This window comes from Callionymus lyra, chromosome 10 (genome assembly GCF_982586985.1).
Source record: "Callionymus lyra chromosome 10, fCalLyr1.hap1.1, whole genome shotgun sequence".
Taxonomy (NCBI): Eukaryota; Metazoa; Chordata; class Actinopteri; order Syngnathiformes; family Callionymidae; genus Callionymus; species Callionymus lyra.
The window spans coordinates 25,394,533-25,531,291 of record NC_141827.1 but is presented as its reverse complement, the minus strand read 5'-3'; the positions used below and the strand labels follow the sequence as shown (position 1 = coordinate 25,531,291).

The window sequence follows — 136,759 nt, the reverse complement described above, 5'->3', positions numbered from 1 at the left end:
ACTCAGGTCAGTTTGTATCTCATAATATTTTTAAAGGAAATGTATCAAGATAACCTGCATGATGCGCCAGTGAATATACAAATATATAATCAGGGACCAATAGCTCTATTGAAGAATCCTGTGTGCAGACGAAGGAGCAAGCATAGATAAATAAAATATCATGTTGTGCCATCAGCTCACAACAAGAAACTAATTGTGATGTTTTCTAAGAAGTTTGACTTAAAACTTAACTTAAAAAATTCAAAAACTATTTTTGAAAGATTGTGATCTTACTCAAAAGAAAAAAAAAACCCAAAAGTGTGATGTTTTCTTTGGTTTTGTTGGTGTTTATTTATAGTTAGACAGTTTAACTTGTAACTTTATGTCTTAGACTTTAAGTCATGTGATAATACAGTATATGTATATAAAGGACATCTTACATAAAGTCTGTTATTGTTTATACCAGTGTGGAAGATGTTGTGTGAGATTCTGGCCAGAAGATAGCGCTGTTTGATAAAAGTATAAATAAAGTGTGAGGGCACAGTCTTTCAGAAACAATGGTGTCTCGTGTTCTGCTTCATTGGTGCTCCGCCCTCCAACGGCTTCGCTATGGGTTTACCCCGAGGCACCGCCTCGTCTCTGAGAAAGCTTAATGAACTCGCCACCCAGCAGGGGGCAGTACCTTCCTATAAAGGCGGGCAGCACCCGCCGCACTTTCTCCTTTTTCAACTCAGCGAGAAAGCTCCTGACAGTGGAATGTAATGATGGCGAATGAATATTGAAGTGAACCATGTGTGCACGAAGACTCCCTGAAGAGGAGACACACATGTCTGCTTCGTTTTGCCTAGAGGCCCAAATCACACGTGATGATTATGTGGCCTTCCGAGCGCTTCCCACGGCTTTTGACAGTGTTGGGAAGCGTTCGAGGTTTGTCGACCCACGCCGCCTCAGATCATGATTATGATCAACACAGGACTGCCGTGTTGTTTAAAATAACAACACGGCAGTCCTGTGAGCTGCACTCGACAAGCTCACGTTCCAACGTGTTGGGCCCTGATGAGTCGAGCTGAGTCGTCCATCGGTCATGAACAGATGTCGACGAGGAGGACGACTGGCTCGCTGCATGGAGTCGACCATGAGGTATGCGAGAGCGATCAGGTGAGTATCTCTTGCAGGTCTCGTGGCCCTCCTGCAGCGCACTCGACGGGTTCACTTGAGAGGTATTAGTGTGCATGTGGCTCCGCCTGTGAGTGTGACGTATTCACAGGCGTCATTAGAGACTTTCGCCGCTAATGCTAAGCTAACATGCTCCTCCGTTCATAGACGGCGAGAGTTTCCTCTCAGAACACAGTTCGGAGGAGGTTTTAAACCCCTTCGTCCGGGTCATACCGAGACTGTAATAACGGAGTCTGTCCACACGAATGAAGGGCAGACTCCACCATGTGCTTTGTTTCCAGATAAGCAAATGTCCACGAGACCGGCTTGATCAGCTGTGTTTACTTCACTTCCGTGTTGACATGCGCTGACGGGGTTTGACCGCCGATGAGCGTTGTCAAAAAAAAATCCCGGCGCCATGGATGACGTCACGTTTGGCGGAGAAACGTCATGGATGACGTCACGTTGGCGGAGAAACGTCATGGATGACGTCACGTTTGGCGGAGAAACGCCATGGAACGGACGCACCATTGAGAGGAATGGCCCGGCAGGAGGCGGCGCAGCTCCGCCATCACCTGCATGGGCGTGATGACGAGGCGCGACGAGGATACGCGGAGAAGATCCCGTTCGTCGGCCTGATAAGCAAATGTCCACGAGACCGGCTTGATCAGCTGTGTTTACTTCCGTGTTGACATGCGCTGACGGGGTTTGACCGCCGATGAGCGTTGTCAAGTAAATCCCGGCGCCATGGATGACGTCACGTTTGGCGGAGAAACGTCATGGATGACGTCACGTTTGGCGTGATGACGATGCGCGACGGGGATACGCGGAGACGGAGATCCCGTTCGTCGGCATCATCATCTGGTGCTGGGGGGAAGCGTCACCAGAGACCAGCCACCCCAGCAGCACCAACAACATCGGCAACAGCGGCGGCGTGCGACGAGTGAGCGTCGCCAAGATCCGCAGCGCGAGCCGGGGAGCCAGCAGCCGCAGCAGAGTCGACGGCCGAGGGCTCCTCCACCCTATTCATTCAAGGGAATGTGTCGGGAATAAAACAAGAGAACGTATGACGTTTTCTGTGGTTCGTTCTGAGAGAGATGTTGGTAGCGTGCATGTGTTTCCGCCTGTGAGTGTGACGTATTCACAGGCGTCATTAGAAACTTTCGCCGCTAATGCTAAGCTAACATGCTCCGCCGGTCATAGACGGCGTGATTTTCCTCTCATAACACAGTCCGAAGGAGGTTTTAAACCCCTTCGTCCGGGTCATACCGAGACTGCAATAACGGAGTCTGTCCACACGAATGAGGGGCAGACTCCAACCACATGTGTTTTGTTTACAGACGAGCAGAGGTCCGCGAGACCGGCTGAATCAGCTGTGTTTACTTCCGCGTCGACCAGCGCTCGTGCCCGACAGAGCGTGACAGCTGATGAGGTGAGTGGAACTTGTCCGGACATGTCTATGTTAACCGGAGGTTGTTCCTTTCCCCACAGCGCTGTCTACAAACACTGGCACCGTGGAGGACGTCACGTTGGCGGCGGAGAAGCGCCATGGAACTGACGCAACCTGGTGTTTTTACGCGCGAGTTTTTTCGCCGTTCTGAGACCAGGCGAGGGCGAGGAACTTCCGTCCCGTCTGGTCGATCAACTGGAGAGGTGCGTGGCGGTCGGATCTCACGAGTGACGAACAGATCGGGACCGCCAGCGGAGCTTGAGAATGTACGGGACCGGGTGAGTGATGCGGTGCCGACGCGCGCGCGACCTAACTCACTTCAGCTCCGGGTTAATTCTCCAGCGCTTTCCTCCACATCGCGGGTTTTGTCAGCTCCGGTGACACTAAGAAGTGCTCAGGGAGTTGGGAAGACTTCCGGGGGGGGAAGGAAACACGCACGACGCGCATCTGAGGTGTCTCACGCGCACTTGCGCGCTTCTCCCACAGAGCCGGCTTTTATGTATGAGAGTGGGGGTTCTAGTGAATCCAACTCGAGTACATGCTCTGTGGATTCAAGAGATAGAGACGCGGCTTGTGTGATGCCCTTTCGTCTAACTACCCAAGGTTCGCCAGGGCTGCGGTTCTGACAGAACATTATTCGGCTTGGAGTCGCCTGGTTTTACTTCTAGGACCCACTTGGCTGGGGGGAGTAATCAGGCGGGGCTATGCGCTACAGTTTGCCCGTCAACCCCCGCGTTTTTCAGGGATTCTCTGGACGCGTATGGTGGAGCAGGAGAAACTATCCTGTCTGAGAAACGAGGTGTCTACTCTGCTGCAGAAGGAGGTCGTAGAACTGGTCCCTGCTGCCGAGATGATGTCAGGGTTTTACTCCCGGTACTTCCTCGTGGCGAAGAAGACCGGGGGTTGGAGGCCCATTCTGGACCTCAGCTATTTGAACAAGTTCATAGCTACCCGCCCGTTTCGCATGTTGACGGTCAAGAAACTGCTTCAGGTGTATGTCCAGGAGATTGGATGACATCTATCGACCTGACCGACGCGTACTTTCACATACCGATAGTCAAGAGACATCGAAAGTACTTGCGTTTCGCCCTCGAGGGTCGGGTGTTTCAGTACACTCGACTTCCGTTCGGCTACTCTCTGGCACCCAGGACCTTCACCAAGTGTGTGGAAGCGGCAGTGGAGCCTTTGAGAGTGAGTGGGGTAAGGATCTTGACCTATCTGGACGACTGGTTGATCCTTGCCAGGTCAGAGGCAGAAAGTTACGCTCACACACAGAAGGTGTTGAGCCATATTGCCACCCTGGGGTTCACAGTGAACCTCAGCAAGAGCGCTCTGACTCCAGCTCAACAGTTAGTTTACCTGAGGGTACTGTTGAACTCGGAGGAAGGATACGCGCGCCTCCCGGACGTGCGTATCCAGCCCATTCTCCGACTGACAACACAGTTGCTGGAAGCTCGGTGTCACGTGACAACAGCAGGCACTGTTATGTCCCTCCTGGGGCTCATGGCGGCAGCCCACACGGTTGTTCGGCTGGGCTTGCTGCACATGAGGGAGCTTCAGAGATGGTTTGGTCGTCTCAAGCTAGACCTCAAGCGGGAAAGAGGTCGGAAAGTGCGCCTTCCCGCTCGGGTTTTTGCAGGACATCCAGTTCTGGAACTCTCACGCCAACCTCAGGCGGAGAGTTCCATTGGGTTGCGTCCTTCGTTACACTCAAGTGTTCACAGACGCTTCCCTGACAGGTTGGGGAGGCACCTCGGGTCAGGCCTATGCCAGTGGGGTCTGGAGCAGTCCGGTGCTCAGACACATAAACTGGCTAGAGCTGAAGGCAATTCACAATGTCCTGCTTCACCTCTCTCCCCAACTGTCACAGTCCAACGTCCTAGTATTTTCAGACAGCTCCACCGCCGTGGCGTACGTAAATCGCCAAGGTGGAGTCAGATCCCCAGCCCTTCTGTGTGTGGCAAGGAAGATTTGGCTGTGGGCGGACTGTCACCTGCTTTCGCTCAGAGCCCAGCACGTCCCGGGCGAGTTGAATGCAGTAGCGGACAGACTGTCGAGGGGGGCCGTCCAGGACGAATGGGGTCTGTCCGAGGCAGTGGCAAGCGAGATCTGGTCTCGATTCGGTCACCCGGTTGCAGACCTCTTCGCCAGCAAGGAGAACTTCAAATGCCCTCTTTGGTTCTCCCTCAGGGCTTCGGACCGCCCCCCACTAGGCGTGGACGCTTTAGCCCATTCGAGGTGGCCGGTCGGTCTGCTGTACGCCTTCCCTCCTCCGCGGCTCCTTCTCCCCCTGATTCGGAGGACGGGGCGGGGGGGGGGGGGGGCTGAGGTTAATTCTAGTGGCACCAGACTCCCCGGGGGCGCTCTGGTTCCCAGAGCTGGTGCGCATGGCGGTCGGGGCCCCGTGGGCCATCCCTTGGGGCCCCGCTGCCCTGTGTCAGGCGGGGGGGACACTGACAGCGCCCCCGGTGCTGGGCCGGCCTCTCAAGGTGTGGCTCCTGCACGGGACGAGCTGATCGGGACCCTGGACCCGGACGTTCTCCACACGCTGGAGAACGCCCGGGCCCCATCAACACGTAGGCTTTATGCCTCAAAGTGGGGGATATTCTCCCGCTGGTGTTCAGACAGGTCCTTGGACCCCAGCTCTTGTTTGGTCTCCGCTATCCTGTCTTTCCTGCAACATTTGCTGGATAACGGGCGGACTGTGGCGACACTGAGAGTGTTCCTATCAGCCATAGCGACGAGGCATGTCGGTTTTGAGGGTGCTTCGGTTCGCGCCCACCCTTTGGTGGCGCGTTTCCTGCGGGGTGCCTGCAGGCTTCGACCTCCTGCAAGGCCTTCCAGCCCTCAGTGGGATCTCCAGTTGGTACTGGACTCTCTCACAGGGCCGACCTTCGAGCCTCTTGACCAAGTCCCATTGGATATCTTGTCTTCAAGTTATCGCTCCTTCTGGCACTAACAACCACGAAGAGAGCAAGTGAGCTTTGTGCCCTCTCCATTAGCCCTGAGTGTCTTTCCTTTGGCGTCGAGGAGTCTTCGGTGTCTTTGCGTCCTAACCCAGCGTTCCGCCCGAAGATTCTGAGTTCCTTGTTCCGGGCGACGACCTTCACGCTGCGGGCCTTTCACCCGCCGCCTCACTCGGACCCGGGTCAGGAGCGTCTCCACCTGTTGTGTCCAGTGAGGGCGTTGGCCTGTTACTTGCGGCGGGTGGCCGAGTTTAGGCGCTCTGATGCCCTTTTTGTCTGCCACGGTAGATGCCGGCGGGGAGAGTCTCTCTCCCCCCAGAGGTTCTCTCATTGGGTGAGATCGGCCATTATCCGTGCCTACCGAGCAGCGGGTGGATCCGCTCCTAGCGGTCTGAGGGCACATTCCACCCGTGGCGTGGCAGCCTCAGTGGCTCTTTTGCGGGGTGTGGCAGCAGAGGATATCTGCTCTGCTGCCTCTTGGGCGTCCACGTCTACCTTCGCTAAGGCCTATCTCCTCGACGTAACGGCGGGATCAGTAGCTCATACTGTCTTGAGCGCTGTTGTGCCCCCCTCAGGGCCCACGGCTCAAGTGGGATTGGACCCTGGGCCGGCGGGGCCCTAGTGATGCTGCTCCAGGAGCGGCGTCCAGCTGGGGGTACATTTATCCCGTCAGGCTTCGCCTTTTGGGTAAACCCATAGCGAAGCCGTTGGAGGGCGGAGCACCAATGAAGCAGAACCCCTGAGTTATCTATTATAACCTCAGGTTCTGCGAGTTGGTGCGAAGCCCTCCAACCTCGTCGCCCAGCGGCCGCCCTTCTCGCTGAGTTTTCAGTTGGAGAAAGTGCGGCGGGTGCTGCCCGCCTTTATAGGAAGGTACTGCCCCCTGCTGGGTGGCGAGTTCATTAAGCTTTCTCAGAGACGAGGCGGTGCCTCGGGGTAAACCCATAGCGAAGCCGTTGGAGGGCTTCGCACCAACTCGCAGAACCTGAGGTTATAATAGATAACTCAGGGGTTTTGTCTGATTCCAAGCTCAAAATAAAAAATACCGCCCCGGTGCGTCTCACTGAAGGTTACCATGGCGCAAGAAGCAACACTCGACACTATTGTACATTGTGTTGTTCCATATGAGTCGTTTTTGTTATCGTCTTTTTATATTTCATGTTGTATTGCTAATAATTGTTATGTTAAAGTTATCTAGTGAAATCATAACTTTTATTACACATTATTTCCAGTGTGTACAAGTTTGTGTTTCAGCTACAAAGCAAGTCAGCTTTTGTTTTGATGACAATTGAAGTTTAACGATTGTGATCATTCCAGCATGTTTACAGTGATGTGTATTTAGAAACGTTAATTGATGACAACCTGCGAGTTACCACATTTATAAGTTGACTTGAGAGCAGAAACTGCTTCGGTTCCACGCAACTCTAAATGCACCTGCTCCAGAGGGACCACTTCCACATCGCTGATGATGATTCTGCAGAGAGCAGCACACAGTTTCAGTTTAGGAACAAGCACTTGTTCTCAGGAGGTTCTGGAGTTAATATGACACTTATTTTAAAGGATACAAGGTCAACATGGGACCTGCCGCTTCAGCCAAACACCCGAGACTGAAAGTGCTTTTGTGACGAACTTCAGCATCACTGCCCTTCACTCCAGCGATCAGGACGGGAAGCAAAAGGTTGGACAGCCTGCGACCTCTCGACCACCCGTGACACCGACCAGCGCCTCCAGAATTAGACCGATTGTTCACATATAGAAAGGTATTTCCTAAACAGACACTAGTTAGACTAAAACTTATGACTACTGCAAGAATAAAGTATTATTCCTGGCATTATTTAGCAGCATTTCTGACATATTAACTTTACTCCAGACAACAACGGTGAAAATAATAGTACTGAAGTAGTACATGAATGCACCGGGCACTTTATTTTTAATCTCATACAAAAGTAGAAAACACTCTCAGCTGGAACTGCTGAAAGGGGTATTCCATGGCAGCCATATTGTAGTAGTCTATTCTACAGCAAACACAACATCACATTGAAACAAGTCCACATAAGGTGTGCAGTTTTGAAATGTAACTCAAACCTTGATTGGTCCACCACCATTCTCAACCTGACATGCAGTCTGATCAACAAGAAGAAGTACAAGGTTTCACTATGATTCTTGTCATTCTAACTTTTATTTTATGTCCCGTCTCACCTCCATCTTCAGCAGGTCATGGATAGTGTGGCTGATCTGTTTGAAGTATGCAGGGTTTTTGAAAACCTCTCCCTTGCAGGTCTTGATGACATTTTACATGGCTGGAACGGTTCTGAGCACATGATAAGTACTAGTCTCAGTCCTCACAATATCCAAAAAATAAGGTAAGACCACAGAGATATACTTGTGTAGCGCTAGAGGAGGAAACAGAGAGAGGGTTTATCTTGTGGACCTTGAATTGCTTACAGTTCCTGTAAGAACTATTTCTACCAAGTCTACCAATAACAATTCTCCGTCTCCACCAAGGGTCCCAGCATGTGAGCGACTATGCTATCCGGTTCCGCACAATGGCTGCAGTGTCGCTGGAAGGGGACCGTCCTCACCCGAGTCTTCCTCGAGGGTCTCTCCCCGCGCCTACGGACCATGCTCATTCCCCTCGAGCTCCCGGATGGGCTAGACGCAGTCATCTCCATGGTCACCAGGATCGAGACGAAGCTGCGCAACGAGGATGCCCGCATCGTGCCCGCTAAAGGGGCAAGGCTCACCCCTGAAGAGGGTTGGGGTAAGCCAAACAAGCACGTCCACCAATCCCTCACGACCCACCATCGCCATTTCCCTGGAGGCTGCTGGGAGGGTCTCCCCGGTCCAGGCCTTCATTGACTCTGGGGCAGATGGTAACTTCATTTCCATGGAGCTAGTCAGATCCCTCAACATTCCACTTCAGCCTCTCCCGGTTCCCCTCCAAGTTCAGGCCTTGGACGGCCACCTCCTGAACCGGGTGACCCACTCCACACACCCAATTAGACTCTTGTTCCCTGATGGACACACTGAGGAGCTACATCTCCATGTGCTGGCGTGTTCCCCTCACCCCATCATCTTGGGGTTTCCCTGGCTCCAGCACCATGAGCTTCACACACATTCTGGCCACTTCGAGTATCTGGTAATGCCTTTCGGTCTCACTAACGCCCCTGCCGTGTTTCAAAGCCTAGTTAATGACGTCCTGAGAGAATTTCTTAATCGGTTCGTTTTTGTTTATCTGTCGCTGACTGGCCCTCTCCCGATAACCGAAAGGAGCTCCAACGGTTTTTAGGTTTTGCAAACTTTTACCGGAGATTAATTAGAAATTTTAGTTCTATCTGTTCTCCCCTCTGTGCCCTGACCTCTGACTCGCAGCCTTTCCTCCGGGAACTAAAGGAACGGTTCACCTCTGCCCCGATTCTCCGCCAGCCTGATCCCCACCAGCAGTTCTTGGTCGAGGTGGACGCTTCTAGCACGGGGGTCGGGCCGTCCTCTCCCAACACTCTAGTACAGACGGTAAGGTCCACCCCTGTGCATTCTTCTCTCGCAAACTGAACCAGGCGGAGAGGAACTATGATTTGGGAGACAGGGAGCTGCTGGCCATCAAGGGCGCCTTGGAGGAGTGGCGTCACTGGCTGGAGGGAGCGGAGAACCATTTTGTGGTATGGACAGATCACAAAAACTTGGATATACTAATAATAATAATAATATACACACTGCACGATGCCTGAGACCTCGCCAGTCCAACTTGTCCTTGTTTTTTGCCAGGTTTAATTTTGTTGTGACCTTCCGGCCTGGTACCAAGAACATTAACGCCCTGTCTCGGATGTACGACTTGTTGAACTCCAATTAAAACTCCTGAGACTGTGCTGCCTTCTGACTTGGTGGTCGGGTCCCTGGTCTGGGAGGTCGAGGAGAGGGTCAGGAGGGCCTTGCAGCAGACTCCTCCTCCAGCCTCCTGTCCCACTAACCGCCCGTTTGTGCCTGAACCCCTCCGTAAACAGGTACTGCATTGGTGCCATTCAGCCAGGTGGTCCTGTCACCCAGGGCAGCAACGTTTAGAATTGAACTAAATATATTAAAAAAATTAAAACTTTTTGAGTCTGTCTTGCAACTTGGGACAAAGAAAACTACACAGAAATACACCTGCATATTATTTGTTAGCTGTGCACTGGCAGGAGGTTCTGATTCCGGCATATATCGTCTGACTGGTATAACATGTTTATAATCTTGACACGTCTTAGTTACCTAACACTCAAGATGAGCATCGCAGCATCTTAACAAAGTTCTTTTGAAGTTGCACTATTATGTCGCAGTGACATATTTTAGATTGTTGAAAGGAATATCTCAATATACATATATCTTACTTTATTGTAATATAAACCATAAGCGAACTATGATTAAAATTAAAAATGATTTGAAATATATAAATTATACAAATGAAAAAGTTGTGAAAATTAAAAAAAAAGAAAATGATACAATGCTGTTAGATATATCGATACAGTATTAGTAGAATAGTAAAATATTGTTATATTTAAGTGCAACATTATTTTCTCACACTCACAATCACTCACAATTTACTATTAGATTTTTTGATCCCATCTATTCAATCTGTGTCACACAAACGCAGTTGAGTGTTGACATAACAAATCATGTCTGGTGTCTTTGTTACACACGCCTGTCACATAAACACACTCAGGTGGTGCTGGACAAATGGGTCTTTTAGGTCTATGAGTGAAGGGTTCTGCTGTTAGTGGTGGGAGGTGGTTTTATTGAAAGACGAAGGATGTTTCAGACACACTGGGCCTCTAGCATTGGTCTTAACTGATATAATCGATATATTCAAAAATGTGATTATAACATTGCAAAGTTTGCAATGAAGTTTATTTAATTTTGGAGCCGTAAAAATGACTTGCGAGCGGCGCTGAGCGGAGCAAGAGGAGAGAGACGATTGAACCGTTGATCAGCGACGTCTAGAGAAGCTAAAGAGCAGCATAATAAATAAACTACAGTGTTTTCAACAACTTTACACCCTGACATCAGTTTGTACATTTGAATCGAGAAGTCTCTGCCTGTGCGCGCGAACCACCAGCGTTTTTGTGTGTGCTCATTAAAGTTACCTTACGCAATCACACAATTAAAATTGTGTAAATGACAATATATTATTGTTTATGACAGGAAATTCACACAAGAAACTGTGCAAAAATATGCAGTAAGAAAAAGAATGACTGACTAGTCTTTTCACTTTTCTTGACTCTGCACTGAAGTTTGTATGACTTATTATTGACTCATAAATATAAATGTTTACATTACACTTTTAGCACGTTTTTACACTAGTTTTCAGTGTTTGCAGTGAATATGTTTGTTTACAAATGTAATTACAGTAACTAAAAAAATAAAAAATAAAAATAAATAAACCTTCTCTCTTTATTTTAAGGTAAGCTTAATTTGCCTTCATCATTAAAATTACTTCATAACTTCATATCAAGAATAAAAGAGAAATACATTTTGATTTAAAGTTAATCATTTATTCTATTAGATTAAGAAATACATAAATAATCGCAATAATTCGGAAAAGAATCGCAATTATATTTTTTTCAATGATCGTTCATCTTGGCAGTTCTCTTACCTTCGTTTGCCACGGGGATCTGTTGGAAATTAAACATTCGGAACCACACCAAGAACTCGAAATTGTGTTTAGTTTTTCACTTAACAAGCTCCGCTACCGGAAAGTCCTGGGCCAGTGAGAAATGCAGACAGAGTTGAACTTAGACAGTGTGGTGAAGTCAAGGGACTCACATTTGGACTCTTACAGTTCATACCTTATTTACAAGCAGCGTGTTGAATGCTTTCTGTATAAGTTCCCAGTTTTTTACATAATGTCTTTCGAGGGAGCCTGTCTTGACACTTGATATCTCGATGGCGTCAGGGAACATCATAGATACCATTTGCACCACTTGCACCCTGCAAGCATCAACAGACACTGAAGCAAGGTCTTCTGATGAGATGGACACCAGCAGGAGACTTACATGTTCCCATCTGCCCGACCTCGCTGTATCGCAAGCCAATAATGCTGAAGAACCAATCAATCAAATTCTTAAAGCTCCAGCAGGCACGAGGTGACATGAACCACATTCCGCCTGAGACACACTCATATTAGATTTACATCATCCAAACACATGGTATGAACACTGAAACATAATTTAAGGACACCATTGCTGTGTCTCAAATCGCATACTAGTGTACTCAAAGTTAGTATTTTTAGTGCGTTATGCGAAATTAAGTGCACCATGCACACTAAATTGGCGTACTAACATGCCCACAAAACTGAGCATGGTTCGATGGACACTAACCACCCTAAACGGCCACCATCTTAATGACGTTGACGTTGTGAACGGAAGTTACGTCACTACCAGTCAAATGGAAGCGGCAAGAGAGCACGTTGATAGCGACGCCCCCTCGGTCAATTTTTCAACTTTATACCGATGTAAGTTTTTCATTTCATATGTTTGCACTAGTGCTGTTGTATAGAAACGTCAGTAACGTATGTTTATGTGTATTTTGGACGAAAACGTGAATGCTAATGTTATTTCGCTAGCTTGCGAGCGAACAGTCACTAAACATACGTCATGACATGTACCTTACGTTTATTGTGGTATAAGATGTGTGTTCACAGCTGAAGCTAGCGTATCAGCACACAGTATATAAACGATATTGTTTTTACTGTCCCGAGTATAGATATTATTGTATTTATTTTTATTTAAAAATGAATTTATTTTTAAGGGGGCGATGAAGACACAAGGGCCCTCATTGAGTGGCGATCTGCTAACGTAATGCAGCCATCACTGGCTATGAGTAAGTGAATGAACAACATAATTTATCATGCTAACATGAATGACACCTTTCATAACTTACATGTTTGTAGACATTGATGTTACTATAAGGAGTGTCATTGCATAGTTGTGTCAACTTGTATTTCAATCAGGGTGTTCATTAATGCCCGGGAGCTGGGGGGAAAGGTGACCCCAGCCTACATCAAAAAGAAGTGGGAAAACCTCAAACAATTGACAAGGTTGGTTTTCAAGCCAAGATGTCCTGCTGGCATACACATTACTCAGATCCCAGAAACATTATAAGTAAAATGGCTTCATATGACAATAAGGATAGAGATGTAAAATATATCATTCCCTCTAATTCTGAAGCTGGAGCTGAAGTGCCCCTCAACTGGGGTCAGTACAGAGGGGGGTGAAGTCACTGCCGCATCCTGGAAGCGGTACACCTCGATGGATGAGGCGATTGGGGCCAAGCCTTCGATAACACCGCATCGCCTCATCCTCACAGGACGCGATTGTGGTTGAACCCCCCTCCGTGCAGACCCCACAGCATCTACCCAGAAAAGGCGGCTGGATGTTGTGGATGCGCTGAATGAGCTCCAAAAAAAAAGATGGACACTTTTTGGAGCTCCAGCAAATCAACGCAAGAGAGCTTATGGAGAGAGAAGAGAAGAGGAGAAAAGATGACTTGGAGAAAGAGGAGAGGAGGTACAGGGAGAGCATGGAGAGAGAGGAGCGAATGATGAGGGATATGAAGGAGAGAGAAGAGAGGATCATGATGGAAATGAGTGAGGGATGAGAAGACAAGGAGACTGCTGTCAGGGAGGAGCGTCTCCTTGACATTCTGTCATCATCTTTAAAAAAATAATTTTTTATTTTGTGTATTTTTTTTGTAGAAAAAAATAAATGTTAATTTAACCCCTTGACGCCTGAATTTATTTATGTGTGTTTTTGCTTTCAAGCAAAGACTAAATTAAGTGAAGATAACAATTTTTATTGTAGAACATAAAATTATTGTAAAATTGGATATGTCGCAAATTAGCGACAACAGGCATTAGAGGACCAAAATATAATAAAAACACATTTCCCATCTTAAGCATGAAATTTTATTTTTTAATGCCAACATATACATTACAGTGGTAAGAAAACAACAATAAAAAAAAAAGTGACTCAAGTCTTCCTCAGAAGCGTCACCTGACGTGCTGCAGACGTGTCACTAATAAGCTGGTCGTTTCTGGTCCCACTGTGTGTTCTCTGGTGCGAGGAATCCCCAGGTGTGCAGGTGCACTGAGTAAAAGCTAACGCCAAGATATGCAGTACCTGAATATTCAACAACAACAACTAATACTATAACAACAACTTCTATAACAACGATAACTGAGCTGTTTCAATTGTGGGGTGCCTTACTCATGAAACTCCCTGAAGCAATTATTATTTTTGTTCAGGCACAAGTGAACATTGCACTTAGAACACTTGAACACGGTCAGTTTTCCTTTCGAAGACATCAAAGGAATGCACCAGCCCTTTTGTGTCACAAAGCACAAATATTTTATATCCTCATTTATGTGGCTTCTTGGGGACATATTGTTTTAAACTTGATTTTCCTTTGAAAGGAACCATTTTCTCGTCAACACAGAGCATTTGCTCTTGTAGAACAGCCTGAAATTTGGGAAGAAGTGGATCAATCAGTGGCCTTATTTTGAAAAGTCTGTCATTGTTTGGTGCCATGTTGTCATTGAAATGGATGTAAGGTTTTATTTCATCTCACTCTACTCTGTCTTTTTGTTCAGGAGTAGCTACACTAGGAAGCTCATCATCCTCTTCAGCAGTGAAGCTTTCCTCACTGCTGTCACCTGGTGTTTTAAAAAAAAAAACACCATTGAAAAGTACAGACTATTCTATTTAGGTTAGGTAGAACTTTACACAACCTGCTCTCAAAGCGACGTCCTCAAATCTGTGGCTTACATCAGAACTATTCATGGTCAGGCTCTGAGGTCTGTGGATCAGAATCTACTTATGGTTCCACGCACACGGCTCAGGACCAGAGGAGAGAAATCTTTTCAGGCTGTTGCTCCTAAGCTTTGGAACAATCTTCCTCTCTCTTTGCGCTTGATGGAGTCTACTGACTCCTTTAAGAAACATCTTAAGACGTTTCTATTTGTTCAGGCTTTTCCTGGAATTTCTCGAACTCCTGTGTTGTTCTCGGTGTTGTCTTGATCTTTGAAGTATGTACTGTTTTGAGTATTGTTTTGATTGTTAAAGCGCTTTGTGACCCTGGTCTCGAAAAGCGCTATATAAATAAATATTACTTACTTACTTACTTACTTACAACACAAAAGCTGAAAGTCTGTACAATACAATATTATAGCATTATTACTGCTATTTTTACCACCTTGTGCAGGTATGTATTCCTCATCAACTTCTCCACTCTCACTGAGACAGATGTCCTCACTCTCAGCTGGTGGAACTCTGGTTTCTACAGGAGTTCGCTTACCATAAAACATTCCTGAGGAAAAATAAACGTCAATAATTTAATTCATAAAACATGCTACATGATTACAGATTGTTACAAGAATTGTTTTTGCTATAGAAAGCGTGTGACGGCTAAAATCCATCTGAATATATTAGTGTGTACTGTGCCATTGCGCATCTGGCCATACTGATTAATTTAGCCCTTATGGACGAATGTCGTGAATACGCGACAAACCGAAAACTTGAAATATCTTCAAAAATTACGTTCAAAACTACTTTATTTTACTTTTCCTAGTTCCACAGACAAACAATAAGCAGACGTGTATTTTTTTTTTACGGTAACTTACCTCAAACAAGACGATCCTTTCGCGCTTCCAACTTTGAATGGGTTGCGCAACACCAGGAAGAAAACACGATCGTAAACCGGACGTGGTTTTAAATGTTATTGGTCCTACAAGAAACTAGTGATTGCAAAACGTTCCTAGGTTCCTATCGAAGAGGCATGAACCAACATTAGGGAAACTCGTGCACGATCTCTGGCGCATTCTTAATGGAAGCGGTATGTCGCGAATTCGCGACACTCTGCGTTAAGGGGTTAAGCTAGTGTAAGGACATATGCGACACATTTTAATAAGGAGTCGTGACTGCTATGTACATTATTTATTATTAGATGTAGTCGTGCTCAGGCGCAACACACAACATTGCCATCCTGTGCCTGTCGTCTGCTCCACAGTTGGCACCTGGGGCTACTGGTTCTGGGTGGTAGTGGTCTCCTGCTGCTCCCTCCACATCAGCATCCTCTGGCTCAAGCTCATCGCCGTTGCTGAGGCAGATGTTGTGCAATATGATGCAGCAGGCGACCACCTCCGGGACATAACAGACATCCACCTCCAAGGCCTTCATGAAGATGGACCTCCACCTTGTTTTAAGTATGTCAAAGGCTCTCTCCACAACACATTTGGCTTTTGCCAGGCGGGTGTTGTAGAGGGCCTGAAGATGGTTGTGGAGAGGCTGGCGGTACGGCGTCAACAGGGCGATGGGCTGGCGCAGGCAGGGGTAGCCACCGTCTCCAATGATGCAGTACCCTGGTGGGGGGTACCTCCGTTCATCATAAAGAGGGCTGTGCTTCAGCACCCTCGCATCATGGGCAGAGCCTGGGAACCCCACAAAAATGTCTATAAATCTAGCTGTGTGGTCACACACAGCTTGAAACTGAATAGAATAAAATAATTTTCTATTAAGGTAGCAGTCTGCGTCCTGGGTGGGTGGCTTCACCCGGACGTGGCAGCCATCAATGCTGCCAACAACATTGTGGAAGGCTGCTGTCCCAGCCAAACGGGCAAAACCAGCTCCCACCAGTGGCAGTTCCTCTTCTGATGGGTGACGGACGACCTTGGAGAGGAGGGTGAGGACCTTCGTGCTTGTTTTGTGTATGGCACGGTGGACTGTGGCTCGGTGCATGCCAAAGGCTCTTACCACCACACGGTAAGAGGTCCCACTAGCTCAGGGGTGGGCAATGCGTCGATCGCGATCTACCGGTCGATCGCGAAGCTGTTGCGAGTAGATCGCGTGATTTAATAAAATATGATATTAGAAAATAGTAAAGAGAGTTCTGATTGGCTGCTGTGCATGTCAATCAAATGATTATTGCGCCGATTGGTTGACAGTTTGATTGACATGCACAGCAGCCAATCAGAGTTCCCGCCTCTTCCACTGAACACACGGCAAAGTTCATATGAATCGAGAATAAAATGAGAAAAACGTGCGATAGTCATTTTACGCAATTCAGAAAAACGATATAGAATTATAAGCTTGTTTTAAAAATATATATATATATCGAACAAAATAATGCGCGTTTGATCGCTTCAGGTCTTCTCTACGAGAGTCACAGAAACATGACGTCAGTTCCATCAAAGTTAAGCTGCAGGTTCCAATGAAAGCAACAAATGCTGGTTTTCATTTTGTGATCGTGTCCTTAAAACACACTTGTATTAATACACCATCACATGATGACCATTTGTAAATTACCTTTATCTCACGAATATAATGAAAAAACGCTCAAACCCAAACACGTTGTGCAGGTGAGCCACACATTCTAATGACGTCAGAGACGATCAGACAAAGCGATGATGATGTGAAGTTACTGGTTAACAGTTTTATTCTCGTTAAACTTCATCTGAAGATGTTTTAAAATTTAAATAATCCACTTGTGATTCATATCAAACATGTTTAAAATTAACAAATATAAAGTGTTAGTTTGAATTCATGCTTTCATTTGTTTTTGTTTTACCATGAACACAGAAATCGAGAAATTTAAGTCTTGTGCTTCATTTAAATATGATCGACATATTGGAATGGAGACATGGAAAGGGATGAACCCGTCTGAATTCTTTGATGAATTTGATGAACAAAGGAAAAGGGCTTGAATTCGTGTCAAGCACAGATTCTTACACATGAATATTTTTGTGCACCATTTGGGTTCGAATGAATGACCATTTTTAGAAGGAAATCAATGCAATTCTTAGTACATATGAGTCTGAACTTGTCTGCAGTGGAGGATGAGATTTAAAACAGGCTGACACTGAGCTTAAGACCAGGTCTTATGGACATTTTTGGAAGTTACTCTCAGAGGAAAAGTATCTTCTTATGAGGAAATATGCTCCTCGCTGACTGACTCTAGTTATTTATGTAAGTCAGCATTTCTATGAAGATTAAATCCACACATCCTTCCATCATGACTGATTATTAGTCCATTCACTTCATTCAGTGCAAGTCATGTAGTCAGTATGTTCTTACTTACATTGAGCAAATTTGATCAAGGTAGATCTTTTGAACTTGATCATTAGAAAAGTAGCTCGCAAACTGAAAAAGTGTGAGCACCCCTGATTTATTCTAAAATGACCTGATTTGCACCCAAAGTTGTTAACTTTGGTTCATTTTATCTCGTTGTTTCCTCTTTCAACAAACACGAATAGTGACTTCAGATTAAAGTAATGTTTACTGTCATTACTGGAGTAATGTACTCCATAATATAATTTTATTTTAGCTGCTTGATTGTAAAAGGAGAAGGTTTAAAAGACAATATGTCATTTAAAATTTCTGCTGTGAAATGAATTAACCAGCTTCCTCAAAAGTTAATGGGAAAAGTTATTTTTATATAAATGTTAAAATGTGATATCATTTTTCGTTTTGTGGCAAAGTCTACAGAATGAAATGCACAGTTGAAGTAGAGCGCTTATCTCTACTGCTTTTAAATCATTATTTTGTTTATGGATTTCATTTTGACTCTTCTTGGTGTATTGTTTTATCCTTTTTTGGCTGGCTGGCTGCGTCAATTCTTGTGGATGAGTAGATGCCTGTGCCTGAACACACCAAGTGGATCCCCTCTCCACCATCCATTGGTCATGTTCTGAAAATAACAAGCACAATCATTAAATTGCACACAGTTTAACTATTCTTCTTCTTGGTTACATTACATTTTATTATATTCTAATTGGGTTTTTAAAAATGCTTACCTATGTCTTCTGACCAGATGTCTGACACCGTGTTCCCGTTACCAGTGTGTCAATGTCTGGTTTTAGGTCCTGTGCTGAGGCAATCCGTAGAACAGCATGGAGGTTGTCATCAGTGATGCGAGATCTGTGCTGATTTTGTTTACATTCATTATTGAAAACAACTGTTCGCACAGGTAGGTGCTCCCAAACATTGAAAGAACACGGGCAGCATGAAGTCGAAGCTGTGGCATCAAAGCAGGGGGCAGCAGACGGTAAAAGTCCTGGATTGCAGCATCCTGGAACTTTGCTTTCAGGCCACTGTCGCTTTGCAGATCAATTAACTCCATCTGAAGGTGCCGGGGTGCAGTGCCGATGTCAGTGGTGAAAGGACTGGTAAAGAGGGCAAAGCCAGTGTGCTGTGCTCGTAAGTCAGAGAAGCGCCGATCAAACTCATTCCTTATCAGGCTCAGTTTGGAAGCCAACTCAGCACATGAAAAAGTGTGGGGAAATGAGGCCGAGATGCTCTGACTAACAGGAAAGTTACCAAGATCATCGTGTTTCACTTGGCACATCCATAGGTCCAGTTTACGCTGGAAAGCTGTGATCGTGTCGGACATCTTTGTGATGACTTGTTTGCTTCCCTGCAGCTTCTGATTTAGTTCGGCGAGATGCTGGGTTATGGCACACAACATAGCAAAGTCACACAGCCACTGATCATCTGACAGTTCAGGCAAGGGTTTTCCTTTACGCTGCATGAAAACTGCAATTTCTTCCCTGAGCTCAAAAAATCTTTTGAGGACTTTGCTCCTACTCAGCCACCGAACTTCTGTATGGTACGGCACATCTCCATGCTCCGAGTCCATCTCCTGCAAAAACAGCTGGAACTGACAATGATTCAGGCCACGAGCGCGAATTAAGTTCACTGTTTTCATGACCGTGGTCACTATGCCATCCATCCCCAGCACCTTCCCACACAAAGCTTCTTGATGGATAATGCAATGATACGTAATCAGAGGTGTGTGACAGTTCATTTCTTGCATTTTCCCCTTCATTATTCCAACTAAGCCCCTGTTTCCTCCACACATTGCGGGTGCACCGTCTGTAGTTAATCCCACCAAGTTTTCCCAGGGCAATACATTTTTACTCATGGACTTCTCCACCGCATCAAAAATGTCCTGTCCCGTTGTGGTCCCATGCAAAGCAGCCACATCCAACAGCTCCTCAGTGACAGTGAGGTCCGACTTCACGCCTCTGATAAAAATTGATAACTGCGCTGTATCCGTGATATCTGTGCTTTCATCAACAGCTAATGAAAAAGCTATGTAGCTGCGTGTCTCGTCGGCCAGCTGTGTTGAAAGATTTCCTGCTATTACCTTAACTCGGTCCGCGATGGTGTTTCTTGATAAACTGACATTTTTAAAAGCCTGTACCTGGTCGGGACACACTTGTTCACACACTTTCACCATGCACCGCTTCAAAAACTCTCCCTCTGAAAAAGGCTTTGAACATTGGGCGATGTGTTCAGCCACAATAAAGCTAGCTTTCACTGCTGCATTATTTTTAGCTGTGGCTTTCGTGAACACATTCTGCTGTGCTTGCAGTTTTCCTTTTAATTCTTCTGCAATTTGTTTTTTTTCTTGATGGGTAAATGTGGCATACTTAGCTCCGTGTTTGGTGTCAAAATGCCGGCGTAGATTGTACTCTTTGACAAACGACACTGCCTCATAACACAAAAGACATACAGGCCTTTCTCCTTGAAGCACAAACATGTATTCACCTTCCCACCTTTCTTGAAATAGCCTTCCCTCCTTACCAACCTTTCTCTTCTTGGACATTTTGCTAGTATGTATTTGTATTTTTTTTAATTCCACCTGTTCGCATTGATTTGATGACGCTGCAGCCTAGTGGCGGATCCGTCAATCCTGGGAAAAATAATACCGGTAGGCATGCATTGTGGGTAAATGTAGTTTTCTTTACAAGCCAGCAGCCAGCAACTTGTGCGACACTTTTTCCTGCTGAAATAGGTCATGTGACAGGGAGTGATTGACAGGCCAGGGACTCTGTGTGTGTGTGTGCGTGCGTGCCGCGATGAGAGCGCGTGCTGCTCACATCAAAGGCTCGCGGCCGGTTTACCCAAAGCAGCGGCGCTCATGAAAACACGTAGCGTGGATGACAATCTCGGGTGATGTTGTTGATTCGAGACAGACAGACAGACTGTATGGCCCATCGCCCCCCGCTTTGCAGGCTGGGCAATGAGAAGCCGACCCGCCACAGCGCTGCTGCGCCATAGATTTCGTGCGTGCGTGTGCGCCTGCGCTTGTGAAAACCTGACCGAGGCAGAGTCAGAGAAGGGAACGCAAGCAGCGCGAATAAAATAAGGAAAACCATTTTGTCTGTTGTGGGATTGGCTTGTCGGACAAGTTTTTTTGTTTGTTTTTTCCGCGTTGGTCAAGGTAAGGCAGGCGGGCCACATAAAATCACATGGCGGGCCACATTTGGCCCGTGGGCCTTGAGTTTGACACATATGATGTAGAACAACAAACTGCTACGACTATTCTTCGATGGCGACCTCCAGCAGCCGTCTAGGATTATTCAAAACATGGTAATAGTTACATTTTAAACTAATGTGATCTACACAACACTTTCACTAGTGACCTGATTTTGTATTGAGTGTCATAATCAGCATTTTTATAGATTTAATTTAAGGACAACTGTATTTGTTGTAGAATCGCACATTTCTGAAACAAATCTTCAAGCTTGTTGGGTAATTGAAAGTGATGCAATGTTGTGATGCCAACCAGGTAATGTTGAATACTAACTATGAAGAATCCAGAACAATAGTTTCGATGTCTTTAAACCTTAACCTTACATGTCCATCATATTGGGCAGTCTTTAATAAAAAAAACACTTTTGATACAACTGCTTTAAGTCTAGTAGAGAAACTTCTGTGAAAAGAAATGCAATTAATGATGACGGCTACTGTCCTTGCTAAATGTTATGATTTAAAAAAAAAATCCGATATAATCTTAAATAAAACGAGCGAAGGACTTCCGGTTTTGATGCAGAGCTAAGCGGTCGTGATTTATTTCGACCCTCCCAATTTTGCAAAATAACAACACTCAACTGCACTTTACTCCGTCTACGAGCACTGTTTTTTGTTTTCATTGCTTTGCTGAAATGTGTTATGGCTCCAAAACCAACAAAGAATCACCCGAAATTGGATGCAACGGACTGTAGCCAACAAGCTAAGTTCGGAGCTAAAGAAGACGACATGGCGGCGCACACACGTCTGGCAACGGACACCGTTCTGGCGGCGATACGTGAGTTGAAAAGTGACTTTACAGCTAAACTTGATAGTGTGCTCAGTGTATTAAAAGGGATACAAAACGAATTAAAGTCTGTAACCGAACGTGTCGCCGCAGCTGAGAAAAGAATCGGTAATAACCAGGACGACATAGCTTCCCTGATGTCCATGAACGCAGCACAGAAAGTTACCATCGAGGCGCTAACGATAAAGATGGACGCCCTGGAGAACCGAAGCCGCCGCTCAAACTTGCGACTGTTGGGATTACCAGAGAAAAAAGGAGCGGATTTTTGTCTGTTTCTGGAAAGGTGGCTTCCTGACGTGCTTGGGGCCGAGAACTTTCCCCGGACTCTAAGCATCGACAGCGCGCACCGGGTCGGGAGGAGCGACCCCGGGCTGTGATCGTCAAGTTCACTCACTTCGCGGATAAACAACGGGTGATGAAGGCGGCCAGGACGAGGGGACCACTCTTTCTGGAGCAGCGCAGGATCATGTTTTTCTCGGACGTGTCGCCAGAGCTGATGAGACGGCAGAAAATGTTCGACTCGGTAAAGAAGGAGCTGAGTTCTCTTTCCATCCCTGATCTGAGATACGGAGTCATACACCCGGCCACATTCCTCATCACTGTCTCCGGTAAACGTCACTCATTCAACAGCGGCGCTGCGGTGGAGCAGTTTATCCAGGGACTGAAACAGCGACGGGCCGAGCCAGCGGATGATTGACGGATGACGTAAGACAACCGTGACGTGTTGATCATATTCATAACGTGTCGTAGACGCAAATGATCGTGTTTATTATAAAACAAGAAAGTTGAGTTAAAGTATTTTTGTTTTAATGGGAGGGGCGGGAGCTCACGAGTGGTTGAGTGACTTGTTCCTATGTCGAGTGAGGGTCTCGGAGGACCAGGGATGCATCATAGCTGGGCCCTTTTGTGGCCCCTGGGGATTCATAAGTTGGGTGGGGATAGATGTTGCTGGTGTTCTGTAGGCACTCGTTTAAGTTCAGGGTTTTTTTTCCCTTTTTTCTTGTGTTTTTCATTTTTGCAGCCTTATAAAGTACGACCTCTGCTGTCCACTTAAAATACCTGTATTTTATACATGACTTCAAATTTATTGTTTACCTCGTGGAATGTGAGAGGACTTAATCAATATAAAAAATTCAAACAAGTGATGAAAGTTATCAAACAATCCAAAGCTAAGGTGGTGTTTCTTCAGGAGACTCACTTGACTCCAGACGATGTAAACAGAGTGAGAAAAAACTGGCCTGGTCAAGTGTTCTCTTCTTCCTTTAGTTCCCAGGCACGGGGAGTGATGACACTGGTCCACAAATCAATACCCTTTAAATTAATTAATTTTACAGAAGATAAATTCGGAAGGTTTCTCATTATTCAATGTGAAATTCTATCAACAAAATTTAATCTTGTTAATATATATGGAACCAACAATGATAACCCAGAATTTTACAGACATATTTTTCTGTCAGTAGCCCCCCTGCCTGGTCAACTGATCATCGGTGGGGACTTCAATTGTACATTACATCCAGAACTAGATAGATCTACTGGAGTTGACACATCACATCCACAAACACGAAAGGAATTGTTGCAATCTTAAAAAGATTTTAACTTGGTTGACATCTGGCGGAATCTACACCCAGATCAGAGGGTTTTCTCATGTTACTCTGGCACCTACAAGACCTTTTCCAGAATAGATTTTTTTCTACTATCTGCTGATTTACTTTCAAGAGTTACAAAATGCTGGTATGATAGTATAATTATTTCTGATCATGCCCCTGTATCCTTCAACCTGGAATTTCCAAACATATTATATCACTACCCCAGATGGCGATTACAGTCAGCATGGTTAAAAGATCCAGAGTTTGTTGAGTTTATCGGGAAACAGATTGATACTTATTTTGAGCACAACACGCATCAAACATCAGCATCTGTGAGATGGGAGGCCTTCAAGGCTTTCTTGAGAGGACAAATGATTAGTTTTACGAGTCACAAAAACAAAATAAATCGACAAGAAATGTAGGAGCTGGGAAAATCAATAAAAGGGATTGAAATGCAGGTTTTTCAAAATAGTGACCAACAATTACTCTTGGAATTGCAGAAACTTAAGTCTCGATATAATTTGCTATCAACAAATGCAGCAACAAAGAGTCTAATGAGACTAAGGCAGTCGTACTATGAACAGGGGGAAAAGGCTGGAAAAATGCTAGCATGGCGCATAAAACAGCAACAATCAGAGAGAGCAATAAACTGCATCAAATCAAGTGAAGGAATAACTGTTGACCCAAAAGAAATAAATAATACCTTTTTACACTTTTATCAGAATTTATACTCTTCCCAATATAACGAGATGGCTCCAAACTTGCAAAAGGAATTTTTAGATTTGCTTGACTTTTCTCAAATTGATGAACAATTTAAAGATGTGTTACAATCTGACATAAAAATCCAAGAATTAAATGAAGCGGTTACTAACTTGACAGGCGGAAAGACCCCAGGACCTGATGCAATTCCAATTGATATTTACAAAATATTTAGGGATAAATTATTGAAACCTCTATTAGATATGTATCAAGAAGCATTTATCACTGGAACTTTATCACCCACTCTGAATACAACAACAATCACATTATTGTTAAAACCAGGGAAGAGTTCATCTGAATGTGCTTCTTGTAGACCAATCTCCCTGCTTAATAATGACTTAAAAAATGTAATCAAGGTTCTTGCAATGAGGTTGGAACTTAATTTAGGCAAAGTTATACATATTGATCAAAATGGATTTGTACAGGGAAGGCAGGGATTTCATAATATTCGACGAGTGTATAATATTGTCTACGAAAAATCGGGATGCAATGATAACGCAATAATATCTTTAGACGCGGAGAAAGCTTTCGACAGGATAGAATGGCGATATCTCTTTGATGTGATGGAAAGATTTTCAATTGGCGGGAATTTTCTCAAGTGGGTCAAACTATTGTATTCAAATCCTCAAGCTGAAATTTTGACAAATGGTCTCATTTCCTCCCCTTTTAATCTCAAGCGAGGTACAAGACGGGGTTGTCCATTATCTCCATTGTTATTCACTCTAGCACTTGAGCCAATTGCAATGGCTATCCGTAAACACACAAATATCATTGGTATAACAGTTGGAGATATGGAACATAAAATTGCTCTGTATGCGGATGATGTAATTCTTTTTTGTTCCTACTTAACAGAGACACTACCAAATATACTAGAGTTGATTGCAAAGTTTGGAGTTTTTTCGGGATACAAAATTAACAACACTAAGTCGGAAATAATGTTCTTAACAGAACAAGAGAGACTAAATCCACCAATATCAACCCCTTTTTCAACTGCAAAGGAGAGTTTTTCTTATCTAGGTGTTAAAATTCCTCCTACTATTAAAGATATAGTTCCAACAAATTACAACCCACTATTAGAATCAATCACAGAACTTATAAATAGATGGACAAAACTGCCCATATCAACCATTGGTCGTGTTAACATTTTGAAAATGACCATTCTCCCCAAAATATTGTACTTTTTCCAATCAATTCCGTTGTCTCCATCTCAATCCTTCTTTCAGGCACTGAAGAAAATCTTTACAAACTTTATATGGAATAAACAAAGACCAAGAATAAGACTCTCGCTTTTGTATGTAGGTGGACCTCAAGTTCCAAACCTTAACATATATTTTTGGGCTGCGCAGGTTAGAGCTGTAATGTTTTACTTTGAAACAAACAGCCCTCCAGCCTGGGTTGCAATGGAGTCCCAAACGCTCAAAATTCCCATTCATTTATACATTTACTCGGCAGCAAAGAAAAAACGTTTAAAACAGACCAAAAAAACATTTATGAGAAACTCAATTGACATATGGTATCGCACACAAACACATTTGGGGGAAGCTACAGCACAGTCACAGTTTTCACCAATATATGGTAATGATGACTTCCGCCCGGGAAGGGAAGACCCAGGCTTCATGGCCTGGGCCATAAAAGGAATAAGTAAAATTTCAGATTTATATAAGGATCATCAACTAATGTCATTTGAAGAGCTCCGCCTAAAATATAACATTCCCACAAAACATTTTTTCAAATTTCTTCAAATAAGAAGCTATATTAAATCCAAGTAAAGCATTCACATCCCAAAGGTCAAATATCTCTTTTGTATAAACTTTGTGTGGATGGGTGCAAGGAGTCATCAGTTACTACCTTACAAGCCTGGAGAATGGATTTAAATGAAGATGTAACCGAAGATGAATGGAGGCAGGCTTGCACTTCAGCTCAAACCCAATCAGTGAATTCAAACTCCAAGTTACTTCAATATAAATGGTTAACTAGACAATACATATCACCTGCTAAACTACACCGCTTTAATCCAAATATTCCGGACACCTGTATAAAATGCAATGAGCATAAGGGGTCACTATTTCACTGCATGTGGGAGTGTCCAAAGGTGCTTTCTTTTTGGAAGAAGGTTGTAGAATTGAGTGGACAAATGACTGGGAAGGATATTCCATTGAACCCAAAACTCTGTATTTTGAATGTCTATCCTGCTGATTTTGTGACCTCGAGAAACATTAAGACGTTACTTAACATTTGTTTTCTTGAAGCAAAGCGATGCATTGCCCTTTCCTGGAAAAATGTTGTTGCTTGCAGTATCTCCCAATGGCTAAAAGGATTGACTTTCTATGTAGCCTTGGAAAAAATAAGTTTTTGTGTGAAAGGTAAACTGGAAAAATTTTGGAAAATATGGAAAATGTTCTATAACTTTTTGGAAAGTTTTAACATTGAACATTTGATTTGACTGTAATAATCACAAGATAGAGGTGTACTGGACTGGCTGCTTTTGATTGATTTTTCTTTCTTTTTTTTCTTATTATTTTATCTTTGTTTTCACGCATGTTTGTCTTTTTTCTGTGTATATATTGTTTTGTTTTTGTTTTCTTATTTTTTCTTCTGTGACTGCATCTTGTGAAGTTTGAATAAACAGATGTTTAAAAAAAAAAAATAATAATAAAACGAGCGATACTCTTCAAGATAACATGATGGTTCAGGCGATTCAGAAAACAGTTATCTTTTAGTCAGCACTTTTCAGCTATTTATCTTAATGTTTCTTTTTCCTCTGTCCCCTCAGATGATGTTGAGTTTGAAGTGTCAGAGAGTGGCCTCGGGCCAGGTGGGGCCAGACCTGCACGCCTATCCCCTTTACTGTGCTGCATGGTTATATTCATCCAGTTAAGGAACACGATTTTACTTTGGTTTTGTCCTTGTCTGTCAAAGTTTGTATGGAGCTTTCATGCAGCTGATCCAAGTATACCATTCACTTAATGCCTCCACCCCTCCCTATCAGCACTGTGTGGCAGTGTTTCCCTCCTGATTCTATGTAACCTAAGAACCATGCAGAATTATTGAAGACATGGCATGAACAAACAAATGTATTGTCTTGGTCATGGTCATTAGGCATGTTGCTTTGTGTTTGGGCACATGGTAAATTTGACTGTATGCAAATACTTAGTTAGAATTTTGTTAAATATATATATAAATTTTTTTTTTTTCTTACAGGCTGAATATTAAGCAAGTCCATATGGTCACATTTATCCCTTAATCTGTTGCTGTAGCTTCATGTCCCTGGTGCTCATCTGCCACCTTCCTTGTTCGTTCATGTCACTTTGTTAATTCTTTGGCTTTTTTGATGATCACAGACCAGTTCACTAACTCTGCTCTCCTATGGTTTTTCAGGTTGTCTCATCAATTCCTTTGTAGTTAGATGGAAAATCAGCTCCTGGCCAGATTTACTCTGGCAGTGTTTGCTATGAAAGAAATAGGGTAATTACACCTTCTTTTTTTTTAACAGAAAATGAAATGTCATCTATGAGCTTTTGTGTTTTTGCAATGCACATGTTGTGCCACACAGACCATGTTAAAAAACCCTAATAAAGTTGCTTTTCTCCTGCAGGAGGTGTTTTACCTGACTTACACCGCTGATGATGTAGAGGGAAACATCCACCTAGAGACTGGAGACGAAGTCTGCTTTTATATGGACACAAATAAGCAGTATGTCTTGTAGTTAATGCTATTATTGTAGTGTTTTAAAATCATGTTCTAGCTCATATCTTTGTCATCGTTTCAGTACTGGTGCCGTCAGCGCTCGCAATATTCAGCTTGTGAAAAAAAAGCAGACAAGGTGCCAGGGTGTGGTGTGTGCTACAAAGGTAACTGTCAATCATCCCTTCTGTGACAACAATAAAACGTACTGATTAAGCCTGTTGTCATGTTTTCTCACTTGTGATGTCCTGACCTTAAACTGTTGTACCTTCAGGAGGCGTTTGGATTTATTGAAAGGGCTGATGTGGTGAAGGAGATATTTTTTCACTACAGTGAGTTTAAAGGTGACCTAGAAGCTCTGCAAGCAGGAGATGATGTGGAGTTCACCATCAAGGATAGAAATGTATGTGTGAAGTTTTTTTTTTTTAATATATTTTATTTATACAGTTTTTATAACAAAGTGCAAACATGTTCAAGAGTACAAAAGAAAATCAGGTTATTAAAGCACAGGAAACAAAGAAAATTAAAATAACAAGAAACAAGAATACACAGTACCGAATAAAGTAGACAAGAGTAGAAATATAAGAGAAAAAAAATAAAATAAAAAAAAATAAAACAACTGTCAGGCAAAAGCTTAATGATAATAAACACTCCAGCTCAAGGATAATTTATAAATGTCTATGCGTCTCTCTTAATGAATTGAATGAAAGGATCCCAGAATTTTTTGTACTTTCCTGCATTCCCAGAAAGGGAAAATCAATTCTCCTCCAGATAGAGGCATGAGGCCATGTCGTTCATCCAGACTTTGTATGATGGAGGAGAAGCTGACTTCCACTCCCGAAGAATAGTCTTCTTTGCCACAACCAAACCGAAGGCGAGGGCCAGCTGAAATGCTTTGGGAAGCTTTTTTGTATCGTTGGTACAACCCATAATAACCAATGATCCATCTGGTACAAGAGTCTGATTGTATGCAACACAAAGACTATTAAAAACATTGGACCAGAAAGAAGTGAGACTTGGACAGGACCAGAACAGGTGTGCAAGAGTACCATCACATTGTTTACATTTATCACATATTGACGAAACATTTGGGAAAATTCGATTCAATTTTGTCTTAGAGTAATGGAGCCGATGAACAACCTTAAACTGAATGAGCTGTAGTCGTACATTTATGGAACAAGATGTTATTGTGGACAAAGAGTCGTTCCACACCTCCTCAGGAATGCTCACATTCAGATCCCTTTCCCATGCATCGTGAATGTGATTTGACGACGGCTTAGTTTCAAATAGTTTGACAAGATGGCTGATAAGATGTTTACAGGTGGGAGACTTCGAGACAATGGTAAAAAAGTTGTGGTCCATCGGGAGCGATTCAAAATTAAGAAAAGACTTACTGACAAAGTTCCTCACTTGAAAATACCTAAAATGATGGTTGTTTGGCAACTCAAATTTTTCCTTTAACTGCCCGAATGAAGCAAAGTTGCCATCTATATACAGGTCTTTAATTGTTGTAAGGCCTCTCTTAGCCCAGTCGATGAACACCGGGTCTGTTTGGCCTGGTTTGAAGGCAGGATTGTTACATAACATTGCTCTGTTATGTTGAGCGTCTTCTTTATCTGTGCCAAGATTTTAAAGGAATTTTGAAGTACGAAATCGTGGATATTTTTTGTTTGAAGCTTAACGTTTGAGAGTAAGACAGCAGATGGCGACAAACCCTGACTTGTTATTAATTTGTTGGTCTCAATTACAGGCCAAAGTGGGGAAAGAGAGTCAGATTCAGTTTTTACATGTTTTAGTGGATTCCAAAAAATAAAATTTCTCGCATTACATAACCAATAATAATGACGGAAGACAGGGAGACCAAAGCCCCCATCAACTTTGGATTTTTGTAGGTGATCTTTGGATATTCGGGGGTGCTTGTAGGACCAAATAAAGGGCATGATAATTGAGTCAATGTTTTTGAAAAATGATGTTTTTAATAATATAGGGATATTTTGAAACAGATAAGTTAGTTTAGGAAGTATTGTCATCTTAACAGCATTGATACGTCCAACAAGAGAAAGAGGTAATAACTTCCATCTCTCAACCAGTGTTTTAATTTTATCAGTGATGATCAAGTAGTTTTTCTTAAATAGGTATTTGGGATTTCTAGTGATATTTATGCCCAGGTAAGTAAAGTAATCGATTGAAAGCTTAAAGGGAAGATTTGAAAGGAAGTTTTGGTCAAGGTCATTGTTTAGCGGCATGAGGACACTTTTGTTCCAGTTTATAGTAAAACCAGAAAGTAGGCCGAATGTTTTCATAAATTCAAGGAGTGGTGGAAGGGAGCTTTGAATTTTTGATAGAGTAAGAATCAGGTCATCTGCATACAGACTGATCTTAGAGGTAATCATGCCACATTTGATGCCCTCAATATTTACATTGTCCCGAATTGCAATGGCGAGAGGCTCAATCACCAAAGCAAAAAGCATTGGTGACAAACAACAGCCCTGTCGAGTGCCTCTGTTCAAGCTAAGAGGGGGGGATTTGTCAAAGTTTGTTAGTATAGAGGATTTAGAAGTTTAACAAATTAAATAAATGTGTCGCCAAAACCAAACCTACGGAGAGCTAAAAACATAAATTTCCATTCGACTTGGTCAAATGCTTGTTGCGCATCTAAAGATATAATTGCAGAATGAGGATGCGTTGTGGAATTAACAATGTTTAGAATACGTCGTGTATTTGAAAGTGGAAACCTGTTTGGTATGAAACCTGTTTGATCAGAGTGGATTAAACTATGTATATGTTTGGACAGTCTGTTTGTAAGAATTTTAGCTATTATTTTTTGGTCACAATATAGAAGGCTTAAGGGTCGGTATGATGAAACTTCTGCACCATCACAGTCTTTTTTCAAAAGCAGACAGACATTAGCTTCGTATAACGTATTGGGAAGTGAATTTTCTTTTAATGAGCAGATTATCATGCGAAGTAATAAAGGGGAAAGTAAGTCAATATGTGATTTATAAAATTCTATACCGTATCCGTCTGGGCCACAAGCTTTACCGCTAGGGAATTGCCGAATAGCTAATTTGATCTCATCCAAGGTGATCTCTGCATCTATTTCGTCTCTGGCTTTAGCTGGAAGAGTGGGTGAATTGATCATATTAAGAAATGTGTTTATGTCTGCTTCTGTCGCTTTGGATTTTGAGGCGTATACATCAGTATAGAAATCCAAAAATCTACCATTGATCGATTTGGGATCTGTTATCAACTGTCCATCTGGAGAGAGTATCTTGTTGATAGCGGTGGCGGATCTGATGCCCTTAAGCTGCGTGGCAAGTAGTGTGTGTGGTTTATCTCCTAACTCAAAATGTTTTTGTTTTAATCGCATTATGTAGTTTTTTACCTGATCGCAGAGCAAGTGGTTGTATTCATATTTAAGCTTTAGCATGGACTGTAGTGTATCATCCGAATTTGTATTTTGGTAGTCAGTTTCTAGTTTCGTTAATTCTGTTTCAATCTCCTGGAATCTCTGGCGTCTGAGCTTTTTTTGCCGTGATTGGTATGATATAATGTAACCTCTGATCACCACTTTTAGTGTCTCCCATAATGTATTGTCTGAAACGGTCCCATTGTCGTTGCACAGAGTGAAGTCTGTTATCTTATTTGCGATATATTGTGTGAACGTATGATCTTGGCACAGATAAGGGTTATACTTCCAATTAAATGGCCGGGTGGGGATGTTAAAATTTATTTTCATTGAGATGGGGGCATGGTCTGATACAATAATATTATGATAGGTCGAGTGAGTAACATTTGAAATTAGCTTTGAGTCCAAAATAAAGTAATCAATCCTAGTAAAGGTATGATGTACGGGGGAAAAAAAAGAATATTGTCTATTAGATGGGTGCTGAAGGCGCCATATGTCTACTAGGTCCATTTGTTTGATTAAGTTATTTATAACAGGAACTGATCTCAAGGATGAAGCTGTTTTCAAAGATGATCGGTCTAGTACAGGATCTAGGTAACAGTTTAGATCTCCCCCAATTATTAAGCTGCGATTACTATACTGTGCAGCCACATCAAAAATGTTCTTGAAAAAGTCAGGTGAATCAAAATTAGGCGCATAAACATTTAGTAGAGTTAAATTAAATGAGTTGATGGAGCCGGTAACAACAATAAATCTCCCACCTGGGTCTGTGGTTATGGAATGGAGCTCGAATGGGACGGTTTTGCGGATAAGAATGGCAACACCTCTGGCCCTGGAGGAAAATGAAGACTGATATACATGCGAGACCCAGTTATACTGAGCAGCACACTGCTTATCAGCGTCTCTGCTCAGAAGGTCGAATGTGAGTTTCCTGTAAGTAGATTATTTCAGAATTAAGAGACTTAAGATGTGAAAATACCTTTGCTTTTTTAATGGCGCTACCCAAACCTCTACAGTTCCAAGATGTAAATGTAATTGGAACAGATCCTGAACCCGCACTACAATTATTAACCATTATCGAATAGTGTCACATTTTTTGCATATGCACAGAAAGAAACCTGACAGCTGTCAAAAGTAAAGATAAAAAAAAACAAAAAGTGAAAATTATATAAAAAATTCAAACCCACTTGTTGTGTAAAAACAACAAAACCCCACATACCCCAAATTCAAGCAAGCTTTTGGTAATAGAACAAACACTAACCCAACTCTTGAGTCCGTGGAATATAATACAGAGCACCAGAACAATAATTGGAAACAAATAAATGAATAATTATTTTAAAGAAATCCCAAATGTACAATACTGAGCAGCACACTGCTTATCAGCATGTCTGCATATTATAAAAAAAAAAATGGAATACCAAGAACAGTTGAACAGTTGAAAACGTATATAATAAAAAAAGAGATTGAACGTTACCATAGTGACAATAAACAAATTAATGCAATAACGCATTGATCAAACTTAACAGAGACTGTTAAACATTAAAACGCTGTGCGAACAGTGTTACCACAATAAGTTTATGACTTTTTTGGCATGGATTTGGCAAACCGTTCAGCATCTTCAGCCGTGTTGAACACCGAGGTGGTGTTGTTGTAAACAACGTGCAGTATGGCAGGGAAGCGCAGAGAGCGCTTTGCACCAGCTTCATCCAGGTTCTTCCTCACGATGTTGAAAGACTGACGTTGTGCCAGCACCTCAGCGGTATAATCCGGAAAGATGTAGATTCTCTTTCCATTATGGTGTAAAGGGCCGTGTTGTCGGTTCAGGCTAAAGATCTTTCCCACGTCGCTGTCGTTGTGTAGCTTCGCCATGAAGACTCGGGGCCACTCCGAGGCCTGCGGTTTAGCTCGACGGATCCTGTGAGCTCTGTCGACCTTGAGAGGCTTCTCAAAGTGTTCTTTGCCCAGTAGTTCGGGGATGAGCTGGGAGACGAACCGGGTGGGGTTACCTGCCTCTTCGCCCTCCGCGATGCCCACAATCCGGATGTTGAGTCGTCGTGAGCGCCCCTCCAAGTCGTTTAGCTTAGCTTTTAGCTTACCGTTAGCCGACTTTAGGCCCTCACAAACGGACTCCAGCGCAGCGATGTGGCTATCGGACGCCGATAAGGCCTCTTCCGCGCCGTCCAGGCGCTGGTGTACGTCCAGGTTATCCTTCTGAAGGGCCGAAAGGTTACCTTCGATGGTGTCCAAACGACCCTCCATAGAAGTTTTAAGGGAATTCACCAATTCACACACTTTGGCCAGTTCGTCACCTTGTTTAGCGATAGCAGCTAGTATGTCCTCTGTGTCCTTGCTAACACAGACTCGTGTACTGGCATTTGCCGCTCTGGAGTTTTTCTCGCTATCGTCCTTCTTGGGCATCCTGTTTAAATTATGTATTCCAGACGAATAAAGTTGGGATTTCTTTGGTGCCAGAAAGTTTTTTTTTTTGTAAAAGTATAACTTCTTCACGGAGCACAAGGCTAACACGTCTACTCCATTACACGGCCAAGCTCCGCCCCCTGTGTGAAGTTTTTAATGTTCTTTTTTTTTATTTTTATTTAGGGTAAAGAAGTAGCGGCGGAAGTAAAACTCCTTCCCCAAGGAAACGTGATTTTTGAAGATATAAGCATCGAGCAGTTTGAAGGCACGGTGGTCAAGGTCATTCCCAAAGTTCCCACTAAAAACCAGGCAGGTTTTATTGCAGTTCATCTTGTGGTTGGAACAAGAAGACAAATTATTGAAGAATAGTTTGTTCATGACATTCTGTGACCTACAGTACATCCAATACATTAGCTTTAAAAGCGTAGTTGGACCTCACATGTTTTTGTGTTTGCTGACACGTTTCTTTCTGCTGTCTGAAAATATAGAAATCTAATCAGAGGAACAGTATGCTAAAGTGTACATTTATGACTGACTAACTTTGTCTATTAACACCATTCCAGGGTGTGATTTCTGCAATCCGTGATGGATTTGGATTCATCAAGTGTGTGGATAGAGATGCGTGAATGTTTTTTCACTTTAGCGAAGTCTTGGAGGAGACCCAGTTGCACATCTCAGATGAAGTGGAGTTTACTGTTGTGCCTGTAAGCTTCCTCCTAGTGTTGTACGAACAGATGCCAGATGATTGTGATCAAAACCAATTTTGAACCATTTCCCACCAGGATATGCTGTCTGCTCAGAGAAACCATGCAGTGCCGATTAAAAAACTACCTAAGGGGACTGTTTCCTTCCATACCCAGTCTGAGCAATGCTTCCTTGGTGCCATAGAGAAGGAGGCTATACCAGCGACCCCCAAAAATGCAGGTCCCACAAAGGGCAAAGAAAAGGCAAGTCAATTTACAAACCAACACACCAGCTTCTTTTTGTGTTTTTATTATAGTTTCTTTATGAGTTTCATTATAACTTCTTTCTTCCTTTTTAAAAATGACCGTCTACTGCACGGACATCCAATGTTAGAAAAACTACAAGGTATGCCTGAGTTATGCATGAAGCCATCAATGGTTACATATTTCTGTTGGCAGTCACATCTAACTGGTTTCTTTGCTCACCGATTTTAAAGGGCAAAGTTGTAGAAAAGGTTAGTCTTTCATGGGTCATGATGTCACTGACTATGCTAGTTTAGAGCATGGCATTTATTCGCACTCCATTCTACCCTTAATGAGTCCTGGTATACTGTTTTGAATGAATACAAGTGTGAGGACAAATGTGCACTAGGAACTGAACCATGAACTGAAAGGGCATTTATTGTGTGTAGGCCACATAACTTTTATCTTTTAATTATTAAAACTCCAATATGTAATTAACTTTTTTCTTTATTACTAGTAAACTACAGAAGATCTCGACTTGTGTATTCCACGTAACTTTGGCTGGACCACCTGTCCATATTTTTCCATGTGACCACCAACTGCTTTACATCAGTTGTTCTAAAACTTTTCGTATCAAGTGCTCATAGATGGATGGATGGATAGATAAACTTTATTGATTCCTTCTGGAGGTCTCTTTAGGGAAATTGTTTTTCCAGCACACAGCAACACAGACGATAAAATAATAAGTAAGAAGAAAGTGCAAGATGACACAATCTAAATCTCACCTGGGAGACTTTTTCAACTTTCCAGGAATATAAAACGAGAAACTGGTGCAAGAAGTTTAATCTTGTTTTGTAAATGGATGTTCGTGCTGTTTTGACACTAGGGGGAGCAAGAAACCATATTTATTTAAATGCATATTGAGAATCAGAAACTTTTTTTCTAGTGTTGTAAACACTACAAATTATTTTTTGTGATTAAGTAACTTGATTGTTGTTTGTCTTAATTTTCTATATTTTACAGCACTGTATAGCCTTTTTCTTTAAAACCTTTAACTCTTTTTACTGGAGGAAAAATAATCGTTTTTTTAGTACGTGAAGTACGCAAGATTCGAATGAAACTGTACCTAACTGAACTACTTACTGACTCCCACCCTGGTCTTTCTCATGTATTGTACAAAAGCATCCTTCTTAATACCATCCACTGCTTTATAGATTGTTGGGGCGTCTCTAACTTTGCTTTACTAAAGACACAAAAAAATATTCTATTTAGATTGAGTCCTTGTATACATTGTCCAAAGCAATCCAAATGGTAATCATGTTTTTGTTTTTTTTTCTCTCAGGAAGCTGAAGATGGAGTGATTGCATATGAAGACTGTGGTGTGAAGCTCACTGTGCCGTATCATGTTAAAGACCTGGAGGGAAGTTATAGCCCACAGGCCGGAGACAAGGTAGAAAACCTTAAAATACACACGACAACAAACGTGATGTTAAATGTGGCACCAATTCTCATCTGACGACCAGGTGGAGTTCTGCATCAACGAAGTGAAAAGAACCGGTCTGCAAAGTGCCGTATCCATCCGGGTCCTGAACCGAAACTCGTCCATCTCTAGGAGACTGCACGGGTTTGTCGCCACGCTGAAGGACAACTTTGGCTTCATTGAGACCTCAAATCATGATCAAGAGATTTTCTTTCACTACAGGTGCGTGCTCCCTTCTGTGCATGTATAATGTTGGTGATATATTTCTTGTTTCTATCCTACTGTGACCTGTGATTCCTTTCTTCTCAGTGAGTTGTGTGGCGATGTGGATAATTTGGATCTAGGAGACACTGTGGGGTACACCTTGTCTAAGGGGAAGGGCAATAAAGTCAGTGCAGAGAAAGTTACCAAAGTGGCTGCTGGTGAGATTGAGATTGATAAAACATCCATCCAATGGCTTTGTAAATCTTACCCTGACGTCTGTTATTTTAGCCAATGGAGTTGGTGATGACATCAGTGCGACCGTAATGACGGGCAAAGTCATCCGTCCAATCCGCAGCGTTGATCCTTCTCAGACTGAATATCAAGGGCTCATTGAAGTTAACGAAGAAGGTGACGGTAACTCCTCAAATGTCTTCCAGCAGCTATTGTTCTCTCTAAAGCTGGTTTCCTCTCCTGCTTGGCAGCATCTAAAGGCCAGACTTATCCTTTCGGAATCATGGGAATGGCGAACAAGTCCGACTGTCTGCAGAAAGGGGAGCTGGTCAAATTCCAAGTGTGCACAGTGCCTCAGACAGGACAGAAGATGGCTTGCAGTGTTGTCCCTCATCGTAGAGCCTTAGTGGAGTGCGTCAAAGATCAGGTAAGAAGTTGCCTGAAGGTAATCACCAGTGGCATTTGTTATTTTTGACAACATTTTGTGTTGGCAGTTTGGCTTCATAACGTACGAAGTCGGTGAAGGCAAGAAGCTGTTCTTCCACGTGAAGGAGGTGCAGGACGGCCTGGAGCTTCAGGCTGGTGATGAGGTGGAGTTCTCGGTAGTCTTTAATCAACGCATTGGAAAATGTAGTGCCTGCAACGTCCGTAGAATCAGGTGAGAAATGTCAGGCTTTTGCTTAACATTTATTGTCTCTTCAGCGAGGGGCCAAAACCTGTGGCGACACCTCGCCCTGAACGTCTGGTGAACAGACTGAAGAGCATCACTCTGGACGATGCTAGCGCTCCTCGCCTGGTCATAGTGAGACAACCTCGTGGGCCTGACAGTTCTAAGGTGAATGTCGGAGTGTGGAAATGTCGCTGAAGACGCTCATCCAATCCACTGAGCAATACAGAGTCCACCCTGTCAAGTGATGGTCGGTTCCTGTCCTGTTTGACACCCGCAGAGGAAAAGGGAAATTAATTGATCACTTGCTTGTACATGCAAATTAAAAATCGGCCATCACACAGTAACAGGCATGTGTGTGTCCCTGCGATGGAACTCATTTCCACAGTTCCCTGCCTTCCATATACTTGAGTTCCACGCTGCAGGAAATGTGGGATCTCTGAGTGTGTATGTGTATGTAGCCTACCAGTGATTCAAGTGTGTGTGAGGGGTTATTTGTTCTTGAGGGTCTCGTCCTTCTAAATCAAATCGTGTGCTTATCTGTCTACTACTTTTTTTTTCTCTCCCATCTGGAATTCTGCACCTGTAATGTGTCAGCTGGTTTGCTGGAGTGTGTATGTGGACGTCGGCATGTCTTTTCCCTCCCGCTTCGTCTTTGTTTCTGCTTTTTGCCCATAGAAACTGTCAAGTTAGTTTTCTGCTTTTGTATGCTTTTCCTCTAAAACGCATAAAGCAATGTTCCCTCCATAAGGAGGATCATATTTCTCATCCGTGCAAACTTGAACTGAGGATTCTTCTGCTCGCTTTTTTTGAGCAGTTTTAAATGCTTTACTGAAGAGCTTAGTTGAGAGCATGATTTTGGGGGTGTATGATGTATGTGGGTGTAAAACTATTTAATGGTATTTACACATTGGAGCCTTCTGGGTACCGTTTCGGGATCTGCAAGCTTCACCTTAGCAATTTTCCCAGGTGCAGAATTCCTTAAGCAACGTGTATCTGCTGTTCTTTTATACTTTTTTTTTTTTTTTTTTTCTTGCACATTTTTTGATTTGAAATAATGGGAATAAGATTTTGGTGCCTAGAATATCTGTCATCTGGGAAGTGGATGCAAACAGAATGATGATTAAAAAAAAATAAAAAGGATATATCCTTGATTACTAGCCCACCACCAAAATATTCTACAATCTAAGGGTGGCTTTGTTTTCTAGTAGACTTGATGATGCATCCCGAACCTGTGGGTTGAAATATACTGTATGTTTGTGTGCGTTTTTTACTTATAAAAAGCTCAGATTTCAAATAGGACAAAATAAAATTAACACCGATGGGCTAATTGGTAAAAATGGTACAAGTTTGATTTTTAAAAGCGTCAATACCAACTGTGCTCCGTTAGCATGTTGGATGTTTATCTGTCAGGGAGAACCGCTTTCAACTTGCAAGTTTACCCGGTTTCCGTTGAACTACATTAAAAAGGTTCTGATGTACTTTCGTTATTGGTCATGGATGAAAAGATTGAATTAAAAGTTTTATGAAAATTACAGTTTTTTTTTTGTTGCTTCCTTGATCAGATGTAATTAATTAATTTAGAAAATCTTAAACATGTCGGACAAGTTAAGAAATCAGAGCTGTGATGAAATATTTTTCAATGACGATGTTTTCTTTCCCAAAAGCAAGCTGATGAACTATAAGTTCAAGTTCTTTTGTCAAATATGCATGTATTCAAGACATACAGCATTAATTAAATCGTGAAGTTGAAAGGACATTAATTGAGACATTCAAGAAAATAAACAATAATAAAAATTAACTAATGAACATAATATAATGGGTATAAAACGAAAGTATCACTCATGACAAGTGTTAAGGGAGCCCCTTAAAGCGCTGACCTAAAAATAAACTGACCAACAGCACTGAGAAGAAGCCAAACAACTTTATTTTTTTTCAGTGCTGTAACTCACTGTAACCACATTTGAACTATATACAAGAGGAACAAGAAGACATTTGCTACACATCTCTAATCAGGACCTTGGGAACAAGAAGACATTTGCTACACATCTCTAATCAGGACCTTGCTCCTGAAAGACGTATTTTGGGGCTTTGAGCCTCAGCCCAGCGTTCCCACCACTCCCTGAGCGGGCTGGGACTGGTTGGCTGTTGCTTTATTATCTGACGGGGAGGGACGGCAGCAGAAGGGGTCACTGTCTCCCTGGGCGGCAACTTCCTGTGGATATTTACATCCAGACGTAGATCAGATTTGTGTGGATTATCTGGAGAACGAGCCTCTTCTGAGGAGACCGACTCCTCCTCTTGAACGCTGGAGCTTCTGAGGCTGTTCATTTGTTGTTTGTACTCTTCTAGTGACCTGCAATCAAACTGAGCAATTTCCAGGTCATTTTTTTCCATTTGAAGCCTTAGGCCTTGCAAATGACCCAGCTGTGTCCTGAGGTGGTCAAGCTTCTCTTCACTGCTGGAACGTTCTAAATCATGAACTGGCTTCTGGAGTTCTTCCTCGTCTCTAATCTTTGCTTGACTACCCATGCAGCAAGATGTTTGTTGATCCAGGTCAGACTCTGAATTTCTCTGACCTCTGACTTGTTCGCTGTTATCTTGGTCACCTTCCAGGAAGATTCCTTCAAAGCTTCTGTTCTTTCTCTCGCCTCTCTTACTTTGCTTTTCAGGGACCGTGCTGTAAACCCTGGTCTTCCCCATACTCTCCAGTCGGACCTCATCCATGAACGTAACAGACTTTCTCTTCGGCTTCTTTAGCTCTTGTGACGATTCTTGTTTGGAGGGTCCAACGTGTTCCAAAGTCAGCCGGACCTCTTTTGCCTGCTCTCTGTACTTCCTCAGAGTCTCCACGATGCATTCAGTGGGTAGCATGCACCTTTCAACGTCTTTGAATCTCTCTTGTAGTATGTAGCGTCCGTCCTGGCCTGTTGGGAAAGAAATCGGTTTGAGAACCACAGTTTCCTGACGTTTATTAAGACCGGAGACTCACCCAAATCTTTAGCCAGATCCGTGACCACATCTTGACATGTGGTCTCCTCAGTCAGTCCACACACCACACGAGGAAAACCTTGCACGAACACCTTCACCTCCATTCTGCCAGGAAATCAGTCAATCTTAGTAAATCCAGGTCATAACTGTAGGTCATAACTGCTGCTTACCTCAGTGTCTCACTCTTGGCTTGTTCCGAATCTGTGGGTTCTTCAACCGAGGCTTCACTTTTGGAGGAAAAAACAATTAGAGCAATTAAGATTCCGAGAAGGCATCAAATCCCTCCGGACAGTTTTGATCCCACCCTCTTCTACAAACAGATCCCTAAGCTAAATGCTTGTTACAAGCCACTCATTTTTATTTATTATTTAAAAAAGGACATTTTATTTAATTTCCTTGATGATATTCAGAACACAAACAATATAAAGCAATGTTGTGAAATGGTCAGAGAGGCTCAACCCTGCAGACCCAGCGCACCTGTTGGGTTGATGTGGAGTCTGGCAGTCCTGATGATGATCTGGGTAATTTGAGTCTACGCGACCTCCACGAGTCCAGCAGGAGAAAATCTGTCGCCACCATCTGCAGACCATGAACATGGAACACTTCAGAAAAAAAAACCCTCTTCAATGATTTAGCACGTGGAGAATGTGTCACCTGCGAGCTCTTGCCATGTTCCTTCCGTGGTAAATATTCCACGAGACCGGGCACAGGACCTCACGTCTAACCTCGTGCAGCAAAGCTCTGGACCACCTGTGAAGAAACAAAAGACAACCTGTCACGAGGGATTCAGAGACATTTCACAAGTCACCATCTCGAACCCCTCAAACCTGCAGATGAATGTGTCATCTTTCCAGATTGTTGCATTATCGCCCCGGAGCATCTTTTTTTTTCTAGTCTTCATCATGTTTCAAATAATAATTCTGTATAACCAGAGCTATTTTAATGGCTGCCCTTCTGGTGGATCTTTGACATTTAGGATCGCTTCACCTAAAAATACACTGCTCTCCAACTTCACAGCCTCAGGATGGATGGATGGCTCATTAGGATGTGCGTTTTGGTATACAAATAAAATACAATAAAAAAAGGCAATAAAAAGTATAAAACAAAATATATAGTAATCTTTCAATATATTTTTTAAACGTAAGATATAATTCAAACATATAATACATCTATTAGATCATAAATGTATCAAATAATAATCGTATATTTCTTTTAGATCTTATAATTAAATTCAACAATTTCCCGAGGGAGATCTCCAAAGGTATCAATAAAGTTGAATCTAATCGACGTTTTTTTTTTAGGCAAACTAGCTTAGTACAGTTAGCCACATTCTAGCACCGCCTGTTCACTTTCACCGCTTTTTAACATTACACCACGTTTCCTCTTACAAACCATTACTAGTTATCGGTAATATTAATGTTATTCTTCTTAAACAGCTTGCTGCAAAATGTTTCATCGCTTTTATCATTTTTTCTCCTCGCTGAGAACTCCATAATGCTAACTGACTTAAGCTAGTAGCAACTCGTTTTTTACTCACCGAACTTCACGAAGACTTGTCCTGAGATATCTTCTCCAAAGGTGAGCCACACGTTGAATAAGATAAATGCACTCATGCACTCGAAAAAGACCGTTTTGTTGGATACAGAATTGTCATTTCAAAGTCACTTCAAAGTCCCTCTTTTAAGTCCTTTGAAGTCCTTTGATCTTGGTCCTTTAAAGTATATTTCTCTCTCTAAACTCTAAAGGAGTTTTGCCTTTAAAGAAGTTCCAGCACAGAATTCTGGAGTCTAGAGTGTTCTGTATACAATTATTACAAACCAAGAATTAAAAAATACTTCCTGTTTGTTTTTGGATAAAACTTTCACAAGCAAGTTTTAGGATATAATTAAAATTAATAAAAAAAAGAAGTCATTTTAATTATTTTAAAAAGTTTTAAAATGTCATTGTGTAGAGTGTAGATTAGATATTTTACGATTATTATTATTATTATTATTATTATTATTATTATTATATTATTAGTAGTAATATATATTCAATTTGACAGCTGGACACTTAGAACTTAGCATTTATTAAACTGCAAAACCTTTTTTTTTTAGAATAAAATAAATACAAAAGGATAGTTATAAAATATTATTTTAATTATAGAAAAAATATAAGATATTACACAATCAGAAACATTTATTGGCAGTGTTCATTATTATTATTATTATTATTATTATTATTATTATAAATTGAATTTGTCAGGTACATACTATGAACGAAACTCATACATTAAAGCAAACTGAAATAATTTGATATATTTTCTTATAGGATTTAAGTATAGTGTAACCCTTGTGTTATCTCAGGGGCAAGGTGACCCGAAGGTCGGAAAACGAATGTGTTTGAGGTATCCCTTGTGTTCACCTTGACCAACACAAGGGTTAAAATATTTATTTATCCAAATTATAAAATTATGTGATTCCTCGAATTCCTTTGAATATCTAGACTCCAGTAACTATTCCACATGTTTGTTTGTTGTGTAAAGATTCATATAAGGTTCTTTTATCAGATTTCTATCAATTATTTGTTAGTTTTGACCTTTTTAAAACACCTATTATTGGTCGAAATGATGATGCAACAATCAAGTTTAAAACATTTATATTTAAACTGATTTTTAATTATGCGTGTGACTCCAGGGATCCTTGTGTTCACGTACTGTATCTTTATTTTGTACTCGCAGATATTTACTTTTATAGTCTGGAATTTACAAATGATATTGAAGTATATATTCCAATAATTAAATATTAAATCAAATGATTTAGCACAACCTATCCTCGAAAATCAAGGAAAAGCCTGAACAAATAAAAATGTCTTAAGATGTTTCTTAAAGGAGTCAATAGACTCCAAGCGCAAAGAGAGAGGAAGATTGTTCCATAGCTTAGGAGCAACAAATATATCAACACATTACATTAAAATAAATGAATAAAGATTTGAGGACTTCATCGATAGATTATTGTCTCAAGAGATTAATATATCATTATTTGTTTATTTAACTAATTATTTAACTCATCAACGTTCCTGCTTGATACAAGAATTGGCCTCATTTTGAAAGATGCAAGATACAAAAAGTGCATTTTGTATGGATACAAATGTATCTTTTATTTAGAAATAAATAGGTTAACGTTAGTGTTTGTCCAATATATATTTAATCTCAATTCCTTTCATTTTTCCTTTAAAAAATGTATAAAGAAAAATCCTAACCAAGAATATACACCTTTTTCAAAACTTTTATTTTTCTAATATTCATTTTTAATTGTATTTTTTTTGCAGCATAGCATTAGTCACTGAACTATCAACCATTGGCTTAAAACGAAAGTTACATATGTAACTTTCTTTCTATTTCGTCCCTACTGACCGCCAGAGGCGGTGCTTCAAGCACTGGATGACCCATAACAACAAGGTCACAAAGAATCCTAGTACATACACCTCATTGAGGGGAAGCAACAAAGTCGGGCAACCGGACCACACCTCATGGATGAGGAGTGGCGACGTTCACCCGATAGAACCTGAAAAAAGTGCTTGGTGAGGCCCATGATGCTGCCTCACAGATGTCCCCTAGGGGTACCCCGCGTAGGGCTGCCCATGACGTAGACATCGCTCTGGGAGAGTGGCACCTCACCCCGAATGGCAGGGGGTGACCACTTCCTTTATATGCGTGGGTAAACACATCCACGATCCAGTGAGAGTCGCTGTTTGGAAAGAGCACAGCCTTTCCTAGGGCCACCATAGCAAATGAGGAGCTGGTCCGACCGTCTTATACTTGCGGTTGCAGCTACATAGGTTCTTAGAGCCCGCACAGGGCACAGCAGTCCAAACGCGTCTTCCCCTTCCGGGGGAATAAGTTGTGCCACTTGAATGGGACGGTTGAGGTTTGATAATGACAGAACCTTTGGGAGAAAAGCCATATTTGGCCAGAGGGTAACCCCTGAGCAGTCTGAGCTCCACCGCAGACATGACTCACTCACAGACAGGGCATGTAGTTCCCCAATATGCTTCGCTGAAGCAATGGCAAGGAGAAAAGCAGTCTTAGCAGAAACCCACTTCAGCTCTGCCTGAGCCAGGGGTTCAAAGGGAGGCAGACACAAAGCGTCAAGCACCAGGTGCAAATCCCATGCTGGGGCATGCTGTGTGCGTGGGGGGCGTAATTGCCACGCGCCCTTTAGAAAGGGGGACACTAGTCTGTGGGACCCCACTGTGTTATCATCTACCCGAACATGTCGAGAGGAAATGGCTGCCGCGTATACTCTCAGTGTAGCAGGAGACTGGCCACTGTCCAATAGTGACTGGAGGAACTCCAGAATCTTTGGGACTGAACAGTGCACAGGGTCCTCACCCCTGTCTGAACACCATGCAGTTAACAGTTGCCATCTATTTGAATACTGCAGCCGTGTAGAAGGTGCCCTGGCATTTAGTATAGTGTCGCAGACAGCATCTGAACACTGCGTCAGAAGCGGGTTGGGCCCTGCAGCGGCCAGACCCAGGTTGCAGGTGAAGAGGGTCGGGACGCCAAATCTGGCCCTCTAGCTGAGACAGGAGATCCTTCCTGTCGGGGAGGCGCCATGGTGAGCTGCGGCAGAGCCTGCGCAGCAGTGGAAACCATGTTCTCCCTGGCCAGAAGGGGGCTACCAACAGCAGCCTGTGACCCTGATGGAGGACCCCCTGTAGTGTTAAGAATATCAGAGGGATTGTAGGGAAAGCATAGAGGAGACCTTCTGGCCAGTCGTGCGCAAGAGCATCCTGGCTCAGAGGACTGCTTTCCTCTTTCAGGGAGAACCAGAGGGGGCAATGGGTCGACTGCTCTGTGGCAAACAGATCTACCTCTGCTCTGCCGAAGATGTCCCAGATATTGAGCACCACCTCTGGATGAAGCCGCCACTCCAATGGAGGCTTGCCTCGAGAGAGCAGGTCTGCGACCTCACTCTGGTCCCCGGGCAAAAAACATTGCTCTCAGGCTGGCCAGGCGTGGAGCCGCCCACAGTAGGAGGTCCCGGGATGCTTGCAACAGCTGTGCAGACCTGGTGCCCCCCCTGGTGGTTTATATGCGATACGGTCGACACATGTATGACCGCACAAGCACATGTTGCCCTCTCAGTAAGGGAAGAAAGTACTGCAGGGCCATATACATAGCTCGTAGCTCTAGTACATTTGATGTGCTCCGAGCAATCTCGAGCAGACCACAGCCCCTGGGCTGTATGGTTTGCCAAACTGCACCCCACCCTGAGGGGAGGCGTCTGTTGTGATGGCCTCTCGACGGAATGCAACCGAACCCATCTGCACGCCTTGGAGGAGAAAGGTCTCTCTCCACGGAGCCAGAGCAAGGAGGCAACGGTGTGACACCTTGAGTCTCCTGTGCCGGTGCCACCTGGCATCCAAGTGAAAGTTGTTCAGCCACCTCTGAAGAGGACGTAGCAACAACAGCCCCACCACTGTGGCGGCAGCCGTCAGTTTGCCTAGGAGTCGCAGAAACTCCACGTAATGCAGCCACATGCCCCTGCAGAAGAGGGAAGGAGGCGGAGGATGTCGTCCACCCGCTGTGGTGAAGGGCAGGCTTTCATTGAGACTGTATCGAGTGTCATCCCGAGAAAAAATGTGCTCTGCTAGACTAGGCAACTCCTTGAAGAGTTGACCCTGAGAGCTAGTCGAGACACATGGGAAAGAAGGCTTGTGATGTCCAGGGTCACCCGAGACCGGGACAGAGCACAGATAAGCCAATCGTCTAGGAAGGGCAGAATCTTCATGCCCTGCGACTGCAGGGGCGTAAGGGTTGCCATCACAACCCTGGTAAGGAACCCGCGGCGAAAGGGAGAGGCCGAACGGGAGCACCCTGAACTGAAAATAACGTCCCTGAAAGGCGAACCTCAGGGACCGTCTGTGGTGTTGTGCTATGGGCACATGAAGTAAGCGTCCTTCAGGTCTACTGAACTAAGCCACTCCTCTCCGCAGAACCTCTGCAGGGCTGAGCATGTGGAATTTCAAGACCTTCAGGAACTTGTTGAGTCCCCTCAAGTTGAGGATAGGACGGAGTCCGCCATCTTTCCTGTTACCAGAAAGTAAGTCGAGTAGACCCCTCCTGGTTGTAACAGGGGATCTATCTGCTCGATTGCACCCTTGTCCAGGAGGACAGACACCTCCTGGTTGAGGGTTTGGGCTTTGCCGGGTCGCGTATGATGGTCATCTTGACCAGGCCAACGGTTGGGGGCCGGCGTCGGAACTGAAGTTGTACCCATTGGTCAACTGCTGAGCTGGCTGTGGACCTGTTGAGTTTGTCTGGCTTGGACAGTTCTCTCAAGTGCCTCTAGCGCGGCAGGTCCAAAGAGTTCCCCCCGGTTCCACTGGAACACTGCGGAGGGTTCTCCCGCATGCCTATGCAAATTATGGACGAAGCATCCAGTGGAGTCTCCTGTAGGGATGCTGATAAAGCAAGCACCAGGTGGGGCATAGAGTTACCTATGTGTCGCATTCGTGCCGCTGCCTCATAGGCTTTGGAGAGCAGCTATTGTCGGCTCAACCGCTGGTATGCGGCCCAATCCAAACTTGGGTGCATGCTGCCTGGCTGCCCGGCTCCGGCCGTCTGAAGTTGCACGAGAGAAGGCTCTGCAACTCCCTCAAATATTCGTCAGATGGAGGCACAGTAAAGTTGGCGGGAGCTGATCCGCGCCTGAAGAGCACTGGCCGAAGCTGGCTGAGCCTGCGGTATATCTAACTGCAGGCGAGCCAGGGCCGTACGAATGACAGCCCCGTTGAGCCGTCTTCAGAACCAGCAGTAGAACTGTGGGCTGAAATACGGGAACCTGCCACGGAGACGTGGGAGGCTACATGCCGTGGCACCACCTCCTCTCCATATTCGGCGAAGTCAGTGGCTGAAGCTGCCATGGGGATTACATCTTCCTCCGGTACCAAGATGGCTGGAGGAGGAGCAGGATCACCCAACTCTCTTTCCCCGGGCATGAAGCTGCAGTTCATACAGGGATCTTCTGACAGACCTTCCCTCAGATGCTCGAGACCAAGGCATGAGGGACACATATCATGGCCATCCTCAGGCTGCAGGGAAGCCAACAGACTGAGCAAGAGTGGCCGCCAAGCATGTTAGCAACGAGCAAAAGGCCACACAGAGAAAAAAAAACAAACGCTGGGAGCGGGAGCGAAAACACAGCCTTCACCAACGAGTGTTACACATATGAGATAGAATTATCACAAACGCTGGGAGCGGGAGCGAAAACAGCCTTCACCAACGAGTGTCACACATATGAGATAGAAGTATCACAGATGCTGGGAGAGGAAGCGAACACGCAGTCGTCACCAACAAGTGTTACACATATGAGATAGAATTATCACAAACGCTGGGAGCGGGAGCGAAAACACAGCCTTCACCAACGAGTGTTACACATATGAGATAGAAGTATCACGGATGCCGGGAGAGGAAGCGAATACGCAGTCTTCACCAACAAGTGTTACACATATGAGATAGAAGTATCACAGATGCTGGGAGAGGAAGCGAACACGCAGTCGTCACCAACAAGTGTTACACATATGAGATAGAAGTATCACAGATGCTGGGAGAGGAAGCGAATATGCAGTCGTCACCAACAAGTGTTACACATATGAGATAAAAGTATCACAGATGCTGGGAGAGGAAGCGAACACGCAGCCGTCACCAACAAGTGTTACACATATGAGATAGAATTATCACAAACGCTGGGAGAGGGAGCGAAAACACAGCCTTCACCAACGAGTGTTACACATATGAGATGGAAGTATCACAGATGCTGGGAGAGGAAGCAATACGCAGTCGTCACCAACAAATATAAAAGAATCTACTTCAGTAGCTGAAAAAACAGCAATATAAATGTCGGGAGAGGGAGCGAAAACACTGCCGTCACCAAGAGAAATCAAAATACAACCAAAAGCGATTACAACAGGTTGTACCGATATATAAATATTTAGTGTACAATGTTGGGAGAGGGAGCGAAAACACTGCCGTCACCAAGAAATCAAAAGTACAACCAAAGTGAGTACAACAGGTTGTACTGGTATTCATTGAATATAAATATAGAGTACGATGTCAGGAGAGGGAGCGAGTACACTTCCGTTCACCGAAATAATCAGAATACAACCAAAAGCGAGTACAACAGGTTGTACTTATATTCAATGATATATAAATATAGAGTACAATGTCGGGAGAGGGAGCGAGTACGCCTCCGTTCACTGAAATAAATCAAAATACAACCAAAGCGAGTACAACAGGTTGTACTGATATTCAATGATATATAAATATAGAGTACAATGTCGGGAGAGGGAGCGAATACACTTCCGTTCACCGAAATAAATCAAAATACAACCAAAAGCGAGCACAACAGGTTGTACTGATATTCAATGATATATAAATATAGAGTACAATTTCGGGAGAGGGAGCGAATACACTTCCGTTCACCGAAATAAATTAAAAATACAACCAAAAGCGAGCACAACAGGTTGTACTTATATTCAATGATATATAAATATAGAGTACAATGTCGGGAGAGGGAGCGAGTACGCTTCCGTTCACCGAAATAAATCAAAATACCACCAAAAGCGAGCACAACAGGTTGTACTGATATTCAATGATATATAAATATAGAGTACAATGTCGGGAGAGGGAGCGAGTACGCTTCCTTTCACCGAAATAAATCAAATACAACCAAAGCGAGTACAACAGGTTGTACTGATATTCAATGATAAGAAAATTGGTACTCAGCCAAACGATGACGATCTCCGGAAGTGTCCACGGCAAGCCGCTACAACTTCTCCGCGTCAAAAGTTCGTTGCAGTCTCTGGAGGGCGAAAGTTCCGACAGAAGTCGCGTGACTACCGGCAACGAAAGAGCTAGTCCTTGAGCTAGCTCGGTGACATGCTACTTGCGCAGCGAGAAGATGAAAAGGAACAGATCCTCTGATGTCACCGGAAGATATACCCTTCCGGGTCATCAGGGGTCACAGGTGACTTTGTTGGTATTAAACTCGAACTGCGCATGCGCAAGATGGATACATTCAGTGCTTGAAGCACCGCCTCTGGCGGTCAGTAGGGACGAAATAGAATTGTACATTTCTATGTTTGACTGAAACCATATTCAATAAGAAATATATAGTAAAACTAACAAAAAAGATCAACAAACTGGAGATTAGCTTGTAAATGCACATCTTCAGATTACGTCATTCAGAAGTTTACAGCCTGGAAAGGGAGAGTTGATTTGTACTGTTGTGGGTAATATTTCCTTCCTGTATTCTGAACCCAACATACCAACGATGTTGCAATGGCTGCTAATAATAGCTCAGCTCAGTACGAAGTCACGTTAAATCCTTAAAAATTTGAAAACTGTTTTAAAAGAATCTTGTCAGACAATCTTGACATACTGTAGTTTGTCAAAAAGCAATAATCTAATAGCCTTTTTTGTTGACCTCTTCTGTAAAACATGTTTGGTTTCCCTCTAACTTGGACTGTCCCTCCATGATGGGGATGTTTTGCACTCAGCTGAAGCAGGAAGTAAGTGCAAGAGAGAGGATAGAATATTAAAAAGTGCAAGTAAAGCATTTATTCACTGATGGTGGATAAAACGCTTTATTTAAAAACAGCAAAGCAAAGCTTACATGAGTCAATTATTAATCTTCTGTTCACATTCAGTGACCCGTCTGTTTAATTCGGACCCTCAGTCGAGGCATAAATGGACCCAACTGATCTGAAAGTGAACTCATACATTAATACATTGATTTCTTAAACACTTGTTTGGAAGTTGCCTCTGTGCACAGTCAGTTTTTTAATATTTGCATGTGCTTTTAAATGAATGTTCCATCAGGATTGTTTTCACTCTCCTCATTGTCACTCTGACACTGTGAAGTGCATGTGTTGAACCTTGTTTCTCATTCTACCATCAACCCCTTTTGGAAAAAGTAGATTCATACTGATAATGCATCTTTTTTTAATAAACATTGTCCCTATATACTATATTATATTCACAAAATATTTCCTGATATTTTACATATCTAACGTTCTAACCATCTCTTTTCTGGGTGCTGCTACTCTTGTTGGTCTTGATCAGGTTCATCAAGTAAGTACGGATGTTTTTAGGTAGAAACAGTTGTCTTTGAGTCTAAGTTTTCAGTGTTTTTCTGTAGTCGTCAAGGTGCATGCAGAGTTTGAACGTAGGTGGTCTCTTTAGATTGCTTCCGAAAACCAGCTGCAGTCACATGAAATCAGACAGATGTGGAATCAATAATCTAAATTCTTTCTTTGCTGAAAGCCTTCTCAGTTTGTTTACTGATCTGATTTCATCTGCCCTGCTTAAAGTGCTTCCATCCATCATGTTGTCCTTAATAAATGTGCTTTGAACTCCTATTTATTGGGCTTCCAAACCGTCAAACAGGATCTGGATCTGTGGCCGATAAGTCCTCTGTGTGCATGGAGGGCACTGGAGACCTCTGCAGCCCGTGTAAGAGGCATGTGCTGGAGTCTGTACGCAGCAGTTTAGATCCTTGTCTGCCATTTCACCAGAGATTCAGCATCATTAAGTCGACAACAAGCATGAGAACATTTCTCTGAACGGCTCAATGCTCCCTGTCAGAGACCGACGATGGAATGAGGGCGTTTGCAGAGAAGGTCTTTGCATCCGAGACCAAAGATGAGAACGTCCGTGATGAGATCTCCATGTTCGATGTGGCTGAGGACTGTCCCATCCTGCACCAGGAGCATGCCCTGCATCTTCACTCTGACGACGACCATGTGAAAAGGTGAGGGTTCGACACCATCTTTGTCTCTGGTCCCTACACTTTGTTCATTCTTCACCGACCTGATCTCCTCACCGCCAGCACTTCCGCACCTTGACGATGCCGGCTTACCGCCCACGGGGCTGCCCATTCTGCTGTAGTGTCTCTGGAAGTGGACATGCCCACTTACCTGGAAGTACCTGACTTCCAGAGAGTGGCCATCATCGGAGACTACGCCTCTGGGGTACATCATTGCTTCTCACCAAAATATAACTGGTAGAAAATAAAATTATGAACCTCTCTTGGATCCAACAAGGCCATGAAATTCCGACACAACTACCTGAAGAAATATGAGTTTTAGTGAAATGCTGCATCACTTTTGGTTGTTAATCTTTTGATTGGATCAACCTGATATTAGTTTTAAAGTGAGCAAATCTGGAGTTGATTGCTTTAAATGGGACAACATATCCGATTTTCGGATATTAGAAATGTAAAGAACAAAAAAAACTTTTTTGTCTTTTTTCTTGAGACAAAAAACAAAAATAACATAAACATATTTTTATGATGTATTTTAAGAGTCTGACATATAAAAAAGCTAAAGGTCCAATAGTAAACAAAATACAGAATGGAATTATTTTGATTGTTTTTAAATAAATAAATAAATACGCAGTGAGGACACAAATAATGAAGATACCATTTGTGTTTGTCATTGATTCTGTTCTTTATTTAATGGGTACAAGATCATTTTAATTTTATTTTTGAACAAATAAAATACAAAATATAAGTGGATGATTTATTCAAAATGATAGAAATTCATTTTACCAATTAAAAAACTTTTCCTTCCCAAAATCCTTCATGAAGTCGAACTCCCTGTTGGGATCAGGATAATCTTTTTTTTTTTTTCTCCAAACAAAGTTATTCAGATGCTACTAAAATGTTTTGTCTGAAGGTTTTATCCAGATTTAAAAGAGGATTAGATTACATGATCCAACAGAGTTTCAGAATCCTTCTTTCCCTTAAAACCAATTTATTTTCAAGATTTGTTCTAATCCAATAACCAAAATCTGACCAGATTACCGTTGAACAACTGGCCCAAAAAGGCGATAAAGAAAGGCATTGGAATTTCACCGGGGGTTTATTAATGTCCAACAGATGATATAATGTATAGGTAAAAATATTGTTGATTTACAGAACACTTGAAGTGTTTTCTTTGTCACTAAAAATCAGTGACTAGAATCTCTGGTAATGTGACATGTGTGTGTTTGGCAGAGAGTTTAGTTCGTCTCAGACTGAAATAACAGCTGTTTGTGGATTTTCTGCCCACGTGTGAAAGTGAATGTCGGCATTCGGTGTCTTGACCGTGCACTTGACACTGTCGTGAGAAGTTTCTGTTTTAGGCTCTGGTTTATTTGGCTACATTTCTCCTGGAGTGCAAAACGAATTTGAGAACTGGAAACATTTTTATTAGGAGGTTATTTTGTGTTTAATAGCACAGATATTCGCTTACTTGATTTAAATAAAGAAGTTTACCAATGGAGGAAGAAAATGGTGCTTGGATACTACATAAGATTGAATATATGCAATTTGTTATTATTACTATCAAGATGAAAAATGAATACTTTCTTTTACAAAATAGTATTTTTTACTTTCTTAAAATTCATTCTTATAATAGTTCTTGCAACCACAAAGGTTTAATTTGAAACAGTCACAGCTGATGTAGTAGAACTATCTAGCTGTATTTTTAATTATGTTATTAAATAGGTAACTTTGCCTCTGATTGTGTCAATGTGACTACATCACATGGCTGACATTCTTAGAGACATTTTGATCTGACATAAGAAACAGACTCAATAAAATTGCTCATATCATTTTTGTATGGCACATTGTCTATTTTACATCTTGCAGTTACACTTTTCGGACTTAGAGGGCGCCAAAACAATATTTTAAGCTTAGCATATTGTCACTTTAGTAGCCATAACAATTACACAACAGTCTGATGATATTCAATTTTATTTGAATTTATGCCAGTGGTCTCTTTCTTTAAAATGATTAGATGTATAAATCATGGATGTTTGGCGACTGATTGTTCCCTGTGATGTAGGTGACCATGGAGCCTTGACCATCAGAGAGAAGTACATGAGGCTGGCCTTCCAGCGCTTCCCAGTAACCACGTCTCAGTACCTGTGTGAAGTTGAGGGAGAAACTTTCAAAATGGATGATCAGCTGCAGCCTGGTGAGGAAAGAGTCACCTGGGGTGGATGTTTATAAGTATCTTTAGATCTAACCTGTCGTTTGTGTGTCAGTCTTTACCCCTCTTCCAAAGAAGGATGAAGACCCTTTAGATGCCAAGACCCTGCCCAAAAACCTGGGTTATGTAGCTCGCATCAAGGACGGTCTCATCTACGTGTACAATGATGTTGCGGTTGCAGACAAACACCAGCCCAAAGACCTCCCCTGCCCCGACTACGACACCTTCATCGACGACATGAACTTCCTCATCGCCCTCATCGCTCAGGGCCCCACGTCAGTTCTTTAAGAATGTATATTTGTAAAACTACATCTTGTGTTACATCTTGTGTTAACTACATGTTAACAAAGATTTGGGCACTAATACATAACAAATAATAATAACAATATTTCATTTTGAAATTAATTAGTAAAAGAAAAAAACATTCTTTTTTAAATTTAATATAAAAATGTTGCCACTATTATACCGTTTTTTATTTTGAATTTAAAAGCATAAGAATAATATAATTTTGAATTAATTTTTTTGGGGGGGGATTTGTATGAATTAGAATATCAAAGTCCATTCAAAAATGTTTGTTTATTTTAATGAAAGAATAATTCAACAACTAAATATAGAAATTAATGAATGTATTATTCTTTAAAACTAAAGTTTCAATATACAGATTATTGAATTAAATTGTTCAAAGATGAATAATTCAATAACACAACATTTCAATAAAGATATTTTAAGTTTCAACATTTAAATTTGAATTAAAGATGAAATTTAAGTATAAATTTTGTTTTTTGTTCATCTGCAGGAAGACTTCCACTCATCGTCGCCTCAAGTTCCTCATGTCCAAGTTCAATGTCCATGAAATGCTGAATGAGATGGAGAAGCTGAAGTTGAACCCTCACAGAGATTTCTACAACTGCAGGAAGGTAAAACTCGTCCTCATAACACGTTATCTTCCACAAATATCGTCAGATGAATGGAATATATAAGATCTTAAGAGGAACAGCCTCCCGGTCAAATCGTTGTCAATGTCTCCCTCTTGTGGTCATTTGTATAACTAACTAACTAGGAAATATCTTTGCGAGTTGTCATTATCAGCTTTTCTCTTCCTGTTCATTTCCAGGTGGACACTCACATCCACGCGGCCGACCTGCATGAACCAGAAGCACCTGCTGCGCTTCATCAAGAGGTCCTATCGCGTTGACGCTGACCGCGTGGTGCACAAGCTCAATGGTAAAGAGGTGACCATGAAGGAGCTGTTTGAGTCTCTCCACTTGCACCCCTATGACCTCACTGTGGACTCCCTGGATGTTCACGCTGTAAGTTACCAGCATCTTCCCACAGGTTTCATTTTAATATAATTTATTTGACTATTCTCTATAAAGGGCAGACAAACCTTCCAACGCTTTGATAAGTTCAACGCCAAATACAACCCTGTCGGTGCCAGCGAGCTGCGTGACCTGTACCTGAAGACGGAGAACCACATCAACGGAGAATACTTCACCACCATCATCAAGGTCAGTCGAGAATAGCCTTATTAAGGTTTAAGGTTTGTTAAGACAAACCATCTTGATCGGTGCTTCTGCAATACCAGGAAGTTGCTAGCGATCTGGAGGATGCCAAGTGTCAGTACGCGGAGCCTCGTCTGTCCATCTATGGGTGCAACCCGGCCGAGTGGACCTAGCTCTCCGGCTGGTTCGTCAAGCACAGAGTCTCCTCCCCAAACCTCAAGTGGATGATCCAAGTCCCCAGAATCGAGTGAGTCTACAAACGTGACAATGACTCACTCAATGTGGAATTTGACTTTGATAATCACTCGACCAGCTGTTAGGAAATCATTGTGTTGTTTTTCCTGCAACGTCTGCAAAGATAATGCATTTTGATTCTCTTGTGTGTTCTCCAACTCAGTGACATCTTCAGAGGCAGGAACTTTGTGCCTCACTTTGGAAAAATGCTGGAGAACATTTTCATGCCCGTCTTCCAGGCCACCATCGACCCCCAGTCCAACCCGGACCTCAGCCTTTTCCTTAAGCATGTGAGACACAAAGAACCTCAGCCAGCGTTTGAAACTTGATGAAACTGAATCTACGTTTGTCTGGCTCTTGAGTCCAGGTGACAGCGTAGATGACGAGTCCAAGCACAGTGGTCATATGTTCTCAACCAAGAGCCCCAAACCTCAGGAGTGGGACCATGAGAAGAACCCTTCATACACCTACTACATCTATTACATGTATGCTAACATCGCAGTGCTCAACCAGCTCCGCAGGTGAGTTGATGTTTTCACCTCCTCTTTAGAACAAGGAGTCAAACTAACTCACACATGGGGCCAACATCTTTCAGAGTCTATATTGTATTGTAACAAAATGTTTTACCTAGTAGGACTAGTGCTGTAGGAAAATATTGTTGCAATAAAATATCACAATATTTTCATGATACTCAAAGCACTGTTTATGTGTTCTCAAGAAAAAAACATTTATTTATTTATGGCCTTCAACACATATTTCAACTCATTTCATCCTAGTTTCTTTACGGTTTCTATTTAAATAAATTAAAAAAATATATATTTTTTAAATTTATTTACAATTAACATGCTAATATTGTTCATTTTTGTGTTGTAATTAACAACATCCTTCACAGCTAATAAATAAACAACATCCCAGCGATGGCTGAGGACGAGAGGATAGATTAATGCTAATGTTTAGGGAAATTTTGGTTTCAAAACAAACGACAGCAGTTATGACTTCGCCAGAGTCAAATACTTGCATAATACCACAACAAAAACCTTGTTCCTACAGTATCATAATATATGGTATATTTGTCCCTGTATTGTAATATGTGTCGTATCGCCAGTTTCTTACCAATACACACCCCTAGTCTGTTGTTACCGCTCTGTGTTTGTTGTTACCAAACAAGTTCAAACTTGGGATCCATAATCTCTGATCTTATCTTAAACAATGACATCTTTAGACTTTAGACTTTCTTTTATTGTCATTGCACAGAAAACACAGAGGTTTTCTGAATGGAGGGCAGCAGAGATGGTATGATCAGTCGAGCCGTTAGACCGATATTCAAACTGAATCTGTGACATCTTTATCGGTCACCGTATCAACATGAACATTGATATATGCTCATCATAATGCTTGTTTATTTCCTGGACAGACAGAGGGGCATGAACACATTCTTGTTCAGACCTCACTGTGGTGAAGCTGGTGCCATCACTCATCTGCTGGCTGCCTTCATGACCGCAGACAACATCTCTCACGGCCTCAATCTCAAGAAGGTTTGCTTAACGTAGTCCCTCGTGAAAACGCTGCCGTTTAATTTACCATTCATTCTCTGGTCCACCTCAGAGTCCAGTGCTGCAGTACCTGTACTTCCTGACCCAGCTCCCCATCGCCATGTCCCCACCGAGTAACAACAGCCTGTTCCTGGAGTACGCCAAGAACCCCCTGCTGGAGTTCCAAAAGAAGGGTCTGGTGGTGTCTCTCTCCACAGACGACCCCATGCAGTTCCACTACACCAGGGTGCGGCCATCTTTGTAGCTGTTGTTGAGTTGCATTTGCTCAAAGAAAGACGTCAAAATAAGCAGTTTTGTTGTGTAAATCTTCAGGAGCCGCTGATGGAAGAATACGCCATCGCAGCCCAGGTCTTCAAGCTCAGTACCTGCGACATGTGTGAGATCTCCAGGAACAGTGTGCTGCAGAGTGCCATGTCTCATGAGGTACACTGAGGAACTCATCCAGGAAACATGTACGACTGCCTCCATGTCTTATCTCATGTGGATCTGGCTGTTTCAGGAGAAGGCCCACTTCCTTGGTGAAAACTACTTGAAGGAGGGTCCAGAGGGCAACGACATCCGGAAGACCAACGTGGCTCAGATCCGCATGGCGTACCGCTACGAGACTCTTTGCTACGAGCTGAACCTGATCAAGGAGAGTCTGAAGGCCGACTGAACGGCCACGTTTGACCAAGTTGGTGTTATTTTTATTTATTTTCCATTTGCAAACCAAACCTGAACAGATTTTAAAATGTGGCCAAGTTCATGGTTCTGCTTTGTTCTGACACGTTTATGAATCCTGTCTGGCTGTCACAACATGATCTGCACTGCAGGAAAAACCAGCTCAAGCCAGATAACTCATATAAAGGTAAATAACCTAATAATAATAGGGAATAATCCTTTTTCCTGCACGGATAAAAAGATTGTATGTTGCTAAGCCACGCCACAACTTGTGTTACAATCATTTATTTTTAAATTACATTAACAGTTTAATATAAATCAAAACAAATGGTTACATACTTTTTCACGATTTCAAACAATAAATACGATAAACACTGGATTTTCTTCAAGTAAGTAACTCATTTATATTTAATACGATATTACGAGCAGTGGCCATGTTTCCCATGACACGTGAACACACCACGGCTCACAGCTGTGCCTCGTTAATGCGATGACGTCATGTCAGAATTGGAGGGTTCAAGAAAAAGTTTCTCAAAGTCAAGCTAGAGAAAACGACTTCAAAAATAAAAGAAAGCGGAAACCTACAAATGCAGGAACTCAATTGAAAGCTCAATTAGTGATTTTATTCTGAAGACGCAATCAGGATCTTCCTAGCCATGTGAAATCCTAAAGCATATCAATGTTGTTATCAAGACAAGATTTTAACTGTGATTTCTTACTTGAGACATAAATGTACCTGTGCTTTTCTTTACACATTACGATATGATTATACCTGTGTTTTCTTTACAATTTAAGATATGATTATAACTGTGTTTTTCTTTACCAAATACGATGTGATTATACTTCTATCAATATTTTGAAGTTAATGGGGGCGGGATTAGATACGATTCAAGCTTCTCTTGCTGTTTTCCCTTTCGGGACATGCATGTAATATCTGAACTATGATGAAATTATAAAATGTGAACCAAACTGTCATCCCCGAAATAAACGATTCATTCATTCATGTTCAATGTACAACATTTATGTAAAAGCAATGTTGTCCAAAGTATGAGACATTTAACCCCCTTTTTTAAAATGTGTTGTACTTTTATGTATTCAATGGAAGGAAGATAAAAAATGAAAGGAAATAAAAAAAGATGTGCCAAACCAACCGAAAAGGATGAGCTTTTATGAACCAGACCCTGGCTCACCCAGAGATGACTGAGATGGTAATTGAGTTCATATTTTAATAAATGGCTTAGCTCATTTTAAAAGTGTTTTTTTTTAACTAGCCTTGGGTGCTATTATAACCTAAATATTTGACAGTCTCCGGTCTCTTGTCACTGGGGTTATTATTTTCCATATATTGACAGTTTGAGGCACAAATATTGTTTCACAGGATTTTTAAAGAACTGTCAAGAAACTGACTTGAAACTGTTCATTTTAGTGACTGGATTCTTACAACTCTTATCACATCAAATTATCACTACATTTGGGGCTTGGATATTGATTTAAAAAAAAAAAAAATGTTATTTCAATAAAGTAAAAGTTATCATCAAAAAAAGAACTTTTTTTTTTCCCAGTGGAAGCATGAAATTGCAAATGGATCTCTAATTGTTGTTACCTTCCAAGACTTGGTTGCCATTTAGACTTGAATTCTTTAAAATGTATTGACAATGTTATTAACTGTTTAAATGGCACGTTTTTTAAGATAAAAACTAATTCGAGAGAGTCCAGGTGACAAAAACATTAACAACAGAAATTATCTAATACAATATAATGCTGAAATATAAATACAATATTTTCATCTAACCACTAAAGTTTTCACAATGCCAGAATTTCCAACTCCAATTTTGATTTAATGATTGTTTCACATTCTTACTATTTTTTCTTTATCGGGTAACATTTTGAGAGTGATATAAATTGGCAAACATCATGTGTTGCTTAACACATGACGTGTTTAAATTTAATAGTTATTCTAATTAAAATATTAGCTCTAGTGTTAGTGTTGTCATGCAGACTTTTTTGTCCTGTTGATGTAAATTTAAGTAAAGGTGTGAGATCGCTGATGCACCCAGGAAATCTAGCAGCTAGTGGCTAGCTTGTAGCAGTTAACATTATAATCTTGTTTAAACACTCTTGCATATATATATATATATATATATGTTTCTCTTCAAAAAATGTATTTTCCTAATACTAATAAAGTAATGCCCTTTCCCTCAACCTTCCCCTGGTTAAACTAGACGTTCCCCGCCCGGTCTGCGCCATAGATGGCCGACCACTACTCGACGTTACTCACCAGACTACTCCCCTTTCCCTCACGATTTCGGGTAACCACTCTGAGTTAATTTGTTTTCTTCTGATTTCTTCTCCCTCTTCTCCTATTGTTCTCGGTCTCCCCTGGCTTCGTATCCATAACCCTCACTTCGATTGGGTGAACTCCACGGTACTTGGTTGGAGCCCACATTGTCATTCACAGTGTCTCCGTTCTGCACCTACTTCCTCTCGTCCTCCACTTCCCATCTCTCCCCCTCCTGACCTTTCCTCCGTTCCTCCGGAGTATCACAGTTTGGCAAAAGAGAGGGCGCTATCCCTACCACCGCACCGTCCCTATGACTGCGCCATCGACCTACTTCCTGGTTCTCCACTTCCCTGTAGTCGACTGTACAAGGTTTCTCGCCCGGAGCGCCAGGCCCTCGACACTTATATCGGGGAGTCACTGACCGCCGGTTTAATTCGCCCCTCTTCTTCGCCTCTTGGTGCAGGGTTCTTTTTTGTTAGTAAGAAGGACAAGTCCCTGAGACCTTGTATAGACTACCGGGGGTTGAACAGCATAACCGTTAAGAATCGGTATCCCCTCCCACTCATAGACCCGTCGTTTGATCCTCTGAACAAGGCCATGATATTCACTAAACTGGACCTTAGAAGTGCTTATCACTTGGTCCGTGTTAGAGAGGGCGATGAGTGGAAGACGGCTTTTAAGACCCCCTTAGGACACTTCGAGTACCTGGTCATGCCGTTTGGCCTGACCAATGCGCCAGCGGTGTTCCAGAGACTTATCAATGAGGTCTTAGGGGACTTCTTGATTGATTTTGTGTACGTTTATCTTGACGACATTCTGATCTTTTCCAGTTCTCCTGAGGAACACGTCAGCCACGTCCGCCGCGTTCTCCAACGATTATTAGAGAACAGACTGTTTGTCAAGGCAGAGAAGTGCGAGTTCGGAGTCCCCACAGTGAGTTTTTTGGGTTTTATTCTAGGGCAGGGTCAGCTGCGGCCAGATCCCATGAAGGTGGAGGCAGTTGCTCAATGGCCGGTGCCTGTTAGCCGCAAGGAATTGCAGCGACTCTTGGGTTTCGCTAATTTTTATCGCAGGTTCATCCGGGGTTATAGCCAGGTTGCCGCTCCATTAACCCAGCTTACCTCCACCAAGAGTGCTTTCACCTGGTCCTCCAAGGTGGACGACTCCTTCAACCGGCTGCGCTCGCTGTTCTCCTCCGCGCCTATCCTACGACACCCCGACCCAGCCCGTCAGTTCATCGTGGAGGTGGACGCTTCGGACACCGGCATAGGGGCAGTGCTGTCCCAGAGGTGCGCCAGGGACAACAAGGTGCATCCCTGTGCTTTCTATTCCCGGAAGCTGTCCCCAGCGGAGCAGAACTATGACATTGGCAACCGGGAGCTCCTGGCGGTGGTGGCGGCACTTCAGGAGTGAAGGCATTGGCTGGAAGGCTCAGAGGTACCTTTTCTGGTTTTAACGGATCATCGGAACTTACTACCGGAACTTACTACTTACCTACAGGAGGCCAGGCGCCTGAACTCCCGCCAGGCCCGTTGGGCCCTGTTTTTGGGTCGTTTCGACTTTTCCCTGACGTACCGCCCGGGAGGTAAGAACGTTAAGCCTGATGCCTTATCCCGTCAGTTTGCTCCTTCCCAGGAGGGTCTGGCAGAGGAGACCATCCTTCCGAAGCGGTGTTTTATCAGGGCGGCCAGCTGGGATATAGAGAGGGTTGTTCAGGAGAGTGACCCAGGACCTAGCTCTGGACCGCCTGATAGACTGTTTGTTCCGCAGCCAGCTCGTGCCCAGGTTCTTCAGTGGGGGCACACCCACAAGGTAGCGTGTCACCCGGGCGTTTCAAGGACACTCTCGTTTCTCAGGCAGAGATTCTGGTGGCCGGAGATGGCACGCGACGTCCTGGAGTTTGTGGCTGCATGTACCACGTGTGCTCGCGGAAAGTCCTCCCGTCGCCCCCCCGCTGGACTCCTGCGACCCTTACCTGTGCCGAGTCGCCCCTGGTCGCACATCTCTGTGGATTTCGTCACCGGTCTCCCTCCTTCCATGGGTAGGACAGTAATCCTGACAGTAGTGGACCGCTTTTCCAAGATGGTTCATTTTATCCCCCTGATAAAGTTACCGTCAGCCTTGGAGACAGCGGACCTGCTGGTCCTACATGTTTTTAGACGGTAGACATTGTCTCGGATCGGGGACCCCAGTTCTCCTCGCAGGTATGGAGAGCTTTCTGTAGATCCCTGGGGCCTAAGGCTAGCCTTTCGTCGGGGTACCATCCGCAGAGAAACGGCCAGACGGAACGGGCCAACCAGGACCTGGAATCACATCTACGCTGCGTGTCGGCTCGTCACCCGGCCTCCTGGTGTCAGCACATCCCCTGGGTGGAGTATTCTCACAACTCCCTAACTTCATCTGCCACTGGGAGGTCACCAATGATGGCAGCGTACGGTTACCAACTACCTCTCTTCCCCTCTCAGGAGAGGGAGGCAGCGGTTCCCTCAGTTCGGGCCCACCTACGACGTTGTCGATCTGTCTGGCACCAGACCAGGGCGGCCTTATCCCGCACCGCCACAAGAAATCAACGCCTCGCTGACAAGCACCGTGTGCCAGCCCCGAGGTACTCACCTGGCCAGAAGGTCTGGCTATCCACCCGGGACCTTCCCCTTCCAGTGGAATCACGCAAGCTGGCTCCTAGGTTCGTGGGGCAGTTCGAGATCGAAAGGATCATTAATCCCACTGCCATGCGCCTCAAGCTCCCTCCGTCGCTCAAGGTCCATCCCACCTTCCACGTCTCTCTCCTGAAGCCCGTCTCAACCAGTCCTCTCAGTGCGCCAGCCGAGCCTCCACCTCCTCCGCTCATCATTGACAATCACCCTGCGTACAAGGTCCACAAGATCCTGGAGGTTCGCCGCGGAGGTCGGGGCTTCCAGTACCTAGTGGACTGGGAGGGCTACGGTCCAGAGGAGCGCTCCTGGATCTCCCGCTCACTCATCCTGGACCTCTCCCTCCTCCGAGACTTTTACCGGGAGCACCCGGAAAGACCGGGTAGAACGCCTGGAGGCACTACCTAGAGGGGGGGGTACTGTCATGTTTTGGTGCTTTCCTGTTTTATTTTGAAGTCGGTTTCCTGTTGTGGTTCGTGTCTTTGCTTTTGTCTTGACAGACGCGGGCAGGTGCGCGGCTGGGGGTGATTGAATGGCGGGTTCTTCCCACAGAAAAGGAGCGTCGCGGACCTGAAGAACTCGCCAGAGAATTGAGTTTCCAGACTAGGTCATGGCATTCGTAGATTCTCTTTGCTCGTGTTCCGTATTAACTTTTTCCTGAAGACCCCTGACGTTGTCAGCACCTTGTTTTGCTCATGTGAGTCTTTTTTTTCTCTTTTGTTTTAGTTCCGGATCTGAGATCCCGATCTCCAGCCGCGTCCTGCCTTCGTCCCGAGTTCCTGATTTGTTTTTTGTTTCGGTCCTTTCCGACCGCTTGGAATATTAAAAGACTTTGCCTGAACATTTGCTCCGAGGATATTTGTCCACTTCCGCTTCTGGGTCTCCTGCCGAGTTCCACCCGTGACAGGATGTTGTGGATGCGCTGAATGAGCTCCAAAAAAAGATGGACACTTTTTGGAGCTCCAGCAAATCAACGCAAGAGAGCTTATGGAGAGAGAAGAGAGGAGGAGAAAAGATGACTTGGAGAAAGAGGAGAGGAGGTACAGGGAGAGGAGCGAATGATGAGGGATATGAAGGAGAGAGAAGAGATCATGATGGAAATGAGTGAGGGATGAGGAGACAAGGAGACTGCTGTCAGGGAGGAGCGTCTCCTTGACATTCTGTCATCTTTAAAAAAAAAAATTAGATTTTTTTTTTTTTGTAGAAAAAAATAAATGTTAATTTAACCCCTTGATGCCTGAATTTATTTGCAATTGTTAAAAAAATAATAATTATGTGTGTTTTTGCTTTCAAGCAGAGACTAAATTAATTGAAGATAACATTTTTTTACCGTAGAACATAAAATTATTGTAAAATTGGATATGTCGCTAATTTGCGACATATCCAATTTTACAATAATTTTATGGCATAACAGGCATTAGAGGACCAAAATATAATAAAAACACATTTCCCATCTTAAGCATGAAATTTTATTTTTTAATGCCAACATATACATTACAGTGGTAAGAAAACAACAATAAAAAAAAAGTGACTCAAGTCTTCCTCAGAAGCGTCACCTGACGTGCTGCAGACGTGTCACTAATAAGCTGGTCGTTTCTGGTCCCACTGTGTGTTCTCTGGTGCAAGGAACCCCCAGGTGTGCAGGTGCACTGAGTAAAAGCTAACACCAAGATATGCAGTACCTGAATATTCAACAACTAATACTATAACAACAACTTCTATAACAACGATAACTGAGCTGTTTCAATTGTGGGGTGCCTTACTCATGAAACTCCCTGAAGCAATTGTTATTTTTGTTCAGGCACAAGTGAACATTGCACTTAGAACACTTGAACACGGTCAGTTTTCCTTTCAAAGACATCAAAGGAATGCACCAGCCCTTTTGTGTCACAAAGCACAACTATTTTATATCCTCATGTATGTGGCTTCTTGGGGACATATTGTTTTAAACTTGATTTTCCTTTGAAAGGAACCATTTGCTCGTCAACACAGAGCATTTGCTCTTGTAGAACAGCCTGAAATTTGGGAAGAAGTGCATCAATCAGTGGCCTTATTTTGAAAAGTCTGTCATTGTTTGGTGCCATGTTGTCATTGAAATGGATGTAAGGTTTTATTTCATCTCACTCTACTCTGTCTTTTTGTTCAGGAGTAGCTACACTAGGAAGCTCATCATCCTCTTCAGCAGTGAAGCTTTCCTCACTGCTGTCACCTGGTGTTTTAAAAAAAAAAAACACCATTGAAAAGTACAGACTATTCTATTTAGGTTAGGTAGAACTTTACACAACCTGCTCTCAAAGCGACGTCCTCAAATCTGTGGCTTACAACACAAAAGCTGAAAGTCTGTACAATACAATATTATAGCATTATTACTGCTATTTTTACCACCTTGTGCAGGTATGTGTTCCTCATCAACTTCTCCACTCTCACTGAGACAGATGTCCTCACTCTCAGCTGGTGGAACTCTGGTTCGCTTACCATAAAACATTCCTGAGGAAAAATAAACGTCAATAATTTAATTCATAAAACTTGCTACATGATTACAGATTGTTACAAGAATTGTTTTTGCTATAGAAAGCGTGTGACGGCTAAAATCCATCTGAATATATTAGTGTGTACTGTGCCATTGCGCATCTGGCCATACTGATTAATTTAGCCCTTATGGACGAATGTCGCGAATTCGCGACAAACCGAAAACTTGAAATATCTTCAAAAATCAAGTTCAAAACTACTTTATTTTACTTTTCCTAGTTCCACAGACAAACAATAAGCAGACGTGTATTTTTTTTTTACGGTAACTTACCTCAAACAAGACGATCCTTTCGCGCTTCCAACTTTGAATGGGTTGCGCAACACCAGGAAGAAAACACGATCGTAAACCGGACGTGGTTTTAAATGTTATTGGTCCTACAAGAAACTAGTGATTGCAAAACGTTCCTAGGTTCCTATCGAAGAGGCATGAACCAACATTAGGGAAACTCGCGCACGATCTCTGGCGCATTCTTAATGGAAGCGGTATGTCGCGAATTCGCGACACTCTGCGTTAAGGGGTTAAGCTAGTGTAAGGACATATGCGACACATTTTAATAAGGAGTCGTGACTGCTATGTACATTATTTATTATTAGATGTAGTCGTGCTCAGGCGCAACACACAACATTGCCATCCTGTGCCTGTCGTCTGCTCCACAGTTGGCACCTGGGGCTACTGGTTCTGGGTGGTAGTGGTCTCCTGCTGCTCCCTCCACATCAGCATCCTCTGGCTCAAGCTCATCGCCGTTGCTGAGGCAGATGTTGTGCAATATGATGCAGCAGGCGACCACCTCCGGGACATAACAGACATCCACCTCCAAGGCCTTCATGAAGATGGACCTCCACCTTGTTTTAAGTATGTCAAAGGCTCTCTCCACAACACATTTGGCTTTTGCCAGGCGGGCGTTGTAGAGGGCCTGAAGATGGTTGTGGAGAGGCTGGCGGTACGGCGTCAACAGGGCGATGGGCTGGCGCAGGCAGGGGTAGCCACCGTCTCCAATGATGCAGTACCCTGGTGGGGGGTACCTCCGTTCATCATAAAGAGGGCTGTGCTTCAGCACCCTCGCATCATGGGCAGAGCCTGGGAACCCCACAAAAATGTCTATAAATCTAGCTGTGTGGTCACACACAGCTTGAAACTGAATAGAATAAAATAATTTTCTATTAAGGTAGCAGTCTGCGTCCTGGGTGGGTGGCTTCACCCGGACGTGGCAGCCATCAATGCTGCCAACAACATTGTGGAAGGCTGCTGTCCCAGCCAAACGGGCAAAACCAGCTCCCACCAGTGGCAGTTCCTCTTCTGATGGGTGACGGACGACCTTGGAGAGGAGGGTGAGGACCTTCGTGCTTGTTTTGTGTATGGCACGGTGGACTGTGGCTCGGTGCATGCCAAAGGCTCTTACCACCACACGGTAAGAGGTCCCACTAGCTCAGGGGTGGGCAATGCGTCGATCGCGATCTACCGGTCGATCGCGAAGCTGTTGCGAGTAGATCGCGTGATTTAATAAAATATGATATTAGAAAATAGTAAAGAGAGTTCTGATTGGCTGCTGTGCATGTCAATCAAATAATTATTGCGCCGATTGGTTGACAGTTTGATTGACATGCACAGCAGCCAATCAGAGTTCCCGCCTCTTCCACTGAACAGACGGCAAAGTTCATATGAATCGAGAATAAAATGACAAAAACGTGCGATAGTCATTTTACGCAATTCAGAAAAACGATATAGAATTATAAGCTTGTTTTAAAAAAATATATATATATCGAACAAAATAATGCGCGTTTGATCGCTTCAGGTCTTCTCTACGAGAGTCACAGAAACATGACGTCAGTTCCATCAAAGTTAAGCTGCAGGTTCCAATGAAAGCAACAAATGCTGGTTTTCATTTTGTGATCGTGTCCTTAAAACACACTTGTATTAATACACCATCACATGATGACCATTTGTAAATTACCTTTATCTCACGAATATAATGAAAAAACGCTCAAACCCAAACACGTTGTGCAGGTGAGCCACACATTCTAATGACGTCAGAGACGATCAGACAAAGCGATGATGATGTGATGTTACTGGTTAACAGTTTTATTCTCGTTAAACTTCATCTGAAGATGTTTTAAAATTTTAATAATCCACTTGTGTGATTCATATCAAACATGTTTAAAATTAACAAATATAAACTGTTAGTTTGAATTCATGCTTTCATTTGTTTTTGTTTTACCATGAACACAGAAATGGAGAAATTTAAGTCTTGTGCTTCATTTAAATATGATCGACATATTGGAATGGAGACATGGAAAGGGATGAACCCGTCTGAATTCTTTGATGAATTTGATGAACAAAGGAAAGGGGCTTGAATTCGTGTCAAGCACAGATTCTTACACATGAATATTTTTGTGCACCATTTGGGTTCGAATGAATGACCATTTTTAGAAGGAAATCAATGCAATTCTTAGTACATATGAGTCTGAACTTGTCTGCAGTGGAGGATGAGATTTAAAACAGGCTGACACTGAGCTTAAGACCAGGTCTTATGGACATTTTTGGAAGTTACTCTCAGAGGAAATGTATCTTCTTATGAGGAAATATGCTCCTCACTGACTGACTCTAGTTATTTATGTAAGTCAGCATTTCTATGAAGATTAAATCCACACATCCTTCCATCATGACTGATTATCAGTCCATTCACTTCATTCATTGCAAGTCATGTAGTCAGTATGTTCTTACTTACATTGAGCAAATTTGATGAAGGTAGATCTTTTGAACTTGATCATTAGAAAAGTAGCTCGCAAACTGAAAAAGTGTGAGCACCCCTGATTTAGACTATTCTAAAATGACCTGATTTGCACCCAAAGTTGTTAACTTTGGTTCATTTTATCTTGTTGTTTCCTCTTTCAACAAACACGAATAGTGACTTCAGATTAAAGTAATGTTTACTGTCATTACTGGAGTAATGTACTCCATAATATAATTTTATTTTAGCTGCTTGATTGTAAAAGGAGAAGGTTTAAAAGACAATATGTCATTTAAAATTTCTGCTGTGAAATGAATTAACCAGCTTCCTCAAAAGTTAATGGGAAAAGTTATTTTTATATAAATGTTAAAATGTGATATAATTTTTCGTTTTGTGGCAAAGTCTACAGAATGAAATGCACAGTTGAAGTAGAGCGCTTATCTCTACTGCTTTTAAATCATTATTTTGTTTATGGATTTCCATTTTGACTCTTCTTGGTGTATTGTTTTATCCTTTTTTGGACTTTATATTTATTTATTCTTGTCCTTCCTGAGTGTTTTACTTTCTTGACTGGCTCAGGATGGCAAGAATATGGTTGTTAAACCGACGTTGAATCGCAGGTCAATTCATTTGCTGAACCCTGCATCCACATGATTCAGCCTAAAATAACCCCAGATCTTGTCACCTGTCTGTTTGTGGTTATTGTTTAAAGAATTCTCTTTTTTTATTTATTTTTTTTCACTTTTGTTAATGTTTGACACCAACCTTTTGCTTTCTGTTAAGTCTCCATTATTTCACCTGTTACTTGTTGGTTTCAACATTTTCTTTTTTGTGACATCAGTCACTCTGGCTGGTCTCTTTGCCTTACCCATTATGTTCCTCTCTTCACCCCTGCAGACATCCAGAGGTGTTTGAGTGGTTGCATTAGGAGAAAAAAAAACTAGTTCTTTACAATCAAGCAAAAATATCAGCACGTTGTTCTCAAGTTTATGGGAAAATATGGGCAGCCCCTGGAAAGGCTTTGTTGAGTTTACCTAGCCGGCGTCGCCACCCTCCGCATTTGTAAGCGCTGACCTGAGCAGCACCTCCCCAGTCGGACTCAGCCTGTCACCGTACGCTCGATCCGTAAGTTCTACCTTACCGCATATTTTTTTAAGTGCCCCACCACCAACCCCATCAGAAACTCATCCACCCATCTTTCCCTGCATTTCTTTAGTAAACAAAGCCTAACCTCTCATTCCCTCTGGGCTCCCGGGACTAGCCTCTGCTTCAGTATCCATTGATGGGAGGGGGCAATACAATTAATGTAATTTTTGGGACAATAGGTTTTCTGTGGTTTTTGACCCCATCACATGTCCCAAAAGATGAGGCTGCTCTGGGAAGCCCTCAGTCATAATCCATTTCTCATCACAAACTGTTTTTTTAGTCTGATAAACCTCGCACTGTTTTTGTTTTCAAGCCAGGACTTTAGGACTCCTGACAGGGATGCTTCTACATTCATTGTAGTATATGGATCTACCCGCGTGTTGATGTCTTTCGTTACATTTTGATAATTGCTTGCCTGCCATGAAGTGTCAATAGAAGGTGTAAAAAAGGCAAGCAGCCAGTCTTGTCTGGTGTGACGTGATTGAAAACATTTTCTGCAGAATGAATCACATCACAAGGGCCACCATTTGTTATCAAACCGTCTATGCTGGGAGAGGATTTTATTTTGATTTAATGCGGTCTCCAGGTGTCGTGTTGTTAAACAGCCAGGTGGTCATTGTTTAATGAAAGCCAGATCTTAAGAGTTGTTACTCATACATCCTCCCAACAGCTTACTCGAGCAGTAGCCCCTATATCCGAAATGGAAAGGGGCTCCTCCGAACCCCCTGTGGCCCGCTCCACTTCCACTGCTCCCATGCAAATCCCGCGGTCCTCCTCTGTCTCATGTCACCCCCATCCAGCGAGTAAAAAGTACAAGCGGACCCCCTTGTACCAGAGATCAGTAAGGGGAATTGTTTGTTGCTGGATTGAGTTAACACTGAGCGGTTCTGGGCTGTTGTAACCGCATGGTTTTTATAAACGTGTGGTTTAATAAGCAGTTACTTTTTTGTATACTTGGTAACTTCCTGTCATTCTTTGTGACCAATTTTTAAGTAGTTGTGCATGTTCCAAACATGTGGACTTACATGGTTTTGTGTGTTGAATGAATGATGTAGAACAGGGGTGTCAAACTGGTTTTCACCAGGGGCCACATCATCATAATGGCTGCCCTCAAAGGGCCAGATGTAACTTATAAATGTAACTAAATGTAAGCTAATGTAAAAATAAATGTAACTACTCCTTAATGTTAAATGACTTTGAATGTACTACTTGAGAGGGGGCATAACTACTGTAAAACGAACAATTGTGAGCTGCTAACAACATGTGTGATGTAGCATTTTACAATAAAATAAAAATGGCTGCACACAGCCTTGCATGTGGCGCACCAAATACATTGCTACACATAAAAATAAGTCAAAACTTACAGCTCAAGACTAACAAGTTGAAACTGAAATAAGTCTGACAAGCAACTTTTCCTGTTGATGCACATGTGTCGTCACACTTGTCATCTCAAGCAGAGAAAAAATAAATCAATTGCAGGAAAATCAGATTGGTGAGTCTTTATAACAAGAACAAAAACAAGAAAGAAAGTCTCAGTTCACAACCAGTTATTGGTCACATTTTTAGGTTCCCCAGCTTATATACTGGTTGCGTCAATTCTTGTGGATGAGTAGATGCCTGTGCCTGAACACACCAAGTGGATCCCCTCTCCACCATCCATTGGTCATGTTCTGAAAATAACAAGCACAATCATTAAATTGCACACAGTTTAACTATTCTTCTTCTTGGTTACATTACATTTTATTATATTCTAATTGGGTTTTTAAAAATGCTTACCTATGTCTTCTGACCAGATGTCTGACACCGTGTTCCCGTTACCAGTGTGTCAATGTCTGGTTTTAGGTCCTGTGCTGAGGCAATCCGTAGAACAGCATGGAGGTTGTCATCAGTGATGCGAGATCTGTGCTTGTTTTTGTTTACATTCATTATTGAAAACAACTGTTCGCACAGGTAGGTGCTCCCAAACATTGAAAGAACACGGGCAGCATGAAGTCGAAGCTGTGGCATCAAAGCAGGGGGCAGCAGACGGTAAAAGTCCTGGATTGCAGCATCCTGGAACTTTGCTTTCAGGCCACTGTCGCTTTGCAGATCAATTAACTCCATCTGAAGGTGCCGGGGTGCAGTGCCGATGTCAGTGGTGAAAGGACTGGTAAAGAGGGCAAAGCCAGTGTGCTGTGCTCGTAAGTCAGAGAAGCGCCGATCAAACTCATTCCTTATCAGGCTCAGTTTGGAAGCCAACTCAGCACATGAAAAAGTGTGGGGAAATGAGGCTGAGATGCTCTGACTAACAGGAAAGTTACCAAGATCATCGTGTTTCACTTGGCACATCCATAGGTCCAGTTTACGCTGGAAAGCTGTGATCGTGTCGGACATCTTTGTGATGACTTGTTTGCTTCCCTGCAGCTTCTGATTTAGTTCGGCGAGATGCTGGGTTATGTCACACAACATAGCAAAGTCACACAGCCACTGATCATCTGACAGTTCAGGCAAGGGTTTTCCTTTACGCTGCATGAAAACTGCAATTTCTTCCCTGAGCTCAAAAAATCTTTTGAGGACTTTGCTCCTACTCAGCCACCGAACTTCTGTATGGTACGGCACATCTCCATGCTCCGAGTCCATCTCCTGCAAAAACAGCTGGAACTGACGATGATTCAGGCCACGAGCGCGAATGAAGTTCACTGTTTTCATGACCGTGGTCACTATGCCATCCATCCCCAGCACCTTCCCACACAAAGCTTCTTGATGGATAATGCAATGATACGTAATCAGAGGTGTGTGACAGTTCATTTCTTGCATTTTCCCCTTCATTATTCCAACTAAGCCCCTGTTTCCTCCACACATTGTGGGTGCACCGTCTGTAGTTAATCCCACCAAGTTTTCCCAGGGCAATACATTTTTACTCATGGACTTCTCCACCGCATCAAAATTGTCCTGTCCCGTTGTGGTCCCATGCAAAGCAGCCACATCCAACAGCTCCTCAGTGACAGTGAGGTCCGACTTCACGCCTCTGATAAAAATTGATAACTGCGCTGTATCCGTGATATCTGTGCTTTCATCAACAGCTAATGAAAAAGCTATGTAGCTGCGTGTCTCATCGGCCAGCTGTGTTGAAAGATTTCCTGCTATTACCTTAACTCGGTCCGCGATGGTGTTTCTTGATAAACTGACATTTTTAAAAGCCTGTACCTGGTCGGGACACACTTGTTCACACACTTTCACCATGCACCGCTTCAAAAACTCTCCCTCTGAAAAAGGCTTTGAACATTGGGCGATGTGTTCAGCCACAATAAAGCTAGCTTTCACTGCTGCATTATTTTTAGCTGTGGCTTTCATGAACACATTCTGCTGTGCTTGCAGTTTTCCTTTTAATTCTTCTGCAATTTGTTTTTTTTCCTGATGGGTAAATGTGGCATACTTAGCTCCGTGTTTGGTGTCAAAATGCCGGCGTAGATTGTACTCTTTGACAACCGACACTGCCTCATAACACAAAAGACATACAGGCCTTTCTCCTTGAAGCACAAACATGTATTCACCTTCCCACCTTTCTTGAAATAGCCTTCCCTCCTTACCAACCTTTCTCTTCTTGGACATTTTGCTAGTATGTATTTGTATTTTTTTTAATTCCACCTGTTCGCATTGATTTGATGACGCTGCAGCCTAGTGGCGGATCCGTCAATCCTGGGAAAAATAATACCGGTAGGCATGCATTGTGGGTAAATGTAGTTTTCTTTACAAGCCAGCAGCCAGCAACTTGTGCGACACTTTTTCCTGCTGAAATCGGTCATGTGACAGGGAGTGATTGACAGGCCAGGGACTCTGTGTGTGTGTGTGCGTGCGTGCCGCGATGAGAGCGCGTGCTGCTCACATCAAAGGCTCGCGGCCGGTTTACCCAAAGCAGCGGCGCTCATGAAAACACGTAGCGTGGATGACAATCTCGGGTGATGTTGTTGATTCGAGACAGACAGACAACAGACTTCTCATTGCCCCCGCTTTGCAGGCTGGGCAATGAGAAGCCGACCCGCCTGCAGCGCACCGCCACAGCGCTGCTGCGCCATAGATATTGTGCGTGCGTGTGCGCCTGCGCTTGTGAAAACCTGACCGAGGCAGAGTCAGAGAAGGGAACGCAAGCAGCGCGAATAAAATAAGGAAAACCATTTTGTCTGTTGTGGGATTGGCTTGTCGGACAAGTTTTTTTTTGTTTTTTTCCTCGTTGGTCAAGGTAAGGCAGGCGGGCCACATAAAATCACATGGCGGGCCACATTTGGCCCGTGGGCCTTGAGTTTGACGACTATTCTTCGATGGCGACCTCCAGCAGCCATCTAGGATTATTCAAAACTTGGTAATGGATACATTTTAAACTAATGTGATCTACACAACACTTTCACTAGTGACCTGATTTTGTATTGAGTGTCATAATCAACATTTTTATAGATTTAATTAAAGGACAACTGTATTTGTTGTAGAATCGCACATTTCTGAAACAAATCTTCAAGCTTGTTGGGTAATTGAAAGTGATGCAATGCTGTGATGCCAACCAGGTAATGTTGAATACTAACTATGAAGAATCCAGAACAATAGTTTCGATGTCTTTAAACCTTAACCTTACATGTCCATCATATTGGGCAGTCTTTAATAAAAAAAACACTTTTGATACAACTGCTTTAAGTCTAGTAGAGAAACTTCTGTGAAAAGAAATGCAATAAATGATGACGGCTACTGTCCTTGCTAAATGTTATGATTAAAAAAAAAATTCCGATATGATCTTATATAAAACGAGCGAAGGACTTCCGGTTTTGATGCAGAGCTAAGCGGTCGTGATTTATTTCGACCCTCCCAATTTTGCAAAATAACAACACTCAACTGCACTTTACTCCGTCTACGAGCACTGTTTTTTGTTTTCATTGCTTTGCTGAAATGTGTTATGGCTCCAAAACCAACAAAGAATCACCCGAAATTGGATGCAACGGACTGTAGCCAACAAGCTAAGTTCGGAGCTAAAGAAGACGACATGGCGGCGCACACACGTCTGGCAACGGACACCGTTCTGGCGGCGATACGTGAGCTGAAAAGTGACTTTACAGCTAAACTTGATAGTGTGCTCAGTGTATTAAAAGGGATACAAAACGAATTAAAGTCCGTAACCGAACGTGTCGCCGCAGCTGAGGAAAGAATCGGTAATAACCAGGACGACATAGCTTCCCTGATGTCCATGAACGCAGCACAGAAAGTTACCATCGAGGCGCTAACGATAAAGATGGACGCCCTGGAGAACCGAAGCCGCCGCTCAAACTTGCGACTGTTGGGATTACCCGAGAAAAAAGGAGCGGATTTTTGTCTGTTTCTGGAAAGGTGGCTTCCTGACGTGCTTGGGGCCGAGAACTTTCCCCGGACTCTAAGCATCGACAGCGCGCACCGGGTCGGGAGGAGCGACCCCGGGCTGTGATCGTCAAGTTCACTCACTTCGCGGATAAACAACGGGTGATGAAGGCGGCCAGGACGAGGGGACCACTCTTTCTGGAGCAGCGCAGGATCATGTTTTTCTCGGACGTGTCGCCAGAGCTGATGAGACGGCAGAAAATGTTCGACTCGGTAAAGAAGGAGCTGAGTTCTCTTTCCATCCCTGATCTGAGATACGGAGTCATACACCCGGCCACATTCCTCATCACTGTCTCCGGTAAACGTCACTCATTCAACAGCGGCGCTGCGGTGGAGCAGTTTATCCAGGGACTGAAACAGCGACGGGCCGAGCCAGCGGATGATTGACGGATGACGTAAGACAACCGTGACGTAAACGATTGACAATAACGTGTTGATCATATTCATAACGTGTCGTAGACGCAAATGATCGTGTTTATTATAAAACAAGAAAGTTGAGTTAAAGTATTTTTGTTTTAATGGGAGGGGCGGGAGCTCACGAGTGGTTGAGTGACTTGTTCCTATGTCGAGTGAGGGTCTCGGAGGACCAGGGATGCATCATAGCTGGGCCCTTTTGTGGCCCCTGGGGATTCATAAGTTGGGTGGGGATAGATGTTGCTGGTGTTCTGTAGGCACTCGTTTAAGTTCAGGTTTTTTTTCCCTTTTTTCTTGTGTTTTTCATTTTTGCAGCCTTACAAAGTACGACCTCTGCTGTCCACTTAAAATACCTGTATTTTATACATGACTTCAAATTTATTGTTTACCTCGTGGAATGTGAGAGGACTTAATCAATATAAAAAATTCAAACAAGTGATGAAAGTTATCAAACAATCCAAAGCTAAGGTGGTGTTTCTTCAGGAGACTCACTTGACTCCAGACGATGTAAACAGAGTGAGAAAAAACTGGCCTGGTCAAGTGTTCTCTTCTTCCTTTAGTTCCCAGGCACGGGGAGTGATGACACTGGTCCACAAATCAATACCCTTTAAATTAATTAATTTTACAGAAGATAAATTCGGAAGGTTTCTCATTATTCAATGTGAAATTCTATCAACAAAATTTAATCTTGTTAATATATATGGAACCAACAATGATAACCCAGAATTTTAAAGTTTTAACTTGGTTGACATCTGGCGGAATCTACACCCAGATCAGAGGGTTTTCTCATGTTACTCTGGCACCTACAAGACCTTTTCCAGAATAGATTTTTTTCTACTATCTGCTGATTTACTTTCAAGAGTTACAAAATGCTGGTATGATAGTATAATTATTTCTGATCATGCCCCTGTATCCTTCAACCTGGAATTTCCAAACATATTATATCACTACCCCAGATGGCGATTACAGTCAGCATGGTTAAAAGATCCAGAGTTTGTTGAGTTTATCGGGAAACAGATTGATACTTATTTTGAGCACAACACGCATCAAACATCAGCATCTGTGAGATGGGAGGCCTTCAAGGCTTTCTTGAGAGGACAAATGATTAGTTTTACGAGTCACAAAAACAAAATAAATCGACAAGAAATGGAGGAGCTGGGAAAATCAATAAAAGGGATTGAAATGCAGGTTTTTCAAAATAGTGACCAACAATTACTCTTGGAATTGCAGAAACTTAAGTCTCGATATAATTTGCTATCAACAAATGCAGCAACAAAGAGTCTAATGAGACTAAGGCAGTCGTACTATGAACAGGGGGAAAAGGCTGGAAAAATGCTAGCATGGCGCATAAAACCGCAACAATCAGAGAGAGCAATAAACTGCATCAAATCAAGTGAAGGAATAACTGTTGACCCAAAAGAAATAAATAATACCTTTTTACACTTTTATCAGAATTTATACTCTTCCCAATATAACAAGATGGCTCCAAACTTGCAAAAGGAATTTTTAGATTTGCTTGACTTTTCTCAAATTGATGAACAATTTAAAGATGTGTTACAATCTGACATAAAAATCCAAGAATTAAATGAAGCGGTTACTAACTTGACAGGCGGAAAGACCCCAGGACCTGATGCAATTCCAATTGATATTTACAAAATATTTAGGGATAAATTATTGAAACCTCTATTAGATATGTATCAAGAAGCATTTATCACTGGAACTTTATCACCCACTCTGAATACAACAACAATCACATTATTGTTAAAACCAGGGAAGAGTTCATCTGAATGTGCTTCTTATAGACCAATCTCCCTGCTTAATAATGACTTAAAAATTTTAAGCAAGGTTCTTGCAATGAGGTTGGAACTTAATTCAGGCAAAGTTATACATATTGATCAAAATGGATTTGTACAGGGAAGGCAGGGATTTCATAATATTCGACGAGTGTATAATATTGTCTACGAAAAATCGGGATGCAATGATAACCCAATAATATCTTTAGACGCGGAGAAAGCTTTCGACAGGATAGAATGGCGATATCTGTTTGATGTGATGGAAAGATTTTCAATTGGCGGGAATTTTCTCAAGTGGGTCAAACTATTGTATTCAAATCCTCAAGCTGAAATTTTGACAAATGGTCTCATTTCCTCCCCTTTTAATCTCAAGCGAGGTACAAGACAGGGTTGTCCGTTATCTCCATTGTTATTCACTCTAGCACTTGAGCCAATTGCAATGGCTATCCGTAAACACACAAATATCATTGGTATAACAGTTGGAGATATGGAACATAAAATTGCTCTGTATGCGGATGATGTAATTCTTTTTTGTTCCTACTTAACAGAGACACTACCAAATATACTAGAGTTGATTGCAAAGTTTGGAGTTTTTTCGGGATACAAAATTAAAAACACTAAGTCGGAAATAATGTTCTTAACAGAACAAAAGAGACTAAATCCACCAATATCAACCCCTTTTTCAACTGCAAAGGAGAGTTTTTCTTATCTAGGTGTTAAAATTCCTCCTACTATTAAAGATATAGTTCCAACAAATTACAACCCACTATTAGAATCAATCACAGAACTTATAAATAGATGGACAAAACTGCCCATATCAACCATTGGTCGTGTTAACATTTTGAAAATGACCATTCTCCCCAAAATATTGTACTTTTTCCAATCAATTCCCTTGTCTCCATCTCAATCCTTCTTTCAGGCACTGAAGAAAATCTTTACAAACTTTATATGGAATAAACAAAGACCAAGAATAAGACTCTCGCTTTTGTATGTAGGTGGACCTCAAGTTCCAAACCTTAACATATATTTTTGGGCTGCGCAGGTTAGAGCTGTAATGTTTTACTTTGAAACAAACAGCCCTCCAGCCTGGGTTGCAATGGAGTCCCAAACGCTCAAAATTCCCATTCATTTATACATTTACTCGGCAGCAAAGAAAAAACGTTTAAAACAGACAAAAAAAACATTTTTGAGAAACTCAATTGACATATGGTATCGCACACAAACACATTTGGGGGAAGCTACAGCACTGTCACAGTTTTCACCAATATATGGTAATGATGACTTCCGCCCGGGAAGGGAAGACCCAGGCTTCATGGCCTGGGCCATAAAAGGAATAAGTAAAATTTCAGATTTATATAAGGATCATCAACTAATATAATTTGAAGAGCTCCGCCTAAAATATAACATTCCCACAAAACATTTTTTCAAATTTCTTCAAATAAGAAGCTATATTAAATCCAAGCAAAGCTCTGGCCTGGCTCTTCCTGCCCTGTCTGTTCTGGAGGAGGTTATTGTAAAGCATTCACATCCCAAAGGCCAAATATCTCTTTTGTATAAACTTTGTGTGGATGGGTGCAAGGAGTCATCAGTGACTACCTTACAAGCCTGGAGAATGGATTTAAATGAAGAGGTAACCGAAGATGAATGGAGGCAGGCTTGCACTTCAGTTCAAACCCAATCAGTGAATTCAAACTCCAAGTTACTTCAATATAAATGGTTAACTAGACACGATACATATCACCTGCTAAACTACATTGCTTTAATCCAAATATTCCGGACACCTGTATAAAATGCAATGAGCATAAGGGGTCACTATTTCACTGCATGTGGGAGTGTCCAAAGGTGCTTTCTTTTTGGAAGAAGGTTGTAGAATTGAGTGGACAAATGACTGGGAAGGATATTCCATTGAACCCAAAACTCTGTATTTTGAATGTCTATCCTGCTGATTTTTTGACCTCGAGAAACATTAAGACGTTACTTAACATTTGTTTTCTTGAAGCAAAGCGATGCATTGCCCTTTCCTGGAAAAATGTTGGTGCTTGCAGTATCTCCCAATGGCTAAAAGGATTGACTTTCTATGTAGCCTTGGAAAAAATAAGTTTTTGTGTGAAAGGTAAACTGGACAAATTTTGGAAAATATGGAAAATGTTCTATAACTTTTTGGAAAGTTTTAACATTGAACATTTGATTTGACTGTAATAATCACAAGATAGAGGTGTACTGGATTGGCTGCTTTTGATTTATTTATTTATTTTTTCTTATTATTTTATCTTTGTTTTCACGCATGTTTGTCTTTTTTCTGTGTATATATTGTTTTGTTTTTGTTTTTTGTTTTCTTATTTTTTCTTCTGTGACTGCATCTTGTGAAGTTTGAATAAACAGATGTTTAAAAAAAAATAAAAAAAATAAAACGAGCGATACTCTTCAAGATAACATGATGGTTCAGGCGATTCAGAAAACGGTTATCTTTTAGTTAGCACTTTTCAGCTATTTATCTTAATGTTTCTTTTCCTCTGTCCCCTCAGATGATGTTGAGTTTGAAGTGTCAGAGAGTGTCAAGAGCGCATCTCGGGCCAGGTGGGGCCAGACCTGCACGCCTATCCCCTTTACTGTGCTGCATGGTTATATTCATCCAGTTAAGGAACACGAGTTACTTGGGTTTTGTCCTTGTCTGTCAAAGTTTGTATGGAGCTTTCATGCAGCTGATCCAAGTATACCATTCACTTAATGCCTCCACCCCTCCCTATCAGCACTGTGTGGCAGTGTTTCCCTCCTGATTCTATGTAACCTAAGAACCATGCAGAATTATTGAAGACATGGCATGAAGAAACAAATGTATTGTCTTGTTCATGGTCATTAGGCATGTTGCTTTGTGTTTGGGCACATGGTAAATTTGACTGTATGCAAATACTTAGTTAGAATTTTGTTAAATATATTTAAAAAAAAAAAAATTCTTACAGGCTGAATATTAAGCAAGTCCATATGGTCACATTTATCCCTTAATCTGTTGCTGTAGCTTCATGTCCCTGGTGCTCATCTGCCACCTTCCTTGTTCGTTCATGTCACTTTGTTAATTCTTTGGCTTTTTTGATGATCACAGACCAGTTCACTAACTCTGCTCTCCTATGGTTTTTCAGGTTGTCTCATCAATTCCTTTGCAGTTAGATGGAAAATCAGCTCCTGGCCAGATTTACTCTGGCAGTGTTTGCTATGAAATATATAGGGTAATTACACCTTCTTTTTTTTTAACAGAAAATGAAATGTCATCTATGAGCTTTTGTGTTTTTGCAATGCACATGTTGTGCCACACAGACCATGTGAAAAAACCCTAATAAAGTTGCTTTTCTCCTGCAGGAGGTGTTTTACCTGACTTACACCGCTGATGATGTAGAGGGAAACATCCACCTAGAGACTGGAGACAAAGTCTGCTTTTATATGGACACAAATAAGCAGTATGTCTTGTAGTTAATGCTATTATTGTAGTGTTTTAAAATCATGTTCTAGCTCATATCTTTGTCATCGTTTCAGTACTGGTGCCGTCAGCGCTCGCAATATTCAGCTCGTGAAAAAAAAGCAGACAAGGTGCCAGGGTGTGGTGTGTGCTACAAAGGTAACTGTCAATCATCCCTTCTGTGACAACAATAAAACGTACTGATTAAGCCTGTTGTCATGTTTTCTCACTTGTGATGTCCTGACCTTAAACTGTTGTACCTTCAGGAGGCGTTTGGATTTATTGAAAGGGCTGATGTGGTGAAGGAGATATTTTTTCACTACAGTGAGTTTAAAGGTGACCTAGAAGCTCTGCAAGCAGGAGATGATGTGGAGTTCACCATCAAGGATAGAAATGTATGTGCGAAGTTTTTAATGTTCTTTTTTTTTTTTTTAATTTAGGGTAAAGAAGTAGCGACGGAAGTAAAACTCCTTCCCCAAGGAAACGTGATTTTTGAAGATATAAGCATCGAGCAGTTTGAAGGCACGGTGGTCAAGGTCATTCCCAAAGTTCCCACTAAAAACCAGGCAGGTTTTATTGCAGTTCATCTTGTGGTTGGAACAAGAAGACAAATTATTGAAGAATAGTTTGTTCATGACATTCTGTGACCTACAGTACATCCAATACATTAGCTTTAAAAGCGTAGTTGGACCTCACATGTTTTTGTGTTTGCTGACACGTTTCTTTCTGCTGTCTGAAAATATAGAAATCTAATTAGAGGAACACTATGCTAAAGTGTACATTTATGACTGACTAACTTTGTCTATTAACACCATTCCAGGGTGTGATTGCTGCAATCCGTGATGGATTTGGATTCATCAAGTGTGTGGATAGAGATGCGCGAATGTTTTTTCACTTTAGCGAAGTCTTGGAGGAGACCCAGTTGCACATCTCAGATGAAGTGGAGTTTACTGTTGTGCCTGTAAGCTTCCTCCTAGTGTTGTACGAACAGATGCCAGATAATTGTGATCAAAACCAATTTTGAACCATTTCCCACCAGGATATGCTGTCTGCTCAGAGAAACCATGCAGTGCGGATTAAAAAACTACCTAAGGGGACTGTTTCCTTCCATACCCAGTCTGAGCAATGCTTCCTTGGTGCCATAGAGAAGGAGGCTATACCAGCGACCCCCAAAAATGCAGGTCCCACAAAGGGCAAAGAAAAGGCAAGTCAATTTACAAACCAACACACCAGCTTCTTTTTGTGTATTTATTATAGTTTCTTTATGAGTTTCATTATAACTTCTTTCTTCCTTTTTAAAAATGACCGTCTACTGCACGGACATCCAATGTTAGAAAAACTACAAGGTATGCCTGAGTTATGCATGAAGCCATCAATGGTTACATATTTCTGTTGGCAGTCACATCTAACTGGTTTCTTTGCTCACCGATTTTAAAGGGCAAAGTTGTAGAAAAGGTTAGTCTTTCATGGGTCATGATGTCACTGACTATGCTAGTTTAGAGCATGGCATTTATTCGCACTCCATTCTACCCTTAATGAGTCCTGGTATACTATTTTGAATGAATACAAGTGTGAGGACAAATGTGCACTAGGAACTGAACCATGAACTGAAAGGGCATTTATTGTGTGTAGGCCACATAACTTTTATCTTTTAATTATTAAAACTCCAATATGTAATTAACTTTTTTCTTTATTACTAGTAAACTACAGAAGATCTCGACTTGTGTATTCTACGTAACTTTGGCTGGACCACCTGTCCATATTTTTCCATGTGACCACCAACTGCTTTACATCAGTTGTTCTAAAACTTTTCGTATCAAGTGCTCATAGATGGATGGATGGATAGATAAACTTTATTGATTCCTTCTGGAGGTCTCCTTCGGGAATTGTTTTTCCAGCACACAGCAACACAGACGATAAAATAATAAGTAAGAAGAAAGTGCAAGATGACACAATCTAAATCTCACCTGGGAGACTTTTTCAACTTTCCAGGAATATAAAACGAGAAACTGGTGCAAGAAGTTTAATCTTGTTTTGTAAATGGATGTTCGTGCTGTTTTGACACTAGGGGGAGCAAGAAACCATATTTATTTAAATGCATATTGAGAATCAGAAACTTTTTTTCTAGTGTTGTAAACACTACAAATTATTTTTTGTGATTAAGTGACTTGATTGTTGTTCGTCTTAATTTTCTATATTTTACAGCACTGTATAGCCTTTTTCTTTAAAACCTTTAACTCTTTTTACTGGAGGAAAAATAATCGTTTTTTTAGTACGTGAAGTACGCAAGATTCGAATGAAACTGTACCTAACTGAACTACTTACTGACTCCCACCCTGGTCTTTCTCATGTATTGTACAAAAGCATCCTTCTTAATACCATCCACTGCTTTATAGATTGTTGGGGCGTCTCTAACTTTGCTTTACTAAAAACACAAAAAAATATTCTATTTAGATTGAGTCCTTGTATACATTGTCCAAAGCAATCCAAATGGTAATCATGTTTTTGTTTTGTTTTTCTCTCAGGAAGCTGAAGATGGAGTGATTGCATATGAAGACTGTGGTGTGAAGCTCACTGTGCCGTATCATGTTAAAGACCTGGAGGGAAGTTATAGCCCACAGGCCGGAGACAAGGTAGAAAACCTTAAAATACACACGACAACAAACGTGATGTTAAATGTGGCACCAATTCTCATCTGACGACCAGGTGGAGTTCTGCATCAACGAAGTGAAAAGAACCGGTCTGCAAAGTGCCGTATCCATCCGGGTCCTGAACCGAAACTCGTCCATCTCTAGGAGACTGCACGGGTTTGTCGCCACACTGAAGGACAACTTTGGCTTCATTGAGACCACAAATCATGATCAAGAGATTTTCTTTCACTACAGGTGCGTGCTCCCTTCTGTGCATGTATAATGTTGGTGATATATTTCTTGTTTCTATCCTACTGTGACCTGTGATTCCTTTCTTCTCAGTGAGTTGTGTGGCGATGTGGATAATTTGGATCTAGGAGACACTGTGGAGTACACCTTGTCTAAGGGGAAGGGCAATAAAGTCAGTGCAGAGAAAGTTACCAAAGTGGCTGCTGGTGAGATTGAGATTGATAAAACATCCATCCAATGGCTTTGTAAATCTTACCCTGACGTCTGTTATTTTAGCCAATGGAGTTGGTGATGACATCAGTGCGACCGTAATGACGGGCAAAGTCATCCGTCCAATCCGCAGCGTTGATCCTTCTCAGACTGAATATCAAGGGCTCATTGAAGTTAACGAAGAAGGTGACGGTAACTCCTCAAATGTCTTCCAGCAGCTATTGTTCTCTCTAAAGCTGGTTTCCTCTCCTGCTTGGCAGCATCTAAAGGCCAGACTTATCCTTTCGGAATCATGGGAATGGCGAACAAGTCCGACTGTCTGCAGAAAGGGGAGCTGGTAAAATTCCAAGTGTGCACCGTGCCTCAGACAGGACAGAAGATGGCTTGCAGTGTTGTCCCTCATCGTAGAGCCTTAGTGGAGTGCGTCAAAGATCAGGTAAGAAGTTCACCAGTGGCATTTGTTATTTTTGACAACATTTTGTGTTGGCAGTTTGGCTTCATAACGTACGAAGTCGGTGAAGGCAAGAAGCTGTTCTTCCACGTGAAGGAGGTGCAGGACGGCCTGGAGCTTCAGGCTGGTGATGAGGTGGAGTTCTCGGTAGTCTTTAATCAACGCATTGGAAAATGTAGTGCCTGCAACGTCCGTAGAATCAGGTGAGAAATGTCAGGCTTTTCATTCTCAAGAGTGTTGCTTAACATTTATTGTCTCTTCAGCGAGGGGCCAAAACCTGTGGCGACACCTCGCCCTGAACGTCTGGTGAACAGACTGAAGAGCATCACTCTGGACGATGCTAGCGCTCCTCGCCTGGTCACAGTGAGACAACCTCGTGGGCCTGACAATTCTAAGGTGAATGTCGGAGTGTGGAAATGTCGCTGAAGACGCTCATCCAGTCTGATTCCTTCTTCTTCAGGGCTTCAGTTTGGAGCGCAAAACCCGTCAGCCGGGCGTCATCGACTGAGCAATACAGAGTCCACCCTGTCAAGTGATGGTCGGTTCCTGTCCTGTTTGACACCCGCAGAGGAAAAGGGAAATTAATTGATCACTTGCTTGTACATGCAAATTAAAAATCGGCCATCACACAGTAACAGGCATGTGTGTGTCCCTGCGATGGAACTCATTTCCACAGTTCCCTGCCTTCCATATACTTGAGTTCCACGCTGCAGGAAATGTGGGATCTCTGAGTGTGTATGTGTATGTAGCCTACCAGTGATTCAAGTGTGTGTGAGGGGTTATTTGTTCTTGAGGGTCTCGTCCCTCTAAATCAGATTGTGTGCTTATCTGTCTACTACTTTTTTTTCTCTCCCATCTGGAATTCTGCACCTGTAATGTGTCAGCTGGTTTGCTGGAGTGTGTATGTGGACGTCGGCATGTCTTTTCCCTCCCGCTTCATCTTTGTTTCTGCTTTTTGCCCATAGAAACTGTCAAGTTAGTTTTCTGCTTTTGTATGCTTTTCCTCTAAAACGCATAAAGCAATGTTCCCTCCATAAGGAGGATCATATTTCTCATCCGTGCAAACTTGAACTGAGGATTCTTCTGCTCGCTTTTTTTGAGCAGTTTTAAATGCTTTACTGAAGAGCTTAGTTGAGAGCATGATTTTGGGGGTGTATGATGTATGTGGGTGTAAAACTATTTAATGGTATTTACACATTGGAGCCTTCTGGGTACCTTTTCGGGATCTGCAAGCTTCACCTTAGCAATTTTCCCAGGTGCAGAATTCCTTAAGCAACGTGTATCTGCTGTTCTTTTATACTTTTTTTTTTTTTTTTCTTGCACATTTTTTGATTTGAAATAATGGGAATAAGATTTTGGTGCCTATAATATCTGTCATCTGGGAAGTGGATGCAAACAGAATGATGATTAAAAAAAATAAAAAGGATATATCCTTGATTACTAGCCCACCACCAAAATATTCTACAATCTAAGGGTGGCTTTGTTTTCTAGTAGACTTGATGATGCATCCCGAACCTGTGGGTTGAAATATACTGTATGTTTGTGTGCGTTTTTTCCTTATAAAAAGCTCAGATTTCAAATAGGACAAAATAAAATTAACACCGATGGGCTAATTGGTAAAAATGGTACAAGTTTGATTTTTAAAAGCGTCAATACCAACTGTGCTCCGTTAGCATGTTGGATGTTTATCTGTCAGGGAGAACCGCTTTCAACTTGCAAGTTTACCCGGTTTCCGTTGAACTACATTAAAAAGGTTCTGATGTACTTTCGTTGTTGGTCATGGATGAAAAGATTGAATTAAAAGTTTTATGAAAATTAGATTTTTTTTTTTTGTTGCTTCCTTGATCAGATGTAATTAATTAATTTAGAAAATCTTAAACATGTCGGACAAGTTAAGAAATCAGAGCTGTGATGAAATATTTTTCAATGACGATGTTTTCTTTCCCAAAAGCAAGCTGATGAACTATAAGTTCAAGTTCTTTTGTCAAATATGCATGTATTCAAGACATACAGCATTAATTAAATCGTGAAGTTGAAAGGACATTAATTGAGACATTCAAGAAAATAAACAATAATAAAAATTAACTAATGAACATAATATAATGGGTATAAAACGAATGTATCACTCATGACAAGTGTTAAGGGAGCCCCTTAAAGCGCTGACCTAAAAATAAACTGACCAACAGCACTGAGAAGAAGCCAAACAACTTTATTTTTAGTGCTGTAACTCACTATAACCACATTTGAACTATATACAAGAGGAACAAGAAGACATTTGCTACACATCTCTAATCAGGACCTTGGGAACAAGAAGACATTTGCTACACATCTCTAATCAGGACCTTGGGAACAAGAAGACATTTGCTACACATCTCTTATCAGGACCTTGCTCCTGAAAGACGTATTTTGGGGCTTTGAGCCTCAGCCCAGCGTTCCCACCACTCCCTGAGCGGGCTGGGACTGGTTGGCTGTTGCTTTATTATCTGACTGTGAGGGACGGCAGCAGAAGGGGTCACTGTCTCCCTGGGCGGCAACTTCCTGTGGATATTTACATCCAGACGTAGATCAGATTTGTGTGGATTATCTGGAGAACGAGCCTCTTCTGAGGAGACCGACTCCTCCTCTTGAACGCTGGAGCTTCTGAGGCTGTTAATTAGTTGTTTGTACTCTTCTAGTTGTGACTTGCAATCACCTGCTTTTGATTTTATCTCGAGGAATTGATTCTGCAAATCTCCCTCAAGACATACTTCTGTCTTTAACTCATTCTCCCGGAACTTCAGCTGTTCCAGCTCTTCTTCTATCATCTGCTGATTGTCCTCTTCAGATCTTCTTGCCGCTTGTCTTGCCTCAAACTGAGCAATTTCCAGGTCATTTTTTGCCATTTGAAGCCTTAGGCCTTGCAAATGACCCAGCTGTTTCACGATGGTATCCCTGAGCGGGCTGGGACTGGTGCGTCGTCGCTCTCTTATCTGACGGGGAGGGACGGCAGCAGAAGGGGTCACTGTCTCCCTGGGCGGCAACTTCCTGTGGATATTTACATCCAGACGTAGATCAGATCTGTGTGGATTATCTGGAGAACGAGCCTCTTCTGAGGAGACCGACTCCTCCTCTTGAACGCTGGAGCTTCTGAGGCTGTTCATTTGTTGTTTGTACTCTTCTAGTGACCTGCAATCAAACTGAGCAATTTCCAGGTCATTTTTTTCCATTTGAAGCCTTAGGCCTTGCAAATGACCCAGCTGTGTCCTGAGGTGGTCAAGCTTCTCTTCACTGCTGGAACGTTCTAAATCATGAACTGGCTTCTGGAGTTCTTCCTCGTCTCTAATCTTTGCTTGACTACCCATGCAGCAAGATGTTTGTTGATCCAGGTCAGACTCTGAATTTCTCTGACCTCTGACTTGTTCGCTGTTATCTTGGTCACCTTCCAGGAAGATTCCTTCAAAGCTTCTGTTCTTTCTCTCGCCTCTCTTACTTTGCTTTTCAGGGACCGTGCTGTAAACCCTGGTCTTCCCCATACTCTCCAGTCGGACCTCATCCATGAACGTAACAGACTTTCTCTTCGGCTTCTTTAGCTCTTGTGACGATTCTTGTTTGGAGGGTCCAACGTGTTCCAAAGTCAGCCGGACCTCTTTTGCCTGCTCTCCGTACTTCCTCAGAGTCTCCACGATGCATTCAGTGGGTATAATGCACCTTTCAACGTCTTTGAATCTCTCTTGTAGTATGTAGCGTCCGTCCTGGCCTGTTGGGAAAGAAATCGGTTTGAGAACCACAGTTTCCTGACGTTTATTAAGACCGGAGACTCACCCAAATCTTTAGCCAGATCCGTGACCACATCTTGACATGTGGTCTCCTCAGTCAGTCCACACACCACACGAGGAAAACCTTGCACGAACACCTTCACCTCCATTCTGCCAGGAAATCAGTCAATCTTAGTAAATCCAGGTCATAACTGTAGGTCATAACTGCTGCTTACCTCAGTGTCTCACTCTTGGCTTGTTCCGAATCTGTGGGTTCTTCAACCGAGGCTTCACTTTTGGAGGAAAAAACAATTAGAGCAATTAAGATTCCGAGAAGGCATCAAATCCCTCCGGACAGTTTTGATCCCACCCTCTTCTACAAACAGATCCCTAAGCTAAATGCTTGTTACAAGCCACTCATTTTTATTTATTATTTAAAAAAGGACATTTTATTTAATTTCCTTGATGATATTCAGAACACAAACAATATAAAGCAATGTTGTGAAATGGTCAGAGAGGCTCAACCCTGCAGACCCAGCGCACCTGTTGGGTTGATGTGGAGTCTGGCAGTCCTGATGATGATCTGGGTAATTTGAGTCTACGCGACCTCCACGAGTCCAGCAGGAGAAAATCTGTCGCCACCATCTGCAGACCATGAACATGGAACACTTCAGAAAAAAAACCCCTCTTCAATGATTTAGCACGTGGAGAATGTGTCACCTGCGAGCTCTTGCCATGTTCCTTCCGTGGTAAATATTCCACGAGACCGGGCACAGGACCTCACGTCTAACCTCGTGCAGCAAAGCTCTGGACCACCTGTGAAGAAACAAAAGACAACCTGTCACGAGGGATTCAGAGACATTTCACAAGTCACCATCTCAAACCCCTCAAACCTGCAGATGAATGTGTCATCTTTCCAGATTGTTGCATTATCGCCCCGGAGCATCTTTTTTTTTCTAGTCTTCATCATGTTTCAAATAATAATTCTGTATAACCAGAGCTATTTTAATGGCTGCCCTTCTGGTGGATCTTTGACATTTAGGATCGCTTCACCTAAAAATACACTGCTCTCCAACTTCACAGCCTCAGGATGGAAGGATGGCTCATTAGGATGTGCGTTTTGGTATACAAATAAAATACAATAAAAAAAGGCAATAAAAAGAACAAGTATAAAACAAAATATATAGTAATCTTTCAATATATTTTTTAAACGTAAGATATAATTCAAACATATAATACATCTATTAGATCATAAATGTATCAAATAATAATCGTATATTTCTTTTAGATCTTATAATTAAATTCAACAATTTCCCGAGGGAGATCTCCAAAGGTATCAATAAAGTTTAATCTAATCGACGTTTTTTTTTTAGGCAAACTAGCTTAGTACAGTTAGCCACATTCTAGCACTGCCTGTTCACTTTCACCGCTTTTTAACATTACACCACGTTTCCTCTTACAAACCATTACTAGTTATCGGTAATATTAATGTTATTCTTCTTAAACAGCTTGCTGCAAAATGTTTCATCGCTTTTATAATTTTTTCTCCTCGCTGAGAACTCCATAATGCTAACTGACTTAAGCTAGTAGCAACTCGTTTTTTACTCACCGAACTTCACGAAGACTTGTCCTGAGATATCTTCTCCAAAGGTGAGCCACACGTTGAATAAGATAAATGCACTCATGCACTCGAAAAAGACCGTTTTGTTGGATACAGAATTGTCATTTCAAAGTCACTTCAAAGTCCCTCTTTTAAGTCCTTTGAAGTCCTTTGATCTTGGTCCTTTAAAGTATATTTCTCTCTCTAAACTCTAAAGGAGTTTTGCCTTTAAAGAAGTTCCAGCACAGAATTCTGGAGTCTAGAGTGTTCTGTATACAATTATTACATACCAAGAATGAAAAATACTTCCTGTTTGTTTTTGGATAAAACTTTCACAAGCAAGTTTTAGGATAGTTCCACTAGAGTCATTTTAATTATTTAAAAAAGTTTTAAAATGTCATTGTGTAGAGTGTAGATTAGATATTTTACGATTATTATTATTATTATTATTATTATTATTATTATATTATTAGTAGTAATATATATTCAATTCGACAGCTGGACACTTAGAACTTAAGCATTTATTAAACTGCAAAACCTTTTTTTTTTTAGAATAAAATAAATACAAAAGGATAGTTATAAAATATTATTTTAATTATAGAAAAAAGATAAGATATTACACAATCAGAAACATTTATTGGCAGTGTTCATTATTATTATTATTATTATTATTATTATTATAAATTAAATTTGTCAGGTACATACTATGAACGAAACTCATACATTAAAGCAAACTGAAATAATTTGATATATTTTCTTATAGGATTTAAGTATAGTGTAACCCTTGTGTTATCTCAGGGGCAAGGTGACCCGAAGGCCGGAAAACGAATGTGTTTGAGGTATCCCTTGTGTTCACCTTGACCAACACAAGGGTTAAAATATTTATTTATCCAAATTATAAAATTATGTGATTCCTCGAATTCCTTTGAATATCTAGACTCCAGTAACTATTCCACGTGTTTGTTGTGTAAAGATTCATATAAGGTTCTTTTATCAGATTTCTATCAATTATTTGTTAGTTTTGACCTTTTTAAAAAACCTGTTATTGGTCGAAATGATGATGCAACAATCAAGTTTAAAACATTTATATTTAAACTGATTTTTAATTATGCGTGTGACTCCAGGGATCCTTGTGTTCACGTACTGTATCTTTATTTTGTACTCGCAGATATTTACTTTTATAGTCTGGAATTTACAAATGATATTGAAGTATATATTCCAATAATTAAATATTAAATCAAATGATTTAGCACAACCTATCCTCGCCTCCGTCACAGTGTGGTGACTTGAATCTGATCCACCAGCATCGATTGTGGGTTTTTTATATTTCATTTTATTCTTGCTGGTAACACAAATCCAGACAGCTATACTGGTTTAGGTTAGTTGTGGTTAAGTAAGTAAGTAAGTAAGTAATTTTTATTTGTATAGCGCTTTTCCAGACCAGGGTCACAAAGCTCTTAAACAATCAAAACAATATTCAATAAAGTATATACTTTAAAGATCAAGATAGAACTGATAACACAACAGGAGTTCCAGAAAATCAAGGAAAAGCCTGAACAAATAAAAATGTCTTAAGATGTTTCTTAAAGGAGTCAATAGACTCCAAGTGCAAAGAGAGAGGAAGATTGTTCCATAGCTTAGGAGCAACAAATATATCAACACATTACATTAAAATAAATGAATAAAGATTTGCGGACTTCATCGATAGATTATTGTCTCAAGAGATTAATATATCATTATTTGTTTATTTAACTAATTATTTAACTCATCAACGTTCCTGCTTGATACAAGAATTGGCCTCATTTTGCAAGATGCAAGATACAAAAAGTGCATTTTGTATGGATACAAATGTATATTTTATTTAGAAATAAATAGGTTAATGTTAGTGTTTGTCCAATATATATTTAATCTCAATTCCTTTCATTTTTCCTTTAAAAAATGTATAAAGAAAAATCCTAACCAAGAATATACACCTTTTTCAAAACTTTTATTTTTCTAATATTCATTTTTAATTGTATTTTTTTTGCAGCATAGCATTAGTCACTGAACTATCAACCATTGGCTTAAAACGAAAGTTACATATGTAACTACGGTTCTATGAGTCCTGGATGACCGCCAGAGGCGGTGCTTCAAGCACTGAATGTATCCATCTTGCGCATGCGCAGTTCGAGTTTAATACCAACAAAGTCACCTGTGACCCCTGATGACCCGGAAGGGTATATCTTCCGGTGACATCAGAGGATCTGTTCCTGCAGAATCTTCTCGCGAAATCACAAGGATTCTGAGTGACAGAACGCTCTGGCGGTCATCCGGGACTCATAGAACCGTAGTTACATATGTAACTTTCTTTCTATTTCGTCCCTACTGACCGCCAGAGGCGGTGCTTCAAGCACTGGATGACCCATAACAACAAGGTCACAAAGAATCCTAGTACATACACCTCATTGAGGGGAAGCAACAAAGTCGGGCAACCGGACCACACCTCATGGATGAGGAGTGGCGACGTTCACCCGATAGAACCTGAAAAAAGTGCTTGGTGAGGCCCATGATGCTGCCTCACAGATGTCCCCTAGGGGTACCCCGCGTAGGGCTGCCCATGACGTAGACATCGCTCTGGGAGAGTGGCACCTCACCCCGAATGGCAGGGGGTGACCACTTCCTTTATATGCGTGGGTAAACACATCCACGATCCAGTGAGAGTCGCTGTTTGGAAAGAGCACAGCCTTTCCTAGGGCCACCATAGCAAATGAGGAGCTGGTCCGACCGTCTTATACTTGCGGTTGCAGCTACATAGGTTCTTAGAGCCCGCACAGGGCACAGCAGTCCAAACGCGTCTTCCCCTTCCGGGGGAATAAGTTGTGCCACTTGAATGGGACGGTTGAGGTTTGATAATGACAGAACCTTTGGGAGAAAAGCCATATTTGGCCAGAGGGTAACCCCTGAGCAGTCTGAGCTCCACCGCAGACATGACTCACTCACAGACAGGGCATGTAGTTCCCCAATATGCTTCGCTGAAGCAATGGCAAGGAGAAAAGCAGTCTTAGCAGAAACCCACTTCAGCTCTGCCTGAGCCAGGGGTTCAAAGGGAGGCAGACACAAAGCGTCAAGCACCAGGTGCAAATCCCATGCTGGGGCATGCTGTGTGCGTGGGGGGCGTAATTGCCACGCGCCCTTTAGAAAGGGGGACACTAGTCTGTGGGACCCCACTGTGTTATCATCTACCCGAACATGTCGAGAGGAAATGGCTGCCGCGTATACTCTCAGTGTAGCAGGAGACTGGCCACTGTCCAATAGTGACTGGAGGAACTCCAGAATCTTTGGGACTGAACAGTGCACAGGGTCCTCACCCCTGTCTGAACACCATGCAGTTAACAGTTGCCATCTATTTGAATACTGCAGCCGTGTAGAAGGTGCCCTGGCATTTAGTATAGTGTCGCAGACAGCATCTGAACACTGCGTCAGAAGCGGGTTGGGCCCTGCAGCGGCCAGACCCAGGTTGCAGGTGAAGAGGGTCGGGACGCCAAATCTGGCCCTCTAGCTGAGACAGGAGATCCTTCCTGTCGGGGAGGCGCCATGGTGAGCTGCGGCAGAGCCTGCGCAGCAGTGGAAACCATGTTCTCCCTGGCCAGAAGGGGGCTACCAACAGCAGCCTGTGACCCTGATGGAGGACCCCCTGTAGTGTTAAGAATATCAGAGGGATTGTAGGGAAAGCATAGAGGAGACCTTCTGGCCAGTCGTGCGCAAGAGCATCCTGGCTCAGAGGACTGCTTTCCTCTTTCAGGGAGAACCAGAGGGGGCAATGGGTCGACTGCTCTGTGGCAAACAGATCTACCTCTGCTCTGCCGAAGATGTCCCAGATATTGAGCACCACCTCTGGATGAAGCCGCCACTCCAATGGAGGCTTGCCTCGAGAGAGCAGGTCTGCGACCTGACTCTGGTCCCCGGGCAAAAAACATTGCTCTCAGGCTGGCCAGGCGTGGAGCCGCCCACAGTAGGAGGTCCCGGGATGCTTGCAACAGCTGTGCAGACCTGGTGCCCCCCCTGGTGGTTTATATGCGATACGGTCGACACATGTATGACCGCACAAGCACATGTTGCCCTCTCAGTAAGGGAAGAAAGTACTGCAGGGCCATATACATAGCTCGTAGCTCTAGTACATTTGATGTGCTCCGAGCAATCTCGAGCAGACCACAGCCCCTGGGCTGTATGGTTTGCCAAACTGCACCCCACCCTGAGGGGAGGCGTCTGTTGTGATGGCCTCTCGACGGAATGCAACCGAACCCATCTGCACGCCTTGGAGGAGAAAGGTCTCTCTCCACGGAGCCAGAGCAAGGAGGCAACGGTGTGACACCTTGAGTCTCCTGTGCCGGTGCCACCTGGCATCCAAGTGAAAGTTGTTCAGCCACCTCTGAAGAGGACGTAGCAACAACAGCCCCACCACTGTGGCGGCAGCCGTCAGTTTGCCTAGGAGTCGCAGAAACTCCACGTAATGCAGCCACATGCCCCTGCAGAAGAGGGAAGGAGGCGGAGGATGTCGTCCACCCGCTGTGGTGAAGGGCAGGCTTTCATTGAGACTGTATCGAGTGTCATCCCGAGAAAAAATGTGCTCTGCTAGACTAGGCAACTCCTTGAAGAGTTGACCCTGAGAGCTAGTCGAGACACATGGGAAAGAAGGCTTGTGATGTCCAGGGTCACCCGAGACCGGGACAGAGCACAGATAAGCCAATCGTCTAGGTAGGGCAGAATCTTCATGCCCTGCGACTGCAGGGGCGTAAGGGTTGCCATCACAACCCTGGTAAGGAACCCGCAGCGAAAGGGAGAGGCCGAACGGGAGCACCCTGAACTGAAAATGACGTCCCTGAAAGGCGAACCTCAGGGACCGTCTGTGGTGTTGTGCTATGGGCACATGAAGTAAGCGTCCTTCAGGTCTACTGAACTAAGCCACTCCTCTCCGCAGAACCTCTGCAGGGCTGAGCATGTGGAATTTCAAGACCTTCAGGAACTTGTTGAGTCCCCTCAAGTTGAGGATAGGACGGAGTCCGCCATCTTTCCTGTTACCAGAAAGTAAGTCGAGTAGACCCCTCCTGGTTGTAACAGGGGATCTATCTGCTCGATTGCACCCTTGTCCAGGAGGACAGACACCTCCTGGTTGAGGGTTTGGGCTTTGCCGGGTCGCGTATGATGGTCATCTTGACCAGGCCAACGGTTGGGGGCCGGCGTCGGAACTGAAGTTGTACCCATTGGTCAACTGCTGAGCAGGCTGTGGACCTGTTGAGTTTGTCTGGCTTGGACAGTTCTCTCAAGTGCCTCTAGCGCGGCAGGTCCAAAGAGTTCCCCCCAGTTCCACTGGAACACTGCGGAGGGTTCTCCCGCATGCCTATGCAAATTATGGACGAAGCATCCAGTGGAGTCTCCTGTAGGGATGCTGATAAAGCAAGCACCAGGTGGGGCATAGAGTTACCTATGTGTCGCATTCGTGCCGCTGCCTCATAGGCTTTGGAGAGCAGCTATTGTCGGCTCAACCGCTGGTATGCGGCCCAATCCAAACTTGGGTGCATGCTCCGGCCGTCTGAAGTTGCACGAGAGAAGGCTCTGCAACTCCCTCAAATATTCGTCAGATGGAGGCACAGTAAAGTTGGCGGGAGCTGATCCGCGCCTGAAGAGCACTGGCCGAAGCTGGCTGAGCCTGCGGTATATCTAACTGCAGGCGAGCCAGGGCCGTACGAATGACAGCCCCGTTGAGCCGTCTTCAGAACCAGCAGTAGAACTGTGGGCTGAAATACGGGAACCTGCCACGGAGACGTGGGAGGCTACATGCCGTGGCACCACCTCCTCTCCATATTCGGCGAAGTCAGTGGCTTAAGCTGCCATGGGGATTACATCTTCCTCCGGTACCAAGATGGCTGGAGGAGGAGCAGGATCACCCAACTCTCTTTCCCCGGGCATGAAGCTGCAGTTCATACAGGGATATTCTGATAGACCTTCCCTCAGATGCTCGAGACCAAGGCATGAGGGACACATATCATGGCCATCCTCAGGCTGCAGGGAAGCCAACAGACTGAGCAAGAGTGGCCGCCAAGCATGTTAGCAATGAGCAAAAGGCCACACAGAGAAAAAAAAACAAACGCTGGGAGCGGGAGCGAAAACACAGCCTTCACCAACGAGTGTTACACATATGAGATAGAATTATCACAAACGCTGGGAGCGGGAGCGAAAACAGCCTTCACCAACGAGTGTCACACATATGAGATAGAAGTATCACAGATGCTGGGAGAGGAAGCGAACACGCAGTCGTCACCAACAAGTGTTACACATATGAGATAGAATTATCACAAACGCTGGGAGCGGGAGCGAAAACACAGCCTTCACCAACGAGTGTTACACATATGAGATAGAAGTATCACGGATGCCCGGAGAGGAAGCGAATACGCAGTCTTCACCAACAAGTGTTACACATATGAGATAGAAGTATCACAGATGCTGGGAGAGGAAGCGAACACGCAGTCGTCACCAACAAGTGTTACACATATGAGATAGAAGTATCACAGATGCTGGGAGAGGAAGCGAATACGCAGTCGTCACCAACAAGTGTTACACATATGAGATAAAAGTATCACAGATGCTGGGAGAGGAAGCGAACACGCAGCCGTCACCAACAAGTGTTACACATATGAGATAGAATTATCACAAACGCTGGGAGAGGGAGCGAAAACACAGCCTTCACCAACGAGTGTTACACATATGAGATGGAAGTATCACAGATGCTGGGAGAGGAAGCAATACGCAGTCGTCACCAACAAATATAAAAGAATCATACTTCAGTAGCTGAAAAAACAGCAATATAAATGTCGGGAGAGGGAGCGAAAACACTGCCGTCACCAAGAGAAATCAAAATACAACCAAAAGCGATTACAACAGGTTGCACCGATATATAAATATTTAGTGTACAATGTTGGGAGAGGGAGCGAAAACACTGCCGTCACCAAGAAATCAAAAGTACAACCAAAGTGAGCACAACAGGTTGTACTGGTATTCATTGAATATAAATATAGAGTACGATGTCGGGAGAGGGAGCGAGTACACTTCCGTTCACCGAAATAATCAGAATACAACCAAAAGCGAGTACAACAGGTTGTACTGATATTCAATGATATATAAATATAGAGTACAATGTCGGGAGAGGGAGCGAGTACGCCTCCGTTCACCGAAATAAATCAAAATACAACCAAAGCGAGTACAACAGGTTGTACTGATATTCAATGATATATAAATATAGAGTACAATGTCGGGAGAGGGAGCGAATACACTTCCGTTCACCGAAATAAATCAAAATACAACCAAAAGCGAGCACAACAGGTTGTACTGATATTCAATGATATATAAATATAGAGTACAATGTCGGGAGAGGGATCGAATACACTTCCGTTCACCGAAATAAATCAAATACAACCAAAAGCGAGCACAACAGGTTGTACTTATATTCAATGATATATAAATATAGAGTACAATGTCGGGAGAGGGAGCGAGTACGCTTCCGTTCACCGAAATGAATCAAAATACAACCAAAAGCGAGCACAACAGGTTGTACTGATATTCAATGATAAGAAAATTGGTACTCAGCCAAACGATGACGATCTCCGGAAGTGTCCACGGCAAGCCGCTACAACTTCTCCGCGTCAAAAGTTCGTTGCAGTCTCTGGAGGGCGAAAGTTCCGACAGAAGTCGCGTGACTACCGGCAACGAAAGAGCTAGTCCTTGAGCTAGCTCGGTGACATGCTACTTGCGCAGCGAGAAGATGAAAAGGAACAGATCCTCTGATGTCACCGGAAGATATACCCTTCTGGGTCATCAGGGGTCACAGGTGACTTTGTTGGTATTAAACTCGAACTGCGCATGCGCAAGATGGATACATTCAGTGCTTGAAGCACCGCCTCTGGCGGTCAGTAGGGACGAAATAGAATTGTACATTTCTATGTTTGACTGAAACCATATTCAATAAGAAATATATAGTAAAACTAACAAAAAAGATCAACAAACTGGAGATTAGCTTGTAAATGCACATCTTCAGATTACGTCATTCAGAAGTTTACAGCGTGGAAAGGAAGAGTTGATTTGTACTGTTGTGGGTAATATTTCCTTCCTGTATTCTGAACCCAACATACCAACGACGTTGCAATGGCTGCTAATAATAGCTCAGCTCAGTACGAAGTCACGTTAAATCCTTAAAAATTTGAAAACTGTTTTAAAAGAATCTTGTCAGACAATCTTGACATACTGTAGTTTGTCAAAAAGCAATAATCTAATAGCCTTTTTTGTTGACCTCTTCTGTAAAACATGTTTGGTTTCCCTCTAACTTGGACTGTCCCTCCATGATGGGGATGTTTTGCACTCAGCTGAAGCAGGAAGTAAGTGCAAGAGAGAGGATAGAATATTAAAAAGTGCAAGTAAAGCATTTATTCACTGATGGTGGATAAAACGCTTTATTTAAAAACAGCAAAGCAAAGCTTACATGACGCAATTATTAATCTTCTGTTCACATTCAGTGACCCGTCTGTTTAATTCGGACCCTCAGTCGAGGCATAAATGGACCCAACTGATCTGAAAGTGAACTCATACATTAATACATTGATTTCTTAAACACTTGTTTGGAAGTTGCCTCTGTGCACATGTGCTTTTAAATGAATGTTCCATCAGGATTGTTTTCACTCTCCTCATTGTCACTCTGACACTGTGAAGTGCATGTGTTGAACCTTGTTTCTCATTCTACCATCAACCCCTTTTGGAAAAAGTAGATTCATACTGATAATGCACCTTTTTTTAATAAACATTGTCCCTATATACTATATTATATTCACAAAATATTTCCTGATATTTAACATATCTAACGTTCTAACCATCGCTTTTCTGGGTGCTGCTACTCTTGTTGGTCTTGATCAGGTTCATCAAGTAAGTACGGATGTTTTTAGGTAGAAACAGTTGTCTTTGAGTCTAAGTTTTCAGTGTTTTTCTGTAGTCGTCAAGGTGCATGCAGAGTTTGAACATAGGTGGTCTCTTTAGATTGCTTCCGAAAACCAGCTGCAGTCACATGAAATCAGACAGATGTGGAATCAATAATCTAAATTCTTTCTTTGCTGAAAGCCTTCTCAGTTTGTTTACTGATCTGATTTCATCTGCCCTGCTTAAAGTGCTTCCATCCATCATGTTGTCCTTAATAAATGTGCTTTGAACTCCTATTTATTGGGCTTCCAAACCGTCAAACAGGATCTGGATCTGTGGCCGATAAGTCCTCTGTGTGCATGGAGGGCACTGGAGACCTTTGCAGCCCGTGTAAGAGGCATGTGCTGGAGTCTGTATGCAGCAGTTTAGATCCTTGTCTGCCATTTCACCAGAGATTCAGCATCATTAAGTCGACAACAAGCATGAGAACATTTCTCTGAACGGCTCGATGCTCCCTGTCAGAGACCGACGATGGATTCTGCTGTAGTGTCTCTGGAAGTGGACATGCCCACTTACCTGGAAGTACCTGACTTCCAGAGAGTGGCCATCATCGGAGACTACGCCTCTGGGGTACATCATTGCTTCTCACCAAAATATAACTGGTAGAAAATAAAATTATGAACCTCTCTTGGATCCAACAAGGCCATGAAATTCCGACACAAGTACCTGAAGAAATATGTGTTTTAGTGAAATGCTGTATCACTTTTGGTTGTTAATCTTTTGATTGGATCAACCTGATATTAGTTTTAAAGTGAGCAAATCTGGAGTTGATTGCTTTAAATGGGACAACATATCCGATTTTCGGATATTAGAAATGTAAAGAACAAACAAAAACTTTTTTGTCTTTTTTCTTGAGACAAAAAACAAAAATAACAAACATATTTTTATGATGTATTTTAAGAGTCTGACATTTAAAAATGCTAAAGGTCCAATAGTAAACAAAATACAGAATGGAATTATTTTGATTGTTTTTAAATAAATAAATAAATACGCAGTGAGGACACAAATAATGAAGATACCATTTGTGTTTGTCATTGATTCTGTTCTTTATTTAATGGGTACAAGATCATTTTAACTTTATTTTTGAACAAATAAAATACAAAATATAAGTGGATGATTTATTCAAAATGATAGAAATTCATTTTACCAATTAAAAAACTTTTCCTTCCCAAAATCCTTCATGAAGTCGAACTCCCTGTTGGGATCAGGATAATCTTGTTTTTTTTTTCTCCAAACAAAGTTATTCAGATGCTACTAAAATGTTTTGTCTGAAGGTTTTATCCAGATTTAAAAGAGGATTAGATTACATGATCCAACAGGGTTTCAGAATCCTTCTTTCCCTTAAAACCAATTTATTTTCAAGATTTGTTCTAATCCAATAACCAAAATCTGACCAGATTACCGTTGAACAACTGGCCCAAAAAGGCGATAAAGAAAGGCATTGGAATTTCACCGGGGGTTTATTAATGTCCAACAGATGATATAATGTATAGGTAAAAATATCGTTGATTTACAGAACACTGTTTTCTTTGTCACTAAAAATCAGTGACTAGAATCTCTGGTAATGTGACATGTGTGTGTTTGGCAGAGAGTTTAGTTCGTCTCAGACTGAAATAACAGCTGTTTGTGGATTTTCTGCCCACGTGTGAAAGTGAACCATGTCGGCATTCGGTGTCTTGACCGTGCACTTGACACTGTCGTGAGAAGTTTCTGTTTTAGGCTCTGGTTTATTTGGCTACATTTCTCCTGGAGTGCAAAACGAATTTGAGAACTGGAAACATTTTTATTAGGAGGTTATTTTGTGTTTAATAGCACAGATATTCGCTTACTTGATTTAAATAAAGAGGTTTACCAATGGAGGAAGAAAATGTTGCTTGGATACTACATAAGATTGAATATATGCAATTTGTTATTATTACTATCAAGATGAAAAATGAATACTTTCTTTTACAAAATAGTATTTTTTACTTTCTTAAAATTCATTCTTATAATAGTTCTTGCAACCACAAAGGTTTAATTTGAAACAGTCACAGCTGATGTAGTAGAACTATCTAGCTGTATTTTTAATTATGTTATTAAATAGGTAACTTTGCCTCTGATTGTGTCAATGTGACTACATCACATGGCTGACGTTCTTAGAGACATTTTGATCTGACATAAGAAACAGACTCAATAAAATTGCTCATATCATTTTGGTATGGCACATTGTCTATTTTACATCTTGCAGTTACACTTTTCGGACTTAGAGGGCGCCAAAACAATATTTTAAGCTTAGCATATTGTCACTTTAGTAGCCATAACAATTACACAACAGTCTGATGATATTCAATTTTATTTGAATTTATGCCAGTGGTCTCTTTCTTTAAAATGATTAGATGTATAAATCATGGATGTTTGGCGACTGATTGTTCCCTGTGATGTAGGTGACCATGGAGCCTTGACCATCAGAGAGAAGTACATGAGGCTGGCCTTCCAGCGCTTCCCAGTAACCACGTCTCAGTACCTGTGTGAAGTTGAGGGAGAAACTTTCAAAATGGATGATCAGCTGCAGCCTGGTGAGGAAAGAGTCACCTGGGGTGGATGTTTATAAGTATCTTTAGATCTAACCTGTCGTTTGTGTGTCAGTCTTTACCCCTCTTCCAAAGAAGGATGAAGACCCTTTAGATGCCAAGACCCTGCCCAAAAACCTGGGTTATGTAGCTCGCATCAAGGACGGTCTCATCTACGTGTACAATGATGTTGCGGTTGCAGACAAACACCAGCCCAAAGACCTCCCCTGCCCCGACTACGACACCTTCATCGACGACATGAACTTCCTCATCGCCCTCATCGCTCAGGGCCCCACGTCAGTTCTTTAAGAATGTATATCTGTAAAACTACATCTTGTGTTACATCTTGTGTTAACTACATGTTAACAAAGATTTGGGCACTAATACATAACAAATAATAATAACAATATTTCATTTTGAAATTAATTAGTAAAAGAAAAAAACTTTCTTTTTATAATTTAATATAAAAATGTTGCCACTATTATACCATTTTTTATTTTGAATTTAAAAGCATAAGAATAATATAATTTTGAATTAATTTTTTTGGGGGGGGATTTGTATGAATTAGAATATCAAAGTCCATTCAAAAATGTTTGTTTATTTTAATGAAAGAATAATTCAACAACTAAATATAGAAATTAATGAATGTATTATTCTTTAAACTAAAGTTTCAATATACAGATTATTGAATTAAATTGTTCAAAGATGAATAATTCAATAACACAACATTTCAATAAAGATATTTTAAGTTTCAACATTTAAATTTGAATTAAAGATGAAATTTAAGTATAAATTTTGTTTTTTGTTCATCTGCAGGAAGACTTCCACTCATCGTCGCCTCAAGTTCCTCATGTCCAAGTTCAATGTCCATGAAATGCTGAATGAGATGGAGAAGCTGAAGTTGAACCCTCACAGAGATTTCTACAACTGCAGGAAGGTAAAACTCGTCCTCATAACACGTTATCTTCCACAAATATCGTCAGATGAATGGAATATATAAGATCTTAAGAGGAACAGCCTCCCGGTCAAATCGTTGTCAATGTCTCCCTCTTGTGGTCATTTGTATAACTAACTAACTAGGAAATATCTTTGCGAGTTGTCATTATCAGCTTTTCTCTTCCTGTTCATTTCCAGGTGGACACTCACATCCACGCGGCCGACCTGCATGAACCAGAAGCACCTGCTGCGCTTCATCAAGAGGTCCTATCGTGTTGACGCTGACCGCGTGGTGCACAAGCTCAATGGTAAAGAGGTGACCATGAAGGAGCTGTTTGAGTCTCTCCACTTGCACCCCTATGACCTCACTGTGGACTCCCTGGATGTTCACGCTGTAAGTTACCAGCATCTTCCCACAGGTTTCATTTTAATATCATTTATTTGACTATTCTCTATAAAGGGCAGACAAACCTTCCAACGCTTTGATAAGTTCAACGCCAAATACAACCCTGTCGGTGCCAGCGAGCTGCGTGACCTGTACCTGAAGACGGAGAACCACATCAACGGAGAATACTTCACCACCATCATCAAGGTCAGTCGAGAATAGCCTTATTAAGGTTTAAGGTTTGTTAAGACAAACCATCTTGATCGGTGCTCCTGCAATACCAGGAAGTTGCTAGCGATCTGGAGGATGCCAAGTATCAGTACGCGGAGCCTCGTCTGTCCATCTACGGGTGCAACCTGGCCGAGTGGACCTAGCTCTCCGGCTGGTTCGTCAAGCACAGAGTCTCCTCCCCAAACCTCAAGTGGATGATCCAAGTCCCCAGAATCTAGTGAGTCTACAAACGTGACAATGACTCACTCAATGTGGAATTTGACTTTGATAATCACTCGACCAGATGTTAGGAAATCATTGTGTTGTTTTTCCTGCAACGTCTGCAAAGATAATGCATTTTGATTCTCTTGTGTGTTCTCCAACTCAGTGACATCTTCAGAGGCAGGAACTTTGTGCCTCACTTTGGAAAAATGCTGGAGAACATTTTCATGCCCGTCTTCCAGGCCACCATCGACCCCCAGTCAAACCCGGACCTCAGCCTTTTCCTTAAGCATGTGAGACACAAAGAACCTCAGCCAACGTTTGAAACTTGATGAAACTGAATCTACGTTTGTCTGGCTCTTGAGTCCAGGTGACAGCGTAGATGACGAGTCCAAGCACAGTGGTCATATGTTCTCAACCAAGAGCCCCAAACCTCAGGAGTGGGACCATGAGAAGAACCCTTCATACACCTACTACATCTATTACATGTATGCTAACATCGCAGTGCTCAACCAGCTCCGCAGGTGAGTTGATGTTTTCACCTCCTCTTTAGAACAAGGAGTCAAACTAACTCACACATGGGGCCAACATCTTTCAGAGTCTACTGTATATTGTATTGTAACAAAATGTTTTACCTAGTAGGACTAGTGCTGTAGGAAGATATCGTTGCAATAAAATATCACAATATTTTCATGATACTCAAAGCACTGTTTATGTGTTCTCAAGAAAAAAACATTTATTTATTTATGGCCTTCAACACATATTTCAACTCATTTCATCCTAGTTTCTTTACGGTTTCTATTTAAATAAAGTGTGTTTAAAATATATTTTTTAAATGTATTTACAATTAACATGCTAATATTGTTCATTTTTGTGTTGTAATTAACAACATCCTCCGCAGCTAATAAATAAACAACATCCCAGCGATGGCTGAGGACGAGAGGATAGATTAATGCTAATGTTTAGGCAAATTTTGGTTTAAAAAAAAATGACAGCAGTTATGACTTCGCCAGAGTCAAATACTTGCATTATACCACAAAAAAAACCTTGTTCCTACAGTATCATAATATATGGTATATTTGTCCCTGTATTGTAATATGTGTCGTATCGCCAGTTTCTTAGCAATACACACCCCTAGTCTGTTGTTACCGCTCTGTGTTTGTTGTTACAAAACAAGTTCAAACTTTACTGGGATCCATAATCTCTGATCTTATCTTAAACAATGACATCTTTAGACTTTAGACTTTCTTTTATTGTCATTGCACAGAAAACACAGAGGTTTTCTGAATGGAGGGCAGCAGAGATGGTATCAGTCGAGCCGTTAGACCGATATTCAAACTGAATCTGTGACATCTTTATCGGTCACCGTATCAACATGAACATTGATATATGCTCATCATAATGCTTGTTTATTTCCTGGACAGACAGAGGGGCATGAACACATTCTTGTTCAGACCTCACTGTGGTGAAGCTGGTGCCATCACTCATCTGCTGGCTGCCTTCATGACCGCAGACAACATCTCTCACGGCCTCAATCTCAAGAAGGTTTGCTTAACGTAGTCCCTCGTGAAAACGCTGCCGTTTAATTTACCATTCATTCTCTGGTCCACCTCAGAGTCCAGTGCTGCAGTCCCTGTACTTCCTGACCCAGCTCCCCATCGCCATGTCCCCACCGAGTAACAACAGCCTGTTCCTGGAGTACGCCAAGAACCCCCTGCTGGAGTTCCAAAAGAAGGGTCTGGTGGTGTCTCTCTCCACAGACGACCCCATGCAGTTCCACTACACCAGGGTGCGGCCATCTTTGTAGCTGTTGTTGAGTTGCACAAGAAAGACGTCAAAATAAGCAGTTTTGTTGTGTAAATCTTCAGGAGCCGCTGATGGAAGAATACGCCATCGCAGCCCAGCTCTTCAAGCTCAGTACCTGCGACATGTGTGAGATCTCCAGGAACAGTGTGCTGCAGAGTGCCATGTCTCATGAGGTACACTGAGGAACTCATCCAGGAAACATGTACGACTGCCTCCATGTCTTATCTCATGTGGATCTGACTGTTTCAGGAGAAGGCCCACTTCCTTGGTGAAAACTACTTGAAGGAGGGTCCAGAGGGCAACGACATCCGGAAGACCAACGTGGCTCAGATCCGCATGGCGTACCGCTACGAGACTCTTTGCTACGAGCTGAACCTGATCAAGGAGGGTCTGACGGCCGACTGAACGGCCACGTTTGACCAAGTTGGTGTTATTTTTATTTATTTTCCATTTGCAAACCAAACCTGAACAGATTTTAAAATGTGGCCAAGTTCATGGTTCTGCTTTGTTCTGACACGTTTATGAATCCTGTCTGGCTGTCACAACATGATCTGCACTGCAGGAAAAACCAGCTCAAGCCAGATAACTCATATAAAGGTAAATAACCTAATAATAATAGGGAATAATCCTTTTTCCTGCACGGATAAAAAGATTGTATGTTGCTAAGCCACGCCACAACTTGTTTTACAATCATTTATTTTTAAATTACATTAATATAAATCAAAACAAATGGTTACATAATTTTTCACGATTTCAAACAATAAATACGATAAACACTGGATTTTCTTCAAGTAAGTAACTCATTTATATTTAATACGATATTACGAGCAGTGGCCATGTTTCCCATGACACGTGAACACACCACGGCTCACGGCTGTGCCTCGTTAATGCGATGACGTCATGTCAGAATTGGAGGGTTCAAGAAAAAGTTTCTCAAAGTCAAGCTAGAGAAAACGACTTCAAAAATAAAAGAAAGCGGAAACCTACAAATGCAGGAACTCAATTGAAAGCTCAATTAGTGATTTTATTCTGAAGACGCAATCAGGATCTTCCTAGCCATGTGAAATCCTAAAGCATATCAATGTTGTTATCAAGACAAGATTTGAACTGTGATTTCTTACTTGAGACATAAATGTACCTGTGCTTTTCTTTACACATTACGATATGATTATACCTGTGTTTTCTTTACAATTTAAGATATGATTATAACTGTGTTTTTCTTTACCAAATACGATGTGATTATACTTCTATCAATATTTTGAAGTTAATGGGGGCGGGATTAGATACGATTCAAGCTTCTCTTGCTGTTTTCCCTTTCGGGACATGCATGTAATATCTGAACTATGATGAAATTATAAAATGTGAACCAAACTGTCATCCCCGAAATAAACGATTCATTCATTCATGTTCAATGTACAACATTTATGTAAAAGCAATGTTGTCCAAAGTATGAGACATTTAACCACCTTTTTTAAAATGTGTTGTACTTTTATGTATTCAATGGAAGGAAGATAAAAAATGAAAGGAAATAAAAAAAGATGTGCCAAACCAACCGAAAAGGATGAGCTTTTATGAACCAGACCCTGGCTCACCCAGAGATGACTGAGATGGTAATTGAGTTCATATTTTAATAAATGGCTTAGCTCATTTTAAAAGTGTTTATTTTTAACTAGCCTTGGGTGCTATTATAACCTAAATATTTGACAGTCTCCGGTCTCTTGTCACTGGGGTTATTATTTTCCATATATTGACAGTTTGAGGCACAAATATTGTTTCACAGGATTTTTAAAGAACTGTCAAGAAACTGACTTGAAACTGTTCATTTTAGTGACTGGATTCTTACAACTCTTATCACATCAAATTATCACTACATTTGGGGCTTGGATATTGATTTAAAAAAAAAAAAAATGTTATTTCAATAAAGTAAAAGTTATCATCAAAAAAGAACTTTTTTTTTTCCCAGTGGAAGCATGAAATTGCAAATGGATCTCTAATTGTTGTTACCTTCCAAGACTTGGTTGCCATTTAGACTTGAATTCTTTAAAATGTATTGACAATGTTATTAACTGTTTAAATGGCACGTTTTTTAAGATAAAAACTAATTCGAGAGAGTCCAGGTGACAAAAACATTAACAACAGAAATGATCTAATACAATATAATGCTGAAATATTAATACAATATTTTCATCTAACCACTAAAGTTTTCACAATGCCAGAATTTCCAACTCCAATTTTGATTTAATGATTGTTTCACATTCTTACTATTTTTTCTTTATCGGGTAACATTTTGAGAGTGATATAAATTGGCAAACATCATGTGTTGCTCAACACATGACGTGTTTAAATTTAATAGTTATTCTAATTAAAATATTAGCTCTAGTGTTAGTGTTGTCATGCAGACTTTTTTGTCCTGTTGATGTACATTTAAGTAAAGGTGTGAGATCGCTGATGCACCCAGGAAATCTAGCAGCTAGTGGCTAGCTTGTAGCAGTTAACATAATAATCTTGTTTAAACACTCTTGCATATATATATATATATATATATGCTTCTCTTCAAAAAATGTATTTTCTAATACTAATATAGTAATGCCCTTTCCCTCAACCTTCCCCTGGTTAAACTAGACGTTCCCCGCCCGGTCTGCGCCATAGATGGCCGACCACTACTCGACGTTACTCACCAGACTACTCCCCTTTCCCTCACGATTTCGGGTAACCACTCTGAGTTAATTTGTTTTCTTCTGATTTCTTCTCCCTCTTCTCCTATTGTTCTCGGTCTCCCCTGGCTTCGTATCCATAACCCTCACTTTGATTGGGTGAACTCCACGGTACTTGGTTGGAGCCCACATTGTCATTCACAGTGTCTCCGTTCTGCACCTACTTCCTCTCGTCCTCCACTTCCCATCTCTCCCCCTCCTGACCTTTCCTCCGTTCCTCCGGAGTATCACAGTTTGGCAAAAGAGAGGGCGCTATCCCTACCACCGCACCGTCCCTATGACTGCGCCATCGACCTACTTCCTGGTTCTCCACTTCCCTGTAGTCGACTGTACAAGGTTTCTCGCCCGGAGCGCCAGGCCCTCGACACTTATATCGGGGAGTCACTGACCGCCGGTTTAATTCGCCCCTCTTCTTCGCCTCTTGGTGCAGGGTTCTTTTTTGTTAGTAAGAAGGACAAGTCCCTGAGACCTTGTATAGACTACCGGGGGTTGAACAGCATAACCGTTAAGAATCGGTATCCCCTCCCACTCATAGACCCGTCGTTTGATCCTCTGAACAAGGCCATGATATTCACTAAACTGGACCTTAGAAGTGCTTATCACTTGGTCCGTGTTAGAGAGGGCGATGAGTGGAAGACGGCTTTTAAGACCCCCTTAGGACACTTCGAGTACCTGGTCATGCCGTTTGGCCTGACCAATGCGCCAGCGGTGTTCCAGAGACTTATCAATGAGGTCTTAGGGGACTTCTTGATTGATTTTGTGTACGTTTATCTTGACGACATTCTGATCTTTTCCAGTTCTCCTGAGGAACACGTCAGCCACGTCCGCCGCGTTCTCCAACGATTATTAGAGAACAGACTGTTTGTCAAGGCAGAGAAGTGCGAGTTCGGAGTCCCCACAGTGAGTTTTTTGGGTTTTATTCTAGGGCAGGGTCAGCTGCGGCCAGATCCCATGAAGGTGGAGGCAGTTGCTCAATGGCCGGTGCCTGTTAGCCGCAAGGAATTGCAGCGACTCTTGGGTTTCGCTAATTTTTATCGCAGGTTCATCCGGGGTTATAGCCAGGTTGCCGCTCCATTAACCCAGCTTACCTCCACCAAGAGTGCTTTCACCTGGTCCTCCAAGGTGGACGACTCCTTCAACAGGCTGCGCTCGCTGTTCTCCTCCGCGCCTATCCTACGACACCCCGACCCAGCCCGTCAGTTCATCGTGGAGGTGGACGCTTCGGACACCGGCATAGGGGCAGTGCTGTCCCAGAGGTGCGCCAGGGACAACAAGGTGCATCCCTGTGCTTTCTATTCCCGGAAGCTGTCCCCAGCGGAGCAGAACTATGACATTGGCAACCGGGAGCTCCTGGCGGTGGTGGCGGCACTTCAGGAGTGGAGGCATTGGCTGGAGGCTCAGAGGTACCTTTTCTGGTTTTAACGGATCATCGGAACTTACTACCGGAACTTACTACTTACCTACAGGAGGCCAGGCGCCTGAACTCCCGCCAGGCCCGTTGGGCCCTGTTTTTGGGTCGTTTCGACTTTTCCCTGACGTACCGCCCGGGAGGTAAGAACGTTAAGCCTGATGCCTTATCCCGTCAGTTTGCTCCTTCCCAGGAGGGTCTGGCAGAGGAGACCATCCTTCCGAAGCGGTGTTTTATCAGGGCGGCCAGCTGGGATATAGAGAGGGTTGTTCAGGAGGCCCAGGAGAGTGACCCAGGACCTAGCTCTGGACCGCCTGATAGACTGTTTGTTCCGCAGCCAGCTCGTGCCCAGGTTCTTCAGTGGGGGCACACCCACAAGGTAGCGTGTCACCCGGGCGTTTCAAGGACACTCTCGTTTCTCAGGCAGAGATTCTGGTGGCCGGAGATGGCACGCGACGTCCTGGAGTTTGTGGCTGCATGTACCACGTGTGCTCGCGGAAAGTCCTCCCGTCGCCCCCCCCGCTGGACTCCTGCGACCCTTACCTGTGCCGAGTCGCCCCTGGTCGCACATCTCTGTGGATTTCGTCACCGGTCTCCCTCCTTCCATGGGTAGGACAGTAATCCTGACAGTAGTGGACCGCTTTTCCAAGATGGTTCATTTTATCCCCCTGATAAAGTTACCGTCAGCCTTGGAGACAGCGGACCTGCTGGTCCTACATGTTTTTAGACGGTAGACATTGTCTCGGATCGGGGACCCCAGTTCTCCTCGCAGGTATGGAGAGCTTTCTGTAGATCCCTGGGGCCTAAGGCTAGCCTTTCGTCGGGGTACCATCCGCAGAGAAACGGCCAGACGGAACGGGCCAACCAGGACCTGGAATCAGCTCTACGCTGCGTGTCGGCTCGTCACCCGGCCTCCTGGTGTCAGCACATCCCCTGGGTGGAGTATTCTCACAACTCCCTAACTTCATCTGCCACTGGGAGGTCACCAATGATGGCAGCGTACGGTTACCAACTACCTCTCTTCCCCTCTCAGGAGAGGGAGGCAGCGCTTCCCTCAGTTCGGGCCCACCTACGACGTTGTCGATCTGTCTGGCACCAGACCAGGGCGGCCTTATCCCGCACCGCCACAAGAAATCAACGCCTCGCTGACAAGCACCGTGTGCCAGCCCCGAGGTACTCACCTGGCCAGAAGGTCTGGCTATCCACCCGGGACCTTCCCCTTCCAGTGGAATCACGCAAGCTGGCTCCTAGGTTCGTGGGGCAGTTCGAGATCGAAAGGATCATTAATCCCACTGCCATGCGCCTCAAGCTCCCTCCGTCGCTCAAGGTCCATCCCACCTTCCACGTCTCTCTCCAGAAGCCCGTCTCAACCAGTCCTCTCAGTGCGCCAGCCGAGCCTCCACCTCCTCCGCTCATCATTGACAATCACCCTGCGTACAAGGTCCACAAGATCCTGGAGGTTCGCCGCGGAGGTCGGGGCTTCCAGTACCTAGTGGACTGGGAGGGCTACGGTCCAGAGGAGCGCTCCTGGATCTCCCGCTCACTCATCCTGGACCTCTCCCTCCTCCGAGACTTTTACCGGGAGCACCCGGAAAGACCGGGTGGAACGCCTGGAGGCACTACCTAGAGGGGGGGGTACTGTCATGTTTTGGTGCTTTCCTGTTTTATTTTGAAGTCGGTTTCCTGTTGTGGTTCGTGTCTTTGCTTTTGTCTTGACAGACGCGGGCAGGTGCGCGGCTGGGGGTGATTGAATGGCGGGTTCTTCCCACAGAAAAGGAGCGTCGCGGACCTGAAGAACTCGCCAGAGAATTGAGTTTCCAGACTAGGTCATGGCATTCGTAGATTCTCTTTGCTCGTGTTCCGTATTAACTTTTTCCTGAAGACCCCTGACGTTGTCAGCACCTTGTTTTGCTCATGTGAGTCTTTTTTTTCTCTTTTGTTTTAGTTCCGGATCTGAGATCCCGATCTCCAGCCGCGTCCTGCCTTCGTCCCGAGTTCCTGATTTGTTTTTTGTTTCGGTCCTTTCCGACCGCTTGGAATATTAAAAGACTTTGCCTGAACATTTGCTCCGAGGATATTTGTCCACTTCCGCTTCTGGGTCTCCTGCCGAGTTCCACCCGTGACAGGATGTTGTGGATGCGCTGAATGAGCTCCAAAAAAAGATGGACACTTTTTGGAGCTCCAGCAAATCAACGCAAGAGAGCTTATGGAGAGAGAAGAGAGGAGGAGAAAAGATGACTTGGAGAAAGAGGAGAGGAGGTACAGGGAGAGGAGCGAATGATGAGGGATATGAAGGAGAGAGAAGAGATCATGATGGAAATGAGTGAGGGATGAGGAGACAAGGAGACTGCTGTCAGGGAGGAGCGTCTCCTTGACATTCTGTCATCTTTAAAAAAAAAAATTAGATTTTTTTTTTTTTGTAGAAAAAAATAAATGTTAATTTAACCCCTTGATGCCTGAATTTATTTGCAATTGTTAAAAAAAAAATAATTATGTGTGTTTTTGCTTTCAAGCAGAGACTAAATTAATTGAAGATAACATTTTTTTACCGTAGAACATAAAATTATTGTAAAATTGGATATGTCGCTAATTTGCGACATATCCAATTTTACAATAATTTTATGGCATAACAGGCATTAGAGGACCAAAATATAATAAAAACACATTTCCCATCTTAAGCATTTTAATGCCAACATATACATTACAGTGGTAAGAAAACAACAATAAAAAAAAAGTGACTCAAGTCTTCCTCAGAAGCGTCACCTGACGTGCTGCAGACGTGTCACTAATAAGCTGGTCGTTTCTGGTCCCACTGTGTGTTCTCTGGTGCAAGGAACCCCCAGGTGTGCAGGTGCACTGAGTAAAAGCTAACACCAAGATATGCAGTACCTGAATATTCAACAACTAATACTATAACAACAACTTCTATAACAACGATAACTGAGCTGTTTCAATTGTGGGGTGCCTTACTCATGAAACTCCCTGAAGCAATTGTTATTTTTGTTCAGGCACAAGTGAACATTGCACTTAGAACACTTGAACACGGTCAGTTTTCCTTTCAAAGACATCAAAGGAATGCACCAGCCCTTTTGTGTCACAAAGCACAACTATTTTATATCCTCATGTATGTGGCTTCTTGGGGACATATTGTTTTAAACTTGATTTTCCTTTGAAAGGAACCATTTGCTCGTCAACACAGAGCATTTGCTCTTGTAGAACAGCCTGAAATTTGGGAAGAAGTGCATCAATCAGTGGCCTTATTTTGAAAAGTCTGTCATTGTTTGGTGCCATGTTGTCATTGAAATGGATGTAAGGTTTTATTTCATCTCACTCTACTCTGTCTTTTTGTTCAGGAGTAGCTACACTAGGAAGCTCATCATCCTCTTCAGCAGTGAAGCTTTCCTCACTGCTGTCACCTGGTGTTTTAAAAAAAAAAAACACCATTGAAAAGTACAGACTATTCTATTTAGGTTAGGTAGAACTTTACACAACCTGCTCTCAAAGCGACGTCCTCAAATCTGTGGCTTACAACACAAAAGCTGAAAGTCTGTACAATACAATATTATAGCATTATTACTGCTATTTTTACCACCTTGTGCAGGTATGTGTTCCTCATCAACTTCTCCACTCTCACTGAGACAGATGTCCTCACTCTCAGCTGGCGGAACTCTGGTTCGCTTACCATAAAACATTCCTGAGGAAAAATAAACGTCAATAATTTAATTCATAAAACTTGCTACATGATTACAGATTGTTACAAGAATTGTTTTTGCTATAGAAAGCGTGTGACGGCTAAAATCCATCTGAATATATTAGTGTGTACTGTGCCATTGCGCATCTGGCCATACTGATTAATTTAGCCCTTATGGACGAATGTCGCGAATTCGCGACAAACCGAAAACTTGAAATATCTTCAAAAATCACGTTCAAAACTACTTTATTTTACTTTTCCTAGTTCCACAGACAAACAATAAGCAGACGTGTATTTTTTTTTTACGGTAACTTACCTCAAACAAGACGATCCTTTCGCGCTTCCAACTTTGAATGGGTTGCGCAACACCAGGAAGAAAACACGATCGTAAACCGGACGTGGTTTTAAATGTTATTGGTCCTACAAGAAACTAGTGATTGCAAAACGTTCCTAGGTTCCTATCGAAGAGGCATGAACCAACATTAGGGAAACTCGCGCACGATCTCTGGCGCATTCTTAATGGAAGCGGTATGTCGCGAATTCGCGACACTCTGCGTTAAGGGGTTAAGCTAGTGTAAGGACATATGCGACACATTTTAATAAGGAGTCGTGACTGCTATGTACATTATTTATTATTAGATGTAGTCGTGCTCAGGCGCAACACACAACATTGCCATCCTGTGCCTGTCGTCTGCTCCACAGTTGGCACCTGGGGCTACTGGTTCTGGGTGGTAGTGGTCTCCTGCTGCTCCCTCCACATCAGCATCCTCTGGCTCAAGCTCATCGCCGTTGCTGAGGCAGATGTTGTGCAATATGATGAAGCAGGCGACCACCTCCGGGACATAACAGACATCCACCTCCAAGGCCTTCATGAAGATGGACCTCCACCTTGTTTTAAGTATGCCAAAGGCTCTCTCCACAACACATTTGGCTTTTGCCAGGCGGGCGTTGTAGAGGGCCTGAAGATGGTTGTGGAGAGGCTGGCGGTACGGCGTCAACAGGGCGATGGGCTGGCGCAGGCAGGGGTAGCCACCGTCTCCAATGATGCAGTACCCTGGTGGGGGGTACCTCCGTTCATCATAAAGAGGGCTGTGCTTCAGCACCCTCGCATCATGGGCAGAGCCTGGGAACCCCACAAAAATGTCTATAAATCTAGCTGTGTGGTCACACACAGCTTGAAACTGAATAGAATAAAATAATTTTCTATTAAGGTAGCAGTCTGCGTCCTGGGTGGGTGGCTTCACCCGGACGTGGCAGCCATCAATGCTGCCAACAACATTGTGGAAGGCTGCTGTCCCAGCCAAACGGGCAAAACCAGCTCCCACCAGTGGCAGTTCCTCTTCTGATGGGTGACGGACGACCTTGGAGAGGAGGGTGAGGACCTTCGTGCTTGTTTTGTGTATGGCACGGTGGACTGTGGCTCGGTGCATGCCAAAGGCTCTTACCACCACACGGTAAGAGGTCCCACTAGCTCAGGGGTGGGCAATGCGTCGATCGCGATCTACCGGTCGATCGCGAAGCTGTTGCGAGTAGATCGCGTGATTTAATAAAATATGATATTAGAAAATAGTAAAGAGAGTTCTGATTGGCTGCTGTGCATGTCAATCAAATAATTATTGCGCCGATTGGTTGACAGTTTGATTGACATGCACCGCAGCCAATCAGAGTTCCCGCCTCTTCCACTGAACAGACGGCAAAGTTCATATGAATCGAGAATAAAATGACAAAAACGTGCGATAGTCATTTTACGCAATTCAGAAAAACGATATAGAATTATAAGCTTGTTTTAAAAAAATATATATATATCGAACAAAATAATGCGCGTTTGATCGCTTCAGGTCTTCTCTACGAGAGTCACAGAAACATGACGTCAGTTCCATCAAAGTTAAGCTGCAGGTTCCAATGAAAGCAACAAATGCTGGTTTTCATTTTGTGATCGTGTCCTTAAAACACACTTGTATTAATACACCATCACATGATGACCATTTGTAAATTACCTTTATCTCACGAATATAATGAAAAAACGCTCAAACCCAAACACGTTGTGCAGGTGAGCCACACATTCTAATGACGTCAGAGACGATCAGACAAAGCGATGATGATGTGATGTTACTGGTTAACAGTTTTATTCTCGTTAAACTTCATCTGAAGATGTTTTAAAATTTTAATAATCCACTTGTGTGATTCATATCAAACATGTTTAAAATTAACAAATATAAACTGTTAGTTTGAATTCATGCTTTCATTTGTTTTTGTTTTACCATGAACACAGAAATGGAGAAATTTAAGTCTTGTGCTTCATTTAAATATGATCGACATATTGGAATGGAGACATGGAAAGGGATGAACCCGTCTGAATTCTTTGATGAATTTGATGAACAAAGGAAAAGGGCTTGAATTCGTGTCAAGCACAGATTCTTACACATGAATATTTTTGTGCACCATTTGGGTTCGAATGAATGACCATTTTTAGAAGGAAATCAATGCAATTCTTAGTACATATGAGTCTGAACTTGTCTGCAGTGGAGGATGAGATTTAAAACAGGCTGACACTGAGCTTAAGACCAGGTCTTATGGACATTTTTGGAAGTTACTCTCAGAGGAAAAGTATCTTCTTATGAGGAAATATGCTCCTCACTGACTGACTCTAGTTATTTATGTAAGTCAGCATTTCTATGAAGATTAAATCCACACATCCTTCCATCATGACTGATTATCAGTCCATTCACTTCATTCAGTGCAAGTCATGTAGTCAGTATGTTCTTACTTACATTGAGCAAATTTGATCAAGGTAGATCTTTTGAACTTGATCATTAGAAAAGTAGCTCGCAAACTGAAAAAGTGTGAGCACCCATGATTTAGACTATTCTAAAATGACCTGATTTGCACCCAAAGTTGTTAACTTTGGTTCATTTTATCTTGTTGTTTCCTCTTTCAACAAACACGAATAGTGACTTCAGATTAAAGTAATGTTTACTGTCATTACTGGAGTAATGTACTCCATAATATAATTTTATTTTAGCTGCTTGATTGTAAAAGGAGAAGGTTTAAAAGACAATGTCATTTAAAATTTCTGCTGTGAAATGAATTAACCAGCTTCCTCAAAAGTTAATGGGAAAAGTTATTTTTATATAAATGTTAAAATGTGATATCATTTTTCGTTTTGTGGCAAAGTCTACAGAATGAAATGCACAGTTGAAGTAGAGCGCTTATCTCTACTGCTTTTAAATCATTATTTTGTTTATGGATTTCCATTTTGACTCTTCTTGGTGTATTGTTTTATCCTTTTTTGGACTTTATATTTATTTATTCTTGTCCTTCCTGAGTGTTTTACTTTCTTGACTGGCTCAGGATGGCAAGAATATGGTTGTTAAACCGACGTTGAATCGCAGGTCAATTCATTTGCTGAACCCTGCATCCACATGATTCAGCCTAAAATAACCCCAGATCTTGTCACCTGTCTGTTTGTGGTTATTGTTTAAAGAATTCTCTTTTTTTATTTATTTTTTTTCACTTTTGTTAATGTTTGACACCAACCTTTTGCTTTCTGTTAAGTCTCCATTATTTCACCTGTTACTTGTTGGTTTCAACATTTTCTTTTTTGTGACATCAGTCACTCTGGCTGGTCTCTTTGCCTTACCCATTATGTTCCTCTCTTCACCCCTGCAGACATCCAGAGGTGTTTGAGTGGTTGCATTAGGAGAAAAAAAAACTAGTTCTTTACAATCAAGCAAAAATATCAGCACGTTGTTCTCAAGTTTATGGGAAAATATGGGCAGCCCCTGGAAAGGCTTTGTTGAGTTTACCTAGCCGGCGTCGCCACCCTCCGCATTTGTAAGCGCTGACCTGAGCAGCACCTCCCCAGTCGGACTCAGCCTGTCACCGTACGCTCGATCCGTAAGTTCTACCTTACCGCATATTTTTTTAAGTGCCCCACCACCAACCCCATCAGAAACTCATCCACCCATCTTTCCCTGCATTTCTTTAGTAAACAAAGCCTAACCTCTCATTCCCTCTGGGCTCCCGGGACTAGCCTCTGCTTCAGTATCCATTGATGGGAGGGGGCAATAAAATTAATGTAATTTTTGGGACAATAGGTTTTCTGTGGTTTTTGACCCCATCACATGTCCCAAAAGATGAGGCTGCTCTGGGAAGCCCTCAGTCATAATCCATTTCTCATCACAAACTGTTTTTTTAGTCTGATAAACCTCGCACTGTTTTTGTTTTCAAGCCAGGACTTTAGGACTCCTGACAGGGATGCTTCTACATTCATTGTAGTATATGGATCTACCCGCGTGTTGATGTCTTTCGTTACATTTTGATAATTGCTTGCCTGCCATGAAGTGTCAATAGAAGGTGTAAAAAAGGCAAGCAGCCAGTCTTGTCTGGTGTGACGTGATTGAAAACATTTTCTGCAGAATGAATCACATCACAAGGGCCACCATTTGTTATCAAACCGTCTATGCTGGGAGAGGATTTTATTTTGATTTAATGCGGTCTCCAGGTGTCGTGTTGTTAAACAGCCAGGTGGTCATTGTTTAATGAAAGCCAGATCTTAAGAGTTGTTACTCATACATCCTCCCAACAGCTTACTCGAGCAGTAGCCCCTATATCCGAAATGGAAAGGGGCTCCTCCGAACCCCCTGTGGCCCGCTCCACTTCCACTGCTCCCATGCAAATCCCGCGGTCCTCCTCTGTCTCATGTCACCCCCATCCAGCGAGTAAAAAGTACAAGCGGACCCCCTTGTACCAGAGATCAGTAAGGGGAATTGTTTGTTGCTGGATTGAGTTAACACTGAGCGGTTCTGGGCTGTTGTAACCGCATGGTTTTTATAAACGTGTGGTTTAATAAGCAGTTACTTTTTTGTATACTTGGTAACTTCCTGTCATTCTTTGTGACCAATTTTTAAGTAGTTGTGCATGTTCCAAACATGTGGACTTACATGGTTTTGTGTGTTGAATGAATGATGTAGAACAGGGGTGTCAAACTGGTTTTCACCAGGGGCCACATCATCATAATGGCTGCCCTCAAAGGGCCAGATGTAACTTATAAATGTAACTAAATGTAAGCTAATGTAAAAATAAATGTAACTACTCCTTAATGTTAAATGACTTTGAATGTACTACTTGAGAGGGGGCATAACTACTGTAAAACGAACAATTGTGAGCTGCTAACAACATGTGTGATGTAGCATTTTACAAACAAATAAAAATGGCTGCACACAGCCTTGCATGTGGCGCACCAAATACATTGCTACACATAAAAATAAGTCAAAACTTACAGCTCAAGACTAACAAGTTGAAACTGAAATAAGTCTGACAAGCAACTTTTCCTGTTGATGCACATGTGTCATCACACTTGTCATCTCAAGCAGAGAAAAAATAAATCAATTGCAGGAAAATCAGATTGGTGAGTCTTTATAACAAGAACAAAAAGAAGAAAGAAAGTCTCAGTTCACAACCAGTTATTGGTCACATTTTTAGGTTCCCCAGCTTATATACTGGTTGCGTCAATTCTTGTGGATGAGTAGATGCCTGTGCCTGAACACACCAAGTGGATCCCCTCTCCACCATCCATTGGTCATGTTCTGAAAATAACAAGCACAATCATTAAATTGCACACAGTTTAACTATTCTTCTTCTTGGTTACATTACATTTTATTATATTCTAATTGGGTTTTTAAAAATGCTTACCTATGTCTTCTGACCAGATGTCTGACACCGTGTTCCCGTTACCAGTGTGTCAATGTCTGGTTTTAGGTCCTGTGCTGAGGCAATCCGTAGAACAGCATGGAGGTTGTCATCAGTGATGCGAGATCTGTGCTGTTTTTGTTTACATTCATTATTGAAAACAACTGTTCGCACAGGTAGGTGCTCCCAAACATTGAAAGAACACGGGCAGCATGAAGTCGAAGCTGTGGCATCAAAGCAGGGGGCAGCAGACGGTAAAAGTCCTGGATTGCAGCATCCTGGAACTTTGCTTTCAGGCCACTGTCGCTTTGCAGATCAATTAACTCCATCTGAAGGTGCCGGGGTGCAGTGCCGATGTCAGTGGTGAAAGGACTGGTAAAGAGGGCAAAGCCAGTGTGCTGTGCTCGTAAGTCAGAGAAGCGCCGATCAAACTCATTCCTTATCAGGCTCAGTTTGGAAGCCAACTCAGCACATGAAAAAGTGTGGGGAAATGAGGCTGAGATGCTCTGACTAACAGGAAAGTTACCAAGATCATCGTGTTTCACTTGGCACATCCATAGGTCCAGTTTACGCTGGAAAGCTGTGATCGTGTCGGACATCTTTGTGATGACTTGTTTGCGTCCCTGCAGCTTCTGATTTAGTTCGGCGAGATGCTGGGTTATGTCACACAACATAGCAAAGTCACACAGCCACTGATCATCTGACAGTTCAGGCAAGGGTTTTCCTTTACGCTGCATGAAAACTGCAATTTCTTCCCTGAGCTCAAAAAATCTTTTGAGGACTTTGCTCCTACTCAGCCACCGAACTTCTGTATGGTACGGCACATCTCCATGCTCCGAGTCCATCTCCTGCAAAAACAGCTGGAACTGACGATGATTCAGGCCACGAGCGCGAATGAAGTTCACTGTTTTCATGACCGTGGTCACTATGCCATCCATCCCCAGCACCTTCCCACACAAAGCTTCTTGATGGATAATGCAATGATACGTAATCAGAGGTGTGTGACAGTTCATTTCTTGCATTTTCCCCTTCATTATTCCAACTAAGCCCCTGTTTCCTCCACACATTGTGGGTGCACCGTCTGTAGTTAATCCCACCAAGTTTTCCCAGGGCAATACATTTTTACTCATGGACTTCTCCACCGCATCAAAATTGTCCTGTCCCGTTGTGGTCCCATGCAAAGCAGCCACATCCAACAGCTCCTCAGTGACAGTGAGGTCCGACTTCACGCCTCTGATAAAAATTGATAACTGCGCTGTATCCGTGATATCTGTGCTTTCATCAACAGCTAATGAAAAAGCTATGTAGCTGCGTGTCTCATCGGCCAGCTGTGTTGAAAGATTTCCTGCTATTACCTTAACTCGGTCCGCGATGGTGTTTCTTGATAAACTGACATTTTTAAAAGCCTGTACCTGGTCGGGACACACTTGCTCACACACTTTCACCATGCACCGCTTCAAAAACTCTCCCTCTGAAAAAGGCTTTGAACATTGGGCGATGTGTTCAGCCACAATAAAGCTAGCTTTCACTGCTGCATTATTTTTAGCTGTGGCTTTCGTGAACACATTCTGCTGTGCTTGCAGTTTTCCTTTTAATTCTTCTACAATTTGTTTTTTTTCTTGATGGGTAAATGTGGCATACTTAGCTCCGTGTTTGGTGTCAAAATGCCGGCGTAGATTGTACTCTTTGACAACCGACACTGCCTCATAACACAAAAGACATACAGGCCTTTCTCCTTGAAGCACAAACATGTATTCACCTTCCCACCTTTCTTGAAATAGCCTTCCCTCCTTACCAACCTTTCTCTTCTTGGACATTTTGCTAGTATGTATTTGTATTTTTTTTAATTCCACCTGTTCGCATTGATTTGATGACGCTGCAGCCTAGTGGCGGATCCGTCAATCCTGGGAAAAATAATACCGGTAGGCATGCATTGTGGGTAAATGTAGTTTTCTTTACAAGCCAGCAGCCAGCAACTTGTGCGACACTTTTTCCTGCTGAAATCGGTCATGTGACAGGGAGTGATTGACAGGCCAGGGACTCTGTGTGTGTGTGTGCGTGCGTGCCGCGATGAGAGCGCGTGCTGCTCACATCAAAGGCTCGCGGCCGGTTTACCCAAAGCAGCGGCGCTCATGAAAACACGTAGCGTGGATGACAATCTCGGGTGATGTTGTTGATTCGAGACAGACAGACAACAGACTGTATGGCCCATCGCCCCCCACTTTGCAGGCTGGGCAATGAGAAGCCGACCCGCCTGCAGCGCACCGCCACAGCGCTGCTGCGCCATAGATATTGTGCGTGCGTGTGCGCCTGCGCTTGTGAAAACCTGACCGAGGCAGAGTCAGAGAAGGGAACGCAAGCAGCGCGAATAAAATAAGGAAAACCATTTTGTCTGTTGTGGGATTGGCTTGTCGGACACGTTTTTTTTTGTTTTTTTCCTCGTTGGTCAAGGTAAGGCAGGCGGGCCACATAAAATCACATGGCGGGCCACATTTGGCCCGTGGGCCTTGAGTTTGACGACTATTCTTCGATGGCGACCTCCAGCAGCCATCTAGGATTATTCAAAACATGGTAATGGATACATTTTAAACTAATGTGATCTACACAACACTTTCACTAGTGACCTGATTTTGTATTGAGTGTCATAATCAACATTTTTATAGATTTAATTAAAGGACTGTATTTGTTGTAGAATCGCACATTTCTGAAACAAATCTTCAAGCTTGTCGGGTAATTGAAAGTGATGCAATGCTGTGATGCCAACCAGGTAATGTTGAATACTAACTATGAAGAATCCAGAACAATAGTTTCGATGTCTTTAAACCTTAACCTTACATGTCCATCATATTGGGCAGTCTTTAATAAAAAAAACACTTTTGATACAACTGCTTTAAGTCTAGTAGAGAAACTTCTGTGAAAAGAAATGCAATAAATGATGACGGCTACTGTCCTTGCTAAATGTTATGATTAAAAAAAAAATTCCGATATGATCTTAAATAAAACGAGCGAAGGACTTCCGGTTTTGATGCAGAGCTAAGCGGTCGTGATTTATTTCGACTCTCCCAATTTTGCAAAATAACAACACTCAACTGCACTTTTCTCCGTCTACGAGCACTGTTTTTTGTTTTCATTGCTTTGCTGAAATGTGTTATGGCTCCAAAACCAACAAAGAATCACCCGAAATTGGATGCAACGGACTGTAGCCAACAAGCTAAGTTCGGAGCTAAAGAAGACGACATGGCGGCGCACACACGTCTGGCAACGGACACCGTTCTGGCGGCGATACGTGAGCTGAAAAGTGACTTTACAGCTAAACTTGATAGTGTGCTCAGTGTATTAAAAGGGATACAAAACGAATTAAAGTCCGTAACCGAACGTGTCGCCGCAGCTGAGGAAAGAATCGGTAATAACCAGGACGACATAGCTTCCCTGATGTCCATGAACGCAGCACAGAAAGTTACCATCGAGGCGCTAACGATAAAGATGGACGCCCTGGAGAACCGAAGCCGCCGCTCAAACTTGCGACTGTTGGGATTACCCGAGAAAAAAGGAGCGGATTTTTGTCTGTTTCTGGAAAGGTGGCTTCCTGACGTGCTTGGGGCCGAGAACTTTCCCCGGACTCTAAGCATCGACAGCGCGCACCGGGTCGGGAGGAGCGACCCCGGGCTGTGATCGTCAAGTTCACTCACTTCGCGGATAAACAACGGGTGATGAAGGCGGCCAGGACGAGGGGACCACTCTTTCTGGAGCAGCGCAGGATCATGTTTTTCTCGGACGTGTCGCCAGAGCTGATGAGACGGCAGAAAATGTTCGACTCGGTAAAGAAGGAGCTGAGTTCTCTTTCCATCCCTGATCTGAGATACGGAGTCATACACCCGGCCACATTCCTCATCACTGTCTCCGGTAAACGTCACTCATTCAACAGCGGCGCTGCGGTGGAGCAGTTTATCCAGGGACTGAAACAGCGACGGGCCGAGCCAGCGGATGATTGACGGATGACGTAAGACAACCGTGACGTGTTGATCATATTCATAACGTGTCGTAGGCGCAAATGATCGTGTTTATTATAAAACAAGAAAGTTGAGTTAAAGTATTTTTGTTTTAATGGGAGGGGCGGGAGCTCACGAGTGGTTGAGTGACTTGTTCCTATGTCGAGTGAGGGTCTCGGAGGACCAGGGATGCATCATAGCTGGGCCCTTTTGTGGCCCCTGGGGATTCATAAGTTGGGTGGGGATAGATGTTGCTGGTGTTCTGTAGGCACTCGTTTAAGTTCAGGGTTTTTTTCCCTTTTTTCTTGTGTTTTTCATTTTTGCAGCCTTATAAAGTACGACCTCTGCTGTCCACTTAAAATACCTGTATTTTATACATGACTTCAAATTTATTGTTTACCTCGTGGAATGTGAGAGGACTTAATCAATATAAAAAATTCAAACAAGTGATGAAAGTTATCAAACAATCCAAAGCTAAGGTGGTGTTTCTTCAGGAGACTCACTTGACTCCAGACGATGTAAACAGAGTGAGAAAAAACTGGCCTGGTCAAGTGTTCTCTTCTTCCTTTAGTTCCCAGGCACGGGGAGTGATGACACTGGTCCACAAATCAATACCCTTTAAATTAATTAATTTTACAGAAGATAAATTCGGAAGGTTTCTCATTATTCAATGTGAAATTCTATCAACAAAATTTAATCTTGTTAATATATATGGAACCAACAATGATAACCCAGAATTTTAAAGTTTTAACTTGGTTGACATCTGGCGGAATCTACACCCAGATCAGAGGGTTTTCTCATGTTACTCTGGCACCTACAAGACCTTTTCCAGAATAGATTTTTTTCTACTATCTGCTGATTTACTTTCAAGAGTTACAAAATGCTGGTATGATAGTATAATTATTTCTGATCATGCCCCTGTATCCTTCAACCTGGAATTTCCAAACATATTATATCACTACCCCAGATGGCGATTACAGTCAGCATGGTTAAAAGATCCAGAGTTTGTTGAGTTTATCGGGAAACAGATTGATACTTATTTTGAGCACAACACGCATCAAACATCAGCATCTGTGAGATGGGAGGCCTTCAAGGCTTTCTTGAGAGGACAAATGATTAGTTTTACGAGTCACAAAAACAAAATAAATCGACAAGAAATGGAGGAGCTGGGAAAATCAATAAAAGGGATTGAAATGCAGGTTTTTCAAAATAGTGACCAACAATTACTCTTGGAATTGCAGAAACTTAAGTCTCGATATAATTTGCTATCAACAAATGCAGCAACAAAGAGTCTAATGAGACTAAGGCAGTCGTACTATGAACAGGGGGAAAAGGCTGGAAAAATGCTAGCATGGCGCATAAAACCGCAACAATCAGAGAGAGCAATAAACTGCATCAAATCAAGTGAAGGAATAACTGTTGACCCAAAAGAAATAAATAATACCTTTTTACACTTTTATCAGAATTTATACTCTTCCCAATATAACAAGATGGCTCCAAACTTGCAAAAGGAATTTTTAGATTTGCTTGACTTTTCTCAAATTGATGAACAATTTAAAGATGTGTTACAATCTGACATAAAAATCCAAGAATTAAATGAAGCGGTTACTAACTTGACAGGCGGAAAGACCCCAGGACCTGATGCAATTCCAATTGATATTTACAAAATATTTAGGGATAAATTATTGAAACCTCTATTAGATATGTATCAAGAAGCATTTATCACTGGAACTTTATCACCCACTCTGAATACAACAACAATCACATTATTGTTAAAACCAGGGAAGAGTTCATCTGAATGTGCTTCTTATAGACCAATCTCCCTGCTTAATAATGACTTAAAAATTTTAAGCAAGGTTCTTGCAATGAGGTTGGAACTTAATTCAGGCAAAGTTATACATATTGATCAAAATGGATTTGTACAGGGAAGGCAGGGATTTCATAATATTCGACGAGTGTATAATATTGTCTACGAAAAATCGGGATGCAATGATAACCCAATAATATCTTTAGACGCGGAGAAAGCTTTCGACAGGATAGAATGGCGATATCTGTTTGATGTGATGGAAAGATTTTCAATTGGCGGGAATTTTCTCAAGTGGGTCAAACTATTGTATTCAAATCCTCAAGCTGAAATTTTGACAAATGGTCTCATTTCCTCCCCTTTTAATCTCAAGCGAGGTACAAGACAGGGTTGTCCGTTATCTCCATTGTTATTCACTCTAGCACTTGAGCCAATTGCAATGGCTATCCGTAAACACACAAATATCATTGGTATAACAGTTGGAGATATGGAACATAAAATTGCTCTGTATGCGGATGATGTAATTCTTTTTTGTTCCTACTTAACAGAGACACTACCAAATATACTAGAGTTGATTGCAAAGTTTGGAGTTTTTTCGGGATACAAAATTAAAAACACTAAGTCGGAAATAATGTTCTTAACAGAACAAAAGAGACTAAATCCACCAATATCAACCCCTTTTTCAACTGCAAAGGAGAGTTTTTCTTATCTAGGTGTTAAAATTCCTCCTACTATTAAAGATATAGTTCCAACAAATTACAACCCACTATTAGAATCAATCACAGAACTTATAAATAGATGGACAAAACTGCCCATATCAACCATTGGTCGTGTTAACATTTTGAAAATGACCATTCTCCCCAAAATATTGTACTTTTTCCAATCAATTCCCTTGTCTCCATCTCAATCCTTCTTTCAGGCACTGAAGAAAATCTTTACAAACTTTATATGGAATAAACAAAGACCAAGAATAAGACTCTCGCTTTTGTATGTAGGTGGACCTCAAGTTCCAAACCTTAACATATATTTTTGGGCTGCGCAGGTTAGAGCTGTAATGTTTTACTTTGAAACAAACAGCCCTCCAGCCTGGGTTGCAATGGAGTCCCAAACGCTCAAAATTCCCATTCATTTATACATTTACTCGGCAGCAAAGAAAAAACGTTTAAAACAGACAAAAAAAACATTTTTGAGAAACTCAATTGACATATGGTATCGCACACAAACACATTTGGGGGAAGCTACAGCACTGTCACAGTTTTCACCAATATATGGTAATGATGACTTCCGCCCGGGAAGGGAAGACCCAGGCTTAATGGCCTGGGCCATAAAAGGAATAAGTAAAATTTCAGATTTATATAAGGATCATCAACTAATGTAATTTGAAGAGCTCCGCCTAAAATATAACATTCCCACAAAACATTTTTTCAAATTTCTTCAAATAAGAAGCTATATTAAATCCAAGCAAAGCTCTGGCCTGGCTCTTCCTGCCCTGTCTGTTCTGGAGGAGGTTATTGTAAAGCATTCACATCCCAAAGGTCAAATATCTCTTTTGTATAAACTTTGTGTGGATGGGTGCAAGGAGTCATCAGTGACTACCTTACAAGCCTGGAGAATGGATTTAAATGAAGAGGTAACCGAAGATGAATGGAGGCAGGCTTGCACTTCAGCTCAAACCCAATCAGTGAATTCAAACTCCAAGTTACTTCAATATAAATGGTTAACTAGACACGATACATATCACCTGCTAAACTACATCGCTTTAATCCAAATATTCCGGACACCTGTATAAAATGCAATGAGCATAAGGGGTCACTATTTCACTGCATGTGGGAGTGTCCAAAGGTGCTTTCTTTTTGGAAGAAGGTTGTAGAATTGAGTGGACAAATGACTGGGAAGGATATTCCATTGAACCCAAAACTCTGTATTTTGAATGTCTATCCTGCTGATTTTGTGACCTCGAGAAACATTAAGACGTTACTTAACATTTGTTTTCTTGAATCAAAGCGATGCATTGCCCTTTCCTGGAAAAATGTTGGTGCTTGCAGTATCTCCCAATGGCTAAAAGGATTGACTTTCTATGTATCCTTGGAAAAAATAAGTTTTTGTGTGAAAGGTAAACTGGACAAATTTTGGAAAATATGGAAAATGTTCTATAACTTTTTGGAAAGTTTTAACATTGAACATTTGATTTGACTGTAATAATCACAAGATAGAGGTGTACTGGATTGGCTGCTTTTGATTTATTTATTTATTTTTTCTTATTATTTTATCTTTGTTTTCACGCATGTTTGTCTTTTTTCTGTGTATATATTGTTTTGTTTTTGTTTTTTGTTTTCTTATTTTTTCTTCTGTGACTGCATCTTGTGAAGTTTGAATAAACAGATGTTTAAAAAAAATAAAATAAAATAAAACGAGCGATACTCTTCAAGATAACATGATGGTTCAGGCGATTCAGAAAACGGTTATCTTTTAGTTAGCACTTTTCAGCTATTTATCTTAATGTTTCTTTTTCCTCTGTCCCCTCAGGTGATGAGTATGAAGTGTCCTCTGACAGGCGCACTGGCAAGCCCATAGCAGTGAAGCTGCTTAAGATAAAGCCAGAGCTGCTGCCAGAGGAGCGCATCTCGGGCCAGGTGGGGCCAGACCTGCATGCCTATCCCTTTTACTGTGCTGCATGGTTATATTCATCCAGTTAAGGAACACGAGTTTACTTGGGTTTTGTCCTTGTCTGTCAAAGTTTGTATGGAGCTTTCATGCAGCTGATCCAAGTATACCATTCACTTAATGCCTCCACCCCTCCCTATCAGCACTGTGTGGCAGTGTTTCCCTCCTGATTCTATGTAACCTAAGAACCATGCAGAATTATTGAAGACATGGCATGAAGAAACAAATGTATTGTCTTGTTCATGGTCATTAGGCATGTTGCTTTGTGTTTGGGCACATGGTAAATTTGACTGTATGCAAATACTTAGTTAGAATTTTGTTAAATATATTAAAAAAAAAAAAATTCTTACAGGCTGAATATTAAGCAAGTCCATATGGTCACATTTATCCCTTAATCTGTTGCTGTAGCTTCATGTCCCTGGTGCTCATCTGCCACCTTCCTTGTTCGTTCATGTCACTTTGTTAATTCTTTGGCTTTTTTGATGATCACAGACCAGTTCACTAACTCTGCTCTCCTATGGTTTTTCAGGTTGTCTCATCAATTCCTTTGCAGTTAGATGGAAAATCAGCTCCTGGCCAGATTTACTCTGGCAGTGTTTGCTATGAAATAAATAGGGTAATTACACCTTCTTTTTTTTAACAGAAAATGAAATGTCATCTATGAGCTTTTGTGTTTTTGCAATGCACATGTTGTGCCACACAGACCATGTGAAAAAACCCTAATAAAGTTGCTTTTCTCCTGCAGGAGGTGTTTTACCTGACTTACACCGCTGATGATGTAGAGGGAAACATCCACCTAGAGACTGGAGACAAAGTCTGCTTTTATATGGACACAAATAAGCAGTATGTCTTGTAGTTAATGCTATTATTGTAGTGTTTTAAAATCATGTTCTAGCTCATATCTTTGTCATCGTTTCAGTACTGGTGCCGTCAGCGCTCGCAATATTCAGCTCGTGAAAAAAAAGCAGACAAGGTGCCAGGGTGTGGTGTGTGCTACAAAGGTAACTGTCAATCATCCCTTCTGTGACAACAATAAAACGTACTGATTAAGCCTGTTGTCATGTTTTCTCACTTGTGATGTCCTGACCTTAAACTGTTGTACCTTCAGGAGGCGTTTGGATTTATTGAAAGGGCTGATGTGGTGAAGGAGATATTTTTTCACTACAGTGAGTTTAAAGGTGACCTAGAAGCTCTGCAAGCAGGAGATGATGTGGAGTTCACCATAAAGGATAGAAATGTATGTGCGAAGTTTTTAATGTTCTTTTTTTTTTTTTTAATTTAGGGTAAAGAAGTAGCGACGGAAGTAAAACTCCTTCCCCAAGGAAACGTGATTTTTGAAGATATAAGCATCGAGCAGTTTGAAGGCACGGTGGTCAAGGTCATTCCCAAAGTTCCCACTAAAAACCAGGCAGGTTTTATTGCAGTTCATCTTGTGGTTGGAACAAGAAGACAAATTATTGAAGAATAGTTTGTTCATGACATTCTGTGACCTACAGTACATCCAATACATTAGCTTTAAAAGCGTAGTTGGACCTCACATGTTTTTGTGTTTGCTGACACGTTTCTTTCTGCTGTCTGAAAATATAGAAATCTAATTAGAGGAACGCTATGCTAAAGTGTACATTTATGACTGACTAACTTTGTCTATTAACACCATTCCAGGGTGTGATTGCTGCAATCCGTGATGGATTTGGATTCATCAAGTGTGTGGATAGAGATGCGCGAATGTTTTTTCACTTTAGCGAAGTCTTGGAGGAGACCCAGTTGCACATCTCAGATGAAGTGGAGTTTACTGTTGTGCCTGTAAGCTTCCTCCTAGTGTTGTACGAACAGATGCCAGATAATTGTGATCAAAACCAATTTTGAACCATTTCCCACCAGGATATGCTGTCTGCTCAGAGAAACCATGCAGTGCGGATTAAAAAACTACCTAAGGGGACTGTTTCCTTCCATACCCAGTCTGAGCAATGCTTCCTTGGTGCCATAGAGAAGGAGGCTCCAATATGTAATTAACTTTTTTCTTTATTACTAGTAAACTACAGAAGATCTCGACTTGTGTATTCTACGTAACTTTGGCTGGACCACCTGTCCATATTTTTCCATGTGACCACCAACTGCTTTACATCAGTTGTTCTAAAACTTTTCGTATCAAGTGCTCATAGATGGATGGATGGATAGATAAACTTTATTGATTCCTTCTGGAGGTCTCCTTCGGGAATTGTTTTTCCAGCACACAGCAACACAGACGATAAAATAATAAGTAAGAAGAAAGTGCAAGATGACACAATCTAAATCTCACCTGGGAGACTTTTTCAACTTTCCAGGAATATAAAACGAGAAACTGGTGCAAGAAGTTTAATCTTGTTTTGTAAATGGATGTTCGTGCTGTTTTGACACTAGGGGGAGCAAGAAACCATATTTATTTAAATGCATATTGAGAATCAGAAACTTTTTTTCTAGTGTTGTAAACACTACAAATTATTTTTTGTGATTAAGTGACTTGATTGTTGTTCGTCTTAATTTTCTATATTTTACAGCACTGTATAGCCTTTTTCTTTAAAACCTTTAACTCTTTTTACTGGAGGAAAAATAATCGTTTTTTTAGTACGTGAAGTACGCAAGATTCGAATGAAACTGTACCTAACTGAACTACTTACTGACTCCCACCCTGGTCTTTCTCATGTATTGTACAAAAGCATCCTTCTTAATACCATCCACTGCTTTATAGATTGTTGGGGCGTCTCTAACTTTGCTTTACTAAAAACACAAAAAAATATTCTATTTAGATTGAGTCCTTGTATACATTGTCCAAAGCAATCCAAATGGTAATCATGTTTTTGTTTTGTTTTTCTCTCAGGAAGCTGAAGATGGAGTGATTGCATATGAAGACTGTGGTGTGAAGCTCACTGTGCCGTATCATGTTAAAGACCTGGAGGGAAGTTATAGCCCACAGGCCGGAGACAAGGTAGAAAACCTTAAAATACACACGACAACAAACGTGATGTTAAATGTGGCACCAATTCTCATCTGACGACCAGGTGGAGTTCTGCATCAACGAAGTGAAAAGAACCGGTCTGCAAAGTGCCGTATCCATCCGGGTCCTGAACCGAAACTCGTCCATCTCTAGGAGACTGCACGGGTTTGTCGCCACACTGAAGGACAACTTTGGCTTCATTGAGACCGCAAATCATGATCAAGAGATTTTCTTTCACTACAGGTGCGTGCTCCCTTCTGTGCATGTATAATGTTGGTGATATATTTCTTGTTTCTATCCTACTGTGACCTGTGATTCCTTTCTTCTCAGTGAGTTGTTTGGCGATGTGGATAATTTGGATCTAGGAGACACTGTGGAGTACACCTTGTCTAAGGGGAAGGGCAATAAAGTCAGTGAAGAGAAAGTTACCAAAGTGGCTGCTGGTGAGATTGAGATTGATAAAACATCCATCCAATGGCTTTGTAAATCTTACCCTGACGTCTGTTATTTTAGCCAATGGAGTTGGTGATGACATCAGTGCGACCGTAATGACGGGCAAAGTCATCCGTCCAATCCGCAGCGTTGATCCTTCTCAGACTGAATATCAAGGGCTCATTGAAGTTAACGAAGAAGGTGACGGTAACTCCTCAAATGTCTTCCAGCAGCTATTGTTCTCTCTAAAGCTGGTTTCCTCTCCTGCTTGGCAGCATCTAAAGGCCAGACTTATCCTTTCGGAATCATGGGAATGGCGAACAAGTCCGACTGTCTGCAGAAAGGGGAGCTGGTAAAATTCCAAGTGTGCACCGTGCCTCAGACAGGACAGAAGATGGCTTGCAGTGTTGTCCCTCATCGTAGAGCCTTAGTGGAGTGCGTCAAAGATCAGGTAAGAAGTTCACCAGTGGCATTTGTTATTTTTGACAACATTTTGTGTTGGCAGTTTGGCTTCATAACGTACGAAGTCGGTGAAGGCAAGAAGCTGTTCTTCCACGTGAAGGAGGTGCAGGACGGCCTGGAGCTTCAGGCTGGTGATGAGGTGGAGTTCTCGGTAGTCTTTAATCAATGCATTGGAAAATGTAGTGCCTGCAACGTCCGTAGAATCAGGTGAGAAATGTCAGGCTTTTCATTCTCAAGAGTGTTGCTTAACATTTATTGTCTCTTCAGCGAGGGGCCAAAACCTGTGGCGACACCTCGCCCTGAACGTCTGGTGAACAGACTGAAGAGCATCACTCTGGACGATGCTAGCGCTCCTCGCCTGGTCACAGTGAGACAACCTCGTGGGCCTGACAATTCTAAGGTGAATGTCGGAGTGTGGAAATGTCGCTGAAGACGCTCATCCAGTCTGATTCCTTCTTCTTCAGGGCTTCAGTTTGGAGCGCAAAACCCGTCAGCCGGGCGTCATCGACTGAGCAATACAGAGTCCACCCTGTCAAGTGATGGTCGGTTCCTGTCCTGTTTGACACCCGCAGAGGAAAAGGGAAATTAATTGATCACTTGCTTGTACATGCAAATTAAAAATCGGCCATCACACAGTAACAGGCATGTGTGTGTCCCTGCGATGGAACTCATTTCCACAGTTCCCTGCCTTCCATATACTTGAGTTCCACGCTGCAGGAAATGTGGGATCTCTGAGTGTGTATGTGTATGTAGCCTACCAGTGATTCAAGTGTGTGTGAGGGGTTATTTGTTCTTGAGGGTCTCGTCCCTCTAAATCAGATTGTGTGCTTATCTGTCTACTACTTTTTTTTCTCTCCCATCTGGAATTCTGCACCTGTAATGTGTCAGCTGGTTTGCTGGAGTGTGTATGTGGACGTCGGCATGTCTTTTCCCTCCCGCTTCATCTTTGTTTCTGCTTTTTGCCCATAGAAACTGTCAAGTTAGTTTTCTGCTTTTGTATGCTTTTCCTCTAAAACGCATAAAGCAATGTTCCCTCCATAAGGAGGATCATATTTCTCATCCGTGCAAACTTGAACTGAGGATTCTTCTGCTCGCTTTTTTTGAGCAGTTTTAAATGCTTTACTGAAGAGCTTAGTTGAGAGCATGATTTTGGGGGTGTATGATGTATGTGGGTGTAAAACTATTTAATGGTATTTACACATTGGAGCCTTCTGGGTACCTTTTCGGGATCTGCAAGCTTCACCTTAGCAATTTTCCCAGGTGCAGAATTCCTTAAGCAACGTGTATCTGCTGTTCTTTTATACTTTTTTTTTTTTTTTTCTTGCACATTTTTTGATTTGAAATAATGGGAATAAGATTTTGGTGCCTATAATATCTGTCATCTGGGAAGTGGATGCAAACAGAATGATGATTAAAAAAAATAAAAAGGATATATCCTTGATTACTAGCCCACCACCAAAATATTCTACAATCTAAGGGTGGCTTTGTTTTCTAGTAGACTTGATGATGCATCCCGAACCTGTGGGTTGAAATATACTGTATGTTTGTGTGCGTTTTTTCCTTATAAAAAGCTCAGATTTCAAATAGGACAAAATAAAATTAACACCGATGGGCTAATTGGTAAAAATGGTACAAGTTTGATTTTTAAAAGCGTCAATACCAACTGTGCTCCGTTAGCATGTTGGATGTTTATCTGTCAGGGAGAACCGCTTTCAACTTGCAAGTTTACCCGGTTTCCGTTGAACTACATTAAAAAGGTTCTGATGTACTTTCGTTGTTGGTCATGGATGAAAAGATTGAATTAAAAGTTTTATGAAAATTAGATTTTTTTTTTTTGTTGCTTCCTTGATCAGATGTAATTAATTAATTTAGAAAATCTTAAACATGTCGGACAAGTTAAGAAATCAGAGCTGTGATGAAATATTTTTCAATGACGATGTTTTCTTTCCCAAAAGCAAGCTGATGAACTATAAGTTCAAGTTCTTTTGTCAAATATGCATGTATTCAAGACATACAGCATTAATTAAATCGTGAAGTTGAAAGGACATTAATTGAGACATTCAAGAAAATAAACAATAATAAAAATTAACTAATGAACATAATATAATGGGTATAAAACGAATGTATCACTCATGACAAGTGTTAAGGGAGCCCCTTAAAGCGCTGACCTAAAAATAAACTGACCAACAGCACTGAGAAGAAGCCAAACAACTTTATTTTTAGTGCTGTAACTCACTATAACCACATTTGAACTATATACAAGAGGAACAAGAAGACATTTGCTACACATCTCTAATCAGGACCTTGGGAACAAGAAGACATTTGCTACACATCTCTAATCAGGACCTTGGGAACAAGAAGACATTTGCTACACATCTCTTATCAGGACCTTGCTCCTGAAAGACGTATTTTGGGGCTTTGAGCCTCAGCCCAGCGTTCCCACCACTCCCTGAGCGGGCTGGGACTGGTTGGCTGTTGCTTTATTATCTGACTGGGAGGGACGGCAGCAGAAGGGGTCACTGTCTCCCTGGGCGGCAACTTCCTGTGGATATTTACATCCAGACGTAGATCAGATTTGTGTGGATTATCTGGAGAACGAGCCTCTTCTGAGGAGACCGACTCCTCCTCTTGAACGCTGGAGCTTCTGAGGCTGTTAATTAGTTGTTTGTACTCTTCTAGTTGTGACTTGCAATCACCTGCTTTTGATTTTATCTCGAGGAATTGATTCTGCAAATCTCCCTCAAGACATACTTCTGTCTTTAACTCATTCTCCCGGAACTTCAGCTGTTCCAGCTCTTCTTCTATCATCTGCTGATTGTCCTCTTCAGATCTTCTTGCCGCTTGTCTTGCCTCAAACTGAGCAATTTCCAGGTCATTTTTTGCCATTTGAAGCCTTAGGCCTTGCAAATGACCCAGCTGTTTCACGATGGTATCCCTGAGCGGGCTGGGACTGGTGCGTCGTCGCTCTCTTATCTGACGGGGAGGGACGGCAGCAGAAGGGGTCACTGTCTCCCTGGGCGGCAACTTCCTGTGGATATTTACATCCAGACGTAGATCAGATCTGTGTGGATTATCTGGAGAACGAGCCTCTTCTGAGGAGACCGACTCCTCCTCTTGAACGCTGGAGCTTCTGAGGCTGTTCATTTGTTGTTTGTACTCTTCTAGTGACCTGCAATCAAACTGAGCAATTTCCAGGTCATTTTTTTCCATTTGAAGCCTTAGGCCTTGCAAATGACCCAGCTGTGTCCTGAGGTGGTCAAGCTTCTCTTCACTGCTGGAACGTTCTAAATCATGAACTGGCTTCTGGAGTTCTTCCTCGTCTCTAATCTTTGCTTGACTACCCATGCAGCAAGATGTTTGTTGATCCAGGTCAGACTCTGAATTTCTCTGACCTCTGACTTGTTCGCTGTTATCTTGGTCACCTTCCAGGAAGATTCCTTCAAAGCTTCTGTTCTTTCTCTCGCCTCTCTTACTTTGCTTTTCAGGGACCGTGCTGTAAACCCTGGTCTTCCCCATACTCTCCAGTCGGACCTCATCCATGAACGTAACAGACTTTCTCTTCGGCTTCTTTAGCTCTTGTGACGATTCTTGTTTGGAGGGTCCAACGTGTTCCAAAGTCAGCCGGACCTCTTTTGCCTGCTCTCCGTACTTCCTCAGAGTCTCCACGATGCATTCAGTGGGTATAATGCACCTTTCAACGTCTTTGAATCTCTCTTGTAGTATGTAGCGTCCGTCCTGGCCTGTTGGGAAAGAAATCGGTTTGAGAACCACAGTTTCCTGACGTTTATTAAGACCGGAGACTCACCCAAATCTTTAGCCAGATCCGTGACCACATCTTGACATGTGGTCTCCTCAGTCAGTCCACACACCACACGAGGAAAACCTTGCACGAACACCTTCACCTCCATTCTGCCAGGAAATCAGTCAATCTTAGTAAATCCAGGTCATAACTGTAGGTCATAACTGCTGCTTACCTCAGTGTCTCACTCTTGGCTTGTTCCGAATCTGTGGGTTCTTCAACCGAGGCTTCACTTTTGGAGGAAAAAACAATTAGAGCAATTAAGATTCCGAGAAGGCATCAAATCCCTCCGGACAGTTTTGATCCCACCCTCTTCTACAAACAGATCCCTAAGCTAAATGCTTGTTACAAGCCACTCATTTTTATTTATTATTTAAAAAAGGACATTTTATTTAATTTCCTTGATGATATTCAGAACACAAACAATATAAAGCAATGTTGTGAAATGGTCAGAGAGGCTCAACCCTGCAGACCCAGCGCACCTGTTGGGTTGATGTGGAGTCTGGCAGTCCTGATGATGATCTGGGTAATTTGAGTCTACGCGACCTCCACGAGTCCAGCAGGAGAAAATCTGTCGCCACCATCTGCAGACCATGAACATGGAACACTTCAGAAAAAAAACCCCTCTTCAATGATTTAGCACGTGGAGAATGTGTCACCTGCGAGCTCTTGCCATGTTCCTTCCGTGGTAAATATTCCACGAGACCGGGCACAGGACCTCACGTCTAACCTCGTGCAGCAAAGCTCTGGACCACCTGTGAAGAAACAAAAGACAACCTGTCACGAGGGATTCAGAGACATTTCACAAGTCACCATCTCAAACCCCTCAAACCTGCAGATGAATGTGTCATCTTTCCAGATTGTTGCATTATCGCCCCGGAGCATCTTTTTTTTTCTAGTCTTCATCATGTTTCAAATAATAATTCTGTATAACCAGAGCTATTTTAATGGCTGCCCTTCTGGTGGATCTTTGACATTTAGGATCGCTTCACCTAAAAATACACTGCTCTCCAACTTCACAGCCTCAGGATGGATGGATGGCTCATTAGGATGTGCGTTTTGGTATACAAATAAAATACAATAAAAAAAGGCAATAAAAAGAACAAGTATAAAACAAAATATATAGTAATCTTTCAATATATTTTTTAAACGTAAGATATAATTCAAACATATAATACATCTATTAGATCATAAATGTATCAAATAATAATCGTATATTTCTTTTAGATCTTATAATTAAATTCAACAATTTCCCGAGGGAGATCTCCAAAGGTATCAATAAAGTTTAATCTAATCGACGTTTTTTTTTTAGGCAAACTAGCTTAGTACAGTTAGCCACATTCTAGCACTGCCTGTTCACTTTCACCGCTTTTTAACATTACACCACGTTTCCTCTTACAAACCATTACTAGTTATCGGTAATATTAATGTTATTCTTCTTAAACAGCTTGCTGCAAAATGTTTCATCGCTTTTATAATTTTTTCTCCTCGCTGAGAACTCCATAATGCTAACTGACTTAAGCTAGTAGCAACTCGTTTTTTACTCACCGAACTTCACGAAGACTTGTCCTGAGATATCTTCTCCAAAGGTGAGCCACACGTTGAATAAGATAAATGCACTCATGCACTCGAAAAAGACCGTTTTGTTGGATACAGAATTGTCATTTCAAAGTCACTTCAAAGTCCCTCTTTTAAGTCCTTTGAAGTCCTTTGATCTTGGTCCTTTAAAGTATATTTCTCTCTCTAAACTCTAAAGGAGTTTTGCCTTTAAAGAAGTTCCAGCACAGAATTCTGGAGTCTAGAGTGTTCTGTATACAATTATTACATACCAAGAATGAAAAATACTTCCTGTTTGTTTTTGGATAAAACTTTCACAAGCAAGTTTTAGGATAGTTCCACTAGAGTCATTTTAATTATTTAAAAAAGTTTTAAAATGTCATTGTGTAGAGTGTAGATTAGATATTTTACGATTATTATTATTATTATTATTATTATTATTATTATATTATTAGTAGTAATATATATTCAATTCGACAGCTGGACACTTAGAACTTAAGCATTTATTAAACTGCAAAACCTTTTTTTTTTTAGAATAAAATAAATACAAAAGGATAGTTATAAAATATTATTTTAATTATAGAAAAAAGATAAGATATTACACAATCAGAAACATTTATTGGCAGTGTTCATTATTATTATTATTATTATTATTATTATTATAAATTAAATTTGTCAGGTACATACTATGAACGAAACTCATACATTAAAGCAAACTGAAATAATTTGATATATTTTCTTATAGGATTTAAGTATAGTGTAACCCTTGTGTTATCTCAGGGGCAAGGTGACCCGAAGGCCGGAAAACGAATGTGTTTGAGGTATCCCTTGTGTTCACCTTGACCAACACAAGGGTTAAAATATTTATTTATCCAAATTATAAAATTATGTGATTCCTCGAATTCCTTTGAATATCTAGACTCCAGTAACTATTCCACGTGTTTGTTGTGTAAAGATTCATATAAGGTTCTTTTATCAGATTTCTATCAATTATTTGTTAGTTTTGACCTTTTTAAAAAACCTGTTATTGGTCGAAATGATGATGCAACAATCAAGTTTAAAACATTTATATTTAAACTGATTTTTAATTATGCGTGTGACTCCAGGGATCCTTGTGTTCACGTACTGTATCTTTATTTTGTACTCGCAGATATTTACTTTTATAGTCTGGAATTTACAAATGATATTGAAGTATATATTCCAATAATTAAATATTAAATCAAATGATTTAGCACAACCTATCCTCGCCTCCGTCACAGTGTGGTGACTTGAATCTGATCCACCAGCATCGATTGTGGGTTTTTTATATTTCATTTTATTCTTGCTGGTAACACAAATCCAGACAGCTATACTGGTTTAGGTTAGTTGTGGTTAAGTAAGTAAGTAAGTAAGTAATTTTTATTTGTATAGCGCTTTTCCAGACCAGGGTCACAAAGCTCTTAAACAATCAAAACAATATTCAATAAAGTATATACTTTAAAGATCAAGATAGAACTGATAACACAACAGGAGTTCCAGAAAATCAAGGAAAAGCCTGAACAAATAAAAATGTCTTAAGATGTTTCTTAAAGGAGTCAATAGACTCCAAGTGCAAAGAGAGAGGAAGATTGTTCCATAGCTTAGGAGCAACAAATATATCAACACATTACATTAAAATAAATGAATAAAGATTTGCGGACTTCATCGATAGATTATTGTCTCAAGAGATTAATATATCATTATTTGTTTATTTAACTAATTATTTAACTCATCAACGTTCCTGCTTGATACAAGAATTGGCCTCATTTTGCAAGATGCAAGATACAAAAAGTGCATTTTGTATGGATACAAATGTATATTTTATTTAGAAATAAATAGGTTAATGTTAGTGTTTGTCCAATATATATTTAATCTCAATTCCTTTCATTTTTCCTTTAAAAAATGTATAAAGAAAAATCCTAACCAAGAATATACACCTTTTTCAAAACTTTTATTTTTCTAATATTCATTTTTAATTGTATTTTTTTTGCAGCATAGCATTAGTCACTGAACTATCAACCATTGGCTTAAAACGAAAGTTACATATGTAACTACGGTTCTATGAGTCCTGGATGACCGCCAGAGGCGGTGCTTCAAGCACTGAATGTATCCATCTTGCGCATGCGCAGTTCGAGTTTAATACCAACAAAGTCACCTGTGACCCCTGATGACCCGGAAGGGTATATCTTCCGGTGACATCAGAGG

At 42.3% G+C, this 136,759-nt stretch overlaps 5 protein-coding genes and 6 pseudogenes across 8 annotated transcripts; 5 read left to right on the top strand and 6 right to left on the bottom strand.

Moving 5' to 3' along the window:
* Nucleotides 1-18,367: 18,367 nt before the first annotated feature.
* LOC148071223 (general transcription factor II-I repeat domain-containing protein 2 pseudogene) lies at nucleotides 18,368-20,181 on the bottom strand (annotated as a pseudogene).
* Nucleotides 20,182-22,090: 1,909 nt separating this feature from the next.
* LOC148071222 (cold shock domain-containing protein E1-like) lies at nucleotides 22,091-38,563 on the top strand (annotated as a pseudogene). Its single transcript, XR_015712951.1, has 16 exons — nucleotides 22,091-22,198; nucleotides 26,794-26,893; nucleotides 27,399-27,485; nucleotides 27,616-27,713; nucleotides 27,790-27,871; nucleotides 27,979-28,107; nucleotides 33,715-33,899; nucleotides 34,163-34,235; nucleotides 34,314-34,478; nucleotides 35,800-35,907; nucleotides 35,981-36,159; nucleotides 36,247-36,359; nucleotides 36,430-36,549; nucleotides 36,624-36,799; nucleotides 36,867-37,030; nucleotides 37,075-38,563. The product of XR_015712951.1 is annotated as a cold shock domain-containing protein E1-like (transcript).
* A 439-nt stretch (nucleotides 38,564-39,002) lies between these two features.
* Nucleotides 39,003-41,813, bottom strand: LOC148071221 (uncharacterized). Its single transcript, XM_087800921.1, has 6 exons — nucleotides 41,568-41,813; nucleotides 40,685-40,780; nucleotides 40,508-40,609; nucleotides 40,201-40,257; nucleotides 40,032-40,135; nucleotides 39,003-39,966 (listed from the first exon to the last, which is right to left on the bottom strand). The coding sequence occupies exons 2-6, from the start codon at nucleotides 40,699-40,701 to the stop codon at nucleotides 39,095-39,097; spliced, it is 1,152 nt and encodes a 383-aa protein (XP_087657047.1). The 5' UTR covers nucleotides 40,702-40,780; nucleotides 41,568-41,813; the 3' UTR covers nucleotides 39,003-39,094.
* Nucleotides 41,814-48,810: 6,997 nt separating this feature from the next.
* Nucleotides 48,811-57,012, top strand: LOC148071220 (AMP deaminase 1-like; annotated as a pseudogene). Its single transcript, XR_015712950.1, has 16 exons — nucleotides 48,811-48,919; nucleotides 50,466-50,554; nucleotides 50,666-50,829; nucleotides 51,878-51,918; nucleotides 52,907-53,038; nucleotides 53,109-53,328; nucleotides 53,850-53,970; nucleotides 54,168-54,363; nucleotides 54,430-54,561; nucleotides 54,639-54,802; nucleotides 54,953-55,083; nucleotides 55,154-55,310; nucleotides 56,204-56,324; nucleotides 56,395-56,568; nucleotides 56,655-56,765; nucleotides 56,842-57,012. The product of XR_015712950.1 is annotated as an AMP deaminase 1-like (transcript).
* A 12,918-nt stretch (nucleotides 57,013-69,930) lies between these two features.
* Nucleotides 69,931-71,929, bottom strand: LOC148071219 (general transcription factor II-I repeat domain-containing protein 2 pseudogene; annotated as a pseudogene).
* Nucleotides 71,930-77,561: 5,632 nt separating this feature from the next.
* On the top strand, nucleotides 77,562-83,949 carry LOC148071218 (cold shock domain-containing protein E1-like). The gene is made up of 17 exons (XM_087801783.1): nucleotides 77,562-77,602; nucleotides 78,471-78,498; nucleotides 79,059-79,145; nucleotides 79,276-79,373; nucleotides 79,450-79,531; nucleotides 79,639-79,767; nucleotides 79,813-79,938; nucleotides 80,193-80,333; nucleotides 80,412-80,576; nucleotides 81,898-82,005; nucleotides 82,079-82,257; nucleotides 82,345-82,457; nucleotides 82,528-82,647; nucleotides 82,722-82,897; nucleotides 82,952-83,115; nucleotides 83,176-83,308; nucleotides 83,373-83,949. Exons 1-17 carry the CDS (start codon nucleotides 77,562-77,564, stop codon nucleotides 83,418-83,420), a joined length of 1,938 nt encoding a protein of 645 aa, XP_087657909.1. The 3' UTR covers nucleotides 83,421-83,949.
* A 1,156-nt stretch (nucleotides 83,950-85,105) lies between these two features.
* LOC148071217 (uncharacterized) lies at nucleotides 85,106-88,510 on the bottom strand. The gene is made up of 6 exons (XM_087800837.1): nucleotides 88,256-88,510; nucleotides 87,367-87,462; nucleotides 87,190-87,291; nucleotides 86,883-86,939; nucleotides 86,714-86,817; nucleotides 85,106-86,648 (listed from the first exon to the last, which is right to left on the bottom strand). The coding sequence occupies exons 2-6, from the start codon at nucleotides 87,381-87,383 to the stop codon at nucleotides 85,291-85,293; spliced, it is 1,638 nt and encodes a 545-aa protein (XP_087656963.1). The 5' UTR covers nucleotides 87,384-87,462; nucleotides 88,256-88,510; the 3' UTR covers nucleotides 85,106-85,290.
* A 7,363-nt stretch (nucleotides 88,511-95,873) lies between these two features.
* Nucleotides 95,874-103,756, top strand: LOC148071216 (AMP deaminase 1-like; annotated as a pseudogene). The gene is made up of 16 exons (XR_015712949.1): nucleotides 95,874-95,982; nucleotides 97,508-97,596; nucleotides 97,706-97,813; nucleotides 98,963-98,996; nucleotides 99,667-99,798; nucleotides 99,869-100,088; nucleotides 100,609-100,729; nucleotides 100,927-101,122; nucleotides 101,189-101,320; nucleotides 101,398-101,561; nucleotides 101,712-101,864; nucleotides 101,911-102,069; nucleotides 102,970-103,090; nucleotides 103,161-103,334; nucleotides 103,414-103,524; nucleotides 103,601-103,756. The product of XR_015712949.1 is annotated as an AMP deaminase 1-like (transcript).
* Nucleotides 103,757-116,858: 13,102 nt separating this feature from the next.
* LOC148071215 (general transcription factor II-I repeat domain-containing protein 2 pseudogene) lies at nucleotides 116,859-118,672 on the bottom strand (annotated as a pseudogene).
* Nucleotides 118,673-120,565: 1,893 nt separating this feature from the next.
* On the top strand, nucleotides 120,566-130,221 carry LOC148071214 (cold shock domain-containing protein E1-like). The gene is made up of 17 exons (XM_087801780.1): nucleotides 120,566-120,758; nucleotides 125,136-125,281; nucleotides 125,842-125,928; nucleotides 126,058-126,155; nucleotides 126,232-126,313; nucleotides 126,421-126,549; nucleotides 126,595-126,720; nucleotides 126,975-127,115; nucleotides 127,194-127,270; nucleotides 128,127-128,277; nucleotides 128,351-128,529; nucleotides 128,617-128,729; nucleotides 128,800-128,919; nucleotides 128,994-129,169; nucleotides 129,224-129,387; nucleotides 129,448-129,580; nucleotides 129,645-130,221. Exons 1-17 carry the CDS (start codon nucleotides 120,566-120,568, stop codon nucleotides 129,690-129,692), a joined length of 2,163 nt encoding a protein of 720 aa, XP_087657906.1. The 3' UTR covers nucleotides 129,693-130,221.
* A 1,156-nt stretch (nucleotides 130,222-131,377) lies between these two features.
* Nucleotides 131,378-134,782, bottom strand: LOC148071213 (uncharacterized). Its single transcript, XM_087800793.1, has 6 exons — nucleotides 134,528-134,782; nucleotides 133,639-133,734; nucleotides 133,462-133,563; nucleotides 133,155-133,211; nucleotides 132,986-133,089; nucleotides 131,378-132,920 (listed from the first exon to the last, which is right to left on the bottom strand). Exons 2-6 carry the CDS (start codon nucleotides 133,653-133,655, stop codon nucleotides 131,563-131,565), a joined length of 1,638 nt encoding a protein of 545 aa, XP_087656919.1. The 5' UTR covers nucleotides 133,656-133,734; nucleotides 134,528-134,782; the 3' UTR covers nucleotides 131,378-131,562.
* Nucleotides 134,783-136,759: the final 1,977 nt, after the last annotated feature.

Excerpts from the sequence above, each read along its gene's own strand:
- LOC148071221 (XM_087800921.1), bottom strand. Across the intron at positions 40,258-40,507 it reads ACTCCACATCAACCCAACAG|TGAAGCCTCGGTTGAAGAAC; the intron begins GTGCGCTGGGTC and ends TTCCTCCAAAAG. Across the intron at positions 39,967-40,031 it reads GGATCTGGCTAAAGATTTGG|GCCAGGACGGACGCTACATA; the intron begins GTGAGTCTCCGG and ends CTTTCCCAACAG.
- LOC148071218 (XM_087801783.1), top strand. The coding sequence starts at position 77,562 with ATGAATGGAGGCAGGCTTGCACTTCAGTTCAAACCCAATCA. Across the intron at positions 80,334-80,411 it reads TGGAGTTTACTGTTGTGCCT|GATATGCTGTCTGCTCAGAG; the intron begins GTAAGCTTCCTC and ends ATTTCCCACCAG. Across the intron at positions 82,648-82,721 it reads CATTGAAGTTAACGAAGAAG|CATCTAAAGGCCAGACTTAT; the intron begins GTGACGGTAACT and ends CCTGCTTGGCAG.
- LOC148071217 (XM_087800837.1), bottom strand. Across the intron at positions 86,818-86,882 it reads GCCAAGAGTGAGACACTGAG|AATGGAGGTGAAGGTGTTCG; the intron begins GTAAGCAGCAGT and ends ATTTCCTGGCAG. Across the intron at positions 86,649-86,713 it reads GGATCTGGCTAAAGATTTGG|GCCAGGACGGACGCTACATA; the intron begins GTGAGTCTCCGG and ends CTTTCCCAACAG.
- LOC148071214 (XM_087801780.1), top strand. The coding sequence starts at position 120,566 with ATGAAGGCGGCCAGGACGAGGGGACCACTCTTTCTGGAGCAGCGCAGG. Across the intron at positions 120,759-125,135 it reads ATTCCTCATCACTGTCTCCG|CTATTTATCTTAATGTTTCT; the intron begins GTAAACGTCACT and ends AGCACTTTTCAG. Across the intron at positions 127,116-127,193 it reads TGGAGTTTACTGTTGTGCCT|GATATGCTGTCTGCTCAGAG; the intron begins GTAAGCTTCCTC and ends ATTTCCCACCAG.
- LOC148071213 (XM_087800793.1), bottom strand. Across the intron at positions 133,212-133,461 it reads ACTCCACATCAACCCAACAG|TGAAGCCTCGGTTGAAGAAC; the intron begins GTGCGCTGGGTC and ends TTCCTCCAAAAG. Across the intron at positions 132,921-132,985 it reads GGATCTGGCTAAAGATTTGG|GCCAGGACGGACGCTACATA; the intron begins GTGAGTCTCCGG and ends CTTTCCCAACAG.